General features: G+C 43.3%; 2 protein-coding genes across 16 annotated transcripts in view; one reads left to right on the top strand and one right to left on the bottom strand.

Annotated features, from left to right (window-relative positions):
• The first annotated feature begins 29,052 nt into the window (after positions 1–29,052).
• Positions 29,053–96,290, top strand: MSANTD3 (Myb/SANT DNA binding domain containing 3). Of its 7 annotated transcripts, none has more exons than XM_077269659.1 (5): positions 29,053–29,152; positions 53,200–53,626; positions 54,229–54,372; positions 77,982–78,107; positions 94,130–96,065. In XM_077269659.1, the coding sequence occupies exons 2-5, from the start codon at positions 53,200–53,202 to the stop codon at positions 94,537–94,539; spliced, it is 1,107 nt and encodes a 368-aa protein (XP_077125774.1). In that variant the 5' UTR covers positions 29,053–29,152; the 3' UTR covers positions 94,540–96,065. The 7 variants fall into 7 exon arrangements, with proteins under 7 accessions (XP_077125774.1, XP_077125777.1, XP_077125775.1 ...); XM_077269660.1 differs by lacking the exon at positions 29,053–29,152 and adding an exon at positions 29,538–29,883; XM_077269658.1 differs by lacking the exon at positions 29,053–29,152 and adding an exon at positions 29,638–29,772 and having other exon boundaries at positions 94,130–96,072.
• Positions 96,291–118,720: 22,430 nt separating this feature from the next.
• LOC143782314 (uncharacterized) overlaps positions 118,721–144,179 on the bottom strand; it is a 231,213-nt gene continuing 205,754 nt past the window's right edge. For all 9 annotated transcript variants that reach the window (XM_077269647.1, XM_077269649.1, XM_077269648.1 and 6 more), the window contains one exon: positions 118,721–120,226. In XM_077269647.1, the coding sequence (XP_077125762.1) occupies positions 120,159–120,226 (68 nt within the window). In that variant the 3' untranslated portion in view covers positions 118,721–120,158. The remainder of the gene's footprint in view (positions 120,227–144,179) is intronic.

The following is a 144,179-nucleotide window of genomic DNA, read 5'->3' as shown; positions in this document are numbered from 1 at the left end:
TCACGGCCAGGTCGTATCGCTGGTCGTGATCGTTGGTAAATCGTTATGTGAGACGGTACCCTTAGGGTTGGAATTAGGGCTAGGGTTGGAAATAGGGTTAAGATTAGGCTTGTGGTTAGGGTTAAGGATAGGGTTAGGGTTGTGTTGGGGTTACAGTTGTGGGTAGGGTTGGGATTAGGGTTAGGGTTGGATTTAGGGTTACGGGTGTGTTGGGGTTAGGGTTGTGGTTAGGGGTGTGTTGGGGTTAGGGTTGTGATTAGGGTTATGGCTACAGTTGGGATTAGGGTTAGGGGTGTGTTGGGGTTAGTGTTGAAGTTAGAATTGAGGGGTTTCCACTGTTTAGGCACATCAGGGGTCTCCAAACGCAACATGGCGCCACCAATGATTCCAGCCAATCTTGCGTTCAAAAAGTCAAATGGTGCGCCCTCCCTTCCAAGCCCCGACGTGCGCCCAAACAGTGGTTTACCCCCACATATGGGATACCAGCGTACTCAGGACAAACTGGGCAACAACTATTGGGGTCCAATTTCTCCTGTTACCCTTGCAAAAATAAAAAATTACTTGCTAAAACATAATTTTGAGGAAAGAACAATTATTTTTTATTTTCACGGCTCTACGTTATAAACTTATGTGAAACACTTGGGGGTTGAAAGTGCTCACCACACATCTAGATAAGATCCTTTTGGGGTCTAGTTTCCAAAATGGGGTCACTTGTGGGGTGTTTCTACTGTTTAGGCACATCAGGGGCTCTGCAAATGCAACGTGACGCCCGCAGACCATTCCATCAAAGTCTGCATTTCAAATGTCACTACTTCCCTTCCGAGCCCTGACGTGCGCCCAAACAGTGGTTTACCCCCACATATGGGGTACCAGCGTACTCACAACAAACTGGGCAACAAATATTGGGGTCCAATTTCTCCTGTTACCCTCGTGAAAATAAACAATTGCTTGCTAAAACATCTTTTTTGAGGAAAGAAAAATGATTTTTTATTTTCACGGCTCTACGTTATAAACTTATGTGAAACACTTGGGGGTTGAAAGTGCTCACCACACATCTAGATAAGATCCTTTTGGGGTCTAGTTTCCAAAATGGGGTCACTTGTGGGGTGTTTCTACTGTTTAGGCACATCAGGGGCTCTGCAAATGCAACGTGACGCCCGCAGACCATTCCATCAAAGTCTGCATTTCAAATGTCACTACTTCCCTTCCGAGCCCTGACGTGCGCCCAAACAGTGGTTTACCCCCACATATGGGGTACCAGCGTACTCACAACAAACTGGGCAACAAATATTGGGGTCCAATTTCTCCTGTTACCCTTGTGAAAATAAACAATTGCTTGCTAAAACATCTTTTTTGAGGAAAGAAAAATGATTTTTTATTTTCACGGCTCTGCGTTGTAAACTTCTGTGAAGCACTTGGGGGTTGAACGTGCTCACCACACATCTGGATAAGTTCCTTGGGGGGTCTAGTTTCCAAAATGGGGTCACTTGTGGGGGGTTTCTACTGTTTAGGCACATCAGGGGCTCTGCAAACATAACATGATTCCCGCAGACCATTCCATCAAAGTCTGCATTCCAAATCGTCACTACTTCCCTTCCGAGCCCCGCTATGTGCCCAAACAGTGGTTTACCCCCACATATGGGGTATCAGCGTACTCAGGAGAAACTGGACAACAACTTTTGGGGTCAAATTTTTCCTGTTACCCTTGGGAAAATTAAAAAATTCTGGGCTAAAAAAATATTTTTGAGGAAAGAAAACACATTTTTTATTTTCACGTCTCTGCGTTATAAACTTCTGTGAAGCACTTGGGGGTTCAAAGTGCTCACCACACATCTAGATAAGTTCCCTTGGGGGTCTAGTTTCCAAAGTGGGGTCAATTGTGGGGAGTTCCTACTGTTTAGGCACATCAGGGGCTCTGCAAACGCAACGTGACGCCCGCAGAGAATTCCATTAAAGTCTGCATTTCAAAACGTCACTACTTCCCTTCCGCTCTCCGACGTGTGCCAAAACAGTGGTTTACCCCCACATATGGGGTATCAGCGTACTCAGGAGAAACTGCACAACGACTTTTGGGGTCCAATTTCTCCTGTTACCCTTGGGAAAATAAAAAATTGTGGGTTAAAAAATAATTTTTGAGGAAAGAAAAATAATTTTATATTTTCATGGCTCTGCGTTATAAACTTCTGTGAAGCACTTGAGGGTTAAAAGTGCTCACCACACATCTAGATTAGTTCCTTGGGAGGTCTAGTTTCCAAAATGGGGTCACTTGTGTGGGAGCTCCAATGTTTAGGCACACAGGGGCTCTCCAAACGCGACATGGTGTCCGCTAATGATTGGAGCTAATTTTCCATTCAAAAAGCCAAATGGCGTGCCTTCCCTTCCGAGCCCTGCCGTGCGCCCAAACAGTGGTTTACCCCCACATATGGGGTATCATCGTACTCAGGACAAACTGGACAACAACATTTGGGGTCCAATTTCTCCTATTATCCTTGGGAAGATAAAAAACTCCGGGCTAAAAATCATTTTTGAGGAAAGAAAAATATTTTTTTATTTTCATGGCTCTGCGTTATAAACTTCTGTGAAGCACCTGGGGGTTTTAAGTGCTCACTATACATCTAGATTAGTTCCTTGGGGGGGTCTAGTTTCCAAAATGGGGTCACTTGTAGGGGAGCTCTAATGTTTAGGCACACAGGGGCTCTCCGAACGCAACATGGTGTCCACTAACGATTGGAGCTAATTTTCCATTGAAAAAGTCAAATGGCGCGCCTTCCCTTCCAAGCCTTGCCGTGCACCCAAACAGTGGTTTACCCCCACATATGAGGTATCGGCGTACTCAAGAGAAATTGCCCAACAAATTTTAGGATCCATTTTATCCTGTTGCCCATGTGAAAATGAAAAAATTGAGGCTAAAAAATTTTTTTGTGAAAAAAAAGTACTTTTTCATTTTTACGGATCAATTTGTGAAGCACCTGGGGGATTAAAGTGCTCACTATGCATCTAGATAAGTTCCTTGGGGCGTCTAGTTTCCAAAATGGGGTCACTTGTGGGGGAGCTCCAATGTTTAGGCACACGGGGGCTCTCCAAACGCGACATGGTGTCCGCTAAAGATTGGAGCCAATTTTTCATTGAAAAAGTCAAATGGCGCTCCTTCGCTTCCGAGCCCTGCCGTGCCCACAAACAGTGGTTTACCCCCACATATGAGGTATCAACGTACTCAGGACAAATTGGACAACAACTTTTGTGGTCCAGTTTCTCCTTTTACCCTTGGGAAAATAAAAAAATTGTTGCTAAAAGATCATTTTTGTGACTAAAAAGTTAAATGTTCACTTTTTCCTTCCATGTTGCTTCTGCTGTTGTGAAACACCTGAAGGGTTAATAAACTTCTTGAATGTGGTTTTGAGCACCTTGAGGGGTGCAGTTTTTAGAATGGTGTCACTTTTGGGTATTTTCAGCCATATAGAACCCTCAAACTGACTTCAAATGTGAGGTGGTCCCTAAAAAAAATGGTTTTGTAAATTTTGTTGTAAAAATGAGAAATCACTGGTCAAATTTTAACCCTTATAACTTCCTAGCAAAAAAAAAATTTATTTCCAAAATTGTGCTGATGTAAAGTAGACATGTGGGAAATGTTATTTATTAACTATTTTGTGTCACATAACTCTCTGGTTTAACAGAATAAAAATTCAAAATGTGAAAATTGCGAAATTTTCAAAATTTTCGCCAAATTTCCGTTTTTTTCACAAATAAACTCAGAAATTATCGACCTAAATTTACCACTAACATGAAGCCCAATATGTCACGAAAAAACAATCTCAGAACCGCAAGGATCCGTTGAAGCGTTCCTGAGTTATTACCTCATAAAGGGACACTGGTCAGAATTGCAAAAAATGGCAAGGTCATTAAGGCCAAAATAGGCTGGGTCATGAAGGGGTTAATGTGGAAGGAAAAAATGAACATTTACCTTTTTTTTCACAAAAATGCTACTTTAGACCCCATTTTTTTTATTTTCACAAGGGTAACAAGAAATTATGGACCACAAAATTTGTTGTGCAATTTCTCCTGAGCATGCTGATACCCCAGGTGCTTCACAGACGTTTATAACATTGACACAAGAAGATTGAAAAGAAATATAATTTTAGGACCAATTTTTTTTATTTCCACAAAAGTAAGAGTAGAAAATGGAATCCAAAATTTGTGTTGTGCAATTTCTTCTGAGTATGCAAATACCCCATATGTGGGGTAAACTACTGTTTGGTTGCATGACAGGGGTCAGAAAAGAGTGACATTTTGGAACTCGGAATTTGATGGAATGGTCTACAGATATCATGTCGCTTTTGGAGAGCTACAGGTGTGGGGGTTTCCACTTTTTAGGCACAAATGACCCCATTTTGGAAGCTAGACCCCTAAATAGAAATTTATCTAGATGTGCTTAACAGAATTTTGCAACAATGATCTGTGAAAATTAAAAAAATATATTATTCATCCAAAAATGTTGTTTTAGCCCAAAAATATTTCATTCTCAGAAGGATGGTCGCATTATAACGATTATAGCGTTGAATAAACCGCAAGAGTATTTCACAACTATATCTGGATTTGTCATTTGTCACAGCAGTGCGGATTTCATCCACATTTATCTATTATAACGATTCTCACAAGGATAGCAGGAGAAAATGAACTCAAAAAGTTGTTGTGCAATTTATCCTGAGTACAATATCTCATATATTGTCAAAAACTACGTTTGAAGCACAGCTCTGAATGTGAAATTTACAAACTACACCTCAATGGATTAATCTAGGGTTGCAGTGACCATATTGACACCACAGGTGGGAAATGGACAAAAATGGCACCAAAATTTGTCCCACAATTTCTTCTGAATGTAGAAACACCCTATATGTGGCTGCACAGTACTGCTTAGCCATATGGCAAGACGCTGATTTTCCTAGAATAGTAGGCGGACTCAATATACAGAGCCCCTAAGTGTTAGACGAACAGAATCCCTCTTCAAGTGACACCATTTGGGAAATTTCACGCCTTTGGAAATTTATCTACAGATGTAGTGACGATTTTGACTCCATGGGTATTTTCCAGAAACAAGCAGCAGTGAATGTTACCGAGTAAAAACTGCAAACTGCGGTTGTAGTGACCAGTATGTGGTAGTGCCCAGCTCATGCTTCTGGAGATATGCACCTGTAAATTAGGCAGGCTGTCATGGCTATAGAAATAGCAAACATGTGGACACTACATGTGGTTAAGGCACACTGTGGGTATCAGAAAGGAGAGGGGCATTTGGATTTTGGAGTGCAGAATTCAGTGGATTTCTCTTGGGGGACAAGGAGCCATTTTGCTTTTTCTAGAGCCTTTGTACTACCAGCAGCGTTGATGTCCCTATATTTTCCATTCATAATAATGAGGTAGCAGAGTTACTCTGGACTCCAGTCTGGCCTCTGTTCAGAGCTGTCCTTCTTTCCAGATGTGCGCAACACTGTGATTGACGGTACTTTTATGCATACCTAAAAAGACAGGACACCACTGGATCACAGGTCAGATGGCTTCTACCGTGCTTCTATCTGCCTCATTATAGGGAATCTTCGCTGGGGATTTTGTCGGAATCATGGATTTCAGAGATTTACATGGAAACCCCGATGTAAGCGCCCAGTATAGAACGCAGGGTAAATGTGAGCCGAGCCTTAGTGCGATCATTGTGAGACAAAATGAAAAAGTCAACAGCAGGTGAAGAATTTGTTTTATTTTTTATGTTGTTCCTCGTGTGGTAGAAGTGATTAGATGACTTTATTCTTTGGGTCTGTGTGATTACAGTGATACCAGATTTATATAATTTCTTTTTCCATATTTCTGTCGATAGAATCACGTGATGGCTTGTTTTTTGCAAGTCAATGTTTTTATTGGTACCATTTTCGGGCAAAAGACATTTTAAATTTCATTGCTTTCTATTCTGATTTTTGAGAGGCAGAATGAACAAACACCAGCAATTCAGGCATTGTCTTTTGGGGATTTATTTTATGCCTTTCCACTTGTGGTAAAATTGATAAGGCAGCTTTATTATTCGGGTCAGTAAGATTATGGCAATACCACATTTATATAGTTCTTTGTGTATTTTATAGAAAAAATAATTATTTTTGCATTGCTTTTTTTCTTAGAGCTATAACTCTTATTTTTCTGCTGACGCAGCTGTATGGCAACTTATGTTTTGAGAGACAAGTTGACAATTTCAGCTATAGCATTTTTATTTACATTCAGCTCTTTGATTGCATGTCATTCCACTTTTTGTTTGGCAGTATGATGAAATCATTTTTTGCCTCGTATTTTTTTACGTTGTTCACTGAAGGGGTTAACTAGTGGGACAGTTTTATAGGTTGGGTTGTGTTGTGGATTCTGTTTGTGGGCTCCCTCTGGTGGTTACTGCTGGTACTGGGTGACTTTGGTGGGTTGCGGCCTTTGGTTTCCACCTGTCCATCAGAGGCTGGGTGTTTCCTATTTTACCTGGCCTTTCTGTCATTCCCTTGCCGGCTATCAATGTATTCAGATGTGCTCTGTTTGGTTCCTGCCTACCTGCTCCCAGATCTTTCAGGATAAGCTAAGTGCTGATTTTCAGTTGTTTGTTTTTTTGTCCAGCTTGCTTATTATGTCTCTATGCTAGCTGGTAGCTCTAGTGGACTGAGGTTCTCCCCATGTGCCATGAGTTGGCACATGGGTTCTTGTAATCTCAGGATGGTTTTTTGATTAGGGTTTTTTGCTGACCGCTCAGACCCCTTTTGTATCGTTCTGCTTTCTAGTTTACAGCGGGCCTCAATTTGCTGAACCTATATATATCATCTCTATGTGTGTGCCTTCCTCTCATTTTCACCGTCAATACATGTGGGGGGCAACTATTCCTATTGGGGTTCATTCCTCTGGAGGCAAGTGAGGTCTTTATTTTCTCTGCAGTACTAGTTAGCTCTTAGGCTGGTGCGTGGCGTCTAGAACCAACGTAGGCACGCTCCCTGGCTATCTCTAGTTGCGTTTGTCAGGCGTAGGGCAGCGGTCAGCCCAGGTTCCATCACCCTAGAGCTCGTCCGATATTTTGTATGACTTTGCTTGTCCCTTGCTATCCCTAGCCATTGGGATTCATGACAGTATAGCCGGCCCACAAAGTGTTAATTGTTTGGGCTGAAGCAGGAGAAAAAGAAGTGTTTAAGGGAATTTTTTTTTTTTTTTTTTTTTTCCCTTCAGAGTTTTGCTGCCTAGCCCTTAATTGCTGTCTAGCTGCTTCTTACCTCCTCTTAACCCTTGAATGGCTCTGATCTTAGCTGTTTAACATGGATGTCCAGAGTTTGGCTTCCAGCCTGAGTAATCTCGCGGCAAAAGTTCAAAACATACAGGATTTTGTTGTTCACACTCCCATGTCTGAACCTAGAATTCCTATTCCAGAGTTCTTTGCTGGAGATAGATCTACCTTCCTGAATTTCAGGAACAATTGTAAATTGTTTCTTTCTTTAAAATCTCGCTCCTCTGGAGACCCTGCTCAACAGGTCAGGATTGTAATATCTTTCCTGCGGGGCGACCCTCAGAATTGGGCATTTGCATTGGCACCAGGGGATCCTGCATTGCTCAGTGTGGATGCGTTTTTTCTGGCATTGGGATTGCTCTATGAGGAACCTAACCTGGAGATTCAGGCTGAAAAGGCTTTGTTGGCCCTCTCTCAGGGGCATGATGAAGCGGAAATATATTGTCAAAAATTTCGGAAATGGTCGGTGCTTACTCAGTGGAATGAGTGCGCCCTGGCTGCAAACTTCAGAAATGGTCTTTCTGAGGCCATTAAGGATATTATGGTGGGGTTCCCTACGCCTACAGGTCTGAATGAGTCTATGGCTATGGCCATTCAGATTGATCGGCGTTTACGGGAGCGCAAACCCGTGCACCAGTTGGCGGTGTCTTCTGAGCAGGTACCTGAGACTATGCAATGTGATAGAATTCAGTCCAGAAGTGAACGGCAAAATTATAGGCGGAAAAATGGATTATGTTTTTATTGTGGTGATTCAGCTCATGTTATATCAGCATGCTCTAAACGCACAAAAAAGCTTGATAAATCTTTTGCCATTGGTACTCTGCAGCCTAAGTTCATTTTGTCTGTGACTCTGATTTTTTCACTGTCTTCCATTTCCGTCGATGCCTATGTGGATTCGGGCGCTGCCCTGAGTCTTATGGATTGGTCATTTGCTAAACGCTGCGGTTTTAGTCTGGAGCCTCTGGAAGTTCCTATTCCTCTGAAGGGAATTGACTCTACACCATTGGCTATGAATAAACCGCAGTATTGGACACAAGTGACCATGCGCATGACTCCCGTTCATCAGGAGGTGATTCGCTTCCTTGTACTGTATAATTTACATGATGTACTAGTGCTGGGTCTGCTATGGTTACAAACTCATAATCCTGTCCTGGACTGGAAAACAATGTCTGTGCTAAGCTGGGGATGTCAGGGGGTTCATGATGATGCACCTCCGATTTCAATCGCTTCATCTACTCCTTCTGAGGTCCCTGCGTTTTTGTCTGACTATAGGGATGTTTTTGAGGAGCCTAAGCTCAATTCGCTCCCTCCTCATAGAGAGTGTGACTGTGCTATAGAATTGATTCCTGGCAGTAAGTTCCCTAAGGGTCGTTTATTTAATCTGTCACTGCCAGAGCATGCTGCTATGCGGAATTATATTAAGGAGTCCTTGGAAAAGGGACATATTCGTCCATCTTCGTCCCCTCTGGGAGCAGGTTTTTTTTTCGTGGCAAAAAAGGACGGTTCCCTGAGGCCTTGTATAGATTATCGCCTTCTGAATAAGATTACAGTCAAATATCAGTATCCATTGCCATTATTGACTGATTTGTTTGCTCGCATTAAGGGGGCTAGGTGGTTCACTAAGATAGATCTTCGCGGTGCGTATAATCTGGTGCGGATAAAACAGGGTGATGAGTGGAAAACCGCATTTAATACGCCTGAGGGCCATTTTGAGTATTTGGTAATGCCTTTTGGACTCTCCAATGCTCCGTCAGTCTTTCAGTCCTTTATGCACAATATTTTCCGTGAATATCTGGATAAGTTTATGATTGTGTATTTGGATGATATTTTGGTGTTTTCTGATGACTGGGAGTCTCATGTTCTACAGGTCAGGAAGGTGTTTCAGGTTCTGCGGGCCAATTCTCTGTTTGTGAAGGGCTCAAAGTGTCTCTTCGGAGTCCAGAAGATTTCTTTTTTGGGGTACATTTTTTCTCCTTCTACTATTGAGATGGATCCCGTCAAGGTTCAGGCGATTTGTGACTGGACACAACCTACATCTGTTAAGAGCCTTCAGAAGTTCTTGGGGTTTGCTAATTTTTATCGTCGGTTCATTGCTAATTTTTCCAGTGTTGTTAAACCTTTGACTGATTTGACTAAAAAGGGTGCTGATGTTGCTGATTGGTCTCCTGCGGCCGTGGAGGCCTTTCAGGAACTTAAGCGCCGGTTTTCTTCTGCTCCTGTGTTGTGTCAACCAGATGTTTCACTTCCTTTTCAGGTTGAGGTTGATGCTTCCGAGATTGGAGCGGGGGCGGTTTTGTCACAGAGAAGTTCTAATGGCTCGGTGATGAAGCCATGTGCATTCTTCTCTAGAAAATTCTCGCCCGCCGAGCGCAATTATGATGTGGGTAATCGGGAGCTTTTGCCCATGAAGTGGGCATTTGAGGAGTGGCGTCATTGGCTTGAGGGTGCTAAACATCGTGTGGTGGTCTTGACTGATCACAAGAATCTCATTTACCTTGAGTCGGCCAGGCGTTTGAATCCTAGACAGGCTCGTTGGTCGTTGTTGCGGAGGTATGAGGTGCCCGTTGTTCCTTCGGTTGAGCCTCCTGCTCCGGTGCTGGTGGAGGGAGAATTGGAATATGTTGTTGAGAAGATCTTGGATTCTCGTGTTTCCAGACGCAAACTCCAGTATTTGGTTAAGTGGAAGGGTTATGGTCAGGAGGATAATTCCTGGGTGGTCGCCTCCGATGTTCATGCGACTGATTTGGTCCGCGCCTTCCATAGAGCTCATCCTGATCGCCCTGGGGGTTCTCGTGAGGGTTCGGTGACCCCTCCTCAAGGGGGGGGGTACTGTTGTGGATTCTGTTTGTGGGCTCCCTCTGGTGGTTACTGCTGGTACTGGGTGACTTTGGTGGGTTGCGGCCTTTGGTTTCCACCTGTCCATCAGAGGCTGGGTGTTTCCTATTTTACCTGGCCTTTCTGTCATTCCCTTGCCGGCTATCAATGTATTCAGATGTGCTCTGTTTGGTTCCTGCCTACCTGCTCCCAGATCTTTCAGGATAAGCTAAGTGCTGATTTTCAGTTGTTTGTTTTTTTGTCCAGCTTGCTTATTATGTCTCTATGCTAGCTGGTAGCTCTAGTGGACTGAGGTTCTCCCCATGTGCCATGAGTTGGCACATGGGTTCTTGTAATCTCAGGATGGTTTTTTGATTAGGGTTTTTTGCTGACCGCTCAGACCCCTTTTGTATCGTTCTGCTTTCTAGTTTACAGCGGGCCTCAATTTGCTGAACCTATATATATCATCTCTATGTGTGTGCCTTCCTCTCATTTTCACCGTCAATACATGTGGGGGGCAACTATACCTATTGGGGTTCATTCCTCTGGAGGCAAGTGAGGTCTTTATTTTCTCTGCAGTACTAGTTAGCTCTTAGGCTGGTGCGTGGCGTCTAGAACCAACGTAGGCACGCTCCCTGGCTATCTCTAGTTGCGTTTGTCAGGCGTAGGGCAGCGGTCAGCCCAGGTTCCATCACCCTAGAGCTCGTCCGATATTTTGTATGACTTTGCTTGTCCCTTGCTATCCCTAGCCATTGGGATTCATGACAGGGTTGTTCCTGATGCGGTGATACCAAACAAACTTCTGTGAAGCATGTGGGGTTTCAATGTGTTCATCACACATCTAGATAAGTTCCCTTAGGGATGTAAATGGTGTCACTTTTGGGGGTCTCCACTGTTTAGGCACATCAGGGGCTCTCCAAATGTGACATGGCGTCCGCTCATTATTCCAGTAAATTTTGCATTCAAAAACTCAAATGGCGTCATTCCTTTCCAAACCCTGCCTTGCACAAAAACAGTCGTTTTCCTCCACATATTGGGTATCGGTGGATTCGGGAGAAATGGCATAACAAATTGTATTGTGCAATTTCTCCTGTTACCCTTATGAAAATTTGGGTTTTGGACTGAAAAAAAAACATTTTTATTGGATTTTTTTTTTTGTATCTTAAATGCTCAACGTGATAAACTTCTGTGAATTAGCTTGCGGTTCAAGGTGCTCAACACACATCAAGATAAATTCCCTGAGGGGTCTATTTTCCAAAATGGTATCACTTGTGAGGGATTTCCACTGTTTAGGAACATCAGCGGCTATCTCAACAAAACATGGAATCCGCTAATTATTCCAGCAAATTTTGCATTCAAATGGCGCTCCTTCCCTTCCAAGCTCTGCCATGCGCCCAAACAGTAGTTTTCCTACACATATTGGGAATCAGTATACTCAGGAGAAATTGCACAACAAATTGTATGAGAGGGAGGTCTGGGAGCTTTCGATGTTAACCATAGAATGAAACAGCTTTGGGCTGGATCCAATCAATGAAAAGAAACAGGTGGGTTTTCGTTCTGCAGGTGAGCACAGCGAAAATATGGAAAAAGAAAAAAGGAAATCGGCACACCAACCTGTATGATAAAATATCAAAACTTTATTCTGGCTATCAAGCCATGTTAAAACCGTAGAAAAACACCTGACGAGTGAAACACTGCAATAAAAAAAAGGGTATTTTATTTGCAAGAAAACACATATGAAACCACATCAATAAATATGATACAAATCGAGTTCATACACTTGGGATATTTGGTATCCAGTTTTAAAATCCAGAACGATTCACGCGTAGTTAACGGTTTCTGTTTATTACCACCTCGAATAGGGTTAAAAATGTTTTCAAAACCGTAAAAGGCAAAATGCATAATATCACCTTGATGGACATTAATAAAATGTTTAGAAGCACCAGAGTATGCTGCATTTTTGTTATGAATATTTTTTTAAATGTTCAGCTATTCTTTTTTGACCTGGCGTATAGAGCCAATATATTGAACCCTGCACTGAAGACAACATATACAATATACAACATACTGTGTATCACAATTAATAAATTATGTGATGTCTTGGGAAAAAAAAAGAAAATGAATGGAGGGTTTTGGTTTTGTCCATAGCATATAAACACACATTGCACCTGGTGCTTGAACATTTAAAAAAAAACGGTAAACTTTTGAAAATTGCAAAACTTTCAAAATTTTTGCCAAATTTCTTATTTTTCACAAATAAATGCAAGTCATAGGGAAGAAATTTTACCACTATTAAGAAGTAAAATATGTCACAGAAAAAAGAAATATCAGAATCAGTGGGATCCATTGAAGTGTTACAGAGTTATTACCACATCAAGTGACTGGTCAGAATTGAAAAAATTGGCCTGTCAGGAAGGTGAAATCAAGCTTCGGGACACAGGGGTTAAATTGTGCAGCTTCACCAATCAAATAACGTGTAGCGGTTTGTCTAGAAGAGAGACTGCTGATCATTGGCTCACGATCAGAGTCACAGAGGGTGTCATCGGAGGGGTCGTAGCCGCAATGATATACAGTGATGCCCACGTGTGATCACGGAGCCGCAGTGACGTGACCAATCCACCATTGAAGGAGATGCCATTGTGAGCGCCAAGTAAAAGGGAGTCCATGCGCATGCGCACCAGCATGCACTACATTGAGAATTTGCTAAGTGTACAGGCATATCAAGATCAGGGATAGCATAATACCAAGAAGGTGTCACGCCGTTCTGTCTGTATCTGGTTTTCGGCGTGACAATGCATATGTTTGCTTTAACACTTTACTCCTTTCCCCCTAATTTGAGCTGGGATACTGTTGGCTGTTACCTTGATGGAGCCTTCTCAGTTCCCTGCGCTGCTGCGCAGCCATACATGGGTGGTTAGGTCTTTGCTCTGCTGCATGATCATCCACATGTGCGGTCCCTGGTTGCCGCTGTGGATGCTGTCTGTGGGTTGTGAGGTCATTTGCAGCTGGTGCATGACTTTCCACGTGTGTTCAGTCTAGCAGTCGCTGCCAGGTGTCCTAAGCCACAGTTCCTGCACTGATTGTGCTGTAATGGTTTCTGTTTGTGCTAAGGGCTTGCACGGCCACACCTCCCCTGCTTTTATCAGGGTTAGTGTGTGTACTTGAAATGCTGTCCCCAGCCAATTGCTGAGGGGCAGCTCCTATATAAAGTTCCCCTGCCCTATAGGAGGGGGCTGAGCTACCCACAAAGCTCCTGAACTTTGCTATGCGTGTTTGTGTTCCTGCACATTTCTTGTCTATGTTTTGGTACCAAAGTCCTTTCCTTGATTCCTGTTATGTGCTGTTCTGGCGCCTGTCCTGGAGGTGGTATATCCAGGCCTGAATCCTTGATCCTGTACCTGTCCTGTACCTGAACCAGTCTGAACTGTGTCTGCTATGATTATGTTCCTGGAATCTCTCTGCATCTGGATCCTCGGACCCAGTGACTTTGAGTCTCTTGTAACCGGTGTTTCTGCTGGACATCTACTACTCTGTGCTCTGACTACCATGCGGTGCTAGCTCCTGGCAGGCCCAGCAATCCTGCGGTTCTAGAACCATCCCGCTTGAGTTCCTTCCTAGGTCCGATGCCCAGAGCCTGATGACTGCAGTCTGGAACCTGAGGACCACTGTCTGGAGCTTGGAGCCTGATGACTGTGGTGGTGCCTGTAGGTCGTGTCGGATGTCCGGAACCGAACAACTCCTGTCTGATGTCCGCCGGTGACCCTGGGTCCAGATGTCCTGTGTGCGCCCTGATGACCTCGTGTACCCTGATGTCCCGATGACCTCATGTACCCTGATGTCCTCGTGTGTCCTGATGTCTTGCCTACGTCCTGATGACCTTGTGTACCCTGATGTCCTGCCTGTGTCCTGATGTCCCGCCTATGTGTGCCTCGGTGATCCGTTGGCGCCTTGGGGTCCACTGGGTGGTACCCTTCTGGGAGGTGTGGAATCGGGAGCCTGGCATAGTCTTGTTTGGTTTATGTACTGTGTGACTTTACTTTAGTAAACTTTACTTTCTCTATACCTGAAGTTGTGCGGTGTAATTAAGTGCTACGTGTCTCTTTCCTTGTCCACATGCTCAGCTGCCACAGAACCCCGGTCTCTGCCCTCCCCTAGTTCAGGTAGGCCCGGGTCCCCTCTGCGGTATAAAGGGTCCATATTGGGATGCGTGCCCCACGCCGTCATGGTCGGTCGGCATGGGGGCGTCTATGGGCTGGGCCGCACCAGCGGCTGCAGCTGATCGTGACAGAAGGTACATCAGATGAGAAGAGGAATTAGATAAAAACCATATACAGTAAAATCAATCCAAGATACTTATTATGATGTATACATAGGATCACCGCACATTATACATTATATACATCTTAATATATACTTACCTTGTAATGTCTTCACATCCTGTTCCGTCCAGATGTGTCTGGATCCCAGAATTCCAAGCAGTGGAAGTTCACCGACAACCATATTGGGGCACCCAAGTGATGAGTGTCTCAATATGGAAACTGCTGGTGGTACCAGACTTTTGCGCGGTACCACCAGCGGAACACCGTTAAACCACACACACATTGTATACGCCGTACGCACCACACACACACTGTATATGATGTATGCAACACACACACAGTATATGCCGTATGCACCACACACTGTATACGCCGTACGCAGCCTCTTGTGTGGTACTACCAGCGGAACACCGTTGTGAACACACCGCCGCTGGGATCAGCCGAATGAGTCACTGACCGCCGCCATCTTTGTACAGGAGGAGAACATGCACAGTTTTAATGTGATCGCCGCTATCTGTCTGCAAAAAGATGGCGGCGGTCTGATTTACTGCGCAGTGAATAGTGATGAGCGAGTATACTCATTGCTTGGGTTTTCCCGAGCATGCTCGGGTGATCTCCGAGTATTTGTCAGTGTTCAGAGATTAAGTTTTCATCGCCCCAGTTGAATGATTTACAGCTATTAGCCAGCTTGATTACATGTGGGAATTCCCTAGCAACCAGGCAACCCCCACGTGTACTCAGCCTGGCTAATAGCTGTAAATCATTCAACTGCAGCGATGAAAACTTAATATCCGAACACTAACAAATACTCGGAGATCATCCGAGCGTGCTCGGGAAAACCCGAGCAACGAGTACACTCACTCATCACTAGCAGTGAATCATTCAGCTGATCCAGGTGGCAGATGCACGACGTGTCTACAGGCAGAGGAAGCTGGTCACATTAAAGGGGTTTTCCCACAAACAAAAGTTGATTTTAAAAATTGTCTGCATCTGACCGTGTATGGAGCATACCATATCTCCTTAGCAGGGGAGGAAGCAAAAGACAATACTGACATTACAGCAGGGGATCACAGAGGATTCATTTTGTCAGGTAAAATATTTCACTGACTGTTTTTAATTTTACCTCACAAAATGTATCCTCTGCGATTTCCTGCTGTAATGTCAGTATTACACAGGTCAAAGAAGAGATGAAAAGAGAGGAGAAAACAGCAGATGAGAGAGAGAGAACGCGCACAGGGGTGAGAGAGACAGAGCACAGGGGGGAGACAGCTCAAACGGGACAGCACATAAGGGGAGAACACAGCACAGGAAGGAGAAAGACAGCAGACAAGGGGGATAGCACATGGGGTAGACATGTCAAAGAAGAGTGCACAGACGGGAGATGTCAGCACATGGGGAAAGAGAGAGTGGATAGGTGGGTGAGCGCATTTTTTACAAATACTAGCACATACAAATATATGTATCAAAATACAGGTTACCTTAATGCATATAAACCAGATGTTGTGATTACGGTAATGAATACAGCACCAGAACTATCATCACTACATGAATACATCACAAGGGCTATCAGTGGTACATGAATACAGCCCCAGAACAACAATCACTACGAGAGTACATCACTAGAACCACAATCAATACAGAAATACAACACAACCACCATCAGTACAGGAATACAGCACTATACCCACCAACAGTTTTGTTACAAACTATATTTGTCACATAATGGACTTAAAAACAATCATACGTATCTGTATATCTATATTGGCGTCTGTTTACTTTCCATTAGGGCATCCGCCAATTGATGGACACCTCAACTGAAATCAAACGACCCCCATTATAGTTAAGTTAGAATACTTTCCATGACCGTCCTTAGGACTGACATTTAACCCCTTCCCGACCCATGACGCCATGTAGGCGTCATGAAAACCAGTGCCAATCCAACCCATGACGCCTATGTGGCGTCATGGAATGATCGCGTCCCTGCAGATCGGGTGAAAGGGTTAACTCCAATTTCACCCGATCTGCAGGGACAGGGGGAGTGGTACTTCAGCCCAGGGGGGGTGGCTTCACCCCCCCGTGGCTCCGATCGCTCTGATTGGCTGTTGAAAGTGAAACTGCCAATCAGAGCGATTTGTAATATTTCACCTAAAAAACTGGTGAAATATTACAATCCAGCCATGGCCGATGCTGCAATATCATCGGCCATGGCTGGAAACCCTGATGTGAGAACCCACCCCACCCCACCGATCGCCCCCCCAAGCCACCGATCTGTCCCGTAGTCCCCTCCGTCCTGTGCTCCGCTCCCCCGTCCTCCTGTCCGCTCCCCCTGTGCACCTATGCCACCCCCCCGTGCCCAGATCTCCCCCCCCTTATACTTACCGAGGCTCCCGGTGCCCGTCCGTCTTCTCCATGGGCGCCGCCATCTTCCAAAATGGCGGGCGCATGCGCAATGCGCCCGCCGAATCTGCCGGCCGGCAGATTCATTACAAGTACATTTTGATCGCTGTGATAGGTTCTATCACAGCGATCAAAATAAAAAAATAATAAATAACCCCCCCCTTTATCACCCCCATAGGTAGGGACAATAATAAAAAAAAGAAAATATTTTTTTTTCTTTTTCCACTAGGGTTAGGGTTAGAACTAGGGTTAGGGTTAGGGGTAGGGTTAGAGTTAGGGCATGTGCACACAGTGCAGATTTGGCTGCGGATCCGCAGCGGATTGGCCGCAGATGCGCAGCCGATTGGCCGCGGATCCGCAGCGGATTGGCCGCTGCGAATTCGTAGCAGTTTTCCATGAGGTTTACAATACTATGTAAACCTATGGAAAACCAAATCCGCTGTGTTGTATTTTCCGCAGCATGTCAATTCTTTGTGCGAATTCCGCAGCGTTTTACACCTGTTCCTCAATAGGAATCCGCAGGTGAAATCCGCACAAAAAAACACTGGAAATCTGCTGTAAATCCGCAGGTAAAACGCAGTGCCTTTTACCTGCAGATTTTTAAAAAATCGTGCGGAAAAATCTCACACGAATCCGCAACGTGGGCACATAGCCTTAGGGTTAGGGTATTAGAATTAGAGTTAGGGTTGGAATTAGGGCTAGGGTTGGAAATAGGGTTAAGATTAGGCTTGTGGTTAGGGTTACGGATAGGGTTAGGGGTGTGTTGGGGTTACAGTTGTGGTTAGGGTTGGGATTAGGGTTAGGGTTGGGATTAGGGTTAGGATTAGGGTTGGGGTTAGGGTTACGGCTGTGTTGGGGTTAGGGTTGTGGTTAGGGGTGTGTTGGGGTTAGGGTTGTGATTAGGGTTATGGCTACAGTTGGGATTAGGGTTAGGGGTGTGTTGGGGTTAGCGTTGAAGTTAGAATTGAGGGGTTTCCACTGTTTAGGCACATCAGGGGTCTACAAACGTAACATGGCGCCACCATTGATTCCAGCCAATCTTGCGTTCAAAAAGTCAAATGGTGCTCCCTCCCTTCCAAGCCCCGACGTGCGCCCAAACAGTGGTTTACCCCCACATACGGGGTACCAGTGTACTCAGGACAAACTGGGCAACAACTATTGGCGTCCAATTTCTCCTGTTACCCTTGCAAAAATAAAAAATTACTTGCTAAAACATAATTTTTGAGGAAAGAACAATTATTTTTTATTTTCACGGCTCTGCGTTACAAACTTCTGTGAAACACTTGGGGGTTGAAAGTGCTCACCACACATCTAGATAAGTTCCTAGGGGGGTCTAGTTTCCAAAATGGGGTCACTTGTGGGGTGTTTCTACTGTTTAGGCACATCAGGGGCTCTGCAAATGCAACATGACACCCGCAGACCATTCCATCAAAGTCTGCATTTCAAATGTCACTACTTCCCTTCCGAGCCCTGACGTGCGCCCAAACAGTGGTTTACCCCCACATATGGGGCATCAGCGTACTCAGGAGAAACTGGACAACAACTTTTGGGGTCAAATTTCTCCTGTTACCCTTGGGAAAATAAAAAATTGCTTGCTAAAACATCTTTTTTGAGGAAAGAAAAATGATTTTTTATTTTCACGGCTCTGTGTTGTAAACTTCTGTGAAGCTCTTGGGGGTTGAACGTGCTCACCACACATCTAGATAAGTTCCTTGGCGGGTCTAGTTTCTAAAATGGGGTCACTTGTGGGGGGTTTCTACTGTTTAGGCACATCTGGGGCTCTGTAAACGTAACATGATGCCCGCAGACCATTCCATCAAAGTCTGCATTCCAAAACGTCACTACTTCCCTTCCGAGCCCCGGCATGTGCCCAAACAGTGGTTTACCCCCACATATGGGGTATCAGCGTACTCAGGAGAAACTGGACAACAACTTTTGGGGTCAAATTTCTCCTGTTACCCTTGCAAAAATAAAAAATTCTGGGCAAAAAAAATATTTTTGAGGAAAGGAAACACATTTATTATTTTCACGGCTCTGCGTTATAAACTTCTGTGAAGCACTTGGGGTTCAAAGTGCTCATGACACATCTAGATAAGTTCCCTTGGGGGTCTAGTTTCCAAAATGGAGTCACTTGTGGGGAGTTCCTACTGTTTAGGCACATTAGGGGCTCTGCAAACGCAACCTGACGCCCGCAGAGCATTCCATCAAAGTCTGCATTTCAAAACGTCACTACTTCCCTTCCGAACCCCGGCATGTGCCCAAACAGAGGTTTACCCCCACATATGGGGTATCAGCGTACTCAGGAGAAACTGGACAACAACTTTTGGGGTCCAATTTCTCCTGTTACCTTTGGGAAAATAAAAAAATTGTGGGCTAAAAATCATTTTTGAGAAAAGAAAAATTATTTTTTATTTTCATGGCTCTGCGTTATAAACTTCTGTGAAGCACTTGGGGGGTTCAAAGTGCTCACCACACATCTAGATTAGTTCCTTGGGAGGTCTAGTTTCCAAAATGGGGTCACATGTGTGGGAGCTCCAATGTTTAGGCACACAGGGGCTCTTCAAACGTGACATGGTGTCCGCTAATGATTGGAGCTAATTTTCCATTCAAAAAGATAAATGGCATGCCTTCCCTTCCGAGCCCTGCCGTGCGCCCAAACAGTGGTTTACCCCCACATATGGGGTATCATCGTACTCAGGACAAACTGGACAACAATATTTGGGGTCCAATTTCTCCTATTACCCTTGGGAAAATAAAACATTCTGGGCTAAAAATCATTTTTGAGGAAAGAATTTTTATTTTTTATTTTCACAGCTCTGCATTATAAACTTCTGTGAAGCACCTGGGGGTTATAAGTGCTCACTATGCATCTAGATAAGTTCCTTGGGGGGTCTAGTTTCCAAAATGGGGTCACTTGTAGGGGAGCTCCAATGTTTAGGCACACAGGGGCTCTCCAAACGCGACATGGTGTCCGCTAACGATTGGAGCTAATTTTCCATTCAAAAAGTCAAATGGCACGCCTCCCCTTCCGAGCCTTGCCGTGCACCCAAACAGTGGTTTACCCCCACATGTGGGGTATCGGCGTACTCAGGAGAAATCGCCCAACAAATTTTAGGATCCATTTTATCCTGTTGCCCATGTGAAAATGAAAAAATTGAGGCTAAAAGAAATTTTGTGTGAAAAAAAAGTACTTTTTCATTTTTACGGATCAATTTGTGAAGCACCTGAGGGTTTAAAGTGCTCACTATGCTTCTAGATAAGTTCCTTGGGGGGTCTAGTTTCCAAAATGGGGTCACTTGTGGGGGAGCTCTAATGTTTAGGCACACAGGGGCTCTCCAAACGTGACATGGTGTCCGCTAGCGATGGAGATAATTTTTCATTCAAAAAGTCAAAGGGCGCTCCTTCCCTTCCGAGCCTTACCATGTGCCCAAACAGTGGTTTACCCCCACATGTGAGGTATCGGTGTACTCAGGAGAAATTGTCCAACAAATTTTAGGATCCATTTTATCCTGTTGCCCATGTGAAAATGAAAAAATTGAGGCTAAAATAATTTTTTTGTGAAAAAAAAGTACTGTTTCATTTTTACGGATCAATTTGTGAAGCACCTGGGGGTTTAAAGTGCTCACTGTGCTTCTAGATAAGTTCCTTGGGGGGTCTAGTTTCCAAAATGGGGTCACTTGTGGGGGAGCTCCAATGTTTAGGCACAAGGGGGCTCTCCAAACGCGACATGGTGTCCGCTAAAGAGTGGAGCCAATTTTTCATTCAAAAAGTCAAATGGCGCTCCTTCCCTTCCGAGCCCTGCCGTGCGCCCAAACAGTGGTATACCCCCACATATGAGGTATCAGCGTACTCAGGACAAATTGGACAACAACGTTCGTGGTCCAGTTTCTCCTTTTACCCTTGGGAAAATAAAAAAATTGTTGCTAAAAGATCATTTTTGTGACTAAAAAGTTAAATGTTCATTTTTTACTTCCATGTTGCTTCTGCTGCTGTGAAACACCTGAAGGGTTAATAAACTTCTTGAATGTGGTTTTGAGCACCTTGAGGGGTGCAGTTTTTAGAATGGTGTCACTTTTGGGTATTTTCAGCCATATAGAACCCTCAAACTGACTTCAAATGTGAGGTGGTCCCTAAAAAAAATGGTTTTGTAAATTTTGTTGTAAAAATGAGAAATCACTGGTCAAATTTTAACCCTTATAACTTCCTAGCAAAAAAAAAATGTGTTTCCAAAATTGTGCTGATGTAAAGTAGACATGTGGGAAATGTTATTTATTAACTATTTTGTGTCACATAACTCTCTGGTTTAACAGAATAAAAATTCAAAATGTCAAAATTGCGAAATTTTCAAAATTTTCCCATATATTTCTTTCCTGTAACAAAATTTTCCCCAAATTTCCGTTTTTTTCACAAATAAACTCAGAAATTATCGACCTAAATTTACCACTAACATGAAGCCCAATATGTCACGAAAAAACAATCTCAGAATCGCTAGGATCCGTTGAAGCGTTCCTGAGTTATTACCTCATAAAGGGACACTGGTCAGAATTGCAAAAAACGGCAAGGTCATTAAGGCCAAAATAGGCTGGGTCATGAAGGGGTTAACAAATAGGATGTCAGGGATGAATATTGCTATTTGTTGCTTGGATTATTTAGTATTATTATTATAGCGCCATATATTCCATGGATATATATATGTAAAGCAGGATATAATCCACAAAGATATCTATTGTAAATAGCGAATGGAATAAAACTTAACTTTTACTATACAGATTAAAATTAAAAACTCCATGATACACCAACCAACACCCCAGTGAGAAGGGGGGCTTAAACATCAAGCCAACTAACAAGACACAGAAGGGAATTGTATAAGCTGATCAAAACATGCTGGTCTAATTTTGTGACCAAAATATAGCATATATATGAATTACCTCTCAAATTGGCAGCACGCAGATATCCTATAGTGTAAAAAAATTGTGTATTTATTCAACTGCAATCTTAGCCCCTATGGTATTGTCTGGCTATAGGCCTATTCTGATCAACCAACTGATCCTGGATTATGGTGGCCAGGTGTTTCTCCAATATGGTTGTTTTTACAGTATAGTAACCATTACACTTTTATAGGTCAAAAATAACAATCCTTATATGCATATTATCAGGTGCACAATGTGCATGTATTACATGTGATCTTCAGCCAAAGAGGGCTATTTTGTGGCTAATTTTTTTATCAGCATATAAATTGCAGCATGTTATAAGAAGCCATGAAAAAAGGCAATAATGAACCCAATGTTATGTTCACTTGCCAAAAATCATCTATGAGTCCGTAAGAGGATGAAACGCTTCGGGAGACGCCATTCTATAATAAAGGCCGACAACCCCATTTCCCTGAACAAGAGATACGGGATATATACGCTAAACAAAATGGGTGAGATCTAACCATATCAATGAGGTATTTGGTTGCATATGGGTTGATTAACCATTACTAAAGCATTAGGTATGTTATGCAATGAAAGAACCAGTCTATAACTCAATGCCAAAAGATCTTATGCGGGATGCTCATACTAATAATGAGGGGATGAGATCCCGAGCTGTATATAGATGATTTTTGGCAAGTGAACATAACATTGGGTTCATTATTGCCTTTTTTCTTGTTGTTTTTGACCTATAAAAGTGTTATGGTTACTGTACTGTAAAAACAACCATATTGGAGAAACACCTGGCCACCATAATCCAGGATCAGTTGGTTGATCAGAATAGCCCTATAGCCAGACAATCCCATAGAGGCTAAGATTGCAGTTGGATAAATACACCATTTTTTTTACACTATAGGACATCTGCGTACTGCCAATTTGAGAGGTAATTCATATATATGCTATATTTTGGTCTCAACATTAGACCGGCATGCTTTCATCAGCTTATACAATTCCCTTCTGTGTCTTGTTAATTGGCTTGCTGTTTAAGCCCCCCCCCCCCTTCCCTTCTCACTGAGGTGTTGGTTGGTGTATCACGGGGTTTTTAATTTAAATCTGTATAGCAAAAGTTACGTTTTATTTCATTTGCTATTTACAATATATTCCATGGAACTTTACATATGAAAAGGGGTATACATAATAAAAAACAAGTACAATAATCTTAAACAATACAAGTCACAACTGGTACAGGAGGAGAGAGGACCCCACCCGCGACGGCTCACAGTCTACAAGAGATGGTAGGTGAGGGTAGAGCTGGTCGTGTAGCGGTTTGGTGGTTACTGCAGGTTGTAGGCTTGTCGGAAGAGGTAAGTCTTCATGTTCCTTTTTAAGGTTTCCATGCAGGGGCGTAGCTAGAGCTTTTGCCGCCCGGGGCTGCTCCCGAGTTTGGCGCCCCCCCCCCCCCCCCCCCGGTTCAATACACACAAAGGTTACCAAAAATAGTCAGGACATTTATAGGATATTTATCTATTATCCATGTATATATCTACACATTTAAAATATCTATCTAGACATTTATCACGTATCTATCACAAATATATCCACAGATCTAGCTCTATCTGCACATTCTGCTAACTTCACTCGTGGATAAAACACGCAGTATACAGTAATTCCTTACTTTGGGATCGATCTTCTTAAAGCTGAGATCTTATTCATCCAAGTAGATCTCCGTGGTGGTGATGGACAGGGTGCCCTTAGCCAGGGCTGCCACTAGAAATTTCAGGGCCCCATACTGGCAAAATTTCCGGGGCCCCCTTGAGACTCCGCCCAGGCTGCACCCCAGCCCCGCCTTCACACTCACCCCTCAAATTGTCCACAGTCCCACCGCTCTCTCTTGGAAAATCTCCACTTCTCACCTATCACACATTGACAGTTCCCATCACCAGATCACACATATAGCCGGCAGCTTTTGTTTTGGCCAAAAGATTTTTTAAGCCACCAAAATGACAAGGTAGACACTTTTGGCCAGGCCCTACTCTACTGTAACCTACTAAATATTTGTTAAAATATGCAATACAATTTAGGTATATTTTTATTTATTTTTCAATTTTTAAAATGACCTATAATACCACATACAAGGAGCAAATACCACAGCACCATGACCAGACACCATATTATCACCACAGTGACCTATAATACTATCTACAAGGCACAAATACCGCCACACCATGACCAGATGACATATTACCACCACAGTGATCGAATAATATCAAATACAAGGAACAAATACCACAACATCATGACCAGACCACATATTACCACCACATAGTGACTGAATACTACAATACTGATCAATAATAAAAAAAAAAACCCACAATACTATCACCATCAGTGCCATTATACACAGGACATCTGTACTTAGTATGCAGTGTCTGTGTACAGGTAATACAGTGATCACCAGTGACATTATACACAGGAGCTCTGTATATAGTGTATAGGTAATCCAGTGATCACCGGTGACATACACAGGAGCTCTGTATATAGTATACAGTGTATAGTGTCAGTGTATAGGTAACACACTGACTCACCAGTGACGTCTCTAGGTGAAGTCCTTCATCTTTCATCCCGCACAGACCGCCATCACTTCATCCAGCCAGGACTCATCTCTGCAGGAAATAACACAGTTATCTCGAGTTCCACTTGCAGAACACATTACTTAATTTTCCCAACTTCTACATTACACCACATGAAGAAGGCGACATAGTATCACTCTACACAGTAATAGGACCGTGCCTCCATTTAAAACAGTATACTCAAAAAATAAAATAAATACATCACTGCAGTAATAATATCCCTTAATTAGCCCCTATGGTAATAATATTCGCCATCCTAGCCCCCGTGTGTCTCTTTCCTGGCGTCAGCCATATGTTCTCCCATCCTGCCCTAATGAGTATCCATCCTGCCCCATATGATCTCCCGATCCTGCCCCATCTGTCTCCATCGTATGCATCCTGCCCCATCCATCTCCAATCCTGCCTCCAGTGTCTCCAATCATGCCCGTATCACCATTTTGCCCCATCTCCAATCATGCCCCCTGTGTCTCCAGTCATGCCCCATCTGTCTCCAGTCATGCCCCATCTGTCTCCAGTCATGCCCCAGTGTCTCCAGTCATGCCCCAGTGTCTCCAGTCATGCCCCCGTGTCTCCAGCGTTCTGCCCCAGTGTGTCCAGCGTTCTGCCCCAGTGTGTCCAGCGTTCTGCCCCAGTGTCCAGCGTTCTGCTCCAGTGTGTCCAGCGTTCTGCCCCAGTGTCCAGCGTTCTGCCCCAGTGTGTCCAGCGTTCTGCCCCAGTGTGTCCAGCGTTCTGCCCCAGTGTGTCCAGCGTTCTGCCCCAGTGTCCAGCGTTCTGCTCCAGTGTGTCCAGCGTTCTGCCCCAGTGTGTCCAGCGTTCTGCCCCAGTGTGTCCAGCGTTCTGCCCCAGTGTTTCCAGCGTTCTGCCTTGGGCCCCCTGGATCGCCGCTCAAAATAATAAAAAAAAAAAGTTCTGCTTACCTGCCGCGCTCCTGCTCTCTCCACGCAGCTGAAGCGTGCACTCGCCGGCGACTGACAATGACGTCAGACGCCGGCGACATGCACGCTGCGGCTGACGTCAGCTGCCAGCCTCAGATTGGCTGGCGGCTGTTAACTATTGACGTGCGGGCGCAGGCTCGCACGTCAATAGCGTTAAACAGCTGCAGCGCCGGCCGCGGCCCGGTGACATTGTGCCGCCCGGGGCGGCCCGCCCCCCCCTTCCTACGCCACTGTTTCCATGGATTGTGTAAATGGCATACAAACAATAAATGATTCTATATCTGACTTTGAAAACATTCTTCCTGTTGAGCCTCAACTCTAAAGTACATACATTTTTTGCTTTTGCTGGCATTTTTTGGTGAAAAAGGTAACAATTCTTGTGGAAGTGGTCCTTAGAACTTGTTACCTGACCCACTGGACAGGAAGGTCCGTTAGGGGTCCTTTTACCTTAGTCTCAGACCCATTCCTTTACTTGAGGCCTGTCAGTTCATCAAGGATGAGGGAGCGCAATCAGCTTCATCTGCCCAGGTGAGCGAAATATCCTGTATCGGCCTGTCGGCCTTTATTATTGCTAAGCCACTGAGTGTGGCATACTACTTTTTTTAAAGTAGGATCTCTATGGTGGATGGATTCCATAGCTTTAATCCAGACTGTTTGATTTATACCGTGACTCTTGAACCTATGCACCTAGTAGGCTCAAATATGCTTCTTGACTATAACTGACCACCAATGCTTCCACCAGTGTTTGCTAACTATCTTGCTGAATACATGTATGTGACCTCTGCATCCAATCACTGACTTCAGCGGTGATGATTGTACATTCGACTTGAAATAGCCTGCAGCAATCACAGGCTTACACCTTGCAAATTGTTACTTAAGGAGATAACCGTTGTTAACTATGGGAGTCTGGGTAGAAAGATACTCACCAATCACCTAAATGAAGATATCCAAATGCAAGAGGAAAGATATATGCAAAATGGGCATGCATAAGACTTTAATAATTCTTATAAATAATTAAAACACAATTAAAAAAACACAGCATTTACTATTTGCATCCGTAAATTGTATCATAGTCGGATCAGTGTAATTAGCATACTTGAACTAATTTTCTCAGATGAGAGAAAATACGGTCGTGTAACCCTAGCCTTAAAGGGGATGGATGGTCTAAAGTGACTGCAAACTTTTGACTCCCCCAGAACACGCACTGTGCTCTGCAAGGATTCATCAGTTTCTGAGCTGGTACCAGCAGGTACGTATGTGATATGCATACTCCTAGGCAGAAACCAATTAGTGGGCACCGATTTGCTCCATACACGTGCATTGAGCAAGGCCACACCCACTAGAAGGCAGCACTCATTGGATGGCCGCTTCACTAGACGTGGTTAAGCAGACAGCTGTGAGCTGGTCTTATTATGTTAGGAAGGGGCCAATATCCATAGCCCTTGTCAGCCTATTAACCCCTTTCCGACATCGGGCATAATAGTACGCCGATGTCAGATTCCCTCCCTTTGATATTGGCTCCGGTGCTGAGCCAACATCTTTTCGGGCACATGTCAGCTATTTTGAACAGCTGACACGTGCCTCTAACAGATGCGGGTGGATTGCGATCCACCCGCAGCTGTTAACTGGTTAAATGCCGCTGTCAAACTCAGATAGCGGCATTTAACACACGCTGGAAATCCCGCCCTTCGGTGACCCGTCACGTGATCATGAGTCGTCACTGATGGGTTGGCATGACAACCAGAGGTCTCCAGCAGACCTCTATGGTTGTCACTGCTGGATTGCCAGGTGGTCGGCGCTCATAGCAAGTGAGCAATTCTGCTATATACAGGCGATCTGATCATCGCTTGTACAACCCCTGGCAAAAATTATGGAATCACCGGCCTTGGAGGATGTTTATTCAGTTGTTTAATTTTGTAGAAAAAAAGCAGATCACAGACATGGCACAAAACTAAAGTCATTTCAAATGGCAACTTTCTGGCTTTAAGAAACACTGAAAGAAATTGTAGATTGTAAGCTCTCACGAGCAGGGTCGTCTTAAGTTGCTTTAATTATTGTATTGTTAACATTGTTACTTATGACTGTTGTGTTTGAAACTGTTAAACTGTAAAGCGCTGCGGAATATGTTGGTGCTATATAAATAAAGATTATTATTTATTAAAAGAAATCAAGAACAAAAAATGTGGTAGTTAGTAATGGTTGCTTTTTTAACCAAACATAGGGAAAAAAACATGGAATCACTCAAATCTGAGGAAAAAATTATGGAATCATGAAAAACAAACAAAAAACACTCCAAAACATCACTAGTATTTTGTTGCACCACCTCTGGCTTTTATGACAGCTTGCAGTCTCTGAGGCATGAACTTAAGTGTCATACAGTACTCTTCATCAATCTGACTCCAACTTTCTCTGATTGCTGTTGCCAGATCAGCTTTGCAGGTTGGAGCCTTGTCATGGATCATTTTCTTCAATTTCTCTAGAATCATAATGACAGGTCAGTTTTAGCATTTAGTGAACATGGTAAAAAAACAAACAAAAAAAACAACTATGGGATTGCACTTTTTTTGTCATTTCACAGCACTTGGAATTTTTTTCTCCAGTTTTCAAGTACACGACGTGGTAAAACCAATGGTGTCGTTCAAAAGTAAAACTCGTCCCGCAAAAAACAAGCCATCACATGGCTATTTTGACCAAAAAATAAAAAGTTATGGCTCTGGGAAGAAGGGGACAAAAAATGAAAATGCAAAACCCAAAATACCTCTGGTTGTTAAGGGGTTAATATCAGCCCCATGCTGCCTGTTTTGCCTTAGCTGGTTATTAAAAAATGGGGGGGGGGGCGATGTCATTTAGTTTTAGAGTCTCCTTATTTTTAGTAAACAGCAAAGGCAAAGCAGACAGCTGGGGGCTGATATTATTAGGCTGTGAGGTCCATGGATAGTGACCCCTTCCCAGCATAAGACCAGCTCACAGCTGTCTGCTTTCACTTGGCTTGTTATTAAAAATAGGGGGACATCACTTTGCTTTTTTAAAATTATTTATTTTACGTTGCCAGGCCGGGTCATATGGTTCACTGGCCAATCACAGCCATGCCATTACTTGTGCTGCAGCCTTTCAACAAGCTTTATTAGACTGCTGAAACCATACAGTAAGGCCGGGTTCACACTTGCGTATGGGCGCTTTGCGGATGGCTGCGTACTTCCTCTGTCAAGCTCCACCCACTTCCGCAATTCTGCAGTTTAGGTCCGCCTACTTCTGCTTGCGTCCTGCATACCTCTTTAACATTGGGTACGCAGGGACATGCGTTGTATGCGGATGCATCCGTATGCAGCGATTTGAGGTGTGCGGCGACTCCATGGAAAAGCAAAATTGTGCATTTCCGTGCGGTCGCCGCACACCTCGAATCGCCGCATGCAGACGTATCTGCATACAACGCATGTCCCTGCGTACTCAATGTTAAAGATAGGTATGCAGGACGCATACAGAGTAGGCAGAGCGTAGGCGAGGTTTCAGGGAGGAAGTTCACAGCCATCCGCACGCAAATGTGAACTTAGCCTTAGAAATTTGTGTTCAGCATCACTAGCATGGTCCATCATCACTATTCATAAGCCTGCAGTCACATGGACTGACTGCACACTTATCATTTTAGACAGGACAACCCCTTTAATGAATCAGATCCTATGTCTCTGGAGCAGGTGTGGACTGGGGCTGTAATTCAGCCCTGGCATTTGAAATCACAGAGGCCCATGCTGTCCTCCCCGTCCCCAAATACCAGATGGAATATATTACTAATATTACCCTGGGCGGAGGAAAGAAAGATTTACTACAAGACCAATATTTCTGATGATACCCGTGGCCTGCTGGGGTAAGTGACTGAGTGAGCGACTTTGTGCTCCATCACAACTCTTAACAGTATGGATGTCTTGAAAACCTAGCAGACAAGGCAGCCCATGACCAGACAGGCGGATCTAGCATTTGCCAGGTGGCCAGTCCGGCCCTGCTCTGGAGTGTGAGGACTCCATGCAGCCATTGCCCTGGGCCGGTCTGACCCCTGGACCCCAGTGTTCCGAGGCACCAGAGCTCACTGAAGCACCGGTTGGCACTAGACTGGGTTCATACTGGTTTTATGGCAGCCTGAGATCCAATTTCCTTTATTTTCTGTTCACTCCCAGTAATAACATCTGGGCGTTTCCAGTTAAGCAGTTCCCCATCCTTTCCCATGACAGAGTATAAGTGACCCAGTGCCCCTCCACACTCCATCCCTGCTCTCCGCTGCTGCTCCCCTCCAGTCATCCAGTCCAGCTCTTCCACCGTGCAGCCTGCAGCTGGCAGCATAGGGAGGAAGGCCTTTTGCATGCACTCAGGTTGAAGAGCCTCAATGGCAGGGACATTGTCAGGCTGTGGAGGCAGGGCTGCGCTCGTCCTTTGTTCTGCTCAGGTGCAGCCATAACTGGGCCAGGCGTAAGGACGGCGAGCAGACTAATGGTGAGCAGTCCCTGCGGCCTTTCTGGGGGCAGCTGAGGCTCTTTGTCCGGGCGAGGCTTAGACGCGTGCCCGCGGGCCGTGGAGGAAGCGCCCAGGCCAGTCCGATGCTCGGTAGGATTACACCCTGTGCATATTCGTCTGTTTGTCGTGCATTGTTGTTGCTGCTGGCCCCTGTCACTTCCCTCCACCCTTTCCCGGGCATTCTCCTCCCACTCTAACCTCTTTTTTATGGCATTGCACCCCTCCTCCCTTATTTATCCCATCCCCGTCTATTGATTCCCGTGCATGTGACTGGAGGTGGCACACATGTATGTGGTGACTAGGTATGGCAGTGCCCGCTCTCCCATGTTACGGTCCTGTTTAGCAGTCCTTTATAAAATTGCTGTGGTTGCTATGGTGATCTCATCATTCCATGTCAAGTATTCGGATGGATGGACGGACAGGACAGACGTGGCCCTAACCGCTCTCCCGGTGACCTTGCTCCTGCACAGGATTGTAATGCATTTCCTCAGCGTGCGATTTACATCCTGTATTGCCAGACGTCGTCCCAGACCGGGAGAAACCTTACACCTTCCCAAATAATCCCGGTATCATATGTGGGTGGCATGTTGTTGTGGCTTTTACTCTAAAATTATGCCTGACCAACGTAACTCAAGCAATGTAACCAGCGCTCGTACCGGCTAAATGACCGGGCCGGATATCAGAGCGGAGTGACCGTGCGCATGCTCCACCGGCCGCTCCAATGATTCAGTATGAGACCGACCAGCGCTGCGCTCGGCTCTTCTGGCTGCCTACATGGAGACTGAATGGCTAGTAGTAGTGATGATGAGCGAACATCTCGAATAAGGTGTTATCCAACCATGCTCAGGAGCTAACCGAGCGTCTTCGGCGTGCTCGAATAATATGTCTCGTGGCTGTACAACAGTCGCAACACGTCACCACTTCTGTATTCTCACCCACTCCTGGTTTTGGCTTACACACACTGATGTAAAATACTGACCAAATACTGAGAGTGTGAACGTGGCCTTATGCTCCTTCCCACTATGAGCTTTTGGTGTGACACTATTTTCGCTGTGCCAGAAACACAGAGTCTTAAGCCGGGTGCCCACAATCCGGAACTAGCAGCACTGTGGATGCAGCATATGTTCCCTGCGTCCAAGCTGCCGCCATCTATTGAACGCAGGTGAACCCGCTTGTGTTCTTCACTGAATCGTGCGGATTTACCGCATCCAATACTCAGCAGTTTCTGATCATGGGCACATGCCCTTACAGTTCCAGCAAAGTTCATGGGATTTATCAGAATCTAATGCCCACTGTGCTTTTCATTTATTTACACAGTGTAAAATGACCTGTGGTAGGTGTTTTAATTCCACAGCTTGTCAATTTCTTTTGCAGGTATGCCATATTTTTCTGTGCGGATTCTTCCCATAGACTTGCATTAGATACGGAAAATCTGCAAGCATTAAAAAAAACAAAACATGTTTTTAGTGCGTTTTCATGGCATAAACCCATCAAAAATGCACCTAAGTTTTGTCAAAGCCAAATGCCAGGAGGTGTAAGAAAAACAAAACCGCTTAATTGAAGGCATTGACAAACCAAAAATACAAAAGAAAGCAGCATCAAAAGTACAATAAAAATGCACAGGAGAACCCAATGAAAAACCACAAGTAACCTAATTTAAATGTATAAATTCTACAGCGCCAAAAGCTCATCCTGGGAATGTAGCCTAAAGGGATAGAACTTCTCTGATCTGCTGATTGGTGTGGGTCCCAGTGGTGGGAAACCCACTAATCAGTAATGCTGGGTGCCCATGAGCCAGAACTAGCAGCACTTTGGACACAGCACACCTCCGCTGCCGGCTATTGAATCCATATGTGATCACTGAACCGTGCAGAATCACTGCGTCCAATACATTCTATGGGGGAAATTTCTCTTGCGGAGGCTCACATCTCCACAAGATAAATAGACATGCTACAGTATGGAAAGACACACCACATGTCTGTCTCCGTGGGCAAATCCTATCCACTATGCTCTAACATCTGGACGCTGCGGGTTGGACGCTACACAAGAACACAGTGTCAAACCCATAGCAACTCTGGATCGTGTCCACATAAGTCATCACCATACAACCACTTTAATGACTGGCCAATATTTATTTACTTTTTACCACTGTCTTGGTTTACATATAAGTTACTGTGTAATTATTTTGAAGCAATTAAGACATTTTTTTTTTTTTTATACTGCTCACATTTCTCACCAAGTAACCTGTTGAGTGAATTCTCCAGGTCATTACAGTTCTGCACATACCTAATATGTAGGGTTTTTTTTTGTCCTACATGTATATAATATATTTTATATGAAAAAGAAAATCTTTTTTTTTATTTTTTTATTCTTTTGGCAGAGGAGACTTTACTTGTATTTATTGCTTGGTTTCTTACGTGTTTGTGTGTGATATATATATATTTTATTTAAATTTTTTTTTTTACATTTTGTATTTCTCAAGAGATGTCACTGGAGAACTTCTCCAGTCCCCCTCCTTCCCCAGGCATCCAGGGCCCCAGTTACAGAGGAAAATGGCGCACTACAGTGACATTAGTAAGGGTACGTACCCACGATCAGGAGTCGCAGCGGTTTTGACACTGTAGTTATGCAGCATCAAAACCTGAGCAGCCAGATGAAACAGCACAGTGTATGGTATTTATAGAAATCCCATGTCCACTATGCATCCAGTGACAACCGCGGAGACAGACATGCAACCAACGCATGTCAATTTCTATTGCTGAGCCGCTGGTCTCCGCAACAAAAATGTATTCAATGCAGTAAATCCGCACTGTTCAGTGAATACATGCGTTCAATAGAATGCAGTGAAAATACACTGCGTCCAAAGAGCTGCTAATTCCGGTGTAACAGGCCAGATTAACCCCCCGCCCAGAATATACCCGGAATTAAAGTGTCCTAGGCCAGATAATACCCCGGGTATATTCTGGACTAGCCCAAACTATACCCCGGGTGATATAATCAATAACGGAGCTCCAGGCAGCAAACGGGGCCCCAGGCAGCGCACAGGGCCCAAGGCAGCGCACAAGGCCCCAGGCAGCACACAGGGGCCCCAGCCAGCACACGGGCCACAGGCAGCACACAGGGGCCACAGGCAGCACACAGTGCCCCAAACAGCGGACGGTGCCCCAGACAGTGCACAGGACCCCGGGCAGCACAGAGGGGCCCCAGGAAGAGTACGGGGCCCCAGGCAGCACAGAGGGGCCCCAGGAAGAGCACACAGGGCAACAGGCAGCACAGAGGGGCCCCAGGAAGAGCACACGGGCCACAGGCAGTGCACAGTGCAACAAGCAGCACAGAGGATCCCCAGGAAGAGCACAGGGGCCACAGGAAGTGCACAAGGCCCCAGGCAGCCCACAGGACCCCATGCAGCCCACAGGGCCCCAGGCAGCGCACAGGGGCCCCAGGCAGCGCACAGGGGCCCCAGGCAGCGCACAGGGGCCCCAGGCAGCGCACAGGGGCCCCAGGCAGCGCACAGGGGCCCCAGGCAGCGCACAGGGGCCCCAGGCAGCGCACAGGGGCCCCAGGCAGCGCACTGAGTGGCAGAGACAGTGCACAAGGGAGGGGGAAGAGACAGTGAACTGGGACCCAGGCAGCACACAGGGCCCCAAGCAGCGCACAGGGGGGCAGAGACAGTGCACAAGGGAGGGGGAAGTGACAGCGCGCAGGGCCCCTGTGCGCTGTCTGGGATCCCATGTGCGCTGTTTGGGACCCCCTGTGTGATGTCTGTGGCCCCGTTCTTGAGTATATTAAAGATTAAAGCATATTAAAGATCAGATTTTTCACGCTTATGAGAACCAATGAGTGATGTACTCAAGAACGGGGCCCCAGACATCGCCCAGGGGCCCCAGACATCTTAGGCTAGTTTCACATTTGCGCACGGCTATGTACGTTCTTAGTAAAACCCGCCCACTGTCGCGCCCACCAGTTAAGCTCCGCCCAGGTACGCATGCGGCCAGCGTACCCTATCTATCATTGGGTACGCAGGCCCTAATGATGTTTGCGTCCGCATGTGTTGTTTTGAGGATTCGGTGAAAGCAAGAAAATCCAACTTGTTGCCTTCGCCGCGGGTTGCAGCACTGTCAAAAGAACGTGGGCGGAACTTAACCGGCGGGGCGCAGCACTGGTCAAGGCTTTACTGAGAGCATACGCATGCGCACGGCTGTACGCAAATGTGAAACGAGCCTTACAGGATTGAGTGATATACTCGAGCAGGGCCCCAGACATCGCAAAGGGGGTCCCAGACAGCGTACAGTGGGTCCCAGACCGCGCACAGGGGACATGCGCTCTGTCTATTTCCCCCCTTGCGCGCTCTTACCCCCTTGCTCACTGTCTCTGCCCCCATGTGCGCTATCTGGGACCCCCCGTGGGCTGCCTGGGGTCCCGTGGGCTGGCTGCTGTCCTGTGCACTGCCTGGGGCTACGTGCGCTGCCTGGGGCCCCTGTGTGCTGCTTGGGGCCCCTGTGAGCTGCTTGGGGCCCCTGTGAGCTGCCTGGGGCACCTGTGCTCTTCCTGGGGCCCCTCTGTGCTGCCTGTTGCCCTGTGCGCTTCCTGGGGCCCCTCTGTGCTGCCTGTTGCCCTGTGGGATGCCTTGGGCCCCTGTGCGCTGACAGGGGCCCCGTGCGCTTCCTGGAGCCCCTGTGTGGTGCCTGGGGCCCCTCTGTGCTGCCTGGGGCCCCTCTGTGCTGCCTGTTGCACTGTGCTCTGCCTGGGGCCCCGTGCACTTCATGTGGCCTCTGTGCTCTTCCTGGGGCCCCTCTGTGCTGCCTGTTGCCCCGTGCGCTGCCTGGGGCCTCTGTGCTCTTCCTGGGGCACTGTGTGCTGCCTTGGGCGCCTGTGCTCTTCCTGGGGCCCCGTGCACTTCCTGGGGCCCCTGTGCGCTGCCTGGGGCCCCTGTGCGCTGCCTGGGGCCCCTGTGCGCTGCCTGGGGCCCCGTTATTGATTATATCACCCGGGGTATAGTTTTGGCTAGGCCAGAATATACCCGGGTATAATCTGGCCCAGAGGGGTATAAACTGGACGAGTCCAATTTATACCCCGGGGTATAGTTTGGGCTAGGCCAGAATATGCCCGGGGTATAATCTGGCCTAGGCCACTTTAACCCTGGGTATATTCTGGGCGGGGGGGTTAATCTGGCCTGTTACACCGGATCGTGGGCTTGTAGCCTTAGAGGCACAGCTGATCTGGGTCTGTTAGGCTGGCAGGCACCCAGTGATACTGATGCCTCTTTACACTCTGTTTTCTCCCTGGGGCCCCAGTTGTGTTTGAAAGCCAAGGGCCCAACTTGCTTTGTGTAGATTGCAGGAGTTTTAGTTCTGTGGTGTTAATTTACAATAGCATGAAGTGAAAGCCCAGGACCAAGCGCCTTTTAATCCCTTCTCTATACTTTATGAGCTTTTAGGTTTTTATTTGGTGTCAAAAGTAAAATGCGAAATACTGACTTAGGGTATGTGCACACGTTGCAGATTTCTTGCGGATCCGCAGCGTTTTTTTCCACGCAGAAACGCTGCAGATCCGCAAGTGATTTACAGTACAATGTAAATCAATGGCAAAAAAAAAATGCTGTGCTAATGGTGAGGAAAATTCCGCACGGAAAACATAGCGGATTATAAAAAGGACCATGTAAATTCTTTGTGCGGATCTGCAGCGTTTCTGCACCCATTCCATAATAGAATTCCGCAGGGGTAAAAACGCATGAAATCCGCACAGAATCCATATGAAATCCGCAACAAAAATGTACAAAATCCTCAATAAAACCACGCAGATTTGACCTCTGTTTTCTGCCAAGAGATGCAGAATCTGTACAGAAAATTCCACAGGCAAATCTGCAACGTGTGCACCTACCCTAAATCTACGTGGTGTAAAAGTGGCTTCTCAAAAGTGCATATGGATAGCGAAGGGAAGTAATATATCTGAGGCCTCTTTCACGCGTCATTGTTTCCAGTACGTATGGTGACAGTTTTTACAGGTACTGGAGACACTGACACACGTAGACCCATTCAAATGAATGGGTCCGTGCACATATCTGTGTTTTTTCACAGATCGTGTCTGAGTGATCCACACATAGACATGTCTGTTTTTGTGCAGCTGCACGGATCACACGGACCCATTCAATTCAATGGGTCTGTGTAAACACGTACCGTACACGGATGCCGTCCGTGTGCCGTATCAGTATCACACAGACTGACGCTGGGGAAGAAGCGCTACAGTAAGCACTGTTCCCTGGCGGCAGGTGCTGAAGCCAGCTCTAATCATACTCCCCTGCTCTGCTGGCGATCGGTGCAAGCAGAGGAGAATGATGAGAGTTATATTAAAGTCAGAGTGATGACAGCAGGTGGGGGCTTTTGGGACAATTACTCCCATCATCCACACTTGCCGCTAATAACAGTGATGGCAGGAGCGGATGATCGGGGTATTCCATAGCTGCCACCTGCGATCTAACTAAATGAATGAATGAATGAATGAATGAATGAATAACCCGACGTGGGTTCCCCCCTAATTTCTTGAACCAACCAGACAAAACCCTCAGCTGTCTTCTTCAAGGTTGCTTTTCATGAATAGAGGGGTCCCCACGCTGTTTTTTTAATTTAATAATTTAAAAAAACGGCATGAGGTCCCCCCATTTTCAACAGCCATCCTTGCTAAAGCTCACAACTGGGGGCTTCTACTCTCAGGCTGGTAAGGGGCCATGGATATTGCCCCCCAGCCTAACAGCAGCCCACAGCTGCCCAGAAAAGGAGCATCTATTAGATGCACCTTTTCTGGTGCTTTGCCCAGCTCTTCCCACTTGCCCTGTAACGGTGGCAAGTGGGGTTCATATTTTTGGGGTGATGTCACCTCTGTAATGTTAAGTGACAGCAATCCCACGGCTTAGTAATGGAGAGGTTGCTATAAGACACCTCTCCATTACTAATCCTATAGTTATATGTTAGACACAGCCAGAATAAAATCCTTTATTTGAAAAAAATTATAATTACTTACCAGTAATTTGATTTTCCAGATACATGAGAGATGGCCCTGCCCCAGGTGTTTCAACCTACAGGGTAGATCTGATCAGTTTTAGCAACTTCCCCACATCTTCGGATAACACATAGGGGCGACCACACTCTTCATCTGAAGAGTCCAGGTCTGAGTCCTCCCTGGGTGGTAGTTCTCCCGGTTCACCCTCAGATTCTATATCAGAATTTTGGGCAGGCGTAGAAGGCGGATTTACAGAGCTCTGCAACCCATGTTGTTTCAATTGCTCCTTCACTGTGTTTTGCACTTCGTCCCTAACAATAGCCTTAATATTCTGGAGTAAAGATGATGACTCTTCAGTCACAGTTTTCTCTATACATGGACGACATATCCACTTCTCAAGGTACCGTCACACTAAACGATATCGCTAGCGATCCGTGACGTTGCAGCGTCCTGGCTAGCGATATCGTTGAGTGTGACACGCAGCAGCGATCAGGATCCTGCTGTGATGTCGCTGGTCGTTGAAGAAAGTTCAGAACTTTATTTGGTCGTCAGACCGGCGTGTATCGTCGTGTTTGACACCAAAAGCAACGATACCAGCGATGTTTTACACTGGTAACCAGGGTAAACATCGGGTTGCTAAGCGCAGGGCCGCGCTTAGTAACCCGATGTTTACCCTAGTTACCAGTGTAAAATGTAAAAAAAACAAACAGTACATACTCACCTTCGCGTCCGCTTCCCACACTGACTGACTGCCGGCCGTAAAGTGAAAGTACAGCACAGCGGTGACGTCACCGCTCTGCTGTTAGGGCCGGCGCTCAGTCAGTGCAGGAAGCGGACGCCGGGGGATGCGAAGGTGAGTATGTACTGTTTGTTTTTTTTACATTTTACGCTGGTAACCAGGGTAAACATCGGGTTACTAAGCGCGGCCCTGCGCTTAGCAACCCGATGTGTACCCTGGTTACCCGGGGACCTCGGCATCGTTGGTCGCTGGAGAGCGGTCTGTGTGACAGCTCTCCAGCGACCAAACAGCGACGCTGCAGCGATCGGCATCGTTGTCTGTATCGCTGCAGCGTCGCTAAGTGTGACGGTACCTTCATATGTTCTGGGAAGGCTCTTATCACAGAGTGCACATACTTTATGCCTTTGTTTAGAGGTAGCTTTCTTCCCCTGCCTACATATACAGAAAGACAATGTTACTGATATAATCTGCCTTACAAAGGCACTCACCCACCGGACCCTCAATACCACGACAGGCTGTGGGTTTTCTACTGGGACTGCCGATTCCACCGGGTCCGCCATTCTGCAGGCGGCTTTTGCCAGCGCCTGCTTGCCGCCTTGCTGTTTAAATATATGTAGGAAGGAAACTGTGTGCGTCCCTGAAACTTCTCCCCCTGGGAGTGTCAGCACACCGCTCCCTCCGGTGTGTAGCGTCACTTCCGGTTTGCAAACCGGAAGTCCTCCCATTCACTTAGCGCCAGCTTCGTGATGGGGCACGCCCACTTTGTTTCCTCCCCGGCCCAGCCTCCGGCCAGGAGCGGACGCCGGTGAGTCCGCAGCAGGAAGGACGCTACCGATGCAGCTCTCCAGGTCTGCTCCCGCCGCAGACCTTGGTCACCGGACCAGACTGACAGAGGGAGATCCCTCCGCATGCAGCACCGCAGGCTCCCCGCAGGAACAGGAAACCAAACTGGGGAGAGAGGTACCGCCCCCATCTTTTATCTCCACTGCAGGTTTCTTGTTCCTGGGGGCAGGGCCATCTCTCATGTATCGGTGCTGTCATGGGGAAGGGAAAAATGACAGATTCCTTTAATATTCTAATTTAAAACATACTTACTGACACACCTAATTCCCCAATGCCCTCGATCTCCTGAAATAAAAATATCATGAAAAAACAACAATATACCATACCTGTCCGTTGTTGTGCCCACGCTGTAATCCATGTCTGGGACTAAATAGTTTTCAACCTGGATTGTGCCAAGATGCGACTATCCTGGCTGAAAACCACTGGTGAATGAGCTGCTGAGAGTGCAGTATCATTCACCAGCAGTGACATCATCGAGGCCGGGCTGAACTGCGGTGACCTCAAGACCGTGGGAAAATGCCGGTGATGTCACCGCTGGTGAATGATGCTGCACTCTCAGTAGCTCATTCACCAGTGGTTTTCAGCTGGGACAGTCACATCTTGACAGCGTCCAGGTTGAAAACTATTTAGCCCCCCAGACATGGATTACAGCATGGCACACAATGACGGACAGGTATGGTATATTGTTGAATTTTTATTACAGGATATCAAGGGCTTCGGTGGAATTAGGCGGGGTCGTAAGTATGGCTTAATTTAGAATATTAAAGAAGTCTGTGTCATATTTTCAAATAAAGGATTTTATTCTGGCTGTGTCTTTATTTAACATATAACTATAGGATTAGTAATGGAGAGGTGTCTTATAGACACCTCTCCATTACTAAGCCGTGGGCTTGATGTCACCTGACATTACAGAGGTGACATCAACCCCACAAATATGAACCCTACCTGCCACCGCTACAGGGCAAGTGGGAAGAGCCGGGCAAAGCGCCAGAAAAGGCTGCTGTTTTTAGGCTGGGGGGGGGGTCAATATCCATGGCCCCTTACCAGCCTGACAATAGCAGCCCCCAGCTGTGAGCTTTAGCTAATCTGGTTGTCAAAATTGGGGAGGACCCCACGCCGTTTTTTTCAAATTATTTAAAGCATGGGGACCCCTCTAGTCCTGATAACCAACCTTGCAGAAGCAGACAGCTGAAGGTTGCAGCCCCCAGCTGTAAGTTTTGTCTGGGTGGTTCAAGAAAATAGGGGGGGGGGGGGGGTGTTTCATTCATTTATTTAGTTAGATCACAGGCAGCGGCTGTGGAATACCCCAATCATCCAATCTTGCTGTCACTGCTATTAGTGGCAGCAAGTGTGGATGGGAGTAATTGTCCCAAGGCCCCCACCTGCTGTCATCATTCTGACTTTAATATAACTCTCATCATTCTCCTCTGCTCACGCCGATCGCCGGCAGAGCAGAGGAGAATGGTGAGAGCCAGTTTCAGCACCAGCCGCCAGGGAACAGCGCTTACTGTAGCGTTCTTCCCCGGCAGCTGTCCGTGTGGTACTGATGCGGCACACGGTTGCCGCACGTAGTACACACACAGACACGGATATCTCCGGTATCGATTTTTCCAGTACTGGAAATACCAGGACGTGTAAAACCGGCCTGAAGCGGCTTTTACTTCTAGTCAATGGTGAACAAAAAAAAATTATATACCTAGGGCATGTTATGCCTTGAAAATATGCAAGGTGTCAAACTTACCAGAAACACATACAAAATCTGTGTGTGAATGGAGAAAATACTGTCTAGAAAATGTTTTATTTGGAAAATAAAGCTTTAAATCTTTGCCGTCAATGTGAGTATACGGAGGCTGTGTTCCACTATTTACCTGCACAATCAATTAAAGGGGTAGATATTTGTCAAATATAATTTGGCTCTTGCATCATACAGCTGTCATGGAAAAATAAAGTTTTGGGGCTTTTGAATATGGCAGAAAAACTAGTTAAAGGGGTTGTCCAGGTTTGAGAGCAGTCTGCAGTCACATATGATCAGCCCTATACACTGTGTGCAGAATTATTAGGCAAGATGTATTTTAGAGGATTATTTTTATTATTGATCAACCACTATGTTCTCAATCAACCCAAAAGACTCAAATATCAAAGCTTAATATTTTTGGAAGTTGGAGTGTTTTTTTTTTTTTTTTTTTTAAGATTTGGCTATCTTAGGAGGATATCGGTTTGTGCAGGTAACTATTACTGTGCAGAATTATTAGGCAACTTAATAAAAACCAAATATATTCCCATCTCACTTGTTTATTTTCACCAGGTAAACCAATATCACTGCACAAAATTTAGAAATAAACATTTCTGATATGCAAAAACAAAACCCCCAAAAATTCAACAGCCTTCCATCCATAGATTCTGTCAGTTGCTTGATCTGCTTACGATCAACATTGCGCGCAGCAGCCACCACAGCCTCCCAGACACTGTTCCGAGAGGTGTACTGTTTTCCCTCCCTGTAGATCTCACATTTTATGAGGGACCACAGGTTCTCTATGGGGTTCAGATCAGGTGAACTAGGGGGCCATGTCATTATTTTTTCTTCTTTGAGACCTTTACTGGCCAGCCACGCTGTGGAGTAGTTGGAGGCATGTGATGGAGCATTGTCCTGCATGAAAATCATGTTTTTCTTGAACGATACAGACTTCTTCCTGTACCACTACATGAAGAAGTTGTCTTCCAGAAACTGGCAGTAGGTCTGGGAGTTGAACTTCACTCCATCCTCAACCTGAAAAGGTCCCACAAGTTCATCTTTGATGATACCAGCCCATACCAGTACCCCACCTCCACCTTGCTGGCGTCTGAGTCGGAGTGGAGCTCTCTGCCCTTTACTGATCCAGCCTCTGGCCCATCCATCTGGCTCATCAAGAGTCACTCTGATTTCATCAGTCTATAAAACCTTTTAAAAGTCAGTCTTAAGATATTTCTTTGCTCAGTCTTGATGTTTTATCTTATGTTTCTTGTTCAAAGGTGGTTGTTTTTCAGCCTTCCTTACCTTGGCCATGTCCCTGAGTATTGCACACCTTGTGCTTTTTGTTAGTCCAGTAACGTTGCAGCTCTGAAATATGGCAAAACTGGTGGCAAACGGCATCTTGGCAGCTTCACGCTTGATTTTCCTCAATTCATGGGCAGTTATTTTGCGCCTTTTTTGCCCAACACTCTTCTTGCGACCCTGTTGGATATATGCCATGAGACGCTTGATTGTTTGGTGATCACGCTTCAAAAGTTTGGCAATAGACAACACCCTTCCTCATTACAGAGATGCACATCACCTGATTTACTTAATTGGTAGTTGGCTCTCAAGCCTGAACAGCTTGGAGTAGGACATCATGTATAAAAAGTATCATGTGATCAAAATACAACTTGCCTAATAATTCTGCACACAGTGTAGATGGGTTCTAAATGGATCAAACACGTACATGAAAAATGTATGTCTGAATGAGGCCTAGGGCTATGTGCACAAGGCGTCTTTTAAATGATTTATTCCTTCCAAATGACATATGCAAATTGCCTCTTCTAAGAAAAAAGAGGACTTAACTGTATAGCGCCACCTGTTGGACACTAATTCATTCAGTCGCAACACATGCAGGGATTGCCTGTTAGAGCCTTCCCATTGACTTGTACTGTAAAGGATAAAGTGTCCCCCAAGAAGACTTCTGAAGAATGTTCAGGTCATTTTTTTTTCTTTTTTTTAATAGCCACTTGGCATTAATACCTGAAATGGTGAAAAGACCCCCAAAAGCCTAAACGTGTGTGCAGCAAGTTATTTTACATTGAAATGCATATTTTCATTCTTTTCAGTGTTTTTTTTCCAGGGTGGTTTCGGGACTGATATGGTTGAAAAAGTCATTGTGTGCACATACCATAATAATGTTATTTTTTATGTAACGAGTGGTTCCTATTACTCTCATGCTTTGTAGGTAATAATATGGTGATATTGCAATATATAGTGACAGATGTGTTAATATAGTGTGATCATAGGTTCAAGTTCTCTGGGGGGACTAAAATAGAGTAAAAATTCAGCTTATAAAAATGTAAATAGACCCTACAACTCTTCCCATTTCCAATTAAAAGCAAAGAAATAACAAAAGAAAACCATATTTGCTATTGCCACATCTATTCAGTGACGGTGGCTCAGAAGTCAGTTGCCACTGCTGATTTGTAGCCCTCGGGTCCCTGTTTCACCGGTTCAGTCCCACCGGTTCAGTCCCACCAAGTACATCAAAACACCAGAAATGTGGTTCTTTGGCATCACACCTCCTTAATTTAAAAAAATTACCATTGGTATAATTAAAACAGGCAGCCCCTCTAATGCAAATTAAAAAAAAATCTCTCGCGGAGTTCAATCGACAGGAAAGAAAAAAAAAAAAAAAAAAAAAAGGTACAGGTCTTGGAAGTAAGTGATAAACCAATTTTCTTCCCCCTATTTAAAAAGAAATGCATGCAGGTTTTGGTATTGCCTTTATAGTTCTAAACTTAAGTATCGTGTTTCCAGCTCAATTTTACCATAGATTAAAAACAAATATGCAAATCAGCCATAATTTTTTTCTATTATTATTCTTCACCATTTGAAATTTTTATCCGTGTGCCAGTATATTGTATGGTAAAATGGATGGTGTCATTCAAAACAACTCGTTCTACAAACAAAAAAACAATACAGCTTATGCCAATGTTGGCATAAAAATTATGGCTTTTCGAAGAAGGGGAGGGAAAAGGGTACATGGAAAAATCGAAAACTGAAAAAGTTGTTAACCCTAGAACGCATACCTGGGGCCTCGCAGGCCTGCCAGGTTACTTGTTTTCTATTTTCTGTAAAAGTACTTTAATTAGAATTTTGAAAATCTAGGTAATCCTCAGGTATATAGTTGTTAGTAATTTCCAATTATTCATATATTTTTATGTTACAGACATTTCGGTATAACAACCTTTTTTTGGGACTACCCCATATTCACACACCTGGGACCTTTTAGGCCTGTACTAGGTTTACATGTGATACTCAGTCTTTTTGTCTGTATTGTTGCTGGGGAAGAACTTTTAGGCCATGTTCACACTTTGCGGTTTTTACCGCGGAACCGCTGCGATTTTGATGCTGCGGGTCCGCAGCAGTTTCCATAGCGTTTCCATTTACATGTAAACCCTATGGAAACCGCAAACCGCTGTGCACATGCTGCGGGAAAAACCGCGCAGAAACGCAGCTGTTTAACAGCATGTCACTACTTTGTGCAGAATCGCAGCGATTCTGCACCCATAGGAATGCATTGAACCGCTTACTTCCCGCATGGGGCTATGCCCACGTTGCGGGAAGTAAGTGGATAATGTGCGGGTGGGTACCCGGGGTGGAGGAGAGGAGACTCTCCTCCAGGCCCTGGGAACCATATTTGGGGTAAAACAAAGAATAAAAATAAAAAATCATGTTATACTCACCTCTCAGCGCTGCACGCGGCCGGCCGGTCAGAGTTGCTGTGCGAACAGGACCTGCGGTGACGTCGGGGTCACATGACCGTGACGTCACGAAGGGTCCTTCTCGCACATCATCTTTGGAACCGGACCGCCGGGTGCAGCGCCGAGGAGATCCGGACATCAGAGGGTGAGTATAACCAATTTTTATTATTTTTAACATTACTATTGATGCTGCATATTGCTGCATATGCAGCATCAATAGTATAGGCGGAAACCCGCAGCAGAAACCGCGGAACAAACCGCAATAAATCTGCAGGGATAACCGCAGCGGTTTTGCCCTGCAGATTTATCAAATCCGCTGCGGGAGAACCCGCAGAGGTCACCTGCAAAGTGTGAACATGGCCTTATGACTCTGCTATTGCTGGGAAGAGTGTGGATTCTGCATGACAGCGCTGCTATATTTGTCCAGCAAAGAAGGAAAGAAAATCGGAGCGTTTCTGTTCTACTTGCGGACAAAATGTATGCAAGGAACATTCAGCCGAAAAAATAATATGCGAGAATTGTCGGGGGAATATGTAAAGTTACAAATAAATATTCCTGCACCAAGTTTTCTACAACCAAAGAATGTTTTCATAAAAAAAATGCATATAGAATGCCTATATTTGGCGTGCCAGTTTACTTACTTTTTTGTTGTTTTATGCACATAATGGCTGTGTTCCCAGTAGCTCTGGGGTTCGCCAGAAGGGGATCCATAATGGATCCTGTTGAGGGCAGAGCAAAGTACTTGACCACTTGACGCCTTGACCACTTGGAAGCCGACCTTCAGAGACCGGCACAACATTTTTTTTTTTTAATGCGATAGAGTGGGGCATGTCAGAACACCTTACCCCTGAACGCCAGCTTAATGTGATGCAGGCCTGCAATGTTCAGGTTATGCAGGAGACTCTGTACTTACAGCAGCCACACGTTGCATTTCCGCCTGTGCCACCACTATCACGCTTTAGTTTTCTTTACAGAGTTCTGCTGCATACCACTGTATGGCCATCACCATGCCCAGTCCTGCTGAACACCACTATACCGCCACCACTAGGCCGAGTCCTGCTCCTGACCGGCCATCCACCACCACCCACCAGGCCAGGTCCAGATCCTGCACGGCTGTCCACTGCCACCACCAGGCCGGGTCCAGATCCTGCACGGCTGTCCCCCGACACCACCAGGCTGGGTCCAGATCATGCACGGCTGTCCACCGCCACCACCAGGCCAGGTCTTCACGGCCTGCTGGAACCCACCCTCCCAAGGAGATACAAAAAAAGAAGGCAGCCGCCTAAGACGGGACAGAAATCCAAAAAGTCGTGGCACCAGAACTGTCAAACTAAAGACTGTAGTTGTGACCCGGTGATCACCTTGTAAAACTAAGTATTGTAATGTAAAGGGCACTTGTAACAGGTGTTTCGCTAGAGGTGTTTTATTGTCAGCAAACATTAAAGGTACATTCTAACACTCTAGGTACATAACATTACAGGAACATTTTAGTAAACCATTTCATCTTGCCATGCCACACTTCCAATATCAGAAACAAAGTAGGCAGCAAATGTATCCCTCACTAGGGCAACTTCCCTTGTTGTCCTCAGAGGGTGATGATGGTAATCGGGAAATGGGTTAGAAACAGGTTCATCGTCCAAAAGATCCAATGTCCACGGCGACAAATCTACAGTCCGCAGCTGCAATCGCCATGAGCACTATAGAAAAGTATTTTTTATAATTAAAGTACTCGGATCCAGTTCCAGCCGGTTTGGTAATTCTCATATGTCTTCCGTCCACAGATCCTGAACAGTTTAGGAAATTACAAATTTGCCAGTAAGGGCATTTTCCTGCCAGATTTCAGGGGTGGGTAGGGGGATAAATTCCTCACGCATAAAGTTCCACAAAACCCAGCAGGTGTCTGCAACAATCCCAGAAAGCGTTGAAATTCCAATCCGAAATTGGAAATGGAGCGATGATAAACTCTCTCGGTAGCCAGGAATCTGCCGAAAAGAGAAAGGGAAAAAAATATTAAGTACATGGCTTTTAGAAAAATAATATTTATGACAGGTGTTTCGCCAAACAGAAAAAGGAAAAAAAAAATTAAGTACATAGCAGAACAATAATATTTGACAAGTGTTTCTTTTGACATATTACATACGTTAGTGTCACCAGCAGACGTTCCTCAGCTGGAATCGCTCTACGTAGCTGTGTCCTGCCTGTTGATGGCTCCTTGTACTCGAAGCATCAAATCGCTAAAGCTCTCTTGAGACCTCCTCGTGTACTCAAAATATTTCTCAGGGTTTTCACGGAGCTCACTGAATAAGGAGTGGTAGGGCTCCATGGCTCTCTCGCTCTTCAACAATGGGGTGTTGCCAAAATCGACGAGGACGTCTTCTCCCATCTTTGTCTTTTCCTTTCTTGCTCACAAGCAAATGCAAAGGAAAGAAACAAGTTGACATCCAAATCCCGATAGAAACTCTCCATGCAAAGATCCATCTTGACGCTCGATACAGCAGCAAAAGATGAGGATTTCAACTGTACAAGGGTCTATATACATAATTTCCATGAGACACCCCCATTGGGCTTGGCTTGTCTCAAGGAAATTCGACTGGAAAAGCATTTTCCTATTGAACGCATGTGCATAAAAAGCGCCAACGCTGCATTTTTTGCCGTCATGCATAAGGTGATGCGGATAAAAAATGCTGCGTTGCATGCGTTTACTGTTGCGGATGATACGCTGTGCACAGACGCAAATGTGAAACTACCCTAACCTACACAACTTAGGATAAATATGCAGGTTATTTGAAAACCCCAACCTTCCTCCAATACTGTGGAAAAATGTCCTAAATGGGAACTGTGGATATAAAAAGTCTGGCTCCCTCTTCAAAGAAACCTTCTTCAGGATAGGCCCAAGAACCATGGCTCCCATCTGGTGGAATAGAGGTCTCTTCTTCTGCCCTTCACTGAACCCACAAAGATGTTTGGAGTACTCCGGTTGGGGTTGTACTGTATATGGTTGCCGGATGGAGCTGGATACATGTGCTATGGTCGTGATAAACTATCTTAAGGACTGTTCTACTGTTGTTGCCAGCTGGAGTGGGAGACGTGCTACAGTCGTGGTATGGAGCATAGACTGACTATGAAGGCAGGAGATACAAAAGCTGTGGGCCAACCAAAAGTTGGGAGACAGTGGGTATTGCGTGGTACAGGGGCAGTGAAACTATGAGCCCTTGGATGGGATCTTGTGAACTGGGCACATTGCATTGTGACCATCTACCCGGAATTGCTGCAGACCATGGATATAAGGAATAAAAAATAGTTGCATTGTTAACATGCCTAAGTGATTATTACAATCCACAACCTCAGATCTTCACAAGCATCAATTTATTTCTCCCTAATAATACATCTAAAGTTGTGATTGAAGATCATTAGCTTCTGTCCTTACGGGCAATCTAGTTAAAATTAGGAAGCTGCTTATACTTTACGCCACCATGCCCACACCTTGTAAGATTGTTCCCCTGGTTAGAATTGGAACAGAAAATACAATTGGTGCAGTTGAAAACCTCTTCCTTCCCCTCTCTCTTTTCCCAGTGTATTCCCATCATATCTGGACAGGGAGTAGAGAGGTCTATTTTATGTTTTAGTACCTGGATCTTTTAGTTTGCAACATGATTCTGAAACCAGAAAGCAAGTGTCAGACGGTAAAGTTCCTTTGCACCTCTGATTTCCGCGCTTTGTCTCTGTGATACAGAGGTCTCTAACCTACTACTCCAACTGTGATCTGAGGGGTTTTAAGTTAATTCGCTTTGTGCATGTAGCACCTGCTCGGTTGAGTCCCTGCAAGACAGTCTCTCTCATCTTCCCATGCCTTGGTGTCCTCAGCTATAAATAGGCTTGCCTTCTTTCTTGGCATGGCAGTTATTGGAGTTCAACTTCTGGGTTCTACTCTGGGATGTTTGATCAGCTATGTGTATAGCAGTTGCTGTCAGATTTCTTACAAGGTTGTGGTTTAGGTTTGTTTTCCCACTAGGTTGTGGTGTGTTTGCAACTTGCATGCAGTGTCATGTTGGTGATGGCGGTGTCTGAGTGCATCTTTCGCTCTGCGGCACTGGGTCATCTGTTCTCGTTTAACTTGTCATGGTGACGTCAAAAGTATCAGTTTGCACCCCTGTGCTTTACGAAAACAAGTGTTTATGGACAAAGAAATTTTTTTTTTAAGACTTCAAGTTGAAACGTGTCGATCTCCTTCACTGGTGTGTCGGTGCTTGATATGCATTTTCTTCTGCATTTTTCAAGGTTGTATAATAAAGACATAACAGACAATGTTTTAGCCACCTCCATCTTCAGCTGGATCATTTTTTCCTTTTCCTGTTATTGATTGTGGCTGCTCATCACAATCCATGCTGGATGTTGGTCGGCATGGGGAATGCATTTATACCGGTAAGCTGACTTTTCTTTTTTATTTAAGGTAGATGACTTTGATTCCAGCACTCTAAGGTGAATATGTGAGGGTCCGCTATTGAGGGTAGAGTACCACCCTCTGATCCTGTCGAACAATTTCACCATGGGGCATATATAATTTGTTTGGACAAGCTGCCAATTGGTCTTTTCTATTAGTGTCTCTTCCCTTTCTATTTAACTATGGGTCTGCTGTGTTCTCTCTTCTCTGCTTTCAGGGGGACATACCATTTGCACAGAAATCAAATTGTGAAATTAGTACTTGTGCAATATTTACAAAAAATATTGACAATCTTCTAAAAAGCCCCTGATGTAAATCTTGTATTGAAAAGATTGCCGAGAAAAAGCACCCATTTATTTTTGAGGATCTTGGGACACTTCTTAAACAGGAAGTGCAGGCTTCTATTGCACCCTGAACCTCCAACCAGGTCCAAGTTCCGGTCCACCATCTAAGAGATCCAGGACTCTTATCAAATCTCTGTTACAGAATCATATTGCTTGTTATCACTAAGTCTGTCCTCTGAAGTTGAAGTCAATAATTATTTTTCTTTAATATACAAGGCTGGGCGCAATGAATATTGAGGAGAAATAAGAGCCAAGGTCTGTCCAGTACGTGATGTTCTGTGGACTTGAAACCCTTTAAAAAATTGCCTTTCCTATCTATGAAAATGTAAATCTAATTTTGTACACTGGCACATCTAGAAAGAAAACAGACTATCACTAGATAACTGAAAGATTGCACACCCTTGTGAAAATGATAAATCTGTAATGAGATCCCAAAAATAGACGTATATCTACTATATAATTGTCTAAGGGTCACTTCCGTCTGTCTGTCCTTCTGTCACGGATATTCATTGGTCGCGGCCTCTGTCTGTCATGGAATCCAAGTCGCTGATTGGTCGTGGCAAAACGCCCACGACCATTGCCACGACCAATCAGCGACGCGCACAGTCCGGAAGAAAATGGCCGCTCCTTACTCCCCGCACTCACTGCCCGGCGCCCGCATACTCCCCTCCGGTCGCCGCTCACACAGGGTTAATGCCAGCGGTAACGGACAGCGTTATGCCACGAGTAACGCACTCCGTAACTGCCCCTATTAACCCTGTGTGTCCCCAATTTTTTACTATTGACGCTGCCTATGCGGCATCAATAGTCAAAAAATGTAATGTTAAAAATAATAATAAAAAAAAAACCTGCTATACTCACACTCCATAGTCCGCCGAGCTGCTCGCACCAGCCGACATCTTCCGTTCCCGGGGCTGCATTGCGAAATTACCCAGAAGACTTAGCGGTCTCGCGAGACCGCTAAGTCTTCTGGGTAATTTCGCAATGCATCCTGGGAATGGAAGATGGCGGACGGCGCGAGCAGCTCGGCGGAGCTTTGGTGGATCCCAAGCATCGGTAACCGCAGGATGCGTTTTTTCTACAAAACGACGCATAGCGACATGCAGTGCACAACGCTAGTGTGAAAGTAGCCTAAGATGTGAAGCCTTATCTTTCTAGCTTCTTCTTGTCAGTTGAAGATGGATATGCAATTTCCCAATAGATCAGCATTAACACTACCTAAGCTTCTGATTTAGGTTGGATAATAAACTGGGAAAAGTCAAGTCTATCCTGTCACACAAAATTTCCTGAGAGTACTCTTAGGCTGAAGGAAACCTTTTTATTTTGCCTCTCGGAAAAAATATATACCGGGAACAAAATGTATCTTTTTCAAAAAGGATAATGTACCATGAGATGCAATGTCCATGCTGGATATTATGGCATCCAGTGCTCTCGCAGTGGTATGGGCACAGTCTTCCGCTCATCCTCCTCATTCTCTGATATTATCCACTTAGTTTCTACTTGAACTGGACAGGAAAACCTATCTTTAACCATTAATAAAAAGTTATCTAAACCGGTGGACAGACAAAAACTAGAATGAGGCACATTATAGAATCAAGACGCAGTTGTGCTTCTAACAAGGTAAGCTAGTAACTGGAGATTGGGAGGTACAAAAATACACGCCAATTACAAACGCCTCTGCGTAAAAAAATTCCTCAAATTGCTAAGAATTCAGGGCAGTATGGGAAGCTCTCAGAAAAATAGGAGATCCGCTTTATGTAATTTAAAACCATATTCGGACAAAGTGACAGCATAGTTTCCAAATCCTCATCGGAGCTCAAAGCGCAACACAAATTTTTATTTTTTTTCGCTGGTCAATATAGTCTTTCTTTGGGCAGAATGAAACATTCTCTCCTTATGCACCTAAAAGTAGAAGAAAATAGTGTCGGATTTCCTCAGTCAGCTGTATCTGGGAGTATAGTCTTTGAATCAGGAAGTCTACTGTGAGCTGGTAAAAAAAAAAATAAAAAAAAAAAAAATGGGGCAACAGAGAAATAGATCTTTTTTGCTTTCATTTCAGGGCTGGCTTTCGTAACTGTATTGTCATTAAATGTATGGGGGTCTTCAGCAAAAGCCCCGCTGGTATGACTTCCCATTGGTACCCCACGATCGCCAGCATGAAGTGGCATTTATAGGCTAACACCCGCAGGTGGCGCTCCATTGGCATCATAACACAGCCATGTTTTGGCTGCAAAGATGTGGGCAGAGTTCCTAAGCCCATCTGAAAGTCAGGAAGCTGAAATATGACGTATTAGTGTGTTGTGTTTGTAAGGGATTAAACTTTAAAAGCTAATTGTGTGTGCTAGTTAGGATTTAGCTTTTAGTAGAAAAAAAGCTTAGTGTGGTCCCTCCCTAAAAAAAAAAAAAAAAAAAAAAAAAAAGGTTTGGCATTTCTCATGTCATGGAGGTATAATATTATGGTAGCATTGTAGTTGCCAATATAATTCAGTTTTCATGAGTGTAGTATGATAGCACCAAGTAGGATTTCCCCCTCATTTTAATAGGAACAGGAAAACAGTTTAAAGGGAACCTATCACCCCCCAAAATGGCTGGTGAGGTAAGCTCACCGGCATCAGGGGCTTATCTACAGCATTCTGTAATGCTGTAGATAAGCCGCCGATGTTACCTGAAAGAGGAGAAAAAGACGTTAGATTATACTCACCCAGGGGCGGTCCCGCTGCGGTCAGGTCGGATGGGTGTCTCCGGTCCGCTCCGGCTCCTCCCATCTTCATTCCATGACGTCCTCTTCGGGTGTTTCCGCCGCGGCTCCGGCGCAGGCGTACTTTGCCTGCCCTGTTGAGGGCAGAGCAAAGTACTGCAGTGCGCAGGCGCCGGGCCTCTCTGACTTTTCCGGCGCCTGCACACAGCAGTACTTTGCTCTGCCCTCAACAGGGCAGACAAAGTACGCCTGCGCTGGAGCCGCGGCGTAAAGACCCGAAGAGGACGTCATGGAATGAAGATAGGAGGCGCCAGAGTGGACCGGAGACACCTATCAGACCGGACCGCAGCGGGACCGCCCCTGGGTGAGTATAATCTAATGTCTTTCTCCTCTTTCAGGATACATCGGCGGCTTATCTACAGCATTACAGAATGCTGTAGATGCCGGTGAGCTTACCTCACCAGCCATTTTGGGGGTGACAGGTTCCCTTTAAAATCCCTTCCTCAATGTTATTCTAAATAAATCAGAAAGATCGGAGAATGTAACAATCAAAATAAACTTTTAATGGTGGAGAAGAAAAAATTGAGGGAAAATAACATTGTTGTCATGGTAGACTCATCAAAACAGAATTATCGCTAGATATAATTCTTCCTTTAAGATTACCGCTGGCTCTCTAAACTACCGTATTAGGCCACTGGCCATCTGCACCAATGGTGTCTGTTCATGCACTGAAGGCCTATTCCAGATAAAAGCCATCAATCTGATGTCTGAGAACCAAAGGAAGCTTTTTGTTCATATAAAATTACAAAATCTTTATTATGACAATTACAACATTTAGGACAATATTAAAAATGCCAGCACATAACACGGTAATATCAATGTGCAAAAACACAAAAGTGTAACAAAGACACCAGGAACAATATAGTGAGACCACCTGCATGCAATGCTCCTATCCCATATCAGCATAATGCCATAATATATCTGGTATCGACTTGTTACCCCCAAGCTAGTCCACCAAAGGAGGAACCAATTTCCTGTGTTGGGAACACCTGCTCTGTAGTATAAGTTGTTATTATAAGCTAGTTTGAACCGTCCCAGTAATAGCTATAGGTGCCCAGAATTGGTCATATCTTACTCACAGTGGATACATACAACCTCCGGTAGCCCCCCTAGGGTAACATGTCTCACCAAATGCCAGGTGGGTCTCAGCACGCACCCCTAGGGTGAGACATGTTACCCTAGGGGGGCTACCGGAGGTTGTATGTATCCACTGTGAGTAAGATATGACCAATTCTGGGCACCTATAGCCATTACTGGGACGGTTCAAACTAGCTTATAATAACAACTTATATTACAGAGCAGGTGTTCCCAACACAGGAAATTGGTTCCTCCTTTGGTGGACTAGCTTGGGGGTAACAAGTCGATACCAGATATATTATGGCATTATGCTGATATGGGATAGGAGCACACACAGACATGAACAATTTTTTTTTACCGGAGTGGCTGTTGAGTTCAGGGGTGAGGAGAATTGGCTGATAAATTGAGAAGGAAGGTGATTTATCTGATAAGATATTACATAGCTTCTTATTCACCTATATTATTGATTAATGCAAAGTTTCTTGAAAGTACAGTTCCTATTTTGTGTCCTATCACTGCAATTACCGTATGGTGCATTATGTAAAGATGGCCCATTTAGCCATCACATTACACATTTAGAAACATTGTTAAGGTTGATGGAATGCAGTGTGTTAGCAAAAATATATACTGTATAGCTTATACTAATTTTATTTAATATTAAAAAGTTTACTAATTAATACTAACAAGCATATTTATTCTTGAGTTAATTATTTTTCTCTTTGTTAAGATGTTTGCAGCACCGTGGAAAATGCAAAACAACGAAGTATTGAAACCGGCCAAGTACTTTTCTGAACTGGAGAAGAATGTCCTCTTGGCGCTAGTAGAAAAATACAAATATGTATTGGAGTGTAAAAAAAGTGACGCACGGACTATTGCTCTGAAGCAGCGCACATGGCAAGCGTTGGCCCATGAGTACAACTCGCAACCTAGTGTGTCTCTGAGGGATTTTAAACAGCTAAAAAAATGCTGGGAGAATATAAAAGCAAGGACCAGAAAGATAATGGCCCACGAAAGAAGAGAAATGGTGATGCGGTGTGGGCTTGCTTCTAACAGCATAAAAGAAAAGGTAGCAAGTATGATTCCAGAGCAGATCTACTATGTACAGACTCCATCTGAGGAGGAATCTCAATACAATCATGACTCTTCCAATCCAGGTAAAGGCTACGAAGAATCTAGTGCCAGGGATATTGATTATATATTATTATGAATTCCAGATTATATTGTACTGTGGCGAATGTCATCCCCACTGAGAACCACACTAAACTACTCTTTGCTTTCTCATTTATTGCAACCATAGAACAGCTGTGGTATTGTTTCCAGAAGATTTTTTTTTTTTTGGGGGGGGGGGGGGGGGGTTGATAACATCTGGGACCTGACCAATCAGCACAATGACGTTATCCCCTTTATTTACACAGGAAATAGCACTCTGTGTCAGGGTAGCTGTACCTGGAACTGCATCTTGTCCCTTTCAGCTCTATTGAAGCGTATGGGCCAAGCAAGGAGTACCAGGCATAGCTGTGTAATGATTAATTACATTCCAGAGAACCCTTTTAAGGTGGCTATTCCCTTTTTTAAAGTCTGTGCTATATTTGTAGCTGATTTTTAACAGTTTTCAGTGACAATATTTCCTCAGTTACACTGTTGCTGATCCTCCTTATATCCTTTTGCATGTATACATGGGCATGGGTTTACTGCTGGAAGTTTTATGCTTTAATAATTTATACTGGTATTCACATTTTGTTTTCATATGATCAAGACATGGAGTGCAAGAAAGTTAATCTCTTAGATCTGGAGCTTCTTATTGACGAACAGGGCAAAATCCAGACCAAACCATACAACAAAGTACCTGAAACAGATTCATTGTGTGAAGATGGTTCACCATCAAGTTCAGTAGAAAAAGGTAATATGAAGACTGAAAGCATTTACTTATTTATGTACTTGTAACATTGTCATAATTGTGTAGCTAAAGACCACCAAAATCGATCAATCTGAGGACATAGAAGGTCAATTGACCTTCTATGTCCTCAGATTGATCGATTTTGGTATATCACTTTTTTCTGAGGACAGTAATACTTGAGACTGTGATCCCCTTGATCTATTTCTAAAGACCACCATGCACTTTAAAGTTGGCTGGACCCTCCCAATTTTGGCCATTTTTTCCCCTCAATATCTAAAGTGTTTGGGGGCCTGACTACTCTCTCCCAATCAATTATGTTGGAAGAGAGAAGTATCTGGTCTGATTACAGATTTTCTTCCTCTATTTTAAAAAACAAAGCAAATTAATGCTTGGGGGAAATAAAGCAACAGTCAAAAACACATTAAATCAAGGGTGCATTAAAATGTAGAAGAGTATCCCGATCCGAGATATTTATGGTGTATTGAAAATGTATGCTATAAATGTGATGTGATAGAGGTTAGTTCCACTAACATCTACTTATCAGTAAAATGGAGGCCTGCTTGTCCCCTATTTAGCACTGGTGAAGAGAGAGACAGAGAAGAGCATGCTTATATGTTGCTCTCTCCAATGTAGAATATGAATGTTGCAGAAGCAACCTAGCATTTCACAGTTCTAATAACCTAAAATAGAGACAGCCACATCCATAGCTGGACATAATGTATTTCTCTTACTCCTCTTTGGAGTGCTAAACGTGCAGTCCATTAGTATGTGAATGCTGCCACACTGTATGCTGCTTTTCTTTGTGACATGGAAACGAAGATGTGAGAAGCCATGCAATATAGGCAACTATGTTTTAGATCATATTGTTGGGGACCACATAGAATAGTAGTATGCCATAGGTCTTAAACCCCTGCATTAAATACAAGACCCGCAAGAGGCATGGACTAGCTGTGAATGAATGTAGGGGGATGGGTGACAGTTGAGCTCCCACTCAAGGTTATATACAGTAATAAAACTGGCTTACCCAAGCAACAGTCAGCATATCAAGTCTCCTGGGATGCAGGAAAGATGCCGGTACAGTGTTGGAGAATTTACTTGAAGCAGAAAGACCTTCAGCAGTAATTATTTTATTTATATAGCACCATCAATTCCATGGTGCTGTACATGAGAAAGGGGTTACGTACAGAATTATAGATGTTTACAGTAAACTATTTTACAATGACAGACTGGTACAGAGGGGAGAAGACCCTGTCCTTTCGGACTTACATTCTATGAGATAATGGCGAAGAGACAGATGGTTGGGGGTGCAGCAACCCAGGTGGTGGTAAAGCGGGAGCTCGTGTGGTGGTGAGGCGGCAGCTCGTGTGGTGGTGAGGCGGTAGCTCGTGTGGTGGTGAGGCGGCAGAATGGTTATTGCAGGCTGTAGGCTTTCCTTAAGACATGGGTTTTTAGGTTCCGTCTGAAGGATCCAAGGGTGGTGGATAATCGGACGTGTTGAGGCGTGGAATTCCAGAGGATGGGGGATATTCGGGAGAAATCTGGGAGGCTGTTGTGTGAGGAACAAATAAGTGTGGTGAGAGTAGGTGGTCTTGGGAGGATCAGAGATTACGTGAGGGAAGATATTGGGAGAGTAATCTAGTTACTTATATCAGCTATTAAGATTTTTGCATTAGTCCTGGCGATGTGATTCACTAGGGTTATAACTAAAGCGATAAGCTCGCACCAGGCCAGATTCATGCACTCTAAGTTGACAGCTGTTAACGGCTGTTAACTAGTGATGAGCGAATATACTCGTTACTCAAGATTTCCCGAGCACACTCAGGTGACCGAGTATTTTTTAGTGCTCAGAGATTTATTTTCTTCACCTCAGCTGAATGATTAACATCTCTTAGCCAGCATAAGTACATGTGGGGATTCCCTAGCAACCAGGCAACCCCCACATGTACTGGCTAACAGATGTAAATCATTCATCTGCAGCGATGAAAACGAAATCTCCGAGCACTAAAAAATACTCGGAGGTCACCCGAGCGTGCTCGGGAAATCTCGAGTAACGAGTATATTCGCTCATCGCTACTGTTAACCTGTGCAGATTGTTACTAAATTTACAAGTCGTCAAGATAACACCAGACAATGCTGTGCTAACGTAAGATGCATTTGATCTTGTTGAATCGGGTATCTCTAGGCCATGCTAGTTAAACTGGGCTTTGGTTTTAATTTTACTTTGTTGGGTTAAACTTTTATATAAGGCCCTGAGGACATATTAGATCAAATGGCTGCTTGTCAAAGGTTTTTTTTGTGTCTTGGAGGACTCTGTAGATGGTGGTAGGGGGCTCTTCTCACACCCTTGCCAATCGCTCTCATAGTAGAGCCATTGTTTTGTCTTGTCAGAGGTCATTCAGGTGTGGCAGGGTGCCGATGTGGAATGGAGGAGCAGATTTCCCTCTGTGGTGTGTGTGTGTGTGAGAGATTTGGATAAAACCTTACCAGTATTTGTGCTAAAGATTGAATGAGTCTGGCATTTTATTGGCTCACCATAAACTGGCCAAAATTTGTCTTATGTCACTGGGCAACTACAAGAGCTTCTCACTAAATTAGAATATCATCAAAAAGTTAATTTAAGCTTTTGTATTACATAGTCATTACAAACATAGTGATCTATTTCAAGTGTTTATTTTTCTCAACCCGCGCCCGGTGGACGGTGCTCATAGCAAGTGAGGTATTCTGCTACATGCGGCGATCTTATCATCGTCTGCATGTAGCAGAGGCGATTGGGTTATGGCAGCTTCTAGTCTCCCATAGAGACTATTGAAGCATGCCAAAAGTGAAAAAAAAATAAAAGTTCAAATCACCCCCCCCCCTTTGTATTTTTTATTTTTTTTAGTGTGACAGTATGACTGTAGATAAAATTAAAATGGTATTCATGAAAACCTTCTCTTAAACACCACAAGACCTCATATGGCTGTTTGTGAAAAAAATAACAGCCATCGGTATGACAGAGCAAAAACATTTAAAAGAAAAAATAAGGTAATACTTTTAATTCTATTGACCTCAATAACAAAGTTGTCTTACCAACTTTGTCACATGGTGTAAAAAAATAAACAATTGTTGAATTGCTCTTTTTTGTTTACTGCCATCCCAAAAAATCTAAAAAAAAAAATAAATTATTTATTCCAAAATTGTACTAATAAAAGTAAAATCTTCCTGCAAATATAAAGCCCTTACACAGATCTTTAGTGGGGGGTGAGGTTATAGCTCTTAAAATACAAGAATGCAAAAAACATACATTTTTGGGAAAGTGTTCATATTGCAATTTCATTATTGAATTATTTAGGGTTTTATTTAATGCTAAGGAAGAAAAACGCTATAGGGTTTAATCCGGTTAACATTCAATTTAAACGTTATCTGATTATGTTGTGATCGCATAACATTAAAAAGACATGTAATCTCAGCTGCGGCAGATCCAGAGACAAAATTGAATTATAGTTTTTGTCCTGAAGAAGAAGTATGGTACTTTGAAAAGCGCAGACATAAGAAAAACCGCATAATATCTTAGTGTGGACCTGAATTAGCCTTTTATTTACCAGCAGCACAGATTTTCCACTTTTTTCATAAGCTTTTTCATCACTATTTTTTGCCTTTTTTTTTCCACAAAGGAAAAATCATGCATTATGGAAATCACAGAATCAAGACAGTTAATGATATGGAAATGATAAGCAAAAAAACAACACGATTTTATTCAGAATTGCGCTTGATCAAAAATGCAGTTATACAGGCAAATACACTCATGCTATTAATGAAGTTGTTGCGTATTAATGTTTGTCTCTGGAATGTTCTGCCACACTGAATGCACTTGGGCATACAAATAATCAAGATCTGCTGCTGGCAGCTCCCTTTGCAATTGCCGACCAATAATGTCCAAAATATGATCAATGGGAGAAAAATTCTAGATGATGCAGGCCATGGTAGCATGTTTTATGCCACTCTGGCTGCTCACAGTAGCATGAGCAACACGCAGCACGGCCTTTGTCCTACTCCCAGAATTATGGTGAGGTGCTGTAATGTACGGTAGTTGGACCTCTCTAGTCTTCATTCCAGGTAGACTAACAGCTTGGTGGTACATTGATTTAGTAAGACTTTTTTCCCCAGTGTGGCCCAGGTGCAATTTTTCAGCACTATAATTCTAGAACAGATTGCTCATACTACTTTGAGCAGCCTATGTGGCCTAAACTTGTTACTATGGCCTGCAGTGTCTGTATACTTACCTCCCATCAAACACATCAGGGACATAATTGGTTGCAATTGCATAAGAGAGCTATCAGATGAGGATCTTGATGATTTGTGCTCCCAACTGCATTCAGCATGACAGAACACTTCTCAGACAACCTAAAAAAATGTTTCATAGCATGACACAGCATGCTAGTGTGTGTATTCTGCATATCATATTCAATACTGAACAAATTGAGATGTCTTAATGTTTAGTTTTTTCATTTGCTTATTAACATGTCTATCAATGCTGTGATTTCTAGAATTCCACAACTTTTTTTTTTTTAAATAAATTTAACTTGAGTTTTGAAAAGGAAATACAAATACAAGTCATAACAGAAGGCACTAACAAGTAATGAATCAAACCCAACAAGAGAAAAATATATTCCACAATAAAATTGCTAATTGTACATTGGTTCAACTTTTTTTGGGAATATAACAGCGAGGTGATGGCTCGTAACCATTAAATCATTACCTGCCCATATAACTTAATAAAGAGGAATGGTAGAAAAGAAAAGAGTAAAAACTCAAACACAGATACACACAAAGACAAGGGTAAAGAGGGAAGTGGGTGTAAGGGAAAGCGGGTGAGGAGAGGGGGACATCAGAGAATATCCTGAAGTGTAAACTTACCTGTCCCCTAAAAGGTCAAGGTAATCCGCTGAAGACCTAAATTCCAGCCAGTAAAACCTTTATCATGAGTTGTTGATCATGGAGGTGGAGGTGAGCTCCTCCATTAACATGATCTCGTTTATTTTAGAGAACCAAAGTGGGATTATCGGGGTGGTGTCTACGATTCAGTCTTTGTGTCGAAATTTCAATGTTGAGTGAATCCGTGTCACTGTAATCATACTGATCCGAATCATACAGTTGTCACCATAAGGTGTAATAAAAATAAAAATTAAAATCGATACCCGAATTTCTATGTCTTGACTGCCTTCCAAAAATAATGATGCAATTTAAGAATGTTATGCATCTTTAAAATGGAACCAATAAAAAGCCAACTCCTCCTCCAAAAAACATGCCCCTACTTAAATCTGTCAAAAGGAAAATCAACAGTTAACAGTAGCTCAAATATACTACTACAACATCACTCCCAAAAAAGCATTCACTCCTATACTTCCTCCTGTCCCTCCTCTTCTAAGCACTACAGCATTGCCAAATCACAATTAACAACATGGATGGCAATGCTGCAGAGGAATGACTCACTAAAAATTTTTAGGTTCTCTGGAACTTAGGTCTTCAATCATAATCTGATAGACACATGATCAATATGAAATCTGTGGAAGTCAAACACCCTGCAAACCCACCGTTGAGCTTAACCCCTTCATGACCCAGCCTATTTTGACCTTAATGACCTGGCCGTTTTTTGCAATTCTGACCAGTGTCCCTCTTTATGAGGTAATAACTCAGGAACGCTTCAACGGATCCTAGCGGTTCTCAGTTTGTTTTTTGTGACTATTGGGCTTCATGTTAGTGGTATATTTAGGTCGATAATTTTTGCGTTTGTAAGAAAAATGCAAATTTGGCTAAAATTTTGAAAATTTTGCAATTTTCAAATTTTGAATTTTTATTCTGTTAAACAAGAGAGTTATGTGACACAAAATAGTAAATAAATAACATTTCCCACATGTCTACTTTACATCAGCACAATTTGGGAAACAAAAATTTTTTTAGCTAAGAAGTTATAAGGGTTAAAATTTGACCAGCAATTTCTCATTTTTACAACGAAATTTACAAAACCATTTTTTTTTTAGGGACCACCTCAAATTTAAAGTCAGTTTGAGGGGTCTATATGGCTGAAAATACCCAAAAGTGACACCATTCTAAAAACTGCACCCCTCAAGGTATTCAAAACCACATTCAAGAAGTTTATTAACCCTTCAGGTGCTTCACAGCAGCAGAGGCAACATGGAAGGAAAAAATGAACATTTAACTTTTTAGTCACAAAAATGATCTTTTAGCAACAATTTTTTTTATTTTCCCAAGGGTAAAAAGAGAAACTGGACCCCAAAAGTTATTGTACAATTTGTCCTTAGTACGCCGATACCCCATATGTGGGGGGGAACCAATGTTTGGGCGCACGACAGGGCTCGGAAGGGAAGGAGCGCCATTTGACTTTTTCAATGATAAATTGGCTCCAATCTTTAGCGGACACCATGTCGCGTTTGGAGAGCCCCTGTGTGCCTAAACATTGGAGCTCCCCCACAAGTGACCCCATTTTGGAATCTAGACCCCCCAAGGAGCTTATCTAGATGCATAGTGAGCAACAAAAAACCAAACTACTATAATTCGGAATCCTAGAACCAACAACTAACCTACAACAAACAAGGATCCCTAAAATATAACCTTTAATAGAATAATTTAAAAATAGACTTTATTGATCAATAAATTTTAAAAGGTAAGAAGGCAGTAAATGTACCTAAACCACCCTGTATCATATACTAGTACCACCTACCTGGCAGTGGAGGTAGGCACCCTACTTTACCGCGGTAGGCGCCCCCACTCCTCGAAGGCTAACCCTGTTATTGCCCTCAGGACTCCCTAAAATGCAGGAAACCTAGTAAGCACTACCATAGAACACTATAATAACACCTACCTAACAGTGGAGGTAGGCACCCTAAGTTGTTACGGTAGGCGCCCCCACTCAGCGGCGGCTGACCCTAGGGTCCCTTACTCGCCCTGTAATCAGGAGAGATAAAAGATAAATGTCCCAATACACCACAGGAACCCGTGAAGAAACAAAAAACAGAAAAAAATGGAAAAAATAACAAGAAAAAATAATCAAAAATGAACAAAAAAAGTGTAGATACACTTCAGACTACTGCAGCCCAGAAAAATGATTTATAAAATATACTGGTTAAATAGACAGTAGACTGACAAGTCCCAAAGGGAACACGGGTAACCAGAGTGTAACAATACACCTTAATCCGAATAGATAATCATATACAATTATAGCACAAGGATATCTTATAATATGCAAATATAAAAAAAATGCTATCAGCATTCCTCTATTGTCTTTAGAGTAGTATAGCCTTATCTTGCAATATAGTGCTCAGAACGTGAAAAGCTGGAAATTATATAGCACTAGACTCTCTAATAGTCTGATAGTATGCTGGCTCAATGGCCACAATCAAAATCTGTCAAAGCAAGACAAGGGTATAAATAGTTGGGAGAGAAGATTTACAGATAGTAGGGACATGCTATCCACCACTTATTGTTAACATTTATCAAGGAGACTAATACCAGTACATTTACATATGCATGTTAGAGGACTCAATCATCCTGCTGATTCAGAACAATTGCACAAAATATACTTATCAGCATGCTGGAAGCTCCCATTTTGTTCGTCCCACTACTGTCTCAAATGAGGATGGTCTCAGTAATCAACTCTCTCGAGCAGTCCCCATACAATGCCCGACGCGTTTCCCTCCCCCTTTTTTTGGGGGTATAACGGGGGTTCATCAGGGGTAACACAGCCACATACACCGATGAAGAGATAGAGGAGCTGTAAAGATCTAGATGCATAGTGAGCACTTTGAACCCCCAGGTGCTTCACAAATTGATCCGTAAAAATGAAAAAATACGTTTCACAAAAAATTTATTTTATCCTCAATTTTTTTTATTTTCACATGGGCAACAGGATAAAATGGATCCTAAAATGTGTTGGGCAATTTCTCCTGAGTACACCGATACCTCATATGTGGTCACAAACCACTGTATGTGCACACGGCAGGGCTCGGAAGGGAAGGAGCGCCATTTGACTTTTTGAATTAAAAATTAGCTCCAATCGTTAGCGGACACCATGACACGTTTGGAGAGCCCCTGTGTGCCTAAACATTGGAGCTCCCCCACATGTGACCCCATTTTGGAAACTAGACCTCCCATGGAAGTAATCTAGATGTGTGGTGAGCACTTTGAATACCCAAGTGCTTCACAGAAGTTTATAACGCAGAGCCGTGAAAATAAAAAAATAATTTTTCTTTCCTCCAAAATTGTTTCAGCAAGCAATTTTTTATTTTCGCAAGGGTAACAGGAGAAATTGGACCCCAATAATTGTTGCCCAGTTTGTCCTGAGTATGCTGTTACCCCATATGTGGAGGTAAACCACTGTTTGGGTGCACGTTGGGGCTCGGAAGGGAAGTAGTGACTTTTGAAATGCAGACTTTGATGGAATGGTCTGCAGGCATCACGTTGCGTTTGCAGAGCCCCTGATGTGCCTAAACAGTAGAAACTCCCCACAAGTGACCCCATTTTGGAAACCAGACCCCCCCCCACAGAAATTATCTAGATGTGTGGTGAGCACTTTGAATCCCCAAGTGCTTCACAGAAGTTTATAACGCAGAGCCGTGAAAATAAAAAATAATTTTTCATTCCTCTAAAATTATGTTTTAGCAAGCAATTTTTTTATTTTCGCAAGGGTATCAGGAGAAATTGGACCCCAATAATTGTTGCCCGGCTTGTCCTGAGTATGCCGTTACCCCATATGTGGGGGTAAACCACTGTTTGGGCGCACGTCGGGGCTCGGAAGAGAGGGAGCACCATTTGACTTTTTGAACGCAAGATTGGCTGGAATCACTGGTGGCGCCATGTTGCGTTTGGAGACCCCTGATGTGCCTAAAATGTGGAAACCCCTCAATTCTAAATCCAAAACTCACCCCAACCCTAATCCCAACTCTAGCCATAACCCTAATCACAACCCTAACCCCAACACACCCCTAACTCTAACCACAGGCCTAATCTTAACACTATTTCCAACCCTAGCCCTGATTCCAACCCTAACTCTAATTCCAACCCTAAGGCTATGTGCCCACGTTGCGGATTCGTGTGAGATTTTTCCGCACCATTTTTGAAAAATCTGCAGGTAAAAGGCACTGCGTTTTACCTGCGGATTTACCACGGATTTCCAGTGTTTTTTGTGCGGATTTCAGCTGCGGATTCCTATTGAAGAACAGGTGTAAAACGCTGCGGAATCCGCACAAAGAATTGACATGCTGCGGAAAATACAACACAGCGTTTCTGCACGGTATTTTCCGCACCATGGGCACAGCGGATTTGGTTTTACATAGGTTTACATGGTACTGTAAACCTGATGGAAAACTGCTACGAATCCGCAGCGGCCAATCCGCTGCGGATCCGCAGCCAAATCCGCACCATGTGCACATAGCCTAATTCTAACCCTAGCCCTAACCCTAGTGCAGAAAAAAAAATATATTTTCTTTATTTTATTATTGTCCCTTCCTATGGGGGTGATAAAGGGGGGGTTTCATTTACTATTTTTTTTTTATTTTGATCACTGTGATAAGTTTTATCACAGTGATCAAAATGTACCTGGAACGAATCTGCCGGCTGATTCGGCGGGCGCATTGCGCATGCGCCCGCTATTTTGGAAGATGGCGGCGCCCATGGAGAAGACGGACGGACATCGGGAGGCTCGGTAAATATGAGGGGGGATCGGAGCACGGGGGGTGGATCGGAGCAAGGGGGGAGCGGACAGGAGGACGGGGGAGCACGGGACAGAACGGAGGACTGGGGAGGAGATCGGTGGCAGTGGGCACATCAGGGTTTCCAGCCATGGCCGATGATACTGCAGCATCGGCCATGGCTGGATTGTAATATTTCACCACTTTTCATAGGTGAAATATTACAAATTGCTCTGATTGGCTGTTGAAAGTGAAACAGCCAATCAGAGCAATCGTAGCTACGGGGGGGGGGGGGGGGGGTGAAGCCACCCCCCCCCCCCCCGGGCTGAAGTACCACTCCCCCTGTCCCTGTAGGTTGGGTGAAATTGGAGTTAACCCTTTCACCCGATCTGCAAGGACGCATTCATTCTGTGACGCAGCATATGCGTCACAGGTCGGATTGGCACCGACTTTCATGACGCATATGCTGTGTCACAGGTCGGGAAGGGGTTAAAACTCGGTACCTGGGCACTAAAATGCAATACTTGATATTTTCACTCTGAAAAATCCACTGTAATCTACTCTAATTTCTGGAAACTGCTGGTGGGTTCAATATTCATGGCACCACTAGGTGAATTCCCTTTGTGTAATTTGGAAAACAAAATTTTTGGGTGGGTTGGAGAAGTGAATTTCTACTGTTCTGTTTTAGGGGTTCTATAAATGGTGCCCACAAACTACTCAAGGAAAACCTGCACCCGATAACTCAAGTAGAGCACGGCCATGTGCCCAAACAGTAGTTGACTATATATAGGATATTGCTGTACTTGTAAGTGTAATAATTTAGGGGATACTTTTTTTCTGCTGCTTATTATTGTAACAAAATGTAATTTTCATTTTCACACGGCCCAATGGTAAAGAAATTGATGATACACCTTTGGATTAAAAATGCTAATTATACCCTTGGATAAATTCCTTGAGGAATAAAGTTTCTTCACTGGGGTCACTTTTCAGGGTTTTCTGTTGGGCTCTGCAAGTGGTGTCCCCAAGCTAATTCCAGACAAATTTTCACTCCAAAAGCTAAATGGCTTTTTCTTCCCTTCTGAACCCTGAACGACAATTTTCTTCTACTACCCCTTATGAAAATGAATGAACGGGGCTAAAGCAACATTTTGCACATCACAGCATTATAAAATGCTGTGATGCACCTGTGGGTCCAGATGGTTACTGCATACTTTCTGTAGGGAGGCAGGGTGACTTGTGCGTACTTGCGTGCGTGTGGTGGAGACATCAACTCTGCTCTGCGAATGCGACGATCTATTCCAGCCAAATAGTGCTCCCTCTTCCTTGTCTTTGTTCCCAGACGATTCAGACCACATTTGGGAGAGATTCCATAACAAGTTTTTAGGTACATTTTCTCCCATTACCTCTTTGCGAAAATGAAATATTTAAAGATAAAGCAGCATTTAATTGAAAAGATTGAAAAAATATACATTTTTGTTTTTTTTCACTCTACTTTACATTTAGGGTTGTGAATACTTTGGCGGGTACAGTTTATCTTTGAGGTGGAAGATGGGTGTCCTGGCATGCATGCCTCAGAGCCCATTTTGGTGGAGTCGGAGTCATGGAAATTGAGGAGTCTGAGTCGGCAGTTTGGCTTACCGACTCCACAGCCCTGGCTGCCATAATATACATCTTGTAGAGTGGTGTGTAAAAGTTGGTGAACCCTTTAAATTTATGCATGAATATTGAAAATTCTGACTTAAAACTATATTAGATTTGTCACAAGTCTTAAAAGTAGATGAAGAAAAACAAATTGGTAAACAATATGGGATTGTCATTTTTACATGAAGACAATACTATATTGCATTTTCTTGTCTACCGTATTTTTCGGACTATAAGACGCATCCAGATTTTAGAAGTGGAAAATAGGGATAAAAATATTTGAAACAAAAAAGGTGGTAAAATATTTAATAACAAACATACTATTATATGTGTTGTTATTATGTATAATAGTATATTTTGTTGGAAGCTACGGGACCAGTGTGGTGTCTGTAAAGTACTTTATGAAGACGCTGACGGGTGAGTATAAGAATGGGGGCACAGGGCTTATATTTAAAGCACCACTTCAGCACTGAAAAATAACACTGGAGTGCTGCTTTAAGAACCCATGGGAGAACTATAACTCCCAGCATGTCCTGCAGATCCTATGGCATGCTGGGAGTTATAGTTCACCACAGGAGTGGCAGAGTGATTTATTGTGTGTTGTAAAGACTAACCTTTTAATTGTGGCAGCCAGCCAGCTGTGGTGAGGTAAAAGCTGGAGCGTCCCATCCCATGACACCACAGAGCCCTCTCTCTTGTTGCCTCTTCACAGCACAGGAGTAAGCTTGCAGATTGTAGTGTGGTGTTTGCAGGACCTGTGATGACATCAGAAGAGGGAGGGCTCTGTGCTGCCATGTGATGCTCCAGCCCGCCCACTCCTGACAACACACAGGTCCTTGTGCTGGAGCACTCAGCACAGTCCCTGCAGGCAGGTATGCGGCAATCTAGTCTTCCCCTGCTGCTGCCTCCTCCTCCACCAGACACACAGATCTCCCCAGCTGCTGCAGGAATCCAGCGCTGGGGAAACCATGTGTGTCCCTGTGAAGGAGTATTCATTTGCTGCTCCAGGCTCCCTGCTCAGCTGACAGGTGGGCGGGGAAGCAGCTAATGAATATTCACTGCACTTTAATGATCGGGACCATGTGGTTTCCCCAGCACTGATTCCTGAAGCCCGGCAGGGACATTTTTCTGCCTCCTGCCTCCCAATGCAATCCCACTCGCTGCTGCCCCCTCCCCACGTTACATCCCTACCATAAGACGCACCCACATTTTCCTCCCAAATTTGGAGGAAAAAAAGTGCGTGTTATGGTCAGAAAAATACGGTAATTGGCAAAATAATGAACTTTTTAGGGCTTATAAAGACCCATCTGTGGATCTTGGCCCGATCAATCTGACCAGAGCATGCCAGCTTCATGGATTTCATGTTGGGAGGCTTTTGGCCAGTCCTTGTATTGCGGTCTGATCAGACAGAGATCCGCACACATCTGAATAAGCCATGATGATTAGCAAATAATTTGAAGAATAATTTAGTCTGGTATTTTCAATCAGTGTGATGACAGTCAGGTGTGAGAGAGCTACCTGTTCTCTTTGAAGAACAGGGCTCTATCAAAGTCTAATCTTCCCAGCACAGGTAAGAACAAAAAGTTTATTCTAATCAGGATGGAAAATGTTTCAAAACCATCTCTAACTATGGATTGGTGGAGTCCAAACTCTTCAGATTGTATACAACTGGAGGAAATTCAAGACCATTATTACTCTGCACAGGAGTAGTCAACATTACTCCAAGAGCAAGAAGTAGTACAGTTTGCGGGATCAGAATGGAACCCAACATAACTTCTTAAGCAATAAATGCCCTCTATAATATTAAAAAATGTTCATGAATCCACCATCATGAAGACACTGAACTATAGTGGTATGCATGGCAGAATTACAAGAATAAAGTCATTGCTTTCCAAAAAAGAACATTGCTGCCTGTCACCTGAACAAGATACTTCTCTAACAATGTAAAAAATAAAAACAGAATGACGCTATAAAAATGATACCAATTTAAACTAAACAAATGCGAAATGTTAGTCATATTACACAAAATAGTTTATCTGTTATAAGTCCATAAAAATTCCAAGCTTAAATTGCAAATTTTTGCTCAATTGGTGTTTTTTTTTTTATTCATGAAAATATCACATTGTCAGAACAGTTGACCCTAGAAGCAGAGGTTTTCGGTTTAGTTCAAAAATCCTCACGAACATGCCAGTAGAAGGAAGAGGATTCTATTCCCCTCTTTTCTTGATAAAGAAGCCAGATGGCACCTTCAGAACAATAGTCAATTTGAGAGGTCCAAACAAATTCCTGATATATCGACTTTTCAAAACGAAGTTAATAAAATCGGCTATAAAACTTCTGCTTCCAAAGTGCTACATGAGTGTATTGGACCTGGAAGATGCATATTACCATGTTCTTCTTATTCATGCAGAAGATCAAACATTCCAGAGTGGCCTCATACATAAAACAATCAGGCATTTTCAGTTCAGGGCTTTGCCCTTCAGTCTGCCCATGGCTCAGAGCATTGCCAAAAATCATACTGGAAATGACAGCGCATCTTCAGGAACAGCATACTCACAATTACATGCTTAGATGATTTCCTGGGGGAAGGCAAATCAGTAGAACACTGCAGCCTTCAACTCACAAAGGTCAGAGCCATCTTAGAGGAATCAGATTGGCTGCTGAACCTAAGAAAATCAAAGATGACTACCAAAAGTTGAGTCCTTTTTAGGTTTCATCTTGGGCCCAATTCACTGAATCGGTCTCCTGCCGGAAGAGATAGTGTGCTCAAAGTAATTACATTAGTATAAATGGCAATGAACAATCCTACCATGACACTCAGAAAGGCAATGTCATTATTGGGGACCCCGACCTCTTGTATCCCATCAGTCCTGTGGGCCCAATTGCATACCAGGCAATTACAGCAGGAGATACTGATAGGTTAGAAACGGCTCAAGGTGTTTGGAGTAAAAATAAGTCTTTCTTCAGTGACAAGTTTGACAACCAATACTCTCAATATGGTGGCAAAGTAGAAAATATGTTGGTAGGGGGTCCCATGGATATATCAGATCAAGTACGTCATAACTACAGATGCAAGCATAAGTGGTTGGGAAGCGCATCTGACAGACTACGTAGTCCAGGTTATTTGGTCAGAATGCGAGAAAAGGAGTTTGTCAAACATAAAAGAACTGCTGACAGTAAAATATGCGATAGAAAAATTTATTGCATTTCTCCAAGGCAGTCATGTTCGTATCCTGTCAGACAATCCAGCAACAGTAGCTTACATCAACCATCAGGAGGGAAGATCTCTCTGATGGTAGCAACAGAAGAAATTATTCCAAACAGCATAGCACCATCTTCTGTCATTAACAGCGTTGCACATAAAAGGAAAAGAAAACGACAGGGCAGACTTCCTAAATCGGAATCAACTGAGACAAGGAGAATTGGCCCTTAATCAGTCAGTATTAAAGCAAACTGTACATGAGTGGGGCCTTCCAAGCATAGATCGGTTCGCAAGCAGGCAGAAGAGGTAGGTGAAAAAATTCTGCTAACTAGATGCAAGGAAAAAAACTCATGTGATAGATGCCTTCCAGATTCAATGGAACTTCAACCTAGCCTATGTTTTTTTCCTTCAGTAACGATAATTCCAACAGTACTAACGCAGACAAGGGAGGACCAGTCGAGGATAATCCGGATAGCTCCACTCTGGCCCAAAAGACCATGGTTTTCATGGTTGAGGCTAATGTCCATCTCCGATCCATGTATCTTAAAAGAGATCCTGGATCTGCTCATTCAAGGTCCAGTCTGGCATCTGCAAAGAATGGGCCTTCATTTTGATGACCTGGAATTTAAAAGATCACCCTTGATCCAGAAATGTTTTTTTTCCCCAAGTTTAGTATCTACTTTGCTTAAGAGCAGAAAACAAGTGATAACAAAAATGGCCTTTTTAGACTCATCAGATTCCTTGGGTCACTTGACTTCTGTTTCCATTAACATGCTAAGTGTTACCTGTTCGTTGTAACCGGTTCAATTCTTCCTTATGTCAGGTGTTTCCAGCGAGTTTGCGGACATTGTCCTTGTCAGAGCTCTGAATCGAAAAAGTAATTGTTTTGATAGAATAATTTCTAGAACTTTGTTTTCCTTAAGCACTATCCATTGAAACGAGATATTCATGGAATCTTTCTTCAGGTGCAAGATCTTACAAGGTGCTCCCTCCCTATCAGAGAATTTCTTTTTACCGTGTCTCAGGTGCTGTAATGGGTGGTGGGAAAAATAATTACCGTATATACTCGAGTATAAGCCGACCCGAATATAAGCCGACCCCCCCTAATATTACCACAAAAAACTGGGAAAACTTATTGACTCGAGTATAAGCCTAGGGTGGAAAATGCAGCAGCTACCGGTGAATTTCAAAATTAAAAATAGATGCTCCATCCCGTTCATTATGGCCCCATAGATGCTCCATTTAAAGCTGTGACGCATATAATGCTCTGCACCGTTCATTATGGTCCCATAGATGCTCCACATAAAGCTGTGCCATATATAATGCTCTGCACCGTTCATTATGGTCCCATAGATGCTCCACATAAAGCTGTGCCATATATAATGCTCTGTACCGTTCATTATGGCCCCATAGATGCACCATAGAAAGCTGTGCCATATAGAATGCTCTGCACCGTTCAGTATGGCCTCATAGATGCTCCTTATAAAGCTGTGCCATATATAATGCTCTGCACCGTTCATTATGGCCCCATAGATGCGCCATAGAAAGCTGTGCCATATAGAATGATCTGCACCGTTCATTATGTCCCATAGATGCTCCATAGAAAGCTGTGCCATATAGAATGCTCTGCACCGTTCATTATTGCCCCATAGATATTCCATATAAATCTGTGCAATATATAATGCTGCTGCAATAAAAAAAAAAAAATGACATACTCACCTCTTGCTGCCCGCAGCTCCTCAGCTTCCAGTCTTGGCGTCTCTCCGCACTGACTGTTCAGGCAGAGGGCGGCGCGCACACTAGTACGTCATCGCGCCCTCTGACCTGCACAGTCACTGCAAGAGGACGGGAAGACGGAGCGGCGCCCGGCGTGTGGAACGCGGACAGGTAAATATGACATACTTACCTGCTCCGGCGCGGTCCCTGGCTCCTTATCCCAGACAGCTGGTCTCCGGGTGCCGCAGCCTCTTCCTCTGTCAGCGGTCACCGTTACCACTCATTAGAGAAATGAATATGCGGCTCCACCCCTATGGGAGTGGAGTCCATATTCATAACTTTAATGAGCGGTCCCATGTGACCGCTGAACAGGGGAAGAGCTGCGGCACCGAAGACCGTGGTACGGGCAGGGGGAATGCCGGGACTAGGTGAGTATGCGACAGTCCTCTCTCCCCCTCACCCGCCGACCCCACCGCCGATCATGACTAGAGTATAAGCCGAGAGGGGCACTTTCAGCCCAAACATGGGCTGAAAATCTCGGCTTATACTAGAGTATATACGGTACCACTAATTTGATTTTCCTGACAGCACCCCTAATTATTCCCTCCTTTTGACTTGTGGTGGTTGAGGTTTTTGTTCCCTTTCTCCTCATGGTGAAGATTGAGCTTGATAGAATATATAAATCATAACAAGGGATGATAAATTTAGGTGACTCCTGCATTACTACTTGGAAACCATATTGAAGGAGAAAGTGGAAGTTGCCCTTTTTAATTTTGCCTCCTGTCCAATGATAGCACCTGAGAGAGGGATCTACCCTATCATGTGTTTCAGGAAAATCAATTACCAGTAAGTATTTATTATTTTGAAAGACCAGTTAGTGACTACACAAGTTTAACATTTGTACATTATATCCCATTATAGGTATGTGCACACAGTTTTATAGTGGAAATTCCTACTTTAAACTCCCTTTCTTTGGGAAGTTATATTTGTTACCTGATGAGTTTTTCAAGCATTTGAGACTTTTTTTTTCAAATCTTTTGATTGGACAGTGCCCAATCTTAAGCATCGTCTGCTGGAAAACACTCCAAAGTGACTTGCACTTTTTTTTCTCTAAGCAGGCAATTCCATTTGAAGTGGAAGAAAAATGCTTAAAAGACTGAACTAGCAAGCCTTTTTGCAAAAGAACTGAATATGAAGGTTTTTGAAGCCCTCCTCCCCGTTAGATTAGGTTCACATGCAGCGGTTTGTTTTTTTTTCCCCCTGCAGCCCAACTTGTCCTGTTAGCAGCAAAAACGCTGTTCATAATGCCCATTGGGGTGCATATTAAATGGGCTTTGTCTATCATAAACGTAGTTTTCACCAAAAATGCTGCAAAAAAGTTTGTGACATTTCTTCACTTTCTCATTGCTTTCTATGGGTGAAAAAAAGGCTGCAAAAACACAAAGAATTGACATCCGGCAGATTACAAAGACATTGAAGTTTTCAAATTCAGTCAGGAAAAAAGTGTAGGAGATTACGGAAATTGTATAGCTGCTACTAGTACGGTAAAAAAACACCTTTTTGAATAAAAAATTGCAAAAATCATGCAAAAAATAAACTTTAAAGGCAGCTTCCAAAAGACTCTTCAAAAACTAAGTCTGTTCATACCCATACGGTTTTACGCAAGCCTGTAGTAGGAGTCCCAGTAGTTACGTTAAATAAAGGCAACAATCTATAGGCAGGATACTGGGGACCCTTTGTGTATTAAAAAAAAAAAAATCTTAGTCTCTCAATCTTCCCGAGATACCGGATTGCTTTTTTGCTCTCTTTGAGAAAGAAGGAAAACAAGAAAAAGTAATAAGCTATAAAAAGCGTCAGTTCTTTGACCTAGTTGAGACTGAAGTACCTCTTGCAGGTATGATGCAGCTTAACATCCAACTATAGAAACCTTAATCCTTTAAAAATCTTGCAGTTTTCAGCTGAGTGCATTGGAGTGCTTTATTTTCAGTATGAAGCCTCTTTAGTAATGAAGGTATATTGTTCTTGGGTTGCTGCTGTCTGTAATGCAGTATGCATGGAGTACCTTTACAAGGTCCAAATTCTAGCCTTGCGGACACTGCATGTGCCACCAATACTCTACACTGGCCTTATTGATTTGAAAGCCTTTTTCGTGGTATTTTTGACAAAAGTCCGCCTTATAAAGTACATTTTGGTATTGACTGCTGTGATATCATGTGGTGAATTTGGAGTATGTGTACATCCTGCATTTTCATACAAACAAACATAATGAGAGTGAGATGATGAGCATATATTAAATTGCTTTTTCAGTACATTTGTATGCAGTCATAAGTTTTAAGAGTGAGACAAATTTTTCTTTTCACAAAGTTTGCTGCTTCAGTGTTTTTTAAATCTTTGTCAGATAATTCTATGGTTACTAAAGTACAATTAGAAGCATTTAATAAGTATTTAAGCTTTTACTGACAAATCCACAGATACAGTTCATGAAAATCTCAATGGCCGATTCATCATTTTAATTTTTTTTTTTTTTTTAAATCAGTTTGAAGAATTTGACTCCAAAATAGGCAATACCATATGGCAAAAAAACACAAATTGACGCACGATTCATGAATTTGGTGCAAAGAAAAAAAAATTGTTTTTGTGCCGAAAGTCACACATTTTGTTAAATGCACAAAAGTTGTGCCAAAATACTCACACTCAAAAATACACCAGAGGAACTGGAGTGGAGTTGCATCAAACTTCTCAATTGCGACTCTTTTAAAAAGTCGCAAAATCATCTGGACTAGCTAAATAAATAAATAAGCTAAATAAAGCAGGCAAACACATATAAAATAAGACTTAAAAAAAAAAAAAATTAATTGCAAACAAGAAAAAACCCACGAAGCTAGACAAAAAAAAACAAGCACAAAGGCAATGATGAATCTGGGCCCATATCCATGGTGCTGAGTCTTATTCTTCAAGACTTCTTAAATTTTCCCTGAGACATTGGATATTCGATTCTGGGCCAAGTCCTAACTGAAGGCAACCTAGTCTTTCCTAATTAGTGCTTGGAGTTTATCACAATTTATGTATTGATTGTCCACCCACTTTGAGGATTGTTCACTAGTTCTCAATGGGATGGAGATCTGGGGAGATGCCTAACCATGGACCCAAAATTTCAATGTTTTGTTCACCGAGCCATCTAGTTATCACTTTTTCCTTGTGACATGGTGCTAAATCTTGCTGAAAAAAAAGTGATCACCACTAAATTGCTTCTGGATCGTTCTTTATTCATGGCAGTATTTTTTTTCTTAAATTTTAAAACTTAAAGTTTTCAAAACACAAATACAAGTGTCATTACCATCACAATTTCAGTCGTGTCAAGAGTGACTCCATTAAATATATCACAATGCATATATCATTAAACAGTAGGCATAACAAAAATTCGTACTTGGTTACATTAACCCCTTCATGACCCAGCCTATTTTGACCTTAATGACCTGGCCGTTTTTTGCAATTCTGACCAGTGTCCCTTTATGACGTAATAACTCAGGAACGCTTCAACCGATCCTAGCGGTTCTGAGACTGTTTTTTCATGACATATTGGGCTTCATGTTAGTGGTAAATTTAGGTCGATAATTTCTGAATTTATTTGTGAAAACAATGGAAATTTGGCAAAAATTTTGAAAATTTTGCAATTTTCACATTTTTAATTTTTATTCTGTTAAACCAGAGTGTTGTGACACAAAATAGTTTATAAATAACATTTACCACATGTCTACTTTACATCAGCACAATTTTGGAAACAAAATTTTTTTTTGCTAGGAAGTTATAAGGGTTAAAATTTGACCAGTGATTTCTCATTTTTACAACAAAATTTACAAAACCATTTTTTTTAGGGACCACCTCACATTTAAAGTCAGTTTGAGGGTTCTATATGGCTGAAAATACCCAAAAGTGACACCATTCTAAAAACTGCACCCCTCAAGGTGCTCAAAACCACATTCAAGAAGTTTATTAACCCTTCAGGTGTTTCACAGCACCAGAAGTTAATGGAAGGAAAAAATGAACATTTCACTTTTTAGTCACAAAAATGATCTTTTAGCAACAATTTTGTTATTTTCCCAAGGGTAAAAGGAGAAACTGGACCACAAACGTTGTTGTCCAATTGATCCTGAGTAGGCTGAAACCTCATATGTGGGGGTAAACCACTGTTTGGGCGCACGGCAGGGCTCGGAAGGGAAGGAGCGCCATTAGACTTTTTGAATGAAAAATTGGCTCCAATCAATGGAAAATTAGCTCCAATCATTAGCGGACACCATGTCGCGTTTGGAGAGCCCCTGTGTGCCTAAACATTGGAGCTCCCCCACAAGTGACCCCATTTTGGAAACTAGACCTCCCAAGGAACTAATGTAGATGTGTGGTGAGCACTTTGAACCCCCAAGTGCTTCATAGAAGTTTATAACGCAGAGCCATGAAAATAAAAAATAATTTTTCTTTTCTCAAAAATGATTTTTTAGCCCACAATTTTTTATTTTCCCAAGGGTAACAGGAGAAATTGGACCCCAAAAGTTGTTGTCCAGTTTCTCCTGAGTACGCTGATACCCCATTTGTGGGGGTAAACCACTGTTTGGGCACACGTCGGGGTTTGGAAGAGAAGTAGTGACGTTTTGAAATGCAGACTTTGATGGAATGCTCTGAGGGCGTCACGTTGCGTTTGCAGAGCCCCTGATGTGCCTAAACAGTAGAAACTCCCCAAAACTGACCCCATTTTGGAAACTAGACCTCAAAGGGAACTTATCTAGATGTGTGGTGAGCACTTTGAACCCCCAAGTGCTTCACAGAAGTTTACAACGCAGAGCCGTGAAAATAAAAAATAATTTTTCATTCCTCTAAAATTATATTTTAGCAAGCAATTTTTTATTTTCGCAAGGGTAACAGAAGAAATTGGACCCCAATAATTGTTGCCCAGTTTGTCAGGAGTATGCTGGTACCCCATATGTGGGGGTAAACCACTGTTTCGGCGCACGGCGGGGCTCGGAAGGGAGGGAGCACCATTTGACTTTTTGAATGCAAGATTGGCTGGAATCAATGGTGGCGCCATGTTGCGTTTGGAGACCCCTGATGTGCCTAAACAGTGGAAACCCCTCAATTCTAACTCCAACACTAACCCCAACACACCCCAAACCCTAATCCCAGCTCTACATATAACCCTAACCCCAACACACCCCTAACCACAACCCTAACCCAACACACCCCTAACCACAAGCCTAATCTTAACCCTATTTCCAACCCTAACCCTAATCCCAACCCTAACCCCAACACACCCCTAACCACAAGCCTAATCTTAACCCTATTTCCAACCCTAGCCCTAATTCCAACCCTAAGGCTATGTGCCTACATTGCGGATTCGTGAGATTTTTCCGCACCATTTTTGAAGAATCCGCAGGTAAAAGGCACTGCGTTTTACCTGCGCATTTACCCCGGATTTCCAGTGTTTTTTGTGCGGATTTCACCTGCGGATTCCTATTGAGGAGCAGGTGTAAAACGGCATCCGCACAAAGAATTGACATGCTGCGGAAAATACAGCACAGCGTTTCCGCGCGGTATTTTCCGCACCATGGGCACAGCGGATTTGGTTTTCAGTAGGTTTACATGGTACTGTAAACCTGATGGAAAACTGCTACGAATCTGCAGCGGCCAATCCGCTGCGGATCCACAGCCAAATCCGCACCATGTGTGCACATAGTCTAATCTAACCCTAACTCTAGTTCTAACCCTAATTCTAACCCTAACCCTAACCCTAGTGGGGGAAGAAAAAATATATATATTTTCTTTATTTTTATTATTGTCCCTACCTATGGGGGTGATAAAGGGGGGTTCATTTACGATTTTTTTTTTTTTTGATCACTGTGATAGGTTTTATCAGAGTGATCAAAATGTACCTGGAACGAATCAGCCAGCCGGCAGATTCGGCGGGCGCACTGTGCATGCGCCCGCCATTTTGGAAGATGGCGGCACCCATGAAGAAGACGGACGGACACCGCGAGGTTCGCTAAGTATGAAGGGGGAGATCGGAGCACGGGGGGGATCGGAGCACGGGGGGGTGGATCGAAGCACGGGGGAGCGGACAGGAGGACGGGGGAGCGGACAGGAGGACAGAGGGGAGCGGACCACAGTACGGGGCAGAAAGGAGGACTGGGGAGGCGATCGGTGGCGGTGGGGGGGGGCAGATTAGGTTTTCCAGCCATGGCCGATGATATTGCAGCATCGGCCATGGCTGGATTGTAATATTTCACCATTTTCATAGGTGAAATATTACAAATCGCTCTGATTGGCTGTTTCACATTCAACAGCCAATCAGAGCGATCGTAGCCACGGGGAGGTGAAGCCACCCCCCCTGGGCTGAAGTACCACTCCCCCTGTCCCTGCAGATCGAGTGAAATTGGAGATAACCCTTTCACCCAATCTGCAGGGACGCAATCATTCCATGACGCCACATATGCGTCACAGGTCGGATTGGCACCGACTTTCATGACGCCTATGTGGCGTCAAAGGTCGGGAAGGGGTTAAAAATAACATTGAAGTATAAAGAAGAAATCAGATAAGAGAAAAAGATAGTAGTGAAAAGAGAAGCAAAAACCAGAGGGAGCTGGGAAGTACCGTCAAAGGGGACAGTGAACTATATCCAGAGGCACTGCAGTATTGGCAAAATGTTTAATCAGCCTATTTCCTTGGATGAAAATTATTCCCACACCTTAATGGGCTCAAGATACTTTACTATTGGCATGACAGGACTCATCGTAGGGCTCACCTTTTTCATCACGAGGCAATTATTTTTCCAGATGTTCTGAACTGTCTGCAGGGGCCTTCCTCAGCTAAAATAACTTTACCCAATCCTGTGTCCCATCCCTGCAAGCAACCATGAAGACAATGTTTTTAAGCAACCAATTTGCTCTGTCATGCTGACTGATTTATATGCTCGCCTCTTTCTTGTTAACATTTTCTCCTGAACTAACAACAAAATCACTGAAGTGATGTAAGCAGGTCTTTTTGTGAGCTGAAAACTCAGTAGAAATGGTGTTTTTGTGTGTAAGAGTTTTCATGGCAAGGAAATACGTTTACTTTTTGTTTGTAATTCATCCGATTTTCTCTACATAATCTAGAGATGATGATGCAAATTTTCAGTATAAACTGCAGCAGCAAACTGTGAAAACCAAAATTTGTCAGCTTCAAAACTTTTGGCAAATACTGTACAATATATCCCAAGTCTATTCTGTACCATTGTAATTGTATACTGAATATAACAACCAAATGCACTAATATGATGATTAACATATTAGGATAGCCCATAATTTTAGTTATCTTTCCATGTATTTACTGTTCTGTAGCTTTCCACAAAGGAGACCTAGAAATACTCATTGATGAACAGGGAAAGATCCAGACAGAACCAATAAGAAATGTGTCTGTGACTGACTCAGTGTGTGCAGAAGGAACTTCCCCCAACAACATAAAGGGTAATATTTTCACAAATGCATGTATGGATGTGACGGGAGTTATTGGTCTCCTTTTCTTTATTAAACATATTACGGAACAGAATTAGGCTACTTTCACACTAGCGTTAACTGCAATCCGCCACAATGCGTCGTTTTGCCGAAAAAACGCATCCTGCAAAAGTGCTTGCAGGATGCGTTTTTTCCCCATAGACTTACATTAAGCGACGTATTGCGACGGATTGACACACGTCGCAACCGTCTTGCGACGGTTGCGCCGTACCGTCGGGACCAAAAAACGCTACATGTAACGTTTTTTGCTCACGACGGTCCGCTTTTTCCGACCGCGCATGTGCGGCCGGAACTCCGACCCCACCTCCCCGCACCTCACAATGGGGCAGCGGATGCGCTGGAAAAATGCATCCGCTGCCCCCGTTGTGCAGCGGAGACAACGCTAGCGTCGGGAACCTCGGCCCGACGCTAGTGTGAAAGTAGCCTAACAAAATAAAAACAAGTCTATAACCGATGGATGTGTCATCTGAATTCAGTATATACGTCTCGACATTGAAATTGCAAAACCAAAAAAAGGAAAAGGTGCAGATTTATTCAGTGTAGAGTATGAGTACCTTGCACATAATGCTATCAAGAGATTTTTAATGATTGACAAAGAAATGTTCTACCAATTTGATTATTATTGTCGTAATTTGCAGATTATTATCATGTCTATTGCTCGTCTGATTGCCATAATTCCACAACCTTTTTTTCCCCCAGTGTTACACTCCTCAACATTGAAATTGCATTTGCCCAAGCTCAGTGACACCCTGTGTTTTGGTGTAGTTATGTTCCGATTCACACTATCCAGTATAATGGTGCCATAGTAGTATTCTATAACCACAAGTAAAAATCCAAGATTCCTGTTGCCACAGGTGTTAATCATTGGTATAATAATAATTAACTTTCAAGGTACCATATCCTACCTGGTATAACTAGAAAAGCGTAAGATGTGGTTCATACAAGCCACATGCTGCATATAAATCTAAAATATCATAACTGTATAAATAAGCATGTAGTAAACAATCTCTAAAGATATGGATGCAGCAATAAGGAAACAAATTAAATCAAAAGGATCAAATATGTTGAAATCCAAATGCTTTTCCTCTATACCTGGTATCCCCCAACATCTATATGCCTCTCAACATACACAATAGCTACAGTTGTGTTCAAAACTTTACATACCCCATCAGAAATTTTGCTTTCTTGACGTTTTTTCAGAGAATATGAATGATAACACCAAAACTTTTTCTCCTCTCATGGTCAGTGGTTGGGTGGAGCCATTTATTGTCCAACGGTGTTTACTCTATTTAAATCATAATGACAATCCAAGAAATCCAAATGACCATGATCAAAAGTTCACATACCCTGGTGATTTTGGCATGATAACATGCACAGAAGTTGACACAAATGGGTTTGAATGGCTACTAAACATCCTCACCTGTGACCTGTTTGCTTGTAATCAGTGTGTGTGCATAAAAGCTGAGTGAGTTTCTGGAATCCAGACAGATTCTTCCATCTTTCATCCAGCCACTGACCTTTCTGGATTGAGTCATGGGGAAAGCAAAAGAATTGTCAACGGATCTACGGAAAAAGGTAGTTAGTTGAACTGTATAAAACAGGAAAGGGATACAAAAACATATCCAAGGAATTGATAATGCCAGTCAGCAGCATTCAAACTGTGATTAACAAATAAAAAACCAGGGGCTCTGTAAAAAAAACAAAAAAAAAACGGTCAGGTAGACCAACAAGAAGGTCATCCTCAACTGCCAAGAAAATTGTTTGGGATGCAAAAGAAAAACCCACAAACATCAGCTGAAATACAGGACTCTCTGAAAACTAGCGTGAAGAAGCATGAAGAAAAACGACCTGCATGGTCGAGTCACCAGAAGAAAGCCATTACTGCGCAAATGCCACATAGTATCTCGCCTACAATACGCAAAACAGCACTGATGCAAGCCTCAAAACTTCTGGAACAAGGTAATTTGGAGTGATGAGACCAAAATATGGCCACAATCATAACTGTTACATTTGGAGAGAGGTCAACAAGGCCTATGATGAAAGGAACACCATTCCTACTGTAAAGCACGGAGGTGGATCGCTGATGTTTTGGGGATGTGAGCGCTACAAATGCACAGGAAACTGGGTCAAAGTTGAAGGAAAGATGAATGCAGCACGTTATCAGCAAATACTGGGGGCAAATTTGCACTCATCAGCCCGGAAGCTGCGCATGGGACGTACTTTGACGTTCCAACATGACAAAGATCCAAAACACAAAGCCAGGTCGACCTGTCATTGGCTACAGCAGAACAAAGGTTCTGGAGTGGCCATCTCAGTCTCCTAACCTCAATATCATTGAGCCACTCTGGGGAGATCTCAAGCGCTCAGTTCATGCTAGATAGCCCAGGAATTTACAGGAACTGGAAGCATTTTGCCAAGAAGAGTGGGCAGCTTTATCATCTTAGAAAATAAAGAGCCTCAACCACAACTACCACGAAAGACTTCAAGCTGTCATTGATGTAAGAGGGGGCAATACACAGTATTAAGAAATGGGGTATGTGAACTTTTGAGGGTCATTTGGATGTTTTGGGATGTCATTATGATTTTTAAAGAAAACACAGTTTGAGAATAAATAGTTTCACCCAACCACTAACCATGAGTGGAGAAAAAGTTTTGGTGTTATTCATATTTTCCGAAAAAAGGCCAAGAAAGCAAAAATTCTGCCATGGTATGTAAACTTTTGAGCACATCTGTATGTATTCTATAGTCCAGCATCATGAATCATATAAAGAAAATGTACAAAACATGACCAAAATATGAAGTATTTAAAATCAAACAGTTTATCAGAAAAAATAGAAATCATACAAAAAAATATATACTGTATATACTCGAGTATAAGCCGAGGTACATAATTTTGCCACAAAATACTGGGTAAGCTTTATTGACTCCAGTATAAGTCGGGTATGCATTGTCTCTTAATCCCTGGCCTTGAATGCATGGCTTCCCCGTCCCTGTCATTGTATGTGGGAGCCATTCACACCCCCCGTCCCTGTCCTGGTATGAATAGCTCCTTATTCCCTATCCTTGTATGTATGGCTATTTATCCCCTATCCTTGTATGCATGATTCCTGTTAAAGGGAATCTGTCAACCCCCAGGACGTTTTTAAGTAAAAGGGGTGACAGGTTCCCTTTAATAAAAAAAAACATCCTATTTACCTGCCTGCGCGCCCTTGCTGGCACTGCATCTCGTTCGTTCCAGCGCCAGCAGCTCTTAAGGCAGAGCGATCACGTGGCCCCGCTCATTAAGGTAATGAATATGCACTCCACGCCTATGGGAGTGGAGAGATGTGCATATTCATTACTTTAATGAGTGGGGCCACATGATCGCTCGGCCGGAGGAGCTGCTGGCACCGGAACGAAAGATGCAGTGCCAGCAAGGGTGCGCAGGAAGGGGGTAGGATGTGTGCTGGAAGCCAAGGGCTGCGGCTGGCACTGTGCGCTATTACAGCAGCGCCACAGGTTTTAGCCACAGCCGCTGGCTCCTGCCTTTGTGACCTGCTACTCCGCCGCTCACCCTCCCCCACATCCCTCTGGGACAACTGACTCGTGTATAAGCTGAGGGGGGCGTTTTCAGTCACAAAAAAAAAGTGCTGAAAATCTCGGCTTATACACGACTATATACGGTATATATATTTGACAAGCTGAAACCAATGCAGTGGTGCACAGAAAAACACAATGACTGTGGATGTAGAGGTAAAGTAATGCCTCTATATAGAAGTACAGTAGACAGGACAATAATATAAAACTAGAGATGGAGCAGTAGTATGTTGGTACAGAAACAAATATGATACAAAGTGTATTAGTACCAACAGCAAGGCTACAGGATAGAATAGGATTGCCAGTCCTTAAATGTACAGTATGATAGGATATAATACAGTGCATGTGCAAGATAGAGAGAAATAAATACTTACTAATTACAGAAGCATGTGTCTGTGCAGTGCAGCCGGGTCCCCTATACGCGTTTCGGCGCTTGCCTTCTGTGGTGATTGGTGGAAGATGGAGCCAGTGGCCCATCCTCCACAAATGTATTCACCGTTGTTTAGATTCAGTGGATGCAGAGAACGGTGACGTCGGGCAAGGTGCGGCCTGTGAGCCACTATTACAGCCTTTAGGCTGTCTTTGTCCTCAGTTTACTGTACATTATTAAAGAGGTACTCTGGTCCACAAAACTTGACAGGGTTTTGCACCCCAGCTAGAAATACCTCCTTAGTTTTAGAAGTGTGTGTGTGCTTGGTATTGCAGTCCCACTCACTTTAACGGGACTAAGCTTCTATAAACTATTTAACCCCTTCATGACCTTGGGATTTTCCGTTTTTCCGTGTTTGTTTCTCACTCCCCTCCTTCCCAGAGCCATAACTTTTTTATTTTTCCGTCAATATGGCCATGTGAGGGCTTATTTTTTGCGGGACGAGTTGTACTTTTGAACTACATCATTGGTTTTACCATGTCGTGTACTAGAAATCGGGAAAAAAATTCCAAGTATGGTGAAATTGCAAAAAGAGTGCAGTCCCACACTTATTTTTTGTTTGGCTTTTTTGCTAGGTTCACTAAATGCTAAAACTGACCTGCCATTATGATTCTCCAGGTCAGTACGAGTTCATAGACACCTAATATGACTAGGTTATTTTTTATCTAAGTGGTGAACAAAAATTCCAAACTTTGATTAAAAAAAAAAAACAAATTGCGCCATTTTCCGATACTCGTAGCGTCTCCATTTTTCATGATCTGGGGTCGGTTGAGGGCTTATTTTTTGCGTGCCGAGCTGGCGTTTTTAATGATACCATTTCGGTGCAGATACGTTCTTTTGATCGCCCGTTATTGCATTTTAATGCAATGTCGCGGCGACCAAAAAAACGTAATTCTGGCATTTCAATTTTTTTTCTCGCTACGCCGTTTAGCCATCAGGTTAATGCTTCTTTTTATTGATAGATCGGGCGATTCTGAACACGGCGATACCAAATATGTGTAGGTTTTATTTTTTTTTATTGATATATTTTGATTGGGGCGAAAGGGGGGTGATTCAAACATTATATATATATATATATATATATATATATATATATATATATATATATATATATATATATATATATATATATATATATATATATATATATATATATATATTTAATTTTTTCACTTTTTTTTTTTTTTTACTTTTGCCATGCTTCAATAGCCTCCATGGGAGGCTAGAAGCTGGCACAATGCGATCGGCTCAATCTGATGTTCGCTGCTATGTAGCAGAAAAGCAGGTGTGCTGTGAGCGCCGACCACAGGGTGGCTATTCGTTATTTCATTGGTGATCGGTGGGCGCGGCCATCTTCCTTTGGCCGCGCGTGCGCAGAAGCGGCACTCTGCTGGCCGCGGCTTCAGGAAAATGGCCGCGGGATGCCGCGCGTGCGCAGATGGATATCGCGGCGGCCATTTTCCTGAAGCCGCGGCCAGCAGAGCGCCGCTTCTGCGCACGCGCGGCCAAAGGAAGATGGCCGCGCCCACCGATCACCAATGAAATAACGAACAGCGCGCTCTTTTAAATCCCCTGGCAGAGGATTCGGGACCTTGGGCATGCGCACACCACTACGCCACCAACGGAAAACTACGCAAAATCTGGGGGAAGACAACACGCCCTTTTGACCAGACCAGCCTGATTGACAGGCGAAAACGGAGACTTTGCAAAGGTATTTCGGCAACTTAGGTGGGTAATAAACGCATAACAAACACACTAATGTAACGCCCACCTCTGCCCCTATTTAACGCTATTTTTATCCCATCTTCCAAAAACGTGGTGACAGGTTCCCTTTAAGACTGTCGTGTTTGATTTAAAGGGAATCTGTCACCCCAAAATTCACCTATAAGCTTAAGCCCCCGTCTCACATAGCGAGATCGCTAGCGAGATCGCTGCTGAGTCACAAGTTTTGTGACGCAACAGCGACCTCAGTAGCGATCTCGCTATGTGTGACACGTACCAGCGATCAGGCCCCTGCTGTGAGATCGCTGGTCGTGTCGGAATGGCCTGGACCTTTTTTTGGTCGTTGAGGCCCCGCTGACATTGCTGAATCGGTGTGTGTGACACCGATCCAGCGATGTCTTCACTGGTAACCAGGGTAAACATCGGGTTACTAAGCGCAGGGCCGCGCTTAGTAACCCGATGTTTACCCTGGTTACCAGCGTAAATGTAAAAAAAAAACAAACACTACATACTCGCCTTTCGGTGTCCAGGTCCCTTGCCGTCTGCTTCCTGCTCTCACTGATTGCCGGCCGTACAGTGAGAAGTGAGAGCACAGCAGTGACGTCACCGCTGCGCTCTGCTCTCAGTGTACGGCGGCAATCAGTGAGAGCAGGAAGCAGACGGCAAGGGACCTGGACACCGAAAGGCGAGTATGTAGTGTTTGTTTTTTTTGGTAACCAGGGTAAACATCGGGTTACTAAGCGCGGCCCTGCGCTTAGTAACCCGATGTTTACCCTGGTTACCCGGGTGCTGCAGGGGGACTTCGGCATCGTTGAAGACAGTTTCAACGATGCCGAAGTCGTTCCCCTGATCGTTGGTCGCTGGGGAGAGCGGTCTGTGTGACAGCTCCCCAGCGACCACACAGCGACTTACCAACGATCACGGCCAGGTCATATCGCTGGTCGTGATCGTTGGTAAATCGCTTAGTGAGACGGGGCCTTAAGGCCACGGCATCAGGGGCTTATCTACAGCATTTTGTAATGCTGTAGATAAGCCCCCATTGTAACCTGAAAGAGAAGAAAAACAAGTTAGATTATACTCACCCAGGTCCCGGTTCGGTTTGGGTCCAATGGGCATCGCAGGTCCGGGTCTGGCACCTCCCATCTTCATATGACAACGTCCTCTTCTTTGCTTCTTGCCGCGGCTCCTGCACAGGCGTACTTTATCTGCCCTGCCCTCAACAGGACAGACAGGGCAGTTTCTAGCCCAAAAATGACACAGGGCGAGAGTAGGAAATTTCTCCCCCCCCCCCCCCCCCCGGCACCGAAAATAATAAACATTATTTTTGTGGGCTTGAGTAATAAATAGAGAGCAGGCTTGTATCTTCCCTTTTTTTAATAAATTATAATTTGCCTTTAACTTATATAGAACTTGGGGAAAAGGGACAAGTATGCTAATTATTAACGGTGAGAACAAAGTTGTAGGTAAATAATATCTATTAATTATTTTGGAAACAGATCCTAAAAATTGTAGGTTGCAGATTTATGAGAAACTGACTCTTCTAGATTTAGCCGCTGCAAAAGCATTAATAGCTTCCGAATAATTCAGCTTTTCTGCCAGTTCATTTTCTATTGATAAAATAGCAAGAGATGATAACCTCTCATCTGTCATTGTGGTACGAAGATATGTTTTTATCAGCTTCAGTTTGCTAAAGCTTCTCTCACTGCTTGCAACTGTAATCGGAATAGTTAGTAATATCCTCATGGCAATCCATATGTTTTTAAACAGGTCATGAGAGTGCGTGTAATTTATGTGCTTCAAAACCTCCAGTGGTGTTATAGAAGAATTTGAAATCATTGGCTGAATATGTTTTAATTCTTCCAGCAATTCATTGCCGTCAATGTCACATTGTAGTTTGTCTACCTCTGCAGTATGGCTTAGCATATTTTCCAACGATTTGCACATATTTTTAAGTTGTTCTTTTTCTGGCAAATCTTTAATGTTGTATAGAAAGCCCCAACATTTATTATGCTCAGACAGTTGTGAGAAACGCCTCTCCAGTGATGCAACCATGTTATCTACAAGAGGGTAGAAAACAGAAATCTTAAAATGTTGCTCTGCATCTGTAATTAACTCATCCTGACTTTCATAGTCAAACAATTTTTTTTTTTTACTGGGCCTTTTATTTATTGTAAATTTAGCTTCGATGCCCAAGTCTGTAGCCATTTCAGTGGCCACGGTCTTTGCAGATTCATAGCCAGAATCACGATATTCTTTTACAAATATGGTACACTTCTTCAACAAATCGTTGCATCGAGTCATCTCCATATTTTTTGACTGCATAGATTTACTTACGATTTGTACCTGAAATAAAAGGTCATACCATACTACCAGTGTGATTAGAAAGGCAAAGTCTTCCAACATCACTGACAGTGACTTTGCTTCAGAAGCAAGAGTGGGATCATCAACCTTTTGCTCCAAATCTAGGAGAGCCTCGTGAATTTCCGGATATTGGGGCTGCTGGGAAGGGAAGGACTAATCCATAGGCAGGGGGTGGGCATTTTTGCTATACTGCTACCACTGTCAGACTAGACTGCAGCCTGTCCTGTCCAGCATTGAAATTGGCAACAGCCAGGCAGCCTAGTCTGACAGTGATAGTGTGTGTGCTTAGCTCTTTGATCACTGTCTCAGGGAGCGCCCGTGCTCAGCCGAGAGCGCGGCGCCCCTGCACAGTATATTGGGACAGGTGAACGGCACGGTATATTGGGGGCAGGTGAACAGCACGGTATATTGGGGGTATGTGAATGGCACCGTATATTGGGGGCAGGTGAACGGCATGGTATATTAGGGCAGGTGAATGGCACAGTGTATTGGGGGGCAGGTGAATGGCACGGTATATTGGGGCAGGTGAATGGCACGGTATACTGGGGGCAGGTGAATGGCACAGTATATTGGGGCACGTGAATGGCACAGTATATTAGGGCAGGTGAACGGCACGGTATATTGGGGGCATGTGAATGGCACAGTATATTGGGGCAGGTGAACGGCACAGTATATTGGGGGCAGGTGAACGTCACAGTATATTGGGGGTATGTGAATGGCACAGTATATTGGGGGCATGTGAATGGCACAGTATATTTGGGCAGGTGAACGGCACGGTATATTGGGGGCATGTGAATGGCACAGTATATTGGGGCAGGTGAACGGCACGGTATATTGGGGGCAGGTGAACGGCACGGTATATTGGGGCAGGTGAATGGCACGGTATATTGGGGCAGGTGAATGGCACAGTATATTAGGGCATGTGAATGGCACAGTATATTAGGGCAGGTGAACGGCACGGTATATTGGGGGCATGTGAATGGCACAGTATATTGGGGCAGGTGAACGGCACGGTATATTGGGGGCAGGTGAACGTCACAGTATATTGGGGGTATGTGAATGGCACAGTATATTGGGGGCATGTGAATGGCACAGTATATTAGGGCAGGTGAACGGCACGGTATATTGGGGGCATGTGAATGGCACAGTATATTGGGGCAGGTGAACGGCACGGTATATTGGGGGCAGGTGAACGGCACGGTATATTGGGGCAGGTGAATGGCACGGTATATTGGGGGCAAGTGAATGGCACAGTATATTGGGGCAGGTGAATGGCACAGTATATTAGGGCAGGTGAACGGCACGGTATATTGGGGGCATGTGAATGGCACAGTATATTGGGGCAGGTGAACGGCACGGTATATTGGGGGCAGGTGAACGGCACGGTATATTGGGGCAGGTGAATGGCACGGTATATTGGGGGCAAGTGAATGGCACAGTATATTGGGGCAGGTGAATGGCACAGTATATTAGGGCAGGTGAACGGCACGGTATATTGGGGGCATGTGAATGGCACAGTATATTGGGGCAGGTGAACGGCACGGTATATTGGGGGCAGGTGAACGGCACGGTATATTGGGGCAGGTGAATGGCACGGTATATTGGGGGCAAGTGAATGGCACAGTATATTGGGGCAGGTGAATGGCACAGTATATTAGGGCAGGTGAACGGCACGGTATATTGGGGGCATGTGAATGGCACAGTATATTGGGGCAGGTGAACGGCACGGTATATTGGGGGCAGGTGAACGGCACGGTATATTGGGGGCAGGTGAACGGCACGGTATATTGGGGGCAAGTGAATGGTACAGTATATTGGGGGGCATGTGAATGGCATAGTATATCGGGGCAGTCACTTTTGAGAGAAGAGGCAGATAACTGGGGCATGTCGCTGTCACTGACACCTTTGCATTGTCGCCTGGTGCCAAGTAGAAATCAGCAGGAGCTAAATGTTTCCACATACCAGCGCGGAGCGGAGGTGAGTGGCGGCGCCGAGGTGGCCGCAACCATTATGTGCGGTGCGGGGGGGGGGGCGCGGCGACGCGAGGCGATGATCTGACCGCTCAGCTGTCAGATTTGCAGCTGAGTTCGGGCAGGGCGCGCCCGCGCTCAGCACTGAGCGCGGCATCCGCGCCCCTGACAGCCCTTAAACAGCAGCAGCAGCGGGCAGGGGACCACCGGGGCCCGAGGCCTCTCCTGCGCCCCCCGGCCCCACGGCGCCCCGTGTGGCCGCCCTGCCCGCCCTGTTGAAGAAACGGCCCTGAGGACAGATACCAACCTCTTGTGGCGGTGGACTTAACTTGATAAGAAAAAAAAAAAAATCAACAATCAGAAATTAAACATGTCAGATCCTTCTGTCCTTCAACATCAAATGTGGTGAGAGTTAAGAGTCCCCCACACACAGAAGACTGTCAGCCGATATCGGCAGGTTCAGCCTACATTAGTCTAATGTGCATAGGTTGCATAAGAATTAAGACAGTATTGATTAACCCCTTTCTGACATCGGACGTACTATCCCGTCGAGGTGGGGTGGGCCCGTATGACCACTGACGGGATAGTACGTCCAGCGCGATCGGCCGCGTTCACGGGGGGAGCGCGGCCTAGTGTCACCTGACTATCGCAGCTGACATCCGGCACGATGTGCCATGAGCGGTCACGGACTGCCCCCCGGCACATTAACCCCCGGCACACTGCGATCAAACATCGCAGTGTTCCGGCGGTATAGGGAAGCATCGCGCAGGGAGGGGGCTTCCTTTTGGCTTCCCCGAGACCCCCGGAGCAACGCGATGTGATCGCGTTGCTCCGAGGGTCTCTTACCTCCTCCTCCCTGCAGCAGGCCCGGATCCAAGATGGCCGCGGCATCCGGGTCCTGAAGGGAGGTGGCTTCACTGCGCCTGCTCAGAGCAGGCACCGGGAAGCCTCCAGGAGCTGTGCACGTCAGATCGCCGATCTGACACAGTGCACAGCAAAGTGTCAGATCGGCGATCTTACACTATAACATCATGCCCCCCCCCCCTGGAGCAATGTTAGTGTAAAAAAAAAAATTTTCACATGTAAAAAAAAAAAAAAAATTCCCCCCCAAAAAATGCAAAAAAAAAAAAATACTGTTCCTATAAATACATTTCATTATCTAAATAAAAAAAACAAACAATAAAAGTACACATATTTAGTATCGCCACGTCCGTAGCGACCCGACCTATAAAACTGTCCCACTAGTTAACCCCTTCAGTGAACACCGTAAAAAAACCACAAAGAAACGAGGCAAAAAACAACGCTTTATCATACCGCCAAATAAAAAGTGGAATAACATGCGATCAAAAAGACGGATAGAAAACGTCATCTTGTCCCGCAAAAAATGAGCCGCCATACAGCGTCAAAGAAAAAATAAAAAAGTTTTAGTCCACGGAATAAAGCGATGCAAAAAATATTTTTTTCTATAAAATAGTTTTTATCGTATAAAAGCACCAAAACATAAAAAAATGATATAAATGAGGTATCGCTGTAATCGTACTGACCCGAAGAATAAGGGTATGTGTCCACGTTAAGGCTTGCTTCAGGCTTTGGTCAGGATTTTATGCAAGTAAAATCCTGACCAAAACTGCACCTGAGGTCACTGGCAGGTCACCTGCGGTGTGCCTGCATGTTTTGCTCATTGTAGCAACATGCTGCGTTTTGAAAAAACGCACCGCGCATGCGTTTTCGCGGCAAAAACGCATGCGTTTTTTAACGCATAGTGGAGTCGGGATTTCATGAAATCTCCTCCACTATGCTGTAACATCTGGACGCTGCGTTTTTGACGCTGCGGAAAAACGCAACGTCAAAAACGCAGCGTTTCCTGAACGTGGACACATACCCTTAAACTGCTTTATCCATTTTACCAAACGCGGAACGGTATAAACGCCTCCCCCAAAAGAAATTCATGAATAGCTGGTTTTTGGTCATTCTGCCTCACAAAAATCGGAATAAAAAGCGATCAAAAAATGCCCGAAAATGTTACAAATAAAAACGTCAACTCGTCCCGCAAAAAACAAGACCTCATATGACTCTGTGGACCAAAATATTGAAAAATTATAGCTCTCAAAATGTGGTAACGCAAAAAATATTTTTTCAATAAAAAGCGTCTTTCAGTGTGTGACGGCTGCCAATCATAAAAATCCGCTAAAAAACCCGCTATAAAAGTAAATCAAACCCCCCCTTCATCACCCCCTTAGTTAGCGAAAAATTAAAAAATTAAAAAAATGTATTTCCATTTTCCCATTAGGGTTAGGGCTAAGGCTAGGGTTAGGGCTAGGGTTAGGGCTAGGGTTAGGGCTAGGGTTAGGGCTAGGGTTAGGGCTAAAGTTAGGGTTAGGGTTTGGATTACATTTACGGTTGAGATTAGGGTTGGGATTAGAGTTAGGGGTGTGTCAGGGTTAGGGGTGTGGTTAGGGTTAAGTTTGGGATTAGGGTTAGGGATGTGTTTGGATTAGGGTTTCAGTTATAATTGGGTTTTTTTCACTGTTTAGGCACATCAGGAGCTCTCCAAACACGACATGGCGTCCGATCTCAATTCCAGCCAATTCTGCGTTGAAGAAGTAAAACAGTGCTCCTTCCGAGCTCTCCCGTGCGCCCAAACAGGGGTTTACCCCAACATATGGGGTATCAGCGTACTCAGGACACATTGGACAACAACTTTTCGGGTCCAATTTCTCCTGTTATCCTTGGAAAAATACAAAACTGGGGGCTAAAAAATAATTTTTGTGGAAAAAAAAAAAGATTTTTTATTTTCATGGCTCTGCGTTATAAACTGTAGTAAAACACTTGGGGGTTCAAAGTTCTCACAACACATCTAGATAAGTTCCTTGGGGAGTCTAGTTTCCAATATGGGGTCACTTGTGGGGGGGTTTCTACTGTTTAGGTACATTAGGGGCTCTGCAAATGCAATGTGACGCCTGCAGACCAATCCATCTAAGTCTGCATTCCAAATGACGCTCCTTCCCTTCCGAGCTCTGCCATGCGCTCAAACGGTGGTTTCCCACCCACATATGGGGTATCAGCGTACTCAGGACAAATTGGACAACAACTTTTGGGGTCTAATTTCAACTGTTACCCTTGCAAAAATACAAAACTGGGGGCTAGAAAATAATTTTTGTGGAAAATTTTTTATTTTTTATTTTCACGGCTCTGCGTTATAAACTGTAGTGAAATACTTGGGGGTTCAAAGTTCTCACAACACATCTAGATAAGTTCCTTGGGGGGTCTAGTTTCCAATATGGGGTCACTTGTGGGGGGTTTCAATGTTTAGGCACATCAGGGGCTCTCCAAACGCAACATGGCGTCCCATCTCAATTCCTGTCAATTTTGAATTGAAAAGTCAAATGGCGCTCCTTCGCTTCCGAGCTCTACCATGCGCCCAAACAGTGGTTTACCCCCACATATGAGGTATCGGCGTACTCAGGACAAATCGTACAACAACTTTTGGGGTCCATTTTCTCCTGTTACCCTTGGTAAAATAAAACAAATTGGAGCTGAAGTAAATTTTTTGTGAAAAAAAGTTAAATGTTCATTTTTATTTAAACATTTCAAAAATTCCTGTGAAACACCTGAAGGGTTAATAAACTTCTTGAACGTGGTTTTGAGCACCTTGAGGGGTGCAGTTTTTAGAATGGTGTCACGCTTGGTTATTTCTATCATATAGACCCCTCAAAATGACTTCAAATGAGATGTGGTCCCTAAAAAAAAAAATGGTGTTGTAATAATGAGAAATTGCTGGTCAAATTTTAACCCTTATAGTTCCCTAACAAAAAAAAATGTTGGTTCCAAAATTGTGCTGATGTAAAGTAGACATGTGGGAAATGTTACTTATTAAGTAGTTTGTGTGACATCTCTGTGATTTTATTGCATAAAAATAAAAATTTGGAAAATTGCGAAATTTTCAAAATTTTCTCCAAATTTCCGTTTTTTTCACAAATAAACGCAGGTAATATCAAAGAAATTTTATCACTATCATGAAGTACAATATGTCACGAGAAAATGTCAGAATCACCGAGATCCGTTGAAGCGTTCCAGAGTTATAACCTCATAAAGGGACAGTGGTCAGAATTGTAAAAATTGGCCCGGTCATTAACGTGCAAACCACCCTTGGGGGTAAAGGGGTTAAAGGTTTCCCACAAAGACGGTTTAGCAACTTCTGGACCACATAGACTTCAAATGCCAGGGTTATCCATGCATTATTTTGCAGTTATGCTGTAAAACATCACTATATAGTTAAGGTACCGTCACATTAAGCGACGCTGCAGCGATAGCGACAACGATGCCGATCGCTGCAGCGTCGCTGTTTGATCGCTGGAGAGCTGTCACACAGACCGCTCTCCAGCGACCAACGATGCCGAGGTCCCTGGGTAACCAGGGTAAACATCGGGTTACTAAGCGCAGAGCCGCGCTTAGTAACTCGATGTTTACCCTGGTTACCAGCGTAAAAGTAAAAAAAACAAACAGTACATGCTCACCTGCGCGTCCCCCAGCTTCTGCTTCCTTACACTGACTGAGCTCCGTCCCTAACAGCACAGTGGTGACGTCACCGCTGTGCTTTCACTTTCACTTTAGGGCCGGGCTCAGTCAGAGCAGGAAGCAGACGGCAGGGGACGCGCAGGTGAGTATGTACTGTTTGTTTTTTTTACTTTTACGCTGGTAACCAGGGTAAACATCGGGTTACTAAGCGCGGCCCTGCGCTTAGTAACCCGATGTTTACCCTGGTTACCAGTGTAAAACATCGCTGGTATCGTTGCTTTTGGTGTCAAACACAACGATACACGGCGATCGGACGACCAAATAAAGTTCTGGACTTTATTCAGCGACCAGCGACATCACAGCAGGATCCTGATCGCTGCTGCGTGTCAAACTAAACGATATCGCTAGCGAGGACGCTGCAACGTCACGGATCGCTAGCGATATCGTTTAGTGTGACGGTACCTTTAGTAAGCAGCTACATGAGATCATGCGGGAGCTGGAAACCGTCTGTCAGACATAGACTGACTCCCTATAGAGAAGACTACCCTGAAGGAGCTTTGTGTATACAGATTACAAAGTGCTTATAGTACTTGCTTCTCCAGACCCAGTGATAATGTGATTGCCGGGAGAGTGAGCCATTGTGTCCTGAAAGTACGTGCACATCTTTTTAAAGCATAATCTACCTGGAACCAGCCTAAAAAAATTGCAACAAAAAAGCCAAATAGAACAAACATACACAGCAATGTGACAAGGACTCGCTGAGCAAATGTTTTGTCTTTTATAACGTCTTGGTTGTTTCAGCCTTGGAAAGCAGCTAAAAAGTAGTGACTGGTCCTTTGTCCTGGCAGTTTCTACTTGGAACCCACCATCCTCTTATAAAAGCAATGCAAAAGATGTAACAGAAGACGCTTCAGGAAAAACATGCCATGTGCACATACCCCAACAGACCCAACGCAGCAATGCTGTGCAGCCAGAAGGCTGTAGTTGCCCTGTAACTGGGGCAAATATGCCAGCCCCAGAAACAAGTGAAATCAGAAATTAAGAAATAAAAATGTTGTAAATGGTCTCATCTCTCCCTATGTCCCCAGACAGGAACTTTAAGCTACATTTTCACTAAAATGTTGGGAGTGTTTCAGAGAAAAACACTTTGCTGCAACCATGCATACTCTGCCCGTGGACAGCAGGAATTGACTGACAGGTCTGTTTAAGATGGACTCATCAGTTACTACTAATAAATTTCCACAACAAAAATCGTCATTGTTGCATTCATATAGCAATGTTTTAACTCTGTGCAGAATATATGTGTTATTTGTTAAAAAAAAAAAAAATCATTAGAGACTATAAATACGGTACATACCGTAAGTTTTATTTGTAATATATGTCTGTTTATTACCTAGAATCCTTTGTCATCCCGGAAAGAGACATGTACTCGCCTGAAAAGTCTAATATGGTCAACATGCAGAAATGCCAAGGAAATCTGGCATCACCCTCCTGCTCCAGTGCAAGAATAACTGCTAACAGGACCTATAGGAGCAAACCAGCACAGAATGGCATCCTGACAAAGATGCATGAGGAGGAGCATCAGCAGCAGATGTCTATCCTCCAGCTGCAGTTAATTCAAATGAATGAGGTCCATGTGGCTAAAGTCCAACAGATCGAGCGTGAATGTGAAATGGCTGAGGTCGAACACCGAATAAAAATGGAGATCCTGAACAAAAAGAAAATGTACTGGGAGAGGAAACTGCAAACAATCACAAAAGAGTGGCCAGTAGCATCATTTAATAGAAAGTTTCCAAACTCGCCATAATTCTTAGTATTTCCAAGTGGTTCTAAAGGTACTTGGAAGAACACTGGCAGGAACCCTGTACAAGGCTCAGCCATCACTATGAACTATCAGTAGGCCCAAACACTGGCAACAGCTTCTGTGTAGGAAAATCATTACAAATAAATATAAATAAAAAGACGGCAAAAGTTCTAGGACTTGCTGGTATTGGGAGCAATGTGTTTTTGCTTTTAGTAGAAATGAAAACACGACGTGGAAGGCCTGTCTGCCTTAACACAAAGCTTATGACAACATAAGCAGGAGAGTTTTTCTTCCCACAAACTGTTTTTTTCCCTCACCTTAAAGGGGTTGACAGATCTAAAAAGCAAAGTCTGCATCTGAGCATATGAACTGTGTGACAAGGTGCGATGGGCACATTCACAATTCTCTTTTATGCCCCATGAGAGTGGGCTGTCACTTGATCACATGTGAGACTTGCATACTTGTGATCACATGCAGATTCATCTCATCTGGCTTCTCTCCGTACAAAAGAATAGACAAGCTGGGTTACAATAAATGGCACATGTTTGCAAGTATGCAAATTGCCCACTCACACAGGAGATTTAGGGGAATCGTGATGGTGTGCACATCACACACTGTCACAATTCGCCAGTCTGCAGTTAGAAAAACTGAACATTTTGGTTCTTAGACCAAACAACCTCTTTAAGTTCTTTGTATTGTTTCCTTGTTGTTTTGCTGGATTTTTTGGTACATTATTTGGGTAAAATCTGGATAATTAGTATCCATAAATAAATCTATGGAAATTCTGTGATTTGGACCTAAATGACCATAATTCTTCTGGACAATACCAAACCTTATAGCAAGAGTTCTTGAAATACTAATGGTGGAGGGTGATATGGCTGTTATTTCTACCATCTGCAGTAATGTTTACGTAATCCTCCACTGTTATGGGTTTAAGGTTATCCAGGTATTGAAGAGGCCAAAGGTACAAATAAAACAAACCATTGTGTCTTATTTATATCATGTTATCTGACTGAGAAATCAGGGTTGTCGTAAACTTTGAGTGAAGCACTCTACTGTTTAAGCACAAATGAAGATGAGTGCTGTACACCCTTGTGTGGCTACACTAAACTTTCCACTGCTACTCATCTACTAGTAACAGTATTTATGTATTGAAAATAGAAATGTGTTGAAAAAGTTATGGTGGTCTGATTTTCATTTTCTACACACTTAATTCTACTACAAAAGGTTGTACATTGATCATGTAGTTCTATCCTGATGGGGCTAGAAAAGGATATTGTTTCCAAGCACTGAAAGGAAAAGTAAAAAATCTGCTTTCTGATTCTGGTAAAATATTAAAAATCAAACATTTTGATTATGGAGTGAAAAAAATAAAACCGCTATAGACTTATGTGGGGGTGATGGGAAGACTGATGTATTTAGTGTGTAAAAAGTGTAGTCCATCCTCCAGTCAAGAGTGAACTGTATTGCGCAAATGAAAATAGAAATAATTTGTAAGTGAAAATAAAATAAGTTCAGATTTTATTGTTTTTATGGACAAGTGAGTGTTTATCTGACATGTAAGATTTTGGCTGTAGCTGCTGGATTCTATTTATTTATTTTTTTTAATTTTTATTTGTGACTAAATTCACCCAAACAAGTACAAATTATATCAAAGGTATATTATAACAAAATCCTAGAATGCTCAAAATGTGAATTGTAAATTTGAAAAGTGATATTTCCCCCTTATTAAATTTCAAATGCCTAGTCACTATACCTAATGGCTTCGGTCAGTGAGATTACTGCTCTGTCACGTTCACACATCCTCCTGTCGTGGCCTGTCTACAGTCTACAGGTCTCCTGCTCCCCATTTGACAGCCTTGTATACTGTATGTCTGAGGTTGTTGAGTTCGGATGAGGTCGGTACTTGAACTGTGAAACATGCATGTGTGAACAGTTGCTTCTGAGGCATAGGGAACATGGCCAACCAAGGGAATTTTTCAATCCATGACTCAGACCGCATGCTTCTCATTGTATAGTATAGCGCATGTTCCTGATAGGCTGACTATGCCTAAAATTACTTTTAAATCAGTCCATGAATTCACTGTTGCATTTGCTAAAATTTTACCTATATAGTTCTTCTGTGACTGCAGACTTGTGAATTGTTGTAGCAAGCACAGTTAGAATTCTCCAGTGCTTGGATCAGGCAGTAATGTGACCATAAGTATGCAATAATGCATACTCCCGGTACATTCAGACTAGCTGTGCAGCCTCGTGTAATACAAGTGAATTGAGTGAGGCTGTGCACATCTAGTTGAAAAGTGGCTGGAAATATGCATATTGGAGGATCCAGACTGTGACTGCAGACTTTTGTGACAAGCCTGAAAACCTCTTTGAAGTGGGTTTTGAAGTGAACAGATTTGCTTCAAATACTCCTAAGATTAGTGGGCTTATACTAGGCGCTTCCTAGAACCATACAACAAATCCAATCAGGAAGAAGCAGATGCCAAAAAAAATATATAAAACCACATAATTTTATTAATGCACAGACTAAAATCGTTAAACAACCACATAAAAAAATGGAGTAGCAATACAAAAGAAGGGGCAACCCAATCAGATGGTACAACCACAATGAATAATAAGAAAATACAACAAAGTGAGACTATGAGCAAATTAGTCCCCAATAGTGGCTATTTATGATAGATTACGTACTGTACCAAACTAGTCTCATGTATATTCCAAGCCATATAGGTAATAGATAAGTATAACACAAAAACTGCTGGATCATGTTAGCCCATAGTCAACAGTAAATCTACCACATTTCAGTGTCGTGTAGACAATCATTATGGTATACCTAGTGTAGATCCCAATGAATCAGATCAAGGTATAGTGCATTATGCTCAGGATATACAATGCACCGGTCTCTACATATAAGTATTTCCACCTAGATAGAGGTCATAAATGCAGTGTGCTATATAAGCTAGAAATAACGATCTTGTGATTATACTGTCTTAGTGCCTAAGGGGCAATCACCTCCCACACATAAAGATGTACTAGGCACCACATATTAACATAGAAACGTGATACATATAGATACAATGAAAGGTGTACGACCTGATTAGGCTGTCCGTGTCCCCGACGCGCGTTTCGCGTGCAGCTTCTTCAATGGGGGTTTCATGACACATGAATATACATGAGACTAGTTTGGTACAGTACTTCTTGGGGACTAATTTGCTCATAGTCTCACTTTGTTGTATTTTCTTATTATTCATTGTGGTTGTACCATCTGATTGGGTAGCCCCTTCTTTTGTATTGCTACTCCATTTTTTATGTGGTTGTTTAACCATTTTAGTCTGTGTATTAATAAGATTTGCTTCAAAGTCCACGAAAAGTTTGTGTGAACATACACTACACTCGGGCAAAATACACGCTGACTTATCACATATGTAGTTAAGGGCTTTAACGAGAATCCTAACTGATTCATGCAGCACGTTACAAGCAAAATTAACAAAACACTGGTTCTCATTTAAATCAGGTATGTTTTACTTCATATGTGTACAGGGAAATCACAATCACTCAAAGAGACTCAGGAAAAATCTGCTAGAGATTAGACTCAGACTAATCACTGAAATCACATGGTCAAGATTTTAAATGAGCAGTTTCAGAATAAAACATACCTGGCTGAAATCACAGAGCCGGTCTCGGATTCATGCTGTCTGTGGTTCGAGCAGAATGAATAAACTGTCAGGTTACTTTAAAGAGATTCTGACTGTTGAAACATAACCTCTACATGATTAAACCTACAACATAATGCAACAACTCAAAAAATAATAAGAAAATTTCTTTATTGACAGTCATAGAATACCATAAGACATATATAAAAGGGGAAACAAAAACAGGTGGAAAAAAGTGCAAAGCTGTACAAAGGCCAATGATAGGCGTTTTATAACCAGTCCAGACAATTTATATCCAATTATAACGCATAGATAACAATTATATCATGTTTTTTTTTTTTTTTTTTTTTTTTGTATATACATAAAATAGACTGGTTGAATAAATAGTTCACTATGTATATGACGGTTAAGAATCAGATTTCACATAAGATTGTCACCCAGTATATCTATACAAATGTACTAGCAAGGTATGATTCATTTATATAGCACCAAAATGTCTAATGGATTATAGTCACAGCACAACATAATTACCCATGTATCAGCATAATGCAATTGGCATATAACATGCTGCGATTCAATGACATTCTCCAATGATTATGGACATAGAGGCCCATAAAATGGGTTTGTAAGGTGAAAAATGAAAAATGAGAGACTGAGTCAAGAAATAAGATACTTAACCGTGTAGAAGGTCCTATGACAGCCAGCACCCGCCCGACGCGCGTTTCGCCTGAGCCTCGTCAAAGCTCAGGCGAAACGCGCGTCGGGCGGGTGCTGGCTGTCATAGGACCTTCTACACGGTTAAGTATCTTATTTCTTGACTCAGTCTCTCATTTTTCATTTTTCACCTTACAAACCCATTTTATGGGCCTCTATGTCCATAATCATTGGAGAATGTCATTGAATCGCAGCATGTTATATGCCAATTGCATTATGCTGATACATGGGTAATTATGTTGTGCTGTGACTATAATCCATTAGACATTTTGGTGCTATATAAATGAATCATACCTTGCTAGTACATTTGTATAGATATACTGGGTGACAATCTTATGTGAAATCTGATTCTTAACCGTCATATACATAGTGAACTATTTATTCAACCAGTCTATTTTATGTATATACAAAAAAAAAAAAAAAAAAAAAAAAAAAAAACATGATATAATTGTTATCTATGCGTTATAATTGGATATAAATTGTCTGGACTGGTTATAAAACGCCTATCATTGGCCTTTGTACAGCTTTGCACTTTTTTCCACCTGTTTTTGTTTCCCCTTTTATATATGTCTTATGGTATTCTATGACTGTCAATAAAGAAATTTTCTTATTATTTTTTGAGTTGTTGCATTATGTTGTAGGTTTAATCTAATTGTGTAAATGCACGCTATATATCTTATTTTGTATATATGTGTATTCATAACCTCTACATGAATCAAACCAGAAAATATGCCAATTTAAGTGCTAAGTGGTGGCACATCGGTTAGTGCACTGTTGCACCAACAGATTTTATATGCCACCTCTTCCTCCCTCACTGTTGCTAGCACTGGCTTGTTTGAGCTTTTTTTGCAGGCAGTGCTTATTCTGGGTAATCCAGAACCAATCAATCATTGAGCGAAGCAGAGGCTTGGAAAACATGTAGGCAAATTGGTGTCTCTGCCTCTCAGCCATGCCAAGGGTATGCCATTACCATAATTACAGTAATACAGGGGTATTTAAATAACTCCTGTCACGAAGCGGGTTTAACTCAGTCTCTGATAATGGGAGCAGTGTCAGTGCTGCAGTCCGTGAGCTCAGCAGATCAGCTCAAGTAGACATGAGCCACTGATTTCGTCAAGAAGAGTTGATTCCACTTCGACAGTGCTGCAGCCAGGCAACAGGTAAAATCTAAGTTACTCTCTGGTAATTTTCTGGGGATTTTCCAGAGCCCATCACAGCACCTCCACCCCCCGAGAGAGGATCTGCCCATTCATGACACAAAACCTACTAAAATAAAAGGGCGACAACTCTGCCCCACATCAGTTGGGTTACAGAGCATGAGAGGACCTCCAAACAGTTACATGCACATACCTACATCAAATTATGACCACACTTTAAGCCAATCACTTATATAATGCACCGGAAACTGGTGATTGGGGGAGGGTATATAAGTGTGCCATCATGGGATCTGGAAAATCCCATTACCGGAGAGTAACTTAGGTGGTGCTGTCATGGGTGAAGAGTAAAATCAGTTTTCGGGAAAAACCAATCCACCTTACGGACGGACCACCATTTGCAGAACCCTTCTACCAAAGGTTAGATCAGCCGAGGTGGATAAATCCAGCCTATAGTGTCTATAGAAGGTGGAAAATTATTTAGATGTGAGAGTCCTCCGTTGTTGATACCTTTTAATGGCTAACTGAAAAGATGGTAAATTGCAAGCTTTCGAGACTACGCAGGTCCCTTCATCAGGCAAAGACTAAAGCAAGTTCTGAAGAATCACATACTTTTATTCAACACAGCACAGAGAGAAAGAAGGCAATAGATAAGACAAATGATGTGAAGCAGAATTATCATTAGGTGAGAGGGATAGCCATAGATATTGGAACAGTTCATAGATAAGGAAGTCTTAGGCCATGTTCACACGCTGCGGTTTTTACCGCGGAACCGCCGCGATTTTGATGCTGCGGGTCCGCAGCAGTTTCCATAGTGTTTACATTAACATGTAAACCCTATGGAAACCGCAGTGCACATGCTGCGGGAAAAACCGCGCAGAAACGCAGCGGTTTACAACCCGCAGCATGTCGCTGCGATTCTGCACCCATAGGAATGCATTGAACTGCTTACTTCCCGCATGGGGCTGTGCCCACGTTGCGGGAAGTAAGCGGATAATGTGCGGGTGGTACCCGGGGTGGAGGAGAGGAGACTCTCCTCCAGGCCCTGGGAACCATAGAATTAAAATAAAAAATGAAGCTATACTCACCTCTCAGCGCTGCCCGCGGCCGTCCGGTCTCAGTTGCTGTGCCGAACAGGACCTGTGGTGACGTCGCAGTCACATGACCGTGATGACGCCGCGGTCACATGACCGTGACGTCACGAAGGTCCTTGTCGGCACAGACGCTTGCAGCGCCGGGGAGATCGCGACGTCAGAGGGTGAGTATAGCCAATTTTTATTATTTTTTACATTACTATTGATGCTGCATATTGCTGCATATGCAGCATCAATAGTACAGCAGTAATCCCGCAGCGGAAACCGCGGAACCGCGATAAATCTGCAGGGATAACCACAGCGGTTTTGCCCTGCAGATTTTCAATTCCGCTGCGGGATTAACCCGCAGAGGAACCCGCAGCGTGTGAACATGGCCTTAATGTTTTATGGTCCTCTGAATGGGTCTGGTTCTATGTTATGATGACCCCAGAAGGTCTGAAGAGCAAATTCCTTAATTGATGTAAACAGGCATAAATCCATGCGAAACATTCATTCCCACACTGTGTGTCACAGGTCCTCATGAGTTTATACTCACAGACTCTTCTGTACTTCTGAGATTTGAAATTGGCTTTTAAAACAAGAAATTTCATGTCCATGATGCTATGACCGGGGATACAAAAATGTTTTGCTACCGGTAGGTCCATTCTTTTTCCTCTTATTGTGTGGCGATGAGAATTCATTCTTGTTATAAGTTTTTGCCCTGTCTCCCTCACATACAGACCCCCAGTTGGACATTTAGTACAAATAATTAAATACACCACATTAGATGTGATACAGCTGAAAGTACCTGGGATCTTGTAGTCCTGATGTGAGTTGGGGATCTTTATCTGGTCAGTGGTCATTATAAATGGACAAGTTTCATATTTTTTCTGGTTGCAATGAATGGTTCCTGCAGCTGTTTGAGAGGACAGGGAGCTTCTGACAATGATGCTTCTTAGATATGGGGGCTGCCTAAAACAGTAGTGGGGGTCTGGAAAAATGGATTGTAATCGGGCATCTTTTTGTAGTAAAGGTTGTAATTTCCATGCAGCTCCCCTTAACACCTCCAGATTTGGATTGTAGGTGACTACTAGAGGCACCCGATTACTTTCTTCTTTAGCTTTGTAATGTAGCAGGTGATTCCTTGATATTCTGGTGGCTCTTGTAATTTGGTTTTCAATTGTTCTTGGATTGGTAGACCGGATTCAAAAAAGTCTTTTTGGAGGCGACCAAGGTGTTTGTCTATCGATGGGGTTGGAACATATACGATTGTATCTGATGGCTTGGCTGTAGACAATAGAGTCTTTTTATGTGTTTTGGATGGACACTGTCCCATGTCGATTGATACAGGGATGTCGCTATTTCATTGTTCTGCAGCTTAATGATGGTGTCCAAAAAGTTTATTTCAGTGCTGGAGTAGTTGAGTGTTAAGTTGATGGTGGGATGAAATTTATTAAACTGTTCGTGGAGCGTCTTTAGCTGTTGCTCAGACTCCATCCAGATAATTACAATATAATCAATGTAGCGGTAGTAGGCCAGAGGCATGATGAGACATGAGGCAAAAATTCGCTTTCAAGCTTGGCCATGAAAAGATTTGCATACTGTGGAGCCATTTTACTTCCCATAGCTGTACCAGTCTCCTGTAGATAAATCTTGTTGTTAAATTCAAAGTAATTGTGGGTGAGGATGAATTTTGTGAGTTTCTCCACAGAAATCGGCATCATTCCCTGTGTTTTCCATGAAGAATTTGCAGGCATTTAATCCATCCTGGTGTGGGGATATTGGAGTACAAAGATTCCACATCCATGGTGGTCAGGACGGTTCCTTCTGGTAGAGGACTTATTGCTGCTAGTTTATTCAGTAGGTCAGTTGTGTCCTGAATGTAGCTGGGTGTATCCTTTACCAGTGGTTTAAGAATACCCTCTACCCATCCAGATACCTGCTTAGTAAGGGTGCCCACACATGAGATAATTGGCCTCCCAGGATTTCCAGATTTTGGGAAGCATGTAGAATGTCCCTATTCTTGGACTCTCTGGTATCAGGTCATCAGCTCTTATGGATTTCATCAGGCAGACAAGATACCAACTTGTTTAGCTCCTTGTAATAGTCCTGTGTAGGATCCAACTCCAATTTTTTTGTGGTAGTGTGTGTCCATAAGTTGTCTGTTTGCTTCTTTCATGTAGTCTGATGTTTTCATCATGACTATTGCACCTCCCTTGTCACCAGGTTTGATGATTATTTCTTTGTTGGTTTTCAGAGACTGTGTGGCCTTTCTCTCCTGGGCACTGATGTTGGATGCTTGTCTCCTGTTGGTGTCTAGGATAGTGGATTTTATCAAATGTCTGAAGGAGTCTATATATTTATCCAAATGAGGGTTGCGTCCAGGTGGAGGTGTACAGTCTGACCTCTTCTTGGTTGTTAGGATCCCATTTCCTTCAGTCCGAGTGTTTTCTGAATCTTCTGTATCACTGAAATGTCAGGCGCAATCTCCTAAAATAATGTTCCATATCACTGCAGAGTTCAGGTTTATCTAGGGCCTTAGTAGGACAAAATGAGAGTCCTCTAGAACGCACAGCCAGCTCCACTTTTTTGGGTTTATAATCTGAGAGATTGATGACACAGTTATATGCTCTTGTGTCTTGGAATGGGGTGGTTGTCCAAGTTGTCAGGTTTTGGCTTTGTTTTGTATCTGTCTGTATAGAGTCCTGAATTGAGATGCAGTCTTTGTAGTTTCTTTTCCTTGTTATGAATCAGAAAGGTCCGCAGTTTGTTGTAGTATTGTTGTAATTTTTGCTCTGAGCTTTCTGTGTTTTCCTTAGAGTTTCAAATTGCACTTGTACTTTACTCTTAATGCTGTAGCAGACATGCAAAAGGTGGCTCCTTAGGCTAGTTTCACACTAGCGTTTATCCGGGCTGCGGACTTCCTCCGTGAAGCCCTGCCCACTGCCACGCCTCTTCGTTCAGCTCCACCTATGGTGGCGTGCGCACCCTGCGTGCGGCGTGCGTGTGAGTTCCTGAATTGGGAGTAGCTATGTTCACAAGGGGTTAACTTAGGGTGAGGGCTCATAATTAAGGGTTTATAAGGGGCAGCTGTTTGGGACTCAAGTCCTTTTTGGAAGTGCATTGAACAGCAAGGTGGATTGCTGCAGAGGGGAAAAAGAAAAAAAAAAATCTTTAAATCTTCAGCTTAGCGAGTGTGAACGAGCGGAGTGTGACCTGAGCGTAAGTGTGAACGGCGGTAAGAGTGACTGATAATAATAATAATAATAATAATAATAATAATTTTTATTTATATAGCGCCAACATATTCCGCAGCGCTTTACAACTTATAGAGGGGACTTGTACAGACAATAGACATTACAGCATAACAGAAATCACAGTTCAAAACAGATACCAGTAGGAATGAGGGCCCTGCTCGCAAGCTTACAAACTATGAGGAAAAGGGGAGACACGAGAAGTGGATGGTAACAATTGCTTTAGTTATTTGGACCAGCCATAGTGTAAGGCTCGGGTGTTCATGTAAAGCTGCATGAACCAGTTAACAGCCAGTATGTAGCAGTACAGACACCGAGTGCTATTAACTGCATAAAGTGTATGAGAACATGATGCGAGGAACCTGATTTTTTTTTTGTTTTTTTTTTGGAAGGGATCTGCCAGCTGACGTACTATTCCGTCAGCTGGCAGAAAGGGGTTAAAGATGATTTCAGGGAATTAGGCTGCAAGCTGAAAGCAAGGACCTCCAACGTGGTATTTTCCTAAATACTGCCTGTACCACGTGCCACGCCAGAGAGGCAATGGGAGATTAGGGAGGTTAATAAGTGGCTCAAGAATTGGTGTAGGAAGGAGGGGTCTGGGTTCCTGCGGAACTGGGCTGACTTCTCAGTTGGCTACAGGCTCTACGCTAGGGACGGGCTGCACCTCAATAGGGAGGGTGAAGCTGTGTTGGGAGAGAAAATGTCTAGAAGGTTGGAGGAGTGTTTAAACTAGGGAATGGGGGGGAGGGTATTCATTTTATAGGAGGGGAAGATAGTGTAGATAGAGACCTGGGCACAAATAAGGAAGTTGGGGGTGGCGGTGGCATGGGGGGTGGGGTTAGAACAGTTAATAATTTAAGAAAGAATAGAGGTACAGAGAGGAACATCAAGTGCATGTTTACTAATGCCAGAAGCCTCGCCAACAAAATGGAGGAATAAGAATTAATGTTGTTGGAGCAGAATTATGACATGGTGGGGATATCTGAGACGTGGCTGGATGAGAGCTATGACTGGGCTGTTAACTTGCAGGGTTATAGTCTGTTCAGAAATGACTGAATGGATAAGCGAGGGGGAGGGGTGTGTCTATGTAAAATCGTCCTTAAAACCCATCCAGCATGATAATATAGGGGAATTTAATGAAAATGTAGAGTCCCTGTGGGTGGAGATAAGGGGAGGGGGAAAAAATAATAAATTACTGATAGGGGTTTGTTATAAATCTCCAAAAATAATGGAAGCAATGGAGAATATCCTCGTAAAGCAAATAGATGAAGCTGCGACTCAATGAGAAGTCATTATTATGGGGGACTTCAACTACCCTGAAATAGATTGGGGAACAGATACCTGCAGTTCCAGCAAAGGTAATCGGTTTTTGACAACTATGAGAGACAATTACCTTTTACACTGGTTCAGGACCCAACAAGAAGGGGGGCACTGCTAGACCTAATATTAACCAACAGGCCAGACCGCATATCAAATATAAGGGTTGGGGGTCACTTGGGGAATAGTGATCACAAAATAATAAGTTTTCATGTATCCTTTAATAAGATGTGTAGTAGAGGGGTTACACGGACACTAAACTTCAGGAGGGCAAATTTCCAACGGATGAGAGATCTTGGTGCAATTAACTGGGACGATATCCTGAGACATAAAAATACACAAAGAAAATGGGAGACGTTTATTAGCATCCTGGATAGGACCTGTGCACAGTATGGGAATAAACATACTAGAAATAGGAGGAAACCAATATGGCTAAATAGAGCTGTAAGGGGCGCAATAAGTGACAAAAAGAAAGCATTTAGAGAATTAAAGGAAGTAGGTAGTGATGAGGCATTACATAAATACAAAAAAAATAAAAGTAAAAAAGTAAAAATAATCCCAAAATATTCTTTAACTACATAAATAGTAAGAAACTAAAAAATTATAGTGTTGGCCCCCTTAAAAATAGTCTGGGTGGATGAGGATGAGGAAAAAGCCAATATGCTAAATGACTTTTTCATCAGTATTTACAAAAGAAAATCCCATGGCAGACAATATGATCAGTGATAGCAAAAATTCCCCATTAAGTGTCACCTGCTTAACCCAGCAGGAAGTACGGCGGCGTCTAAAAATCACTAAAATTGACGAATCTCCGGGCCCGGATGGGATACAACCCCGAGTACTGCAGGAACTAAGTACAGTCATTGATAGACCATTATTTTTAATCTTTCAAAAGTCCATAACAGGGTCTGTACCACAGGACTGGCGTATAGCAAATGTGGTGCCAATATTCAAAAAGGGGACAAAAACTGAACTCGGAAATTATAGGCCAGTAAGCTTAACCTCTACTGTGGGTAAAATCCTGGAGGGCATTCTAAGGGATGATATACTGGAGTATCTGAAGAGGAATAACCTCATGACCCAGTATCAGCATGGGTTTACTAGAGACCGTTCAGGTCAGACTAATTTGATCAGCTTCTATGAAGAGGTAAGTTCCGGACTGGACCAAGGGGACCCAGTAGATGTAGTGTATATGGACTTTTCAAAAGCTTTTGATACGGTGCCACACAAAAGGTTGATACATAAAATGAGAATAATGGGGATAGGGGAAAATATGTGTAAGTGGGTTGAGAGCTGGCTCAGGGATAGGAAACAAAGGGTGGTTATTAATGGAGCACACTCGGACTGGGTCGCGGTTAGCAGTGGGGTACCACAGGGGTCAGTATTGGGCCCTCTTTTTAACATTTATTAATGACCTTGTAGGGGGCATTCAGAGTAGAATTTCAATATTTGCAGATGACACTAAACTCTGCAGGGTAATCAATACAGGGGAGGACAAATTTATATTACAGGATGATTTATGTAAACTAGAAGCTTGGGCTGATAAATGGCAAATGAGCTTTAATGGGGATAAATGTAAGGTCATGCACTTGGGTAGACGTAATAAGATGTATAACTATGTGCTTAATTCTAAAACTGGGCAAAACAGTCAATGAAAAAGACCTGGGTGTATAGGTGGATGACAAACTCATTCAGTGGCCAGTGTCAGGCAGCTGCTACAAAGGCAAATAAAATAATGGGATGCATTAAAAGAGGCATAGATGCTCATGAGGAGAACATAGTTTTACCTCTATACAAGTCACTAGTTCGACCACACTTAGAATACTGTGCACAGTTCTGGTCTCCGGTGTATAAGAAAGACATAGCTGAACTAGAGCGGGTGCATAGAAGAGCTTCCAAGGTTATTAGAGGACTGCGGGGTCTGCAATACCAAGATAGATTATTACACTTGGGGCTATTTAGTTTGGAAAAACGAAGACTAAGGGGTGATCTTATTTTAATGTATAAATATATGAGGGGACAGTACAAAGACCTTTCTAATGATCTTTTTAATCATAGACCTGAGACAGGGACAAGGGGACATCCTCTACGTCTGGAGGAAAGAAGGTTTAAGCATAATAACAGACGCAGATTCTTTACTGTAAGAGCAGTGAGACTATGGAACTCTCGGCCGTATGATGTTGTAATGAGTGATTCATTACTTAAATTTAAGAGGGGTCTGGATACCTTTCTGGAAAAGTATAATGTTACAGGTTATATATACACTAGATTCCTTGATGGGGCGTTGATCCAGGGAATTAGTCTGATTGCCGTATGTGGAGTCGGGAAGGAATTTTTTTTCCCCAAAGTGGAGCTTACTATTTGCCACATGGGTTTTTTTGCCTTCCTCTGGATCAACATGTTAGGTTAAGCTATGGGTGGAACTAGATGGACTTAAAGTCTTCCTTCAACCTTAATAACTATGTAACTATCCTTAACATTGGGTACGCTGGCCATGCCGCTGTATGCGGATGCCGCCGCATGTGTCATTTTGACGGTGCGACATCTGCACGAAAATGCAACATGTTGCATACAGCAGCATGGCCTGCGTACCCAATGTTAAAGATGGGGTGCGCACGCCGCATGCAGCCGTAGGCGGAGCTGAACGAAGAGGTGCGGCAGTGGGCGGGGCTTCACAGAGGAAGTCCGCAGCCCTCCGCAGCCCGGATAAACGCTAGTGTGAAACTAGCCTTAGTCTCTCATAAGTCTTATGACAAAGGTTTTGTGCATAATGGGTATTGTAGGTATGAAGAATTGGGTTTGTAATCCAGAGTCATTTGGGAATTAGATTCTCCTTTTTGCATTTAGATAAGAAAAAAATTTCACTGTCCATTTGTGCTTATTTCTTCAGAAGTGGCTTTAGTTCCATAAAAATGCAGTACATTCTGGTATCCTCCATTTTGATACAGGAAAGCTATATATCTTTTTACCGTCTTAGCCAGTGGATAGAAAATTATTTAGACGTGAGAGTCCTCAGTGGTTGATACCTTTTAATGGCCAAGGCTACTTTCACACTAGCGTTTTTTGCAATACGTCGCAATGCGTAGTTTTGGCGAAAAAACACATCCTGCAAAGTTGTCTGCAGGATGCGTTTTTTCCCCATTGACTAACATCAGCGACGCATTGACACACGTCACAACCGTCGTGCGACGGATGCGTCGTGCTTTGGCGGACCGTCGGCACAAAAAAACGCTACATGTAACGTTTTTTTGTGCGACGTGTCCGCTTTTTCCGACCGCGCATGCGCGGCTGGAACTCCGCCCCCACCTCCACGCACCTCACAATGGGGCGGCGGATGCGCTGGAAAAATGCATCCGCTGCCCCCGTTGTGCGGCGTATACAATGCTAGCGTCGGTAACCGAGCTCGACGCTAGTGTGAAAGTAGCCTAACTGAAAAGATGGTAAATTGCAAGCTTTCGAGACTACGCAGGTCCTTTCATCAGGCAAAGACTAAAGAAAGTTCTAAAGAATCACATACTTATATACAACACAGCACAGAGAGAAAGAAGGCAATAGATAAGACAAGTGATGTGAAGCAGAATTATCATTATGTGAGAGGGATTGCCATAAATATTGGAACAGTTCATAGATAAGGAAGTCTTAATGTTTTATGGTCCTCTGAATGGGTCTGGTTCTATGTTGTGATGACCCCAGAAGGTTTGAAGAAAAAAATCCTTAATTGATGTAAAAAGGCATAAATCCATGCGAAACATTTATTTCTGCACCGAGTGTGTCAAAGGTCCTCATGAGTTTATACTCACAGACTCTTCAGTCTTTCTCAGATTTGAAATGGCCTTTTATTTATAGGGTGGAAGGAGAGGACCAAGTTGCTGCCTTACATATTTGATCGATGGACACCTCCGCCTTCTCTGCCCAAGAGGTTACGATTGCTTGAGTGGAATGAGCTGTTAACCTGAAGTAACGTGTCTGTTCCAGAAGGCTATCAAAAAAGGAGGGAAGTACAACCTCGACGCCTAGTGAATCTCTTGGCCACTGTTTGTAGATGGGATCCACTTTCAAACTATTCTGTTCTCACATTTCTGAGTAAATGGAGGATTAATTGATAAAGCCTAAATATTGCTGACTCTACGAGCTGCCTTTAACTCTACCAGGATCACTGCTTTTAAGGTGAGATTTTTAATGGATAACGCCTCCAAAGACTCAAAGGGACTTTTGTCAATGCTCTCCTTACCAAATTGAAATCCCAGGGAGGAATCTTTGGACTAGGAACTGGTTAAGACCTCTCACAGGACTTAATAAACCTAGGTCACAACCTCCTAACTACTATGGAACTGGGAAGCTACCTTTGGAAGATAGGGTGGATCCAGAACCACCTTATCTTCTGGGCTCTGTGTAAACAAAGTATGAACGACAAAGCTTGAATGTCACTAACTGTCCATGCCCAAGTCAGGACAATAGTCTTTAGTGTGAAGAGGTCAAATCCATGAGTTCAAGCAAAGACTTGTTAGAGCCATAAGTATCGGATTCAGATCCCAGGGTAATATTTCTGGATTGGAAATGGCTTAGATCCAAAGCTCAGTCAAATCAAATTCCATGCTGTCAAATGCAGGTTTGACATGGTTTCAGTTGCATGCAGCTCAAACAGTCTGCTTGTTATTCTCTTCCTCCTTTATATGAGGTGCTGTTAAAGAAAGGTTGAGTCTACCATTCCAAAAAATTTGATCAGTGTCATTAGGGATCTTGGCAGAGTCCCTCTCCCCCCCCCCCCCCCCCTCCTTACTGGTTTATGTAAGCTACGGTTAGCATACTGTATGACAAGAACCTTACATGATGACCTTGTATAGCTGAAAGGAGCTTTCTTACAGTGCCTACAAGTAGTATTCAACCCCCTGCAGATTTAGCAGGTTTACACATTTGGAATTAACTTGGCATTGTGACATTTGGACTGTAGATCAGCCTGGAAGTGTGAAATGCACTGCAGCAAAAAAGAATGTTATTTCTTTATTTTTTTTTTTAAATTGTGAAAAGTTGTTTCAGAGGGTCATTTATTATTCAACCCCTCAACCCACCAGAATTCTGTTTGGTTCCCCTAAAGTATTAAGAAGTAGTTCAGGCACAAAGAACAATGAGCTTCACATGTTTGGATTAATTATCTCTTTTTCCAGCCTTTTCTGACTATTTAAGACCCTCCCCAAACTTGTGAACAGCACTCATACATGGTCAACATGGGAAAGACAAAGGAGCATTCCAAGGCCATCAGAGACAAGATCGTGGAGGGTCACAAGGCTGGCAAGGGGTACAAAACCCTTTCCAAGGAGTTGGGGCCTACCTATCTCCACTGTTGGGAGCATCATCCGGAAGTGGAAAGCTTATGGAACTACTGTTAGCCTTCCACGGCCTGGACAGCCTTTGAAAGTTTCCTCCCGTGCCGAGGCCAGGCTTGTCCGAAGAGTCAAGGCTAACCCAAGGACAACAAGGAAGGAGCTCCGGGAAGATCTCATGGCGGTGGGGACATTGGTTTCAGTCAATACCATAAGTAACGTACTCCGCCGCAATGGTCTCCGTTCCAGACGAGCCCGTAAGGTACCTTTACTTTCAAAGTGTCATGTCAAGGCTCGTCTACAGTTTGCTCATGATCACTTGGAGGACTCTGAGACTGACTGGTTCAAGGTTCTCTGGTCTGATGAGACCAAGATCGAGATCTTTGGTGCCAACCACACACGTGACGTTTGGAGACTGGATGGCACTGCATACGACCCCAAGAATACCATCCCTACAGTCAAGCATGGTGGTGGCAGCATCATGCTGTGGGGCTGTTTCTCAGCCAAGGGGCCTGGCCATCTGGTCCACATCCATGGGAAGATGGATAGCACGGCCTACCTGGAGATTTTGGCCAAGAACGTCCGCTCCTCCATCAAGGATCTTAAGATGGGTCGTCATTTCATCTTCCAACAAGACAACGACCCAAAGCACACAGCCAAGAAAACCAAGGCCTGGTTCAAGAGGCAAAAAATCAAGGTGTTGCAGTGGCCTAGTCAGTTTCCTGACCTTAACCCAATTGAAAACTTGTGGAAGGAGCTCAAGATTAAAGTCCACATGAGACACCCAAAGAACCTAGATAACTTGGAGAAGATCTGCATGGAGGAGTGGGCCAAGATAACTCCAGAGACCTGTGCCGGCCTAATCAGGTCTTATAAAAGACGATTATTAGCTGTAATTGCAAACAAAGGTTATTCCACAAAATATTAAACCTAGGGGTTGAATAATAATTGACTCACACTTTTATGTTTAAAATTTATACAAATTTAACTGAGCAACAAAACGTTTTGGTTTGTAAGATTTATGCATCTGTTAATAAATCCTGCTCTTGTTTGAAGTTTGAAGGCTCTAACTTATTTGCATCTTATTAAACCTGCTAAATCTGCAGGGGGTTGAATACTACTTGTAGGCACTGTATATACTGCTTTGTTGCCAACAGCTTCTTTAGGTTGGAGGAATCTGATCTTTCATTGTAACACAGGAATGTATCTGTGACCATTCTACTACTGGTAAGGAAAGCAAAAAAAAAACAAAAAACGGCACTTGTTTGGACCAAACCCATATTGGCTGTGTGAAAGTTACCTAATGCCTCCTACATTTCAGTGAATCCCTAAAAGGTTTATTTATCTGCAAAACTAGGGAAGCTCTTATTGTCAACTGCTTTTCCACTCATCATCTAGTACTAGTCCAACAGGTATGTCACCGAGTCATCTGAGCATAAGCCATGAACGCTGACACCCTGTCTCATAGTAATAGTGGCTAAGATCTTGCCATCTGCAGTTTTAATATTTAGCTTCTGATTGCCATTGACCCCCTGAATTTGGTAATCTTGCACTGCACAGTGAACATTCGCTAAATTTTGTTTGGTCAGACATTAGTTATGCAACCCTTACTTTAACTATGGCGACACTAACAGGCGCTATGAATCACATTGAGGCAGAGTCAGACTTTTAAAAGAGTAATCTCTGAATTCAGGATAAACCTTCACTTTGCTTGGTACATCTCAATTGCGAAACTCGAAGGAGCCAATTAATGAGGCGCAGCTGGAAGGCAGCCTTCCCAGAGAATGTGCTGTATTAACACCATTTGCCCTCCCACGGATGGAGTAGGCAGACTGATACTGGTCTGGTGGGCAACAGTGAAAACAGAGTGCCATTGAACTTGGAAAAAAACCCCAAAAAGGATAAACATGCTCCGCATATGTTAAACTCTGAAGCCCAATAATGAGGCAATGTGCAGCCATGACATGCGGCTAAGGCTACGTTCACATAAGCGTTGTGCGACGCAGCGTCGGGCGCCGCTGTGGCGACGCATGCGTCATGCGCCCCTATATTTAACATGGGGGCGCATGGACATGTGTTGCACTTGCGTTTTGTGACGCATGCGTCACTGCGGCGCATGCGTCACTGCGGCGCACGCGTCGGCGCAGAGGACGCAGCAAGTTGCATTTTTTGTGCGTCCAAAATCAAGCAAAAAAAGGACGCATGCGTCACAAAACAATGCGTTATGCATGCGTTTTGCATGCGTTGTGTCGCCGATGCGTCGCCGACGCAACACACAACAACGCAAATGTGAACGTAGCCTAACTTTAGCCTAGAGGACTGAGGCTCAGCTTCCAAACCTGAAGCCAAACTTAAGCACATGAGATCATTGGCCCAGGTGGGGAATTGCAAAGTACACACACTATTTTTGAGTTCTGCGCCAACTTCTTTAAGTCTTTTCTAGTAAAAAATAAGAAAAGAACAAGGGGACCCCATTAACAAGGTGAACTTTCACGTAGATCACTCACCACCTGCTGTTAAAGGAACCAGTTTCAGAGGCTGGATCAGGTTACAGGATGTTAATCACTGAAATGTCTGGCTGGTCTTACTGTTGCTCTTCCTGCTATTTGTGCGAATGTCACTGCTGAGTCTGCTTTGTCGCTGCTGCAGTTCTGTTTCTCCACGTTTGTTGCTGCTGTCCCTCCATGTAACGCTGGGGAGAACCAGAGAGCTAACACTCACACCGTGGTCTGTTCTCATTTTCAAATGAGGCACCAGCACAGCCTGCTCCCTGCCTTCACCAGAATCCTCCAGAAGCTAAAATATCACTTCTGGTTCACATCACTTGGCGCACTCTTCACCAGGGTGCACTCACTCGTGACACGGCGTGCACAGACCTGGGTTGGCACAGCCGCAAGTGAACAGGACCAAAGCAGTCTCCACGGCCCATGCTACTTCACTTGGCACCCTCATTGTCAGAGTGTACCATCTCGTGGTGTGCCGTGCGCAGACCATGCCAAAGCCTTTGTCCCCCACACTTTCGAACCCTGTGGTAGTGCCTTCAGGACCCAACACAGGTGCCAGGTAGGCTGCTCTTCCAACCACAGGGATAGGCCTGGGACTTTCTTTCATCTGCACCTTTCATCTCGAGGTCTCCCATCAAGGACAGGAAACCCAACTGATGCAGGAGAGAGGTGTCGACCTTTTACTTCAGTAGGTTTCCTGTCCTGGATAGGTGGATCCTCTAAGGCGGCACTGTCACGGGTGAAGGAAAAAATTTAGAAAGATTAGAACACTAAAGCCAATTTCAGACGTCTGTGCAACATGATCAGTGTACAGACCAGCTGCGGGTCCCCTGTGCTGTATCAAAACTTACTCTATACTTTGAACGGAGTCAAGTTCTTGCCATTGCACATGGCAGTTGAATGGTGTACACTAGGACACTAGGCTTAAAATGTAGCTCTATCCTGTTCATGTTATATTTTGCAGAGAACAAAGTTAAAAAAGCTGCCAGTGCTAGCAGTTTCTCTCTCTTAAATGCCACAATCAAACTGACATCTGAAATTATAAATTTTTCCATACTTTGTATGACCCAAACATGATTGCGTATGTGTGTACGTATATATATATATATATATATATATATATATATATATATATATATATATACACACACACACACACACATATATACACACATCCATACATATACACTGCTCAAAATAAATAAAGGGAACACAAAGATCCCACATCCTAGATATCACTAAATGAAATATTCCAGTTCTAAATCTTTATTCATTAAATTCATTAAATAGTGGAATGTGTTGAGAACAATAAAACCTAAAAATTATCAACATAAATCACAGGTAATATCCCACTGAGGTCTGGAGTTGGAATGATGCTCAAAATCAAAGTGGAAAATTAAGTTACAGGCTGATCCAACTTCAGTGGAAATGCCTCAAGACAAGGAAATTATGCTCAGTAGTGTGTGTGGCGTCCACGTGCCTGTATGACCTCCCTACAACACTTGGGCATGCTCCTGATGAGGCGGCGGAAGGTCTCCTGGGGGGATCTCCTCCCAGACCTTGACTAAAGGTTTAGTCCTTGACTAAAGCATCCACCAACTCCTGGACAGTCTGTGGTGCAACGTCCCGTTGGTGGATGGTGCGAGACATGATGTCCCAGATGTGTTCCATCGGATTCAGGTCTGGGGAACGTGCGGGCCAGTCCCTGCAAGATGAAGGCATTGAAGATACGAACTGCTGACACACTCCAGCCACATGAGGTCTAGCATTGTCCTGCATTAGGAGGAACTCAGGGCCAACCACACCAGCATATGGTCTCACAAGGGGTCTGAGGATCTCATCTCAGTACCTAATGGCAGTCAGGCTACCTCTGGCGAGCACATGGAGGGCTGTGCGACCCTCCAAAGAAATGCAACCCACACCATTACTGACCCATTGCCAAACCAATCAGGCTGAAGGATGTTGCAGGCAGCAGATCTCTCTCCACTTGCAGTGCTCCCCCTGTTCCCACTTGCACAAAGGCTGAGGTAGCGGTCCTGCTGCTGGGTTGTTGTCCTCCTACGACCCCCTCCACGTCTCCTGGTAGCACCTTCAGCCTCTGGACACTACGCTGACAGACACAGCAAACCTTCTTGCCATAGCTCGCACTGATGTGCCATCCTGGATGAGCAGCACTACCTGAGCCACTTGTGTGGGTTGTAGAGTGTCTCATGCTACCACTTGTGTGAAAGCACAACCAACATTCAAAAGTGACCTAAACATCAGCCAGAAAGCATTGATACTGAGATGTGATCTGTGGTCCCCCCACCAACCAGCAGAACCACTCCTTTATTGAGTGTCTCTTGAGAATTGCCAATAATTTCCATGTGTCGTCTATTCCATTTGCACCACAGCATGTGAAATTGATTGTCAAACAGTGTTGCTTCCTAAGCGGACAGTTTGATTTCACAGAAATTTGATTTACCTGGAGTTATATTCTGTTTAAGTGTTCCCTTTATTTTGAGTATAATATATATATATATATATATATATATATATATATATATATATATATATATATACACACCGTATATACTCGAGTATAAGCCGACCCGAGTATAAGCCGACCCCCCTAATTTTGCCACAAAAAACTGGGAAAACTTATTGACTCGAGTATAAGCCTAGGGTGGAAAATGCAGCAGGTACCGGTGAATTTCAAAATTAAAAATAGATACTCCATACCGTTCATTATGGCCCCATAGATGCTCCACATAAAGCTGTGCCATATATACAATGCTCTGCACCGTTGCCCCATAGCTGTGCCATATATATAATGCTCTGCACCGTTGCCCCATAGCTGTGCCATATATATAATGCTCTGCACCGTTGCCCCATAGCTGTGCCATATAGTGCTCTGCACCGTTGCCCCATAGCTGTGCCATATAGTGCTCTGCACCGTCCATTATTGCCCCATAGCTGTGCCATATAGTGCTCTGCACCATTGCCCCATAGCTGTGCCATATAGTGCTCTGCACCATTGCCCCATAGCTGTGCCATATAGTGCTCTGCACCATTGCCCCATAGCTGTGCCATATAGTGCTCTGCACCATTGCCCCATAGCTGTGCCATATAGTGCTCTGCACCGTCCATTATTACCCCATAGCTGTGCCATATAGTGCTCTGCACCATTGCCCCATAGCTGTGCCATATAGTGCTCTGCACCGTCCATTATTGCCCCATAGCTGTGCCATATAGTGCTCTGCACCATTGCCCCATAGCTGTGCCATATAGTGCTCTGCACCATTGCCCCATAGCTGTGCCATATAGTGCTCTGCACCATTGCCCCATAGCTGTGCCATATAGTGCTCTGCACCATTGCCCCATAGCTGTGCCATATAGTGCTCTGCACCATTGCCCCATAGCTGTGCCATATAGTGCTCTGCACCGTCCATTATTACCCCATAGCTGTGCCATATAGTGCTCTGCACCATTGCCCCATAGCTGTGCCATATAGTGCTCTGCACCATTGCCCCATAGCTGTGCCATATAGTGCTCTGCACCATTGCCCCATAGCTGTGCCATATAGTGCTCTGCACCGTTGCCCCATAGCTGTGCCATATATATAGTGCTCTGCACCGTTGCCCCATAGCTGTGCCATATAGTGCTCTGCACCATTGCCCCATAGCTGTGCCATATAGTGCTCTGCACCATTGCCCCATAGCTGTGCCATATAGTGCTCTGCACCGTTGCCCCATAGCTGTGCCATATAGTGCTCTGCACCGTCCATTATTGCCCCATAGCTGTTGCTGCTGCTGCAATAAAAAAAACACAAAAAAACATACTCACCTGTCTTGCTTGCAGCTCTCGGCGCCATCTTCCCGGCGTCTCTGCACTGACTGATCAGGCAGAGGGCGGCGCGCACACTATATGCGTCATCGCGCCGTCTGCCTGAACAGTCAGACGCCGGGAAGATGGCGCGACGCCCGGCGTGTGGAACGAGGACAGGTGAATATGACATACTTACCTGCTCCCGGCGTCCCGCTCCTTCCCCCTGCCTGTCTTCGGTGCCGCAGCCTCTTTCTCTATCAGCGGTCACCGGCACCGCTTCATTAGAGAAATGAATAGGCGGCTCCGCCCCTATGGGAGGTGGAGCCGCCTATTCATTTCTCTAATGAGCGGTCCCACGTGACCACTCAGGGGAAGAGGCTGCGGCACCGAAGACTGTGTCAGGCAGGGGGAGCGCCAGGATCGCCGGGACTAGGTAAGTATATGACAGTGCTCACCCGCCGACCCCACCACCGATCATGACTCGAGTATAAGCCGAGAGGGGCACTTTCCGCCCAAAAATTTGGGCTGAAAATCTCAGCTTATACTCGAGTATATACGGTATATATATATATATATATATATATATATATATATATATATATATATATATATATATATATATATATATATATATATATATATATATATATATACACACGTGTGTGTGTGTATGCGTTTGTGTACACATACACAATCTTGTTTGGGTCATACAGAGTATGAAAACAAAGGTATGTGCCCTCAGGTTAGTATATGATGGTCCTAAAAGAGCACCTTCCTCTTACCTTCAAGTTTTGACACATTGAATCAGTGACCACCATTCCCTTTTTGCAGGAATGGCATCCTCAGGCATTGTAATGGTTTTCCCCAACCTCAAAATTATTATTTGCTAATATGAATAGTCAACATGAAGGAACCCAATGAATGTTGAGAGCTGGCATTGAAATACAGTAACACTGGATTATGTTCTAAAAATCTATGTTGCAAGTTTAAATGAAAAAGTGGAGATCACAGGGATGGCAAACTAAAGAAGTTTTCTTTAAAAAGATACAGATTGGAGTGCATAGATGCATCTAGTATAAATGCAGATATTTTAGCATTAAAAGTTGTCCCACTGCTTACTGGGTTTTTGGTGACAAAGTGCTATACAAGTGTATAGCAACACTTAATATTTTGCACTAGAATTCCTCATTCTTGTTAAATTAAATTGTGTATTTCTCTGTGTACAGTATACCAGTCACTAAGCTCTATATGTGGTTTATTTGTTCTAAGATTAGGCCCATAGATTCCACCAATTGCAAAACCAGTGAAATCCATGAAGAAATTTCTGCAATAAAAAAATCAATTTTTTTGCATCTATAGTTTAAAATAATTGACAATATAAACAAAATGCATTGTAGAAACCGTAACAGTATCAAATTCTTTATTATATGATAACAAATTACCATATATGACAACTTTAGGAAATTTAAAAGGGGCTATATAGATAAACTGAAAAACATCCCTCCCCCGCAAAACACCACACCAAGATTTTACAGCTGAAAAACAATGATGCATCTTTTCCCTCGCTCAATGTCTCTTGGAATAATTTTTCTCTCGTCTGCTGCAAATTCTAGACTTTTTTTTTTTTTTTTTTAAGAGCTGGATGATATATACTAAGAGCAAATGAAATGTTTCAATATATCGTATGACAAAGCAAGATATATTAAAAAAGCCCTAATTTTATTGCAACAAAAAAAAAAAAAGTTCTTTACCAAGAATCAAAGGAAAAAATATATACAGAAAAAACCCTTTTAAACAGTAATACTGGATAAAACTAAAGGTAAAAAATTGAGGAAGGGTAGGATCCAGTAACATGGCAATGACTTGATCTTTACACATTGTGGTACATTAGGGAACTAGTAGTTTTAATATATGATGCTCCTCTAAACAAAAGTTACAAGACACCAATTTTATTTAATAATATATATATATCACAATAGAACTATTCTCAGAATTGCCTCTATAGTCTTAACGGGAATCTGTCAGTAGGATCAACCCTCCTAAGCCGTCTATGTGGACATGTAGGTCATAGGGAGCTGAATAAAATGGTACCTTGATATCTGAAACGTACATTTTTCTTATATGTAAATGATCTCTTTCAGGCTATGGGCCGTGACCCTAATCTGTATGAGAATCAGCCTCCAGAAATTAATTTACATGAAGGGGACTTATCAGTCATGTAATGGCCGCTCTGTGATCTCACTGCAGAGCTGTGTGTGATTATACCTGACACATCTGCAGGTACCTTTCAACTTCCAGGTCACAGGCAGACAGAGCTGCAATATTGTGACTATACAGCAGAGCTGCATAAAAATAGTTTTGTAAGAAGGCAAAGTTAATTTCTCCTGTTCTGTGTGATCATATGCCTCACACTGGTAACTATCCCTTTTATTACAAATAAGCTCTGGAGGCAGATTACTCAGACAAGATCTACATCTAACCCATAGCCTGAAAGAGGTAATTCATATATAAGAAAAATGTGCATTTCTCTGGAATAAAAAAATGAAATAGCAGATATCAAAGTATCACTTTATTCAGCTTCTTATGAGCTACATGTCCATATAGATAGCTTAAGAGGGGCGATCCTACTGACAGATTAACTTTAAGCTATATATAACAACAAGTTTTACGCAACTGAGATTGAAAAAGGAAGATATGGCACATACTGCCAAATGCTCTCAAAGAATTATAATTAAACATTCAGTACAAAGGTACTAATAAGTAAGTTAACTCTTAAATAATATGTTTATCAAACTGTCATCAAGAAAAATTTGTTTGCTCTTGGATCAAGGTTTTTCACTTTTCATTGCTCCAGTCTTGCTCAGTGCTTCTGCAAATACTTCAAGATCCAGCTCTATAATGGAAGAAAAATAAAACAAACCCAAAATTAGAAAAATGTTGCATTTACTGTATTACTCCGTATGATTTCCTTACATGTTCAAAAGTGTGCATTACTGAACACCAAGTACCGCAATAAACTGATTTGCAAATAATAATTTCTGCAGTGAACAGAACCCATAGAATTCCTGAATAAGCACATGTGAACTTAAGCATTTTTTTTTTCTTTTTAAAGTGTAGAGTTGTTTACTAACTAAAAAGTAATGTTCTTAACTTTGTAAACTGACAACCAGTCTTATAAATGAGTGTCAATAGCAACGGTGGCTTCCTCAAACCCAACTGTCACAGCAATTTATCAAATAACTTTGGAGCTGTCAAGTATGGTGGCCTGTTAGGCCCTATTATAAGTAGGGCTTAATTAGGCCTCTTGTCAGTGAAACCCTAACAGGTCTAATGTACTGTAATGCAGGTATACACTATTTATAAGCATTAGACCAATGATTCAGTGTTTATTAAGTCACATTATGAGTCTAAGGCAGGGGTCACACTTGCAAGTGTGATGCGAGAAACTTGCGCGAGTCTCTCGCATCAATTCCCGGACACTGCCGCCAGCACTCGGGACCGGAGCGTGCAGCTGCATGTATTTCTATGAAAAAGATGTTCTGATTCTCTGGTTCAGCACAGTGAAATAGATATCCATACTCAAAGTAGTCTTAGATCTGATACCGCACGGTGAATGGATTAAAACAAAAAATTAAAGACTTGCTGTTTTTATTTTTCCATTCTGCCACACAAAATCGTAATCGAAAACAATAAAAAAAGAGAATTTGATGTACCTGAAAATGGTAACATTAAAAAGTCAACTCATCTTGAAAAGTATAGCCCTCATAACTTTTATTTTTAATTATAAGGACAGGTCTAAAAAAAGAAACACAATGAACTGGCCACACTCTTAACTCCTTCCTGACATACAGTTAATTCATATGTCGGGTTCCTGACTGATGCAGGCTCACACGCCGAACCCGCATCTTTCCTAGCAGATGATGGCTGAATTAGTCAGTCATCAGCTCTCTCTTAAAGCCACAGGTGGAGTAGAGCCCCCGCCCGCATCTGTTAACATGTTAAATGCCACCATTAATCCGACAGCAGCATTTAACACGAGTCGGCATCATAGTACGTCATTCCACATGATTGCGGATAGCCAATGAGTTGCTGAAGACCACTGTGCTTGTCATGACGATTCTCCTGTGAAAGCCAGCGTTTAGCTGGCATTCATAGGAAACTGATTTTTGCTAATGCACTGCTATGTATCATACAAGAAAAAGATGATTGCTGCTTCAAGTTTCCTAAGGGCACTTGGCAAATACAATATACTCGTAGAGTGAAAAAAGTATATACAAAAGTTCACCCCTTTTGACCAATTAAAAATAAAGCAGTTACACTCCCCCACACACATTTAGTATAGCTGAGTTAGTAAGTGTCAGATCTATCAAAATATAAGATTATTCTGATCAGTAAGCATTGAAACAAAAAAATAAAACACACACAAAAACCAGAATTCTGTTTATTTTGGCTGCTGCAACATTGCAATCAAATGCAACAGGAGGCAAAGAAAACATTGTATCTATTCCCAAAATGGTATCAGTAAAAAGACTCGGGGGACATAAAATAAGCAATTACACAGCCCCATATCCCGAAAATTGAAAATTTTATGTGGTGTTGGAAAATGGTGATTATTTACATACAAAGTTTTCAATTTATTTCACCACTTAAAAAAAAATAAAATAAAAAAAAAAACAGCTATGCATGTTTGGCATCTGCTTAAGATTAACCAAACCCCAAAACCATGGGTTAAGCCAAGAAATTGCAGACAGGAAATAGAATAATAATTATATTTATGTTTGGCATCTGGGTAAATCATACCGACCTGGAGAGTCAAATTGCCAGGTCAGTTTTACTGCATAATGTACATGGTAAATTAAAAAAAAAACCTAAAAAAGAAGTTGTGGAATTGCACTTGTTCTTGCAGTTTCAATGCCTTGGAATTTTTTTTACCCGCTTTCCAGTGCATCACATGATAAAAAAATAAATTAATAATGGTGTCATTCAAAACTACAACTTGTCCTGCAAAATCAAGGCCTCGCTTGGCTATCTGAACAGAAAAATTAGGCTGAATTCACACAATGCGGATTTAGTGCGGATCCGCAGCGGATTTTTCCGCGCAGAAACGCTGCAGATCTGCACAGTGATTTACAGTACAATGAAAATCAATAGCAAAAAAAAAAAAAAACGCTGTGCTAATGGTGCGGGAAAATCCGCATGAAAACCGCTGCGGAACAAAAGAAGTAGCATGCTGCTACTTTTGTGCGGAACTGCAGCGTTTCTAACCCCTTCCATAATAGAAATCTGCAGGGGTAAAAACCACATAAAATCCGCATCAAAACCGCATAAAATCTGCGGCAAATCCGCACCTGCGGTTTCTGCCAGATGTGGAAAATTCTGCACCCCAATCCGCAACGTGTGCACATAGCCTAAGGCTGTGTGCACACGTAGCATATTTTTCGCGTTTTTTCGCTATAAAAACGCTATAAAACCGCAAAAAAAACGCTAACATTAAGCATCCTATGTAATAGAATGCATTCCGCACTTTTTGTGCACATGCTGCATTTTTTTCCTGAGCGGAATCGCATTCCAGAAAAAAAGCAGCATGTTCATTAAAATTGCGGAATCGCGGCGATTCTGCACCCATAGGAGTGCATTGATCTGCTTACTTCCCGCACGGGGCTGTGCACACCATGCGGGAAGCAAGCAGATCATGTGCGGTTGGTACCCAGTGTGGAGGAGAGGAGACTCTCCTCCACGGACTGGGCACCATATAATTGGTAAAAAAATAAAAAGAATTAAAATAAAAAATAGCGATATACTCACCTTCGATGTCCCCCGCAGTCTTCCGGCCTCTCCGCTGCACGCTGCCGCTTCGGTTCCTATAGCTGCTGTGCGGTGAAGGACCTGCGATGACGTCGCGGTCTTGTGATTGGTCGCGAGACTGCATGTGACCGCTCACGCGACCAATCACAAGCCGCGACATCATCGCAGGCCCTTCACCGCACACCAGCTATAGGAATGGACGCCGCTGAGGTCTGCAGGTTAGTATAACCATTTTTTTTATTATTTTTAAACATTCTATCTTTTACTATTGATGCTGCATAGGCTGCATCTATAGTAAAAAGTTGGTCACACTTGTCAAACACTATGTTTGACAAGTGTGACCAACCTGTCAGTCAGTTTTCCAAGCGATGCTACAGATCGCTTGGAAAACTAGCATTCTGCAAGCTAATTATGCTTGGAAAACGCTAGTTTTCTGCGGGTATATGCATGCTAATTCTGCATGCGATATACCCGCGGCAGGAGGCGCAGAATTGCCGCGGAAATTTCCGCGGCAATTCTGCAACGTGTGAACTTAGCCTTAAAGTTACGGCTCTTGGATGAAGGGGAGGAAAAAAAACAGAACAAAAACAGAAAATAGCCTGGTCAAAGGGATGAAACAGTTTTCATCCCTTTGACCAGAGACAGTGAAATCTTGCTAATATGGAAAAAAATTACCCAGAATAACCAGTGCTCATAATGAAGTTAAATCTCACCCGGTCCTGTGGTCAGACAAAGGACAGCATTGTTTATGAGAGGGCAGGAGCCAACTGGGTATATACCTTCTGCCTAGTCTTACTGTATTAACCCCTTCACCTTTGGGCCACTTTCTGTTCCCCTTCTTCCCAGAGCCATAACTTTATTTTTCTTTCAATATGGGTGTGTGAGGGTATATTTTATTTTACACTTTTTACCTGCTGCAATAGACTCCTTAGAAGGCTAGAAGCTGCAATTTTCTGATCGCTTGTGCTACACCTAGCAGGGCATCAGCCCTGCTATGTTTAGCAGAAATGTTCATCTACTATGAATGCCGGCCATGGGGCGACGCTCATAGCAGATCGGCAATGAGAACCATGGGGGTCTCCTGCAGACCCCCCCAGTTGTCACGCCAACCAATCGGCGCCCCGCAATCATGTGATACGGGCGCCAATGGGCAGAGTTCGTGACACCTTCAGCACAATCATGTTAAACGCCGCTGTCAGATTGACAGTGGCATTTAAAATGTTAACAGTTGCGGGTGGATCACAATTCCACCTGCGGCTGTTCAGGGAAAATGATAGTTGATCAAATCAGCTGACTATGTACCGAAAAAGATGCGGACTCCGCGACGTAGCCAGCATCAAAGGGGAAGACACGACATATGAAGGGGTTAACGTTGACGTTACGGGCAGGATCTGCAGCACAAGTGTGTCATTGACTACATAAATCTCCTAGTTTACCCCTATTGCTTAATCCCTCCCCAAAAAGTAAGGGCCATCACATGTCAGTTTTAAATTGTAGGAGTTTAATCATGGTTTTCCTATGGTTTTCCTATGAAACAATGCTCACCGCACAACTAGATTGAGTAATGGAGTTTGTAAAATGGGGTGACAAGTTTGGAGTGTTCTGCTGTTTTGGCACTTACAATCTATTCCAATATTTGAGAGAAATTGCACAACAAATTGTGCTTTTTATTCTGTTTCCCTTGTGAGTATGAAACATTTGGGGTTAAATATTTTAGAAGAAAAAATAAGTAATATTCTAAAGTTTTAATTCCACTTTGTGTAAGATTCTGAAGAATTAAATTCATGAATGCAGTTTTGAATACTTTGAGGTGTGCAGTAGTTAAAGGGCCACTGTCACCCCCTCCAGCTGTTATAAACTAAAAGAGCCACCTTGTGCAGCAGTAATGCTGCATTCTAACAAGGTGGCTCTTTTAGTTTTAGGTTCAAGTATACCCCAAATAAAGCGTTTTTATACTTAGCCACAATTCCTGTCTCTAGCCAGGTAGGCGGGTCCTCACTCCCCAGCTTGACCAGCTCCTCTGCCGTCACTCACATCTTCCTGCGCTTTCGGCGCCGCCCCCTCAGCGCTGTTATCTTTCAAAACCCGCGCCTGCGCTGTGTACTGGTGTCCTGCGCAGACGCAGTAAGCTCAGAATATTCCGTGTAATGGCTGATACCAGAGAACAAAAGACATCCACAGAAAACCAGGATGGATCTGCTGCACAGCAAATAGCTGTAGGACCTGCGATTATGTCACTGCCATGTGATTAGGGCAGTCACATGGCAGTGACATAATCGCAGGTCCTACAGCTATTTGCTGTGCAGCAGATCCATCCTGGTTTTCTGTGGATGTCTTTTGTTCTCTGGTATCAGCCATTACACGGAATATTCTGAGCTTACTGCGTCTGCGCAGGACACCAGTACATAGCACAGGCGCGGGTTTTGAAAGATAACAGCGCTGAGGGGGTGGCGCCGAAAGCGCAGGAAGATGTGAGTGACGGCAGAGGAGCTGGCCAAGCTGGGGAGTGAGGACCCGCCTCCCTGGCTAGAGACCGGAATTGTGGCTAAGTATAAAAACGCTTTATTTGGGGTATACTTGAACCTAAAACTAAAAGAGCCACCTTGTTAGAATGCAGCATTACTGCTGCACAAGGTGGCTCTTTTAGTTTATAACGGCTGGATGGGGGCGACAGTGGCCCTTTAAAGGGAACCTGTCACCCCCCAGGCATTTGTAACTAAAAGAGCCACCTTGTGCAGCACTAATGCTGCATTCTGACAAGGTGGCTCTTTCAGTTATGCTCCCTGCACACGCTGAAATTAACGTTTATAAAATGTGCCCCCTCATACCGTGAAATCGTCCCAGGGCGGGTCTTTCCCCCCCTAATCAGACGCAGCACAGCCGTCACTCTGGGCCTCTGCACGCCGCCTCCTCTTGCTTCATTAGCGTTCCCGGCTGTTTTTTTTTTCCAGGCATGCGCAGTTGCGCTACCCTTCGAACTTACAGGCGCCAGGGACGCTAATGAAACAAGAGGCGGCGGCGGCGCCCGGCTCGCACAGGCCCGGAGTGACGGCTGTGCTGCTTCTGCTTAGGTGGTAAAGACCCGCCCCCGGACGATTTCACGGTATGAGGGAGCACATTTTATAAGTGTTTATTGCAGCATGTGCAGGGAGCATAACAAAGAGCCACCTTGTCAGAATGCAGCATTAGTGCTGCAAAAGGTGGCTCTTTTAGTTACAAACGCCTGAGGGGGGTGACAGGTTCCCTTTAAAATAAGGTATTGAATGGGGAGTTTTGACATACAAGCCCCTCAAGTTCACTTGAAAAGTGAAGTTGTCCCACCCGCTTACTCGCCCTCAAAAATAGGTTTTGTAAAATAAGCATGAAAACTTTTTTAAATCTTTAAAGAAGGTTCGTCAGGTTTTTGCTAGGCAATGAAGAGCAGCATAATGTGGGGGCAGACAGCCTAATTCCACCAATCTGTAACTTACTAGGCCGTTTGCTATAAATTCATTAAAATTTGTATAACGTTTTATCAGCAGGTGATGATCACTACTTGACTAGCTGTCTGGTGCATCCTAAACCTGCCGTTTTCTCTCATTGCACGGTGTACACAGACAGCTGACTATCAGTCATATGGGTGAGGTCATACAAAGATCGGCTTTCTGAGCTCTGCAGCAGACAAATCGTGATTTTGACCAAACAGCTGCATGTAGTAAACTAAATGAGAAATCGTTGGAATCTGCTCCTATATTATGCAGCTCTTAGATGAGGAAAAAAACTGGTGACCGAATGTCTTTAAAGGGAATCTGTCACCTCATTTTTCACTAAAGCTGCGTGCGGCCACCATCATTAGGAGCTTATCTACAGCATGCATTAATGCTTTAGATAAGCGCCCCCCCCCCCCCCGATGTATCCTGGAAGATAAGAAAAACAAGTTTGAGTATACTCACTCAGGGGCGGTCCGGTGCGGTCTGTGTCCCAAGTCCAGGGCCTCCCATCTTCATGCGATGACGTCCTCTTCCTCGCTTCTGTTGTGGCTCCTGCGCAGGCATAATTCTCTGCCCTGCTGAAGGCTTATCCAAGTACTGCAGTGAGCAGGCATTGGGAAAGCTCAGAGGCCCAGCGCCTGCACACTGCAGTACTTTACTCTGCCCTCAACAGGGTAAATCAGTACTCCTGCGCAGGAGCCACGACACGAAGCAAGGAGGATGACTACATCATATGAAGATGGGAGGCACCAGACCCGGACCTGCGACGCTCATCGGACCAGGACCGCAGCGGGACCGCCCCTGGGCGAGTATAATCTAACTTGTTTTTCTCATCTTTCAGGTTACAGATAAGCCCCTAATGGCGGTGGCAGCAGCTTATTTTCGAAAAATGAGGTGACAGATTCCCTTTAAGCTTTTTAAAAAAGACTAACAAAAAAAAATAATTTGGAAAACTGCTAAGTTTATGAAATCTTTGGCAAGCTTTTAAAGGAGTTAAACTATTTTAATTAAATTATGGTCGCCCGGGTTCATTTTATCTTGGTACTCAATTTCAACAAGTCAGTTTTTCATGTATAAGTGGTATCCGTTTTCACGATTAACAGTTGTACCTACGATAGTCTATGGGGTAGTTCACATGTCCGATTTTTTTTCCTCAGACTGAGTGGTCCATACAAAAATCACTGAGACATGTCCGATATTGATAAGTGTGTCGACACAATCAGCAATGCAAGTTTATAGGCCCGTAAAAAAAAAAAAAAAAATGACAGCATTCAGATGCCATCTCTTTTTTTCAGTGACGAATATAGAAGGTGTAAAAACTATTTTCCCCTCAGTGAAAAAAAAATAAAAATGATGAAACTGTGACCAAACTTTGAAGACACTGATTTTCATCACTGAAGAAATGGTCCGTTTTTCCTCAAAGTAAAAAAAAATTGACATGTGAATGAGGGAGAAGTATGGAGAAGGGGGAAGAGCACACTCTCCTAGTACTTACCCGGGTGAAGTGTCACTTGATGCGCTGCTGATGGAAACTAACAAACAGATGGTTTGCTTGAAATCTTAATTTCAACAGGTTTACAAAGTCAACGCGTTTCGAGGTCAACGCAGGACCTCCATCAGGACAAAAACCTAGTGAAAACTTGTAGGAAACGACCATTTTATATGCGGTCTTTGAAAAACTCACCAAACGGCACATAATGTCAAAGTTCGTCATACTATAAAATCATACAAAAAGAGTACAAAATCCAGTCCATAAAAAAAACAAAAACACAGGACAATTTACAGGAATACCGAAAAACAAAGAGTAAACTAAACCTTGGCGTCCCAAACTAAAAAATATATATAAGGGTTCATATGTGAGGGAAAACCTCAGATAGGGATTTGAACAGGTATGTATTTCATCTGCAGAATGACTAGGTATAAGGTCCATGCTCGTGAGCCACTGAAATTATACTTTAAATGAGTAATAGTTAAGACCATACAGGAAAGTGTATGGGAGAAAAAAAAAAAAAAAAAAAAAAGCAGCCCTAGGCTTATTCTCTCAGCACATGTCTAAATATTAAAAAGAAAAGTATATATTTTATACAGATAATAAAACTGATGCAAAAAAAATTAAGACTGATTAAAAAGCCTCTAAAAATAAAAACGCAAAACGTCACGAAGAAGTGACCTCATTGTAATTCCTAAAACTGGAATCTTCAAGTTACCGAATGTGCAATAGGTAATAAATGGGGGGGGGGGAATCAGCTACCAGACAATGAGAAGCTAAGCACTTGTCCTCGCTTACCATTGGCTGTGATGACAGATGTGTTCCAGACAGTGTCTTGGTGCTAAAGAGTTATTACCAGACCAGAAACAGCCATGAGAGCTGGCGAATGGCCAATAGAGGGACCCACCAAGAACCTCGGATGGACACGGGGGGAGAACGCAATCAAATTAAATGACACGTGAGTAAATTTATTTTAACGTAAAAAGTGAAGTGGGCAGAAAAAGAGCTATTACACTCCAATGGATGACTTGTATGACTGGTGAGTATAAGAGGTAAAAAGAAAAAACACGGAGAGATCGGATAAGGTTATGTATGGGGTGAGGTGAAAAATTCTATATAGAATTAAGGTTATCTTGATTCACGGTGCACAGGAAGAGAAAAAAAAAATTCCCCACATGATGGAGTAAGAAAGGGGTGCTTGTATAAAGATGGAGTCGTTCTGCCAACATATAACTTATGACAGGAGCAAAATGATGTATATGAAAGCTAGAGCTGCATGACATGGGACTTTTTATGGGGAAAATTTCCCCAGTGGACTTGTGTGTGAATTCGGATAGACCATCCCAAAATGCAAAGCAGCAGAGACAATTATTCATGTTACATTTAGGGACCCTATTCACTTGTTGGATTCTTGTTATAAGGTGACCAATTTTCTCTTTAATCTTACTGGGTGCCAGAACATTTTTCAACATTGGTGCTCACCAGTAGGCAAGAAAGGGATTATTGGGTAGAGATCTGGCTAGGACAGGGTCATTCTGCAACACTGGCCAGTGCTTCTAGACAATTCTCCGTATACTATGTTGACTTAAAAGTGGTAATGAAATTAAACTCAAAGTCATAATTACTCTTTCAGATTTCATTAATCGAGACACCTGATTCTTGGCCCTGGAGTTATTAAAGGCCCTCACAATAAGATCTTTAGGTTTAACAAATCTTTACCCGATGATCTTAGCTGGGGGGGGGGGGGAAATCGCATTCAAGAGTGCAATCTTTCCTTATAATCTGGAATTGATTATGGGGGATATTAAGCCATTCAGAGTAATGCCCGCTCTGGAAATGAATGTACAGTAGCTGTTGCCATCCATTTAACCCCTTCATGACCTTGGGATTTTCCATTTTTCAGTGTTAGTTTTTGCTCCCCTCCTTCCCAGAGCCATAACTTTTTTATTTTTCCACCAATATGGCCATGTGAGGGCTTATTTTTTGCGGGACAAGTTGTAATTTTGAACGACATAATTGGTTTTACGATGTCGTGTACTAGAAAATGGGAAAAAAAAATTCCAAGTGCGGTGAAATTGCAAAGAAAGTGCAATTATGAGTCTCCAGGTCATTACGAGTTCATAGACATCAAACATGTCTAGGTTCTCTTTTACCCAAGTAGTGAAAAAAAATTTCAAACTTTGCCTAAAAAAAAAAATTGGCGTTCAGATACCTGTAACGTCTCCATTTTTCAGGATCTCTGGTCAGGTGAGGGCTTATTTTTTGCGTGCCGAGCTGCCATTTTTAATGATGCCATTTTGATGCAGATATGATCTTTTGATCGCCCGTTATTGCATTTTAACGCAATGTTGCGGCAACCAAGAAAAAGTAATTCTTGCGTTTAAATTTTTTTTTCTCGCAACGCCCTTTAGCGATCAGCTTAATCTTTTTTTTTTTTTTTTTTTTAATTGATAGATCGGGCGATTCTGAACACGGCGATACCAAATATGTGCAGGTTTGATTTTTTTTATTGGGTCATTCCATGTCAAGTGGACCAGTGGTCCCCACTCGACCTCCGATTTTGCTGAAAATTTATAAGGATGTACATGTATGTTTGAAAAGAGGTTCTGTAAATTTTTAGGGCCAGATCTCAAATACATTGGGCACTGTTGACCTTTCACTGGAGGTTCCACCAAGCCTGCGGCTTCAGCTAAGAGGATTTTGCAAACTTTGGCACATAGCCATTAGAGTTCTATACTGGCTATGATGCTGAAATTTGGCATACTAGCTCAACTTTTGCTGCTAAACACGATAAAATTGTTACCGGCTATGACAAAACAATATTTCGGCCGCAATTTTGTGTCAAAGTAGCTTGAAAAACGCGTCACATAAAATTTATGCCAAACTTTGCCCATATATAACTCAAGACCAAAAACCAATAGTAACTGGTGCTTTGCCCTGTACACCAAACATCTACATGACTTTGCATTGCTGCAATATCACGGTCAAAGCATATGTATTTGTGTAAATATTCACACCCACATATGATGAAAAACTTAAAAAAAACGAATTTTATTTATTTTTAGGTCAAATTTCTCAAAAAGGGTACCCCTAAAACATATTAATTCTGATATCATTAGAAAGAGCACATTTTTCTCTACAAGGATCATTGGTTTTTTTTTTTTGGAGTCTCTCAGTTTAAGAAATGAAAAATGCCACTGAACATGGTGTTATTTATTAATACGCAATGAATGGTAACTGCACTATTCAAACCCTTGTGGTGGTCCATGGTGGTTATACCACAACCAATTCCCTAAGAATTGGTATTACAATCCTATTAAGAATTGTAATAATGCTGTCTTTCGAGAATTGGCAGCCCCATCGCCTAGGAGCCATGGCCGATAGCCGTGCAAGGCGAGCCTCGGGCGGTCTCTTTATCGCATGTTCCGAAGCCTGAGGGTGGGTGTCTTTGCCTAGGATCCCAAGCCTACTATTGGGTATCTTTTGTTGGTTCCCAAGCCATAATGTTCAGTCTAAGTGGTCTGGAATTGTTGTTGAATTTGCAACATAATCGGTTCAGAGAAGCTGCATTGTCGGCCCATTGCTGTTGCAGCTGGTGCTGGAATTATTGCAATGATTGATTGCTCAGGAATCCAGCATGTATCATTTCTCACAGGCCAGTGAAAGAAGCTAGCTGGTCCATGAGGACCGACTGAAATTTCAGAAATATTTCCAATCCACCAGTTCCTATCGTAAATGCAGGCAATGTATTGCCCTGGCTGGAGGTTTTCAATTGGCACAAAAGGCATTTCTGATCTGACAGATCTATCTACATGGGCAATGAAAGATGGGTCATTTGACACCCTAGAAATGCGAATATTTTTGTCATCAATTGGCACAAACTGGTGATTTTCTCTTGTTCCAGCAATTGTATGTCCATCTTTGAACCTTTCCTCTTGAACTACCCGTACCCGTATTTCGTCAATTTTTTCTTCTGGAACAAAAAAAAAAAACTTGATTCCATGCAGTTGCTCGTTGCAAAAGTTGAATAAATCCACCGGGGTCAGTATTTGGTTTTCAGTTGGGCGTTGAAGACTGGCATGAGCTGCCAACCTCTTTGCTGTCCCTCCAATCCCATCACAGGGTTGACTTTCCATGACTGGTACCAAAAAAATTCCATTCAGCGCTGATATTGAAATCAGCATTGTGGTGGCACAAGTAGAGAACATTTTTGAAATTTTTGTACTGGGCTGCAGATCCATCGCTGAAGTAGTGGATATGACGAATCCCATAGATGAGAGTCTTGAGATACTCCACAATTACTGTTAAGAAAGTGTGGACTGCAACTGTGTCATGTCATGAGCAATCACTGATTATGCACAAGCTGATGTTCTGCGCAGCTTCACCATTTAACTCCTTGAAGTAAATTACAAATGGGTGTACTGTAGCTTGACTATTTTCCCAGTGGAAACCTTGAATGGCATCTTGAACAATAAATGAGTAATTTTCAGCAAAGTCCATAAGGATCACAAGCTCTCCAGGTCTCAGATTTTCCTTCAACGATTTCAGATATCAACTTTGATGCTTGGCCATCATGTAGTGATGGCTACAAAGTTTAGAAATTTTCAAAACCAATTCTTCAATGAAATCTTCTATAGTCAGTTGTTTGGTATCAAGCGTGTCTCGATCAGTGTGAATCCATTGTTTGAACTCAATAATATCTTCAGGGTCACTGTTGACAAACACATTGACTAGAAATTCTTTTAAAACGTCAGGACCCGGGCATTTATCACAACTGCCAAGCATACAGTCCTTGGATTCAATTCCACAGACCATTTTGCATATGAGCTCTTTGTAGTAATCATTGATTGGGCATGCTGCAAGCATTACTTTGACATTTTGGTGAATGGTACACACACAAACGGAATGTGTTCCAGCAGATCCAACGGTTATGCACCACTTTGGCCGAAGCTCACAAAACTTGGAAAATCCAATTTCAGGGCCATTCCGATCCCGATAGGCAACAAACATTTCTCTCATATTGCATAGTCTTTTTTACCAGGGCACATTCGACTGAATTCATCATCCTCAAAAAATACCTGCACCTTTTTCTTCACTTCCTCAGAAACTTTCTTGCCACACTTGATTCTAGGTAAGGCTAAGATCCCATGTTCACATTTAAGCTTTCGAGCTTGTTTGACCATTCGTTCAGAGACACCGAATTAGTCTGATATAGCCTTAATGGACCAACTTTTAGGTGCCAGTGTCAAGATTTGGACCTTTTTGGACAGCAATGGGCCGACAATACAGCTTCTCTGAACCGATTATGTTGCAAATTCAGCAACAATTCCAGACCACTTAGACTGAACATTATGGCTTGGGAACCAACAAAAGATACCCAATATTAGGCTTGGGATCCTAGGCAAAGACACCCACCCTGAGGCTTCAGAACATGCGATAAAGAGACAGCCCGAGGCTCGCCTTGCATGGCTATTGGCCATGGCTCCTAGGCGATGGGGCTGCCAATTCTCGAAAGACAGCATTATTACAATTCTTAATAGGATTATAATACCAATTCTTAGGTAATTGGTTGTGGTATAACCACCATGGACCAACGCAAGGGTTTGAATAGTGCAGTTACCATTCATTGCATATTAAAAAATAACACCATGTTCAGTGCAATTTTTCATTTCTTAAACTGAGAGACTCCAAAAAAACAAACAATGATCCTTGTAGAGAAAAATGTGCTCTTTCTAATGATATCAGAATATGTTTTAGGGGTACCCTTTTTGAGAAATTTGTCCTAAAAATAAATAAAATTCGTTTTTTTTTTTTTAAGTTTTTCATCATATGTGGGTGTGAATATTTCCACAAATACACATGCTTTGACCATGATATTGCAGCAATGCAAGGTCATGTAGATGTTTGGTGTACAGGGCAAAGCACCAGTTACTATTGGTTTTTGGTCTTGAGTTATATATGGGCAAAGTTTGGCATAAATTTTATGTGACGCGTTTTTCAAGCTACTTTGACACAAAATTGCGGCCGAAATATTGTTTTGTCATAGCCGGTAACAATTTTATCGTGTTTAGCAGCAAAAGTTGAGCTAGTATGCCAAATTTCAGCATCATAGCCAGTATACAACTCTAATGGCTATGTGCCAAAGTTTGCAAAATCCTCTTAGCTGAAGCCACAGGCTTGGTGGAACCTCCAGTGAAAAGTCAACAGTGCCCAATGTATTTGAGATCTGGCCCTAAAAATTTACAGAACCTCTTTTCAAACATACATGTACATCCTTATAAATTTTCAGCAAAATCGGAGAAGGTCGAGTGGGGACGATTTTTAAAACTGGTCCACTTGATGTGGAATGACCCTATTGTTTTATTTTGAATGGGGCGAAAGGGGGGTGATTTAAACTTTTATATATTTTTTTTTTATTCACAATTTTATTTATTTATTTTTTTACTTTTGCCATGCTTCAATAGCCTCCATGGCAGGCTAGAAGCTGGCACAACTCGATCGGCACAGCTACATGGGCGCGATCATCAGATCACTCTTATGTATCTGAATTACAGGCTTGCTATGAGTGCCGACCACAGGGTGGCGCTCACAGCAAGCCGGCATCAGCAAGGTCTCCTTGAGACCTCTGGTTACTATGCCGATGCATCGCTGACCCCCGATCATGTGACGGGGGTCGGCGATGCGCTCATTTCCAGCCCGATGACGGGAAACCCCGGTTAAATGCCCCTGTCCGCATTTGACAGCGGCATTTAACTAGTTAATAGCGGCAGGTGGATCGCAATTCCACCAGTCAATATTGCGGTCACATGACAGCTGTTCTAAACAGCTGACATGTCCTGGCTTTGATGCGGGCTCACCGCCGGAGCCCGCATCAATGTGGGGGTTCTGACCTTGGACGTACTATCCAGTCCAAGGTCAGAAAGGGGTTAAAAAAAAAAAATAAATTGTCCAAATCTCATTGTCAGAAATAAAATACTGACAGATTTTATCTCCCAGTTTCTACATTTACTTTCCCAGTACTGATATTTGCTAGACCTTCAGTTGAAATCCGCTACGAAGACAGAATTAACTAGGATGACAAGTCATCATTTTCAGGATGGCATTATCATGCACAGTGTAGGACAGACTTAAGGTACCTTCACACGAAGCGACGCTGCAGCGATAGCGACAACGATGCCGATCGCGGCAGCGTCGCTGTTTGATCGCTGGAGAGCTGTCACACAGACCGCTCTCCAGCGACCAACGATGCCGAGGTCTCCGGGTAACCAGGGTAAACATCGGGTTGCTAAGCGCAGGGCCGCGCTTAGTAACCCGATGTTTACCCTGGTTACCAGCGTAAAAGTAAAAAAAACAAACAGTACATGCTCACCTGCGCGTCCCCCAGCGTCTGCTTCCTGACACTGACTGAGCTCCGGCCCTAACAGCACAGCGGTGACGTCACCGCTGTGCTTTCACTTTAGGGCCGGCGCTCAGTAAGTGTCAGGAAGCAGACGGCAGGGGACGCGCAGGTGAGCATGTACTGTTTGTTTTTTTACTTTTACGCTGGTAACCAGGGTAAACATCGGGTTACTAAGCGCGGCCCTGCGCTTGGTAACCCGATGTTTACCCTGGTTACCAGTGTAAAACATCGCTGGTATCGTTGCTTTTGCTTTCAAACACAACGATACACGGCGATCGGACGACCAAATAAAGTTCTGGACTTTATTCAGCGACATCACAGCAGGATCCTGATCGCTGCTGCGTGTCAAACGAAACGATATCGCTAGCCAGGACGCTGCAACGTCACGGATCGCTAGCGATATCGTTACAAAGTCGTTTCGTGTGAAGGTACCTTAAGTTCAACACAAAGGGATAAGGGGCAGGGGGGCCAACACTAGGGATGCAGGGAATGGAGAGCCCTAGGCAGATCTAACGTTACCCTGTCTGCCCTAAGAGACCCTAAACAGGTTCCACACCTATCGCTGAGCAGGATACCTAGTCCCGTCCCTGTCAGACCCTGGCGGTAAGTCCTGCTTAGGAAAGGAAGTGGTAAATGCTGGTGAAACCCCACTAACACTGCAGCTAGGATACACAAAACAAGAGGAAACTTGGTTTGAGTAGGCACAGAAAAAAAAAAAAACACCGTCGTCCTTCAAACTCCAAAGGGGACACTAGCAGACTGCTGCAGCTCCACGCCTCAACAGGGAAGTGCAAATAGAAAATAAAACCAGCAACTCCCAACAGGAAGTTGGGAGTTATAAACACCCAGATCCAGGTGACACCATTAAGGCCGAAGGAGGTGGCCAACTAGTCTGCAGCCTCTGACACACCTGTGACAGGTGTTCATGACAGACAAGAGAAAAATAAGGGAATGGAATTTATAACAAATTTCATAACTTTATAGAAGCTAATCAATAATTATAAAAAAGGAGTTTGCTTTTTGAATTTAATATTTTAAGAGTAATTTTTTAAACTTAATTTGTTACTTTCTCCTGCTTACGCCCAACCTATAATATCTTTACCGTTTTCTTTATGGAATGTCAGAAAGGATAAATATGGTTAAATTAATAGGTCAATCTGTTATTTAACATTCAAGATAAATGGTTAGAATCAATTTTTTACAAAACCTTATTTTGACAAGTTTACATACCAGTGTATTAAAAAAAATCCCAGAATTCCTGGTATATATTTTTGAAGCATTCCAATGTTACCAAATAAATTGACACTTCAGATATCAAAATTTTGGCCTGGTCATGAACGTGAAAACGAACTTCTGCGGGAAGATCCAAATGCCTCATATAAACTGAAATCAAATAATATAATCAAATCCAGGGCTGTAACTACAACCGGGGCACTGCCCCGGGGCCCCAACCACCCAAGGGGCCCAAAACTGATGGTAAAAAATAGTATTTTAATACTTTAATTTCTCATAAAATACCCAGCTCCTATATTCTTGTCAGACAATGTCACCCGGAGGACAGGAGAGACTATCATTTCAATAATTTCCAGGAGCTCTGCCAGCTGTCAATGAATGGAAACCTGCACTGGCCTGGAGAGTCTCAGAGCACAAGATTTGTAACAATATGTTAGTCTGGAGATCACAGAGAGTTGGCAAGGCAGGCACAGTGCACACTGACTGTAACAAGCTCTCAGCATCATTAAGAGGACAGTCTCAGCAGACACAAATATCTCTGTGACAAACTGTGAGAAGCCCTGCTATAGGTCTATACTACTGCGAGGGGGAGGAGCGGGAAGTCTCCATAATCACACATTCCTCCTGGCTCTGGGTCATGCAGTATCTATCTTCTCAAGCATCTGCCTCTTGTTGTTTTCAATAATCAGAGCTGTGTACAACCCCCACTCTCCTCACAACCGGGAGGGAGCAATAGTGACTGCTGTACCTGTGGTCGGGGGTTGTAGTATTTGATGTCTGGACACAGTGCACATATCCTGGGCAGCGCAGTCGCACTGTCTCTTTGCCAGTAGGTGGCGCCCTGAACGTGACCTGGCGTATAAGACGACTCCTGACTTCTGAGAAAATTTTCTGGGGTTAAAAATTAGCCTTATTCGCCGGAAAACATGGTACTAGACAGTCTGATTGTGTGTGTAAAACAGTTTATTATAAAACGAATTGGGCACCAGCCAAGTGGAAATTAAAAAAAAGACAGATTGCGAAAAGAAGAAACTTGGAGGCTGAAAAAAGTTTGAAGACCTTAGCAGCATGGCTGGATGTTGAAAACCACTCGACAGGGAATGATAAGAAAGGTATGTATGTGTATCATTTGATTGAAACAGGTTTTGTGACGTGATGAAAAGTCTTAAGGTACCTTCATACTAAGCGACGCTGCAGCGATACAGACAACGATGCCGATCGCTGCAGCGTCGCTGTGTGGTCGCTGGAGAGCTGTCACACAGACCGCTCTCCAGCGACCAACGATGCCGAGGTCCCCGGGTAACCAGGGTAAACATCGGGTTGCTAAGCGCAAGGCCGCGCTTAGTAACCCGATGTTTACCCTGGTTACCAGTGTAAAGTGTAAAAAAAACCAACAGTACATACTCACATTCGCGTCCTCCGGCGTCCGCTTCCCTGCACTGACTGAGTGCCGGCCCTAACAGCAGAGCGGTGACGTCACCGCTGTGCTGTACTTTTACTTTATGGCCGGCGCTCAGTCAGTGCAGGAAGCGGACGGCGAGGGACGTGTGACAGACATCAGAAGGTGAGTATGTACTGTTTGTTTTTTTTACTTTTACGATGGTAACCAGGGTAAACATAGGGTTACTAAGCGCGGCCCCGCGCTTAGTAACCCGATATTTACCCTGGTTACCATTGTAAAACATCGCTGGCATCGTTGCTTTTGCTGTCAAACACAACGATACACTGCGATCTGACGACCAAATAAAGTTCTGAACTTTCAGCAGCGACCAGCGATATCACAGCAGGATCCTGATCGCTGCTGCCTGTCAAACTCAACGATATCGCTAGCCAGGATGCTGCAACGTCACGGATCGCTAGCGATATCGTTTAGTGTGAAGGTACCTTTACTTGCATAATTGTGACTTCCTAAAAAAGCAAGGAAAGAACTGAAGCACAGCAGCTAAAGAACAAACTTGAAAGTTTTGATTTTGTATTACTTTTGGTTGTGCAGTGTGAAGTCTTAGAGACTCTCCACCTCGTATCGAAATCCTTACAATCTGAAACCATGGGCCTCTTGTCTGCATATGAGTTATTGGGTAATGCATTGTTAACCCCTTAGTGACGGAGCCAAATTTTTTAAATCTGACCGCTGTCAATTTATGTGGTAATATCTCTGCAACGCTTCAACAAATCCCAGTGATTTTGAGATTGTTTTTTCGTGACACATTATACTTTACGATAATGGTAAATTTAGGTCATTATGTTTTGTGTTTATTTATAAAAAATATCAAAAATTTTAGAAAAATGTTAAAAAATTAGCAATTTTCAAAATTTGAAAGATTATCCCTTTAATCCAGATGGTCATACCACAGCAAACCATTAATAAATAACATTTCCAACATGTCGGCTTTACATCAGCACCATTTGTAAAATGTTATTTTATTTTGTTAGAATTTTAGGAGGTTTAAAAATGTAGCAGTAGTTTTTCATTTTTTCAAGGAAATGTACAAAATTTATTTTTTTAGGGACTTATCCATGTTTGAAGTGACTTTAGGGGTCCCATATATTGGGAAACCCCCAAATGTGATACCATTTTAAAAACAGCACCCCCTGACATATCGAGAACTGCTGTCAGGTAGTTTATTAACCCTTCAGGTGCTTTACAAGAATTAATCCAAAGTTGTATGACAGAAATGAAAATGTGTATTTTTACCACCTAAATGCTGCTAACTTCTGAACAGATTACTACAGTCGTCAGACTCTAAGGCCACTATTTGGTTGTGAATTGCCATGGCAAACGTTAGGGCCACACAATCATGATCTGAGGGTGCCAAATGGGATGATGTAGTCACTATTGACAGCAGCATCTAAGGGGTTAAACAGATTTGGACGGCGCAAACACTGATCGTGGCTGATGCAGCAAGTTGTCAGCTATAGTGTACAGCCGACAGCAGCTGGATTGTCACCTGTATGGGGAATCTATTCTTTGATATCTCAGGTCAGTTAATAGACGTATTGGTGGTCATTAAGGGGTAAAGATAACAAATGCGTGAAAGGTTCGAAGCACTTGTTTCTGAAGCATCAGATGTGTGTTGTCGATGGGGAATAAAAAATGAATTTCACCAGAACAGAGTAAAGAAAGTGAAGAAACACTTTGATGAGTTGTGTGAGGACGAGAGATTAGCAGACCCAACAACTTGTTTCCCAGTTACTGTGTTCTATCCAATGGTAAACACACTTTGTACTCAACTTCATCGCCGCTTTGAAGGGATGAAAGCTGTTCTTGACTCTTAGGGCTCATTTCCACATGCGAGGCACACGTCCGTATCTCGCATGTGGAAACCAAGCTGTGGCGCCGGCACTCCAGAGCGGAGCGTGCGGCCGCATAGGAACACATGGAGCTGCACAGCTCCGCTCCTAAGTGCCGGCGCCACAGCTTGGTTTCCACATGCGAGATACGGACGTGTTTCTCGCATGTGGAAATGAGCCCTTATGAAGTAATACAACCTGATTTTTTGGCCAGTGCAAGTGAAAGAGGTATTCACAAAATAACACTTGATTTTGTTAACAAGTTTGCAGGTGATGTAACTCCAGCCTTTTCATTCACAGTTATGTTCAGTAAAAATTTGTTTCAAAAGCAACTGGAAAAAATGAAAAGTGTTAAGGAATTTGCTGATTTCCTAATAGTCGAGCATTCTTCACTTTCATCAAGCTATCCAGACGTTTGCACAGCGTGCATCATGTATTTGACTGTTGCTGTGACCAGGGCCGTATTTGCCACTAGGCACTTGAGGGCACGTGCCTAGGGCAGGGACAATGCAGGGGGCGGCACCTGAACAAGGTTTTTTTTTTTTTTTTTTTTTTTTAAGTCCCGGGTCACCTCCCGACCGATATGCATGTATGAGCCATGCATACAGGGGTGGAATATGAGCCATGCATACAGGAGGAGGGGGGGGGGGGGGGATATGAGCCATGCATACAAGAGGGGGGTCATTATACAGTATTGAGCATCATGTGGGATCATTATACAGTATGGAGAACTGTGAGGCCATTATACAATATTGAGCATCATGTGTGGCCGTTATACAGTATGGAGCATCATGTGTGGCCAATGGCCATTATACAGTATGGAGCATCATGTGTGGTCATTATACAGTATTGAGCATCATGTGGGATCATTATACAGTATGGAGAACTGTGTGGCCGTTATACAGTATGGAGCACTATATGTAGCCATTATACAGTATGGAGCACTGTGTGGCCATTATACAGTATGGAGCACTGTGTGGCCATTATACATTATGGAGCATCATGTGTGGCCATTATACACTATGGAGCATTATGTGTGACCATTATACAGTATGGAGCACTGTGTGGCCATATCTTTTTTTGTTTATAATTATTGTATATAAAACAGTGTGATCAGAAGTGCTAAATGGCTGTGGTTGGGATGTGGATATGGGTGTGACTAGTTGTGAAATGGGTGTGGTCAGAGGTGTGGCCTAAAATTTGCCGCGAAGCACTACGCACACCGCAAACTTTATACCTCCTTCCCTTCTTCAAAACTTGGGAGGTATGGTACTGCATTTGCCAGATCATTGCAAGTGCCGCAAATCCCATAGGGAATGAATGAGGTCGAACGCAGTGTTGCGGTAAGTGATCCGTTACGCGGCACATGCAGAAAAACTGCCGGATCTGCTGCAAAAGGCGACTTTCACATCAGCGATTCTTGCCAAAGTCACTGCCGATAGTGTCATACTCACGAAAGGGGGAGGCAGCACTAAAAGTGCCTAGGGCAGCAGAAACTCTAAATACAGCCCTGCCTGTGACTGTGTAAGGCTGAACGATCCTTCTCTAAGCTTAAACTCCTAAAAAAATACTTGAGAAGTACTATGGCTCAAGAACGACTCAGCAGCTTAGCTTTACTTTCAACTGAGAATGATCGAGCTCAACAGATCAACTTGGACAAGTTGATCTGTTGAGCTTGATCATTCTCAGTTGAATGATCGCTTGGATCAATTCGCTTCTCTGAAAGTTAGGAAACAAATGTTTTAGTAGCTGTTCAAAACTGAACAAATTGGTAATGTTTAAGTAATGTTATGTTTAAGTGAACAAAGTTTAAATATATACTGTTTAAAGCTACTTAATATTTAATAAACATACAGTAGTTATTTAAAAATTGTGCAATATTTGGAATTATTCACCTTATTAATTTTCCAAACATATTCACTGAATATTTAACGTCTAAAACTTGCATCAAACAAAATCTATTAATGGTCTTGCGGAACGTGGTGAAGCCTGTGTGTTGTATACAACAATGCGTAGCAGGCTTCACCATGTTCCGCACAACCTCTAGTGATTGAAATGTTGAGGGGACTATGAAGTTTTTCCCCGGGGCCCCGAAGTTTATAGTTACGGCACTGATCAAATCAAATGTAAGCCTAGATGGAGGTATTTCTCCATCAGAACTTGAGGATGACATGACAAAAGGATGTGCAGAGTGGGACTGAAGAGAAATGGAACAGCTTGCAGTGTATTGTAAGCTACACATGAAAAACAGAAATAAACAAATTTCATTAAAGCCAATTAACCCCTTCGTGACAGAGCCAATTTGGTACTTAATGACCAGGCCAATTTTTACAATTCTGACCACTGTCACTTTATGAGGTTATAACTCTGGAACGCTTTAATGGATCCTGCTGATTCTACGACTGTTTTTTGAGACATATTGTACTTCATGTTAGTGGTAACATTTCTTCGATATTACTTGCGATTATTTATGAAAAAAACGGAAATATGGTGAAAATTTTTAAAATTTTGCAATTTTCAAACTTTGAATTTTTATGCCCTTAAATCATTGAGAAATGTAACAAAATAGTTAATAAATAACATTTCCCACTTGTCTACTTTACATCAGCACAATTTGATAATTTTGTTTTGTTAGGAAGTTACCATATAAGGGTTAAAAGTAGACCATCGATTTCTCATTTTTACAACAAAATTGACAAAACAATTTTTTTCTTTAGGGACCATCTCACATTTAACCCCTTTCTGACATCTGACGTACTATCCCGTCGAGGTGGGGTGGGCCCGTATGACCACCGACGGGATAGTACGTCATACGCGATCGGCCGCGCTCACGGGGGGAGCGCATCCGATCGCGGCCGGGTGTCAGCTGCATATCGCAGCTGACATCCGGCACTATGTGCCAGGAGCGGTCACGGACCGCCCCCGGCACATTAACCCCCGGCACACCGCGATCAAACATGATCGCGGTGTGCCGGCGGTATAGGAAAGCATCGCGCAGGGAGGGGGCTCCCTGCGGGCATCCCTGAGACCCCCGGAGCAACGTGATGTGATCGCGTTGCTCCGAGGGTCTCCTACCTCCCTCCTCGCCGCAGGTCCCGGATCCAAGATGGCCGCGGCATCCGGGTCCTGCAGGGAGGGAGGTGGCTTACCGAGTGCCTGCTCAGAGCAGGCGCTGGTAAGCCTTCAGCCCTGCACAGCAGATCGCAGATCTGACAGTGCTGTGCACACTGTCAGATCACTGATCTGTAATGTCCTCCCCCTGGGACAAAGTAAAAAAAAAAAATTTTTCCACATGTGTAAAAAAATAAATAAAAAATAAATTCCTAAATAAAGAAAAAAAATATATATATTATTCCCATAAATACATTTCTTTATCTAAATAAAAAAAAACCCAATAAAAGTACACATATTTAGTATCGCCGCGTCCGTAACGACCCAACCTATAAAACTGCCCCACTAGTTAACCCCTTCAGTAAACACCGTGAGAAAAAAAAAAAAAAAAAAACGAGGCAAAAAACAACGCTTTATTACCATACCGCCGAACAAAAAGTGGAATAACATGCGATCAAAAAGACGAATATAAATAATCATAATACCGCTGAAAACGTCATCTTGTCCCGCAAAAAACGAGCCACCATACAGCATCATCAGCAAAAAAATGAAAAAGTTATAGTCCTGAGAATAAAGCGATACCAAAATAATTTTTTCTATAAAATAGCTTTTATCGTATAAAAGCGCCAAAACATAAAAAAATGATATAAATGAGGTATCGCTGTAATCGTACTGACCTGCTTTATCAATTTTACCAAACGCGGAACGGTATAAACGCCTACCCCAAAAGAAATTCATGAATAGCTGGTTTTTGATCATTCTGCCTCACAAAAATCGGAATAAAAAGCGATCAAAAAATGTCATGTGCCCGAAAATGTTACCAATAAAAACGTCAACTCGTCCCGCAAAAAACAAGACCTCACATGACTCTGTGGACTCAAATATGGAAAAATTGTAGCTCTCAAAATGTGGTAACGCAAAAAATATTTTTTGCAATAAAAAGCGTCTTTCAGTGTGTGACGGCTGCCAATCATAAAAATCCGCTAAATAACCCGCTATAAAAGTAAATCAAACCCCCCTTCATCACCCCCTTAGTTAGGGAAAAAAA

Source organism: Ranitomeya variabilis, chromosome 6, assembly GCF_051348905.1.
Source record: "Ranitomeya variabilis isolate aRanVar5 chromosome 6, aRanVar5.hap1, whole genome shotgun sequence".
Taxonomy (NCBI): domain Eukaryota; kingdom Metazoa; phylum Chordata; class Amphibia; order Anura; family Dendrobatidae; genus Ranitomeya; species Ranitomeya variabilis.
The sequence above is the reverse complement of the archived record's forward strand: the minus strand, read 5'-3'. Positions and strand labels throughout refer to the sequence as shown.

Coding starts and splice junctions, on each gene's coding strand:
- MSANTD3 (XM_077269658.1), top strand. Junction 53,627..54,228: donor TCATGACTCTTCCAATCCAG/GTAAAGGCTACG, acceptor CATATGATCAAG/ACATGGAGTGCAAGAAAGTT. Junction 78,108..94,129: donor TTCCCCCAACAACATAAAGG/GTAATATTTTCA, acceptor TTTATTACCTAG/AATCCTTTGTCATCCCGGAA.